This window comes from Ascaphus truei, chromosome 5, assembly GCF_040206685.1.
Source record: "Ascaphus truei isolate aAscTru1 chromosome 5, aAscTru1.hap1, whole genome shotgun sequence".
Lineage (NCBI taxonomy): Eukaryota > Metazoa > Chordata > Amphibia > Anura > Ascaphidae > Ascaphus > Ascaphus truei.
In genome coordinates, this window is record NC_134487.1 from 8,886,764 (window position 1) to 9,030,942 (window position 144,179).

At 45.7% G+C, this 144,179-nt stretch overlaps 1 protein-coding gene across 2 annotated transcripts; it reads right to left on the reverse strand.

Moving 5' to 3' along the window:
• Positions 1-37,363: 37,363 nt before the first annotated feature.
• Positions 37,364-119,167, reverse strand: LOC142494809 (NACHT, LRR and PYD domains-containing protein 1 homolog). 2 transcript variants are annotated; one of them, XM_075599308.1, is made up of 12 exons: positions 119,073-119,167; positions 114,990-115,083; positions 112,668-112,761; positions 110,346-110,439; positions 105,986-106,079; positions 61,000-61,341; positions 56,664-56,822; positions 54,651-54,686; positions 52,004-53,732; positions 51,391-51,477; positions 49,986-50,153; positions 37,364-44,522 (listed from the first exon to the last, which is right to left on the reverse strand). In XM_075599308.1, exons 5-12 carry the CDS (start codon positions 106,041-106,043, stop codon positions 44,183-44,185), a joined length of 2,919 nt encoding a protein of 972 aa, XP_075455423.1. In that variant the 5' UTR covers positions 106,044-106,079; positions 110,346-110,439; positions 112,668-112,761; positions 114,990-115,083; positions 119,073-119,167; the 3' UTR covers positions 37,364-44,182. The 2 variants fall into 2 exon arrangements, with proteins under 2 accessions (XP_075455423.1, XP_075455424.1); XM_075599309.1 differs by having other exon boundaries at positions 119,048-119,161.
• Positions 119,168-144,179: the final 25,012 nt, after the last annotated feature.

The window sequence follows — 144,179 nt, forward strand, 5'->3', positions numbered from 1 at the left end:
TCCTGCCTGCGCCCCCTAACCACCCACCTCTACTCCTGCCTGCACCTCCTAACCACCCACCTCTACTCCTGCCTGCACCTCCTAACCACCCACCTCTACTACTGCCTGCACCCCCTAACCATCCACCTCTACTCCTGCCTGCACCCCCTAACCATCCACCTCCACTCCTGCCTGCACCCCCTAACCACCCACCTCTACTCCTGCCTGCACCTCCTAACCACCCACCTCTACTCCTGCCTGCACCTCCTAACCACCCACCTCTACTCCTGCCTGCACCTCCTAACCACCCACCTCTACTCCTGCCTGCACCTCCTAACCACCCACCTCTACTCCTGCCTGCACCTCCTAACCACCCACCTCTACTACTGCCTGCACCCCCTAACCATCCACCTCTACTCCTGCCTGCACCCCCTAACCATCCACCTCCACTCCTGCCTGCACCCCCTAACCACCCACCTCTACTCCTGCCTGCACCTCCTAACCACCCACCTCTACTCCTGCCTGCACCTCCTAACCACCCACCTCTACTCCTGCCTGCACCTCCTAACCACCCACCTCTACTCCTGCCTGCACCCCCTAACCACCCACCTCTACTCCTGCCTGCGCCCCCTAACCATCCACCTCTACTCCTGCCTGCATCTCCTAACCACCCACCTCTACTCCTGCCTGCACCTCCTAACCACCCACCTCTACTCCTGCCTGCACCTCCTAACCACCCACCTCTACTACTGCCTGCACCCCCTAACCATCCACCTCTACTCCTGCCTGCACCCCCTAACCACCCACCTCTACTCCTGCCTGCACCTCCTAACCACCCACCTCTACTACTGCCTGCACCCCCTAACCATCCACCTCCACTCCTGCCTGCACCCCCTAACCACCCACCTCTACTCCTGCCTGCACCTCCTAACCACCCACCTCTACTCCTGCCTGCACCTCCTAACCACCCACCTCTACTCCTGCCTGCACCTCCTAACCACCCACCTCTACTCCTGCCTGCACCCCCTAACCACCCACCTCTACTCCTGCCTGCACCCCCTAACCACCCACCTCTACTCCTGCCTGTACCTCCTAACCACCCACCTCTACTCCTGCCTGCACCTCCTAACCACCCACCTCTACTCCTGCCTGCACCTCCTAACCACCCACCTCTACTCCTGCCTGCGCCCCCTAACCACCTGCCTCTACACCTGCCTGCGCCCCCTAACCACCCGCCTCTACACCTGCCTGCGCCCCCTAACCACCCACCTCCACTCCTGCCTGCACCTCCTAACCACCCACCTCTACTCCTGCCTGCACCCCCTAACCACCCACCTCTACTCCTGCCTGCACCCCCTAACCATCCACCTCTACTCCTGCCCGCGCCCCCTAACCATCCACCTCTACTCCTGCCTGCACCCCCTAACCACCCACCTCTACTCCTGCCTGCACCTCCTAACCACCCACCTCTACTCCTGCCTGCACCTCCTAACCACCCACCTCTACTCCTGCCTGCACCTCCTAACCACCCACCTCTACTCCTGCCTGCACCTCCTAACCACCCACCTCTACTCCTGCCTGCACCTCCTAACCACCCACCTCTACTCCTGCCTGCACCTCCTAACCACCCACCTCTACTCCTGCCTGCACCTCCTAACCACCCGCCTCTACTCCTGCCTGCGCCCCCTAACCACCCGCCTCTACACCTGCCTGCGCCCCCTAACCACCCGCCTCCACTCCTGCCTGCACCTCCTAACCACCCACCTCTACTCCTGCCTGCACCCCCTAACCACCCACCTCTACTCCTGCCTGCACCCCCTAACCATCCACCTCTACTCCTGCCCGCGCCCCCTAACCACCCACCTCTACTCCTGCCTGCACCCCCTAACCACCCACCTCTAGTACTGCCTGCACCCCCTAACCACCCGCCTCTACTCCTGCCTGCACCCCCTAACCACCACCTCTACTGCCTGCACCCCCTAACCACCCACCTCTAGTCCTGCCTACACCCACTAACCACCCACCTCTACTGCCTGCACCCCCTAACCACCCACCTTTAGTCCTGCCTGCACCCCCTCACCACCCACCTCTAGTCCTGCCTGCACCTCCTAACCACCCACCTCTACTCCTGCCTGCGCCCCCTCACCACCCACCTCAACTCCTGCCTGCACGCCCTAACCACCCACCTCTACTCCTGCCTGCACCCCCTAACCACCCACCTCTACTCCTGCCTGCACCCACTATCCACCCACCTCTACTCCTGCCTGCACCCCCTAACCACCCACCTCAACTCCTGCCTGCACCCCCTAACCACCCACCTCTAGTCCTGCCTGCCCCCCCTAACCACCCACTTCAACTCCTGCCTGCGCCCCCTAACCACCCGCTTCTACTCATGCCTGCACCCCCTAACCACCCACCTCTAGTCCTGCCTGCACCCCCTAACCACCCACCTCTAGTCCTGCCTGCACCCCCTAACCACCCACCTCTACTCCTGCCTGCACCCCCTAACCACCCACCTCTACTCCTGCCTGCACCCCCTAACCACCCACCTCTACTCCTGCCTGCGTCCCCTAACCATTCACCTCTACTCCTGCCTGCGCCCCCTAAACTTCCAGTTCTAGTCCTGCCTGCACCCTAACCATCTAGCTCTACTCCTGCCTGCACCCCTTAACCTTCCAGCTCTTCTCCTGCCTGAACCCCCTAACCACCCAGCTCTACTCCTGCCTTCACCCCCTAACTTTTCAGCCCTACTCCTGCCTGCACCCCCTAACCTTCCAGTTCTACTCCTGTCTGCACCCCAACGTGACATGCAGCTCTACCACTTAGACCAGGGGTGTGCAAACTCTTCTCCCTGTGCTCCCGTGCCTGCTCTCACCCCTGGTCCCCCCCCCCCCCGACCTCCCCCCCCCTCCCATTGCTGGAAAGGTCTGCAACCCTGCTTTTCACCATTATCACCTAGCATGCACTGCTTCCACTGCAGCAAGGGTTTCTGGAAATGAGCACACCGTGTCACCTTTTGCCTAAAAAACATTTTCACATGGAACCCTTGTGCTCATAAGTGATCTTTTTATTTACTAAATGGTGGAGGTTTCTTGTCGCCTTTTCACCCACCATAACTTAAAATGTGTATATATGTATTTATGTCTTTATTTAAATAGCGCCATTAATGTACATAGCGCTTCACAGCAGTAATAATACACGTGATAATCATATAAATAACAAATAATATAAATAACACATAATGGGGAGAAGCGCTTTGAGACATAAAAGTAACACTAAGGAAAAGGAGTCCCTACCCCACAGAGCAGCGCTGCGCAAACTGAGGGGCGCGCAAGATTTTTTTGGGGGGGGGGGGGGGGGCGCAGGCGGTTGCTGAGGTCTCGCACTCTTCCCCAAGGCCTTTAAATTAAATGCCGGGGGACCGCGCAAGCGAGGCCTCTGTAAACTCTACTTACCGAGGTACAGCCAGCTCCAGGACGCGTGACCATGGCAACGTGGCTTCAAATGACGCCGCAGGGTTGTGACATCACGGTTGCCACGGTAACGTGACGTCAAATGATGCCGCGGGCCACGTGACGTATGAGGTAAGGGAGGGGGCGCACTGACAGAGGAGAGCAGGAAGGGGGGTGCAGCAAATAAAGTTTGTGTGCCCCTGCCACAGAGCTTACAATCTAATTAGTAGGTAGGAGGAACGTACAGAGACAGTAGGAGGGAGTTCTGGTAAGTGCGTCTGCAGGGGGCCAAGCTTTATGTATCGGGTGTATAGTATTAGCCACGGTGCTACTCATATACTTTGTTAAGCAAATGTGTTTTAAGGTGGGTCTTAAAGGTGGATAGAGAGGGTGCTAGTCGGGTACTGAGGGGAAGGTGAGGTATGGGGCAGTCAGTGAGAAAGGTTTAAGGCGGGAGAGGGCTTTAGATACAAAGGGGTATAGTGAAGACATCCTTGGGTAGAACGCAAGAGTCGGATGGTGTAGAGCAGGGGAGCGCAAACTTTTGGTGCTGCGCCCCCCTGTCTTGGCTGCCACGGTGCTCCCCCCCTCTGTCTTGGAGCTGCGTCAAATGACGCTGCGGGTCATGTGACATTACGTGACCCGCGGCGTCATTTGACGCGTGACGTCACATCATGAGCCGCGTTGCCATGGCGATGCATCACACATCGTCTGAATCATGGTAAGTAGAGAGTTGCAGAGGCCTCATGCGAACCCCCAACATTTAATTTAAATGCCTTGGGGAAGAGTGCGGGGGCCTCTGCAACCGCCGCGCCCCTCTCCCCCCCCTCCCCCCCCGAAAAATCTCCTGCCCCCAGTTTGCGCACCCCTGGTGTATAGCGTAAATAATTAAATGAAGCATATGCTTATTTAGGATTTAGTGCAATAAAAAGCGGGCCAAAGCCAGTAACAAAGTTCCCTTTATTATAAAGGCAAACTGTGAGTGCACAAACACCCTGGTGTGAAATATTAACACACCTACAAGTACCTCTTCTTTCTGCCATAAACACTCACCTGCTATTCAGTGGAGGGTGGTGTAGACTGAACTGGTAGGAGGCATACACCTCCAAGGAACCAGGTGAGCCAAAACTTACCCCTATGATGGAAACCTACCCCTCTGAAAGTGCCTCTGCCCCCTCTCTCACACCTCTCTGACACTCCTCCCCCTCTTAGAAAGAAAAACTCCTTGAATAGGGAGTTTATATATTGGCTAGAGTCTAAAACACCGCATTGACCGTCAGTGAAAGATACTACATCCTCCTCACATTGTGCTCCCCCACCTTTTCTTCTGTTCCATTTATACCAAGGGTCCAGGATAGACCCCAGTGGGGTATTTTGAGTCACACGAGGACTTTCCAAGAGAACTCCAATTAAGGTTGTATTACCCCCTTTTCAATCTTTTAATACACATCCATCAATCAAGTGACGGTTAGAGCAAGCGCCCGAGTAAAACAATACAACTCCTCCCCCTCTCTCACACTCCTTCCCCCTCTCACACCTCTCTCTGACACTCCTCCCCCCCCCCTCACACCTCTCTCTGACACTCCTTCCCCCTCTCACACCTCTCTCTGACACTCCCCTCCCCATCTCTCACACCTCTCTCTAACACTGCTATCCCCCTCTCTCCCACCTCTCTCTGACACTCCTCTCCCCCTCTCTCACCTCTCTCTGACACTCCTCTCCCCCTCTCTCCCACCTCTCTCTGACACTCCTTCCCCCTCTCTCCCACCTCTCTCTGACACTCCTTCCCCCTCTCTCCCACCTCTCTCTGACACTCGTCCCCCTCTCTCACACCTCTCTGACACTCCTCCCCCCTCTCTGACACTCCTCCCCCCTCTCTCACACCTCTCTCTGACACTCCTCTCCCCCTCTCTCACACATTACTCTCTATGACACTCCTCTCCCCCTCTCTCACACCTCTCTCTGACACTCCTCTCCCCCTCTCTTACACATTACTCTCTCTGACACTCCTCCCCCTCTCTCATACCTCTCTCTGACACTCCTCTCCCCCTCTCTCACACCTCTCTCTGACACTCCTCTTCCCCTCTCTTACACACCACTCTCTCTGACACTCCTCTCCCCCTCTCTCACACATTATTCTCTCTGACACTCCTCTCCCCCTCTCTCACACCTCTCTCTGACACTCCTCTCCCCCTCTCTTACACACCACTCTCTCTGACACTCCCCCTCACCCCCTCCCCTATTACATTCTGTATTACTCACAATTCCTCTCCAGCTTCTTCTGGTCACATACAGTATGTTCGGTGCCTTGAGTTGGTTATTCAGCTTATCACTGTTTCCAGGACACCCACAGTATACAGATACAGTATACAGATACAGTATACAGAGGCTGTCACCGCTTTCTCCCAGTCTGATCACACACAGTATACAGATACAGTATACAGAGGCTGTCACCGCTTTCTCTCAGTCTGATCACATACAGTGTTCATATCGGTCACCTCAGCTGCTTCTCCCAAGTCACGTGCATGAGAAGAACACACATTTCCTCTTCCTAAATCTGCCTCGGTTGAGAAGGGGGTTAGCCAATGGCTCACAGGATAGCGTGTCAGCCCTCTATAAGCTCCACGCCTACTGTACTGTCAGGTTAATGTCTAACAGCTGCATATCTACTGTACGGTGTAACCAGTCACTATACCGCTGCAGTATACTGTACGTGTGCAATGAATGTGTATAGCTATACAACACAAATATCGGTGCTTCACCCAGAACATTCCTGTGCTTGTTACTGTAGCCCTGTTTGCTTCTGACACAGTTACTACCAATGCTGTCTAACCTGTTGGCTCGCAGGGCCTGAGCCTCTGCCATGGAGAGCCTGGGGCAATATATATATATATAACCTCTTACCAAGTGCAGCGCCTCCACCTGTGACGGCTCCCAGCAGAGCGGGAGCTGTTCCTCACAGGACAATAATACAATACTACTCACACAACATATACAAGAAACAGCAGCGTTACAGCGGTAACCACAACCATGCATGTCATTCCACTCAATGTTACTCTTCAAGGAGACACAATAACTAACGCGTCTCGCAGGACGCGACCCTTCGCCATGTTCCCACACCGTGTCCAATACCCCACACCACAAACCCCCCAAAGTAAGTGAATGTGTGTGTGACTGCGCAGCCACTTATATGAATGATATTATAGTTGGTGCACTTAATGGTTGTTACCTGCCGAGCGCTCCTGCGCTCGGGCCCGCAAACAGACTTCGCAAAGGATCCGACGACGCAGATCTGCCTGTGGTAACTTCCGGGGCGATCCCACCCGGTTGGCTGATGATAAGCCTGAAGAGGTCTGGTCCCAAACCTCTGGGATGGTGCCGCCACAGTCTTTAGGTCTTGACACTTCTCTCACTAATATGACAGGTTCCTATTCTAGGGCCTGTCCCTGCATTAACTCTAACTGACTGTGACTCGGGGCGTATCTGGGCCTGGGGGTATTGGGGCCTAGTGTAGAGGCTGCTTGCCTCTCTACACGCAGAGCTCCTACCTCTTCCCCTTCCCGATCTTCTCTGCCTAACGTGCTCCCTTGCGCAACCTCCTATAGCTTCCTGCCACGATCCTGTCGCCCTATTGGCTCCCTGGCATCACATAGTCTGGCTGAGGCTCGTGGGACTCGTAGTCCCCTGCTCTAACCCTCCTCTGGTTTGTCCGTGCTTCGCGCGCTACTGCCACCACTTGCTGCGACCTTTCTTCAGTTGCCGTCGCCTACGGAACTCACTGCGCAGCGCGAGTACCAAAATGGCGGCGCCCTGAACACTCGGGCCACCGCGGAGCCTCTGGTGCACCGGAGCGCTCCCTGCACACTCTGCAACCTTCCCTTATTCTCCCATTGCAGCGGAGATAAGGGTGAACCCGGGGGACCTGGCTACATCCTCCCCCTTGGAACGGCATAACAATAACTGATCATAACTTCGTACACAGGTTATATAATAAAAATGTATGAATACGTACAACATTACATATACTCTATATAAGATTGTACATCTCACTGAACATAACGATAACAGATTTCACTCTATTGCGAGCTCACTGCTGAGCCTCATAATGGGGTGCCCCAAACTGATCATAAGTCATCCTTATTGTAGGCTGTCTGACTCCTTCGGAGCTGCTCTTCTGTCACTCCCTCAGGAGAATGACTGTTATAGTCCTGAGGCTCAGCCTCTTCCCTTGAGGGGAGTACAGTCTCTTAATAGTCATTGGAAGGCACAAAACATGGACTCTGTGGATCCAGAGATGAATTCTCTGGAGTCACCGTATTAGGCGTTTGGTTATCGAGCCCTTTACCCGTAGCTCCCCCGTGAGATGCTCGTCGAGTTCGAGGGCCCCTTTGAGAGGGTCCCTCTTGGGGATCTTCAGAGGTGCTATCATTATCAGTCTCTAGGTCAACCTCACACGGGTTTGGTTCCCCATCCAATGGAGTAGTTGATATCTCGGGTTCATCTTCTCCCACCTGTGGGATAGGAAGCAAATGGTTTCTGTGCCATACCTTTACCCGGCCCTCGAAGTGTTTGATACGGTAAACCGGGAGGCCAGGCATCTGAGACTCCACTTCATAGACACCTTCTCTCCACCGGTCGGCTAGCTTGTGTTTTCCTGGTACTCCCAAGTTGCGGAGAAGTACAGCATCACCGGGGCGAATGTCCCTGTGTTTGACCTTGTGGTCGTAGTGTTTCTTATTTCCAGCATTCAATTTCTCCGTAGACTTTTCAGCTTGCTGTTAGGCCTGTTGCAAATTCTCTTGCAGCCGCTTCACATATTTGAAATGAATGGAGTTGTGAACTCCATCCGTGGAGACCCTTAGTCGTATATCCACCGATAGGCGGGCTTCTCTCCCGAACATCAAAAAGTAAGGAGAGAATCCAGTAGATTCATGTCGAGTACAATTGTAAGCGTGTACTAACGTTTCTACGTGTCGGCTCCACTCTGTCGTTTGCATGCCAGTTAGGGTCCCCAACATGTCTAGTAAGGTACGATTGAACCGTTCTGGCAAGGCATCTCCTTCAGGGTGGTACAGGGTGGTTCGTGATTTAGTGATAATTAGAATCTTTAGCAATTCTCGAATCAAGTTGCTTTCAAAATCTCGGCCTTGATCAGAATGTAATCTGTTGGGAAGGCCGTAGTGTATGAAATACTTCTCCCAAAGGACCTTGGCTACCGTGATGGCTTTCTGGTCCTTTGTCGGGAAGGCTTGTGCGTACCGGGTTGTAACGTCTGTATGCCCGCAGACCAGGCCAGTCCCCAGTACTGAGGTGGGTAAGGGTATAGCACGCACCCAAAGCAGTGAGGGCGTGACCGGAGTGTGGTAGTTGCGTAGCCTGGCCTGGTGAGTAAGGGTTAACGTTATACTTGCTGAGTCTGGGGCACCAGAGGTCGGAAGGTATTGTCCAAGAGCCTGAGTCCAGGGATTAGAGAGAGCAGCGTAGTGATGTCCGAAAGCCAGAGTTCAAGGGCAGGAGAAGGCAGCGTAGTCAAAGTGCAAAGCAGAGTTCAAGTTCAAACCAAAGGAATCCAAACAGGGGCAGGGACAGGAACCAGAGCTGAAACAGATAAGGGATCTGGGTATAGACACTGCACACACAGGAGCTACAGGAAAGCTATGCAGAGCAAGGAAAGAGAGGACAGACTGGGGTTATAAAGGAGGGAGGACAAATAGCAGGAAGGGGTGGAGCAAGGGTTTGTCTGGGAGCTTGCAGGTATAGGTGTGAGAGTAAAAAACAGAGAAAATACTGTGCGCTACTATCTAACCCAGAATTTAGAATATAAATATAGTGCAGTGACTAAACCACATAAATAAGTGACCAAGAAATAAATCACAATAACCACAGTGAGGGTGTATATATGAAGAAATTATATCACATAACCGTGTATTTGTAGAGGCGTCTGCTGCTATAAACACAGGGGGTGGCTCAGCACCCCCCACACTCTAAGAAATGGAAACAAAAGAAACAGCGCACAACGCCAAATAGTGAAGCAAGTAATGCTATATATTAGTAATTACAGGGTAATAAATCTGCGTACATCAAAACAGTGGAATAGGTGCATTTAGTGTGTTTCACACAAGTTACCACTCAGCAACTGCTGTCAGAAGAGTCTGCAGCTTGCTTCTCTCAGCGGGGGCGCTACGTTGGTTCAGGAGCAGGATTAATGTCGAAAACCCCTCATCCCGCAGTACATCGCTCCCAAGGGGATTTCCCTTTACAGCAACCACGCTCCGTTGCAGGTATTGGTGCTTGGTGGGACCGCTCGCGCTTCCAAGCCGTCTGGTGCAGCTCGTGTAGCTCAGCGAGCAGATCCACTGTACAGGGGTGAGACCTCAGCTCTGCAAGGGTACACTCGGCGTGCCACGTTGTCGCTCCGTCACGGGATACTGCGTGATGACGTCACAGTCTCCGCAGCAGCGAGGGAACCGGCAGGGAGGCAGTCAAAGTCTCTCAAAGTCTCTCATATGCCCAAAATTACCACCGGGAGTAATACTAGCAGGGTGAAGCCAATGGAGGCAATGGCAATATTAAGGCACTAGATACAAATCATCCAACATGTTTCGTAGAATAAACATAGAATAAAGAAGAAGTAGTTTATTCTACGAAACATGTTGGATGATTTGTATCTAGTGCCTTAATATTGCCATTGCCTCCATTGGCTTCACCCTGCTAGTATTACTCCCGGTGGTAATTTTGGGCATGAGAGACTTTGAGAGACTTTGACTGCCTCCCTGCCGGTTCCCTCGCTGCTGCGGAGACTGTGACCTCATCACGCAGTATCCCGTGACGGAGCGACAATGTGGCACGCCGAGTGTACCCTTGCAGAGCTGAGGTCTCACCCCCGTACAGTGGATCTGCTCGCTGAGCTACACGAGCTGCACCAGACGGCTTGGAAGCGCGAGCGGTCCCACCAAGCACCAATACCTGCAACGGAGCGTGGTTGCTGTAAAGGGAAATCCCCTTGGGAGCGATGTACTGCGGGATGAGGGGTTTTGGACATTAATCCTGCTCCTGAACCAACGTAGCGCCCCCGCTGAGAGAAGCAAGCTGCAGACTCTTCTGACAACAGTTGCTGAGTGGTAACTTGTGTGAAACACACTAAATGCACCTATTCCACTGTTTTGATGTACGCAGATTTATTACCCTGTAATTACTAATATATAGCATTACTTGCTTCACTATTTGGCGTTGTGCGCTGTTTCTTTTGTTTCCATTTCATTGGTGTGAGAGAGCAGGGGAGGAGACAGGGAAGTAATCTAGGGTAATAGCCTGCAAGCTCCGTGGGGCGGAGCCAGTACCTGGGGATGGTTGGTAAGTAGAGCGGGTGCGCGCGCCCTCTGTAACACAGTCGCGCGCGCACCAGAGCGTGGAGGAAGGATCGTGGAAGAGGTGCTTGACTGGAGAGTATGAGAGGGGGAAGGAGCGGAGGAACCAGTTAGGGAGACGGAGGTACGCCGAGGGGCGTGATTCCCCTGCCGGGAGACCAGGGACCTGGAACGCGCGCGCACAGTGAGGGGACCGCGCTGACCGCGAACCGGAGCGTGACCGCGCCGCGGGGGAATGAGGCAGAGATCAGGAAAGCAAGGAAAGGGGAGGGTTAGCCGGAGGGACCAAGGTGATGGGGACATGCTGGGCAGAGCGAGTCCCCCGATCCGTTACAGTGTCCCAAGGTTTATGAGGAAACTTCCGACCGAACTGTCTGAGGAGTGCTGGGGCATGAACGTGATGAGATGGTATCCAGGAGTGTTCCTCCGGACCGTATCCCTTCCAGTGTACGAGGAATTGGAGTCTGCCCCTGGACCAACGAGAATCGAGTAAGGATTGGATTTCAAATTCTTGCTGTCCTTGTATGATGACAGGATTAGGCCTCCGAGGACGGTCCGGAAAATGGACATTCTGGATCACAGGTTTCAGTAAAGATACTGTACGTGGAATACCGAAGGGATCTTCATGGTAGAAGGGAGTGCAAGTCAGTATGCGACCGGGTTGATCCTTTCGAGAATCTTGAAAGGACCTAAGAATCTTGGGGCCAGTTTCTGGGAAGGGATCTTGAGTTTGATATTCTTGGAAGATAACCAAACACTGTCTCCGGGTTTGAACTCTGGGTCCACTTGACGTCGCCGATCCGCTTGCATCTTTTGTCTTTGAACAGAACTTTGCAAAGCTTTTATGATCCTTTTCCAGGATTTTTGAAGACTGGATAAGTGAGAATCTGCTGCGGGAACACCAGAGGGGAGGGATGAGAGGGGAAGACTGCTGGGGTGGAATCCATAGTTAATGAAAAAAGGCAACTCTTGCGTGGATTTGTTTTTTAATGAGTTAATAGCAAACTCAGCCCAGGGTAATAGGTCCACCCAATTGTCTTGAGAATCGGATACGAAGCATCTGAGATACTGTTCCAGAGTCTGATTCATTCTCTCCGTCTGACCGTTGGTCTGTGGGTTATAACCCGAGGAAAATAGAAGGGAAATGCCAAGTCTTTGAGAAAAAGCTCGCCAGAATTTACAGATGAATTAAGTACCTCTGTCAGAAATTATGGAAATAGGTACACTGTGTAATCTGAAAATTGCCTTGGAAAAAACGTCAGCTAAAGTAGCTGAATTAGGAAGACCCTTGAGGGGTATAAAGCGTGTATGCTTGGAAAACCTATCTACTACCACAAGGATCGTATTCATCCCTTTAGAATTGGGAAGCTCCACAATAAAGTCCATGGAGATATGTTTCCAAGGTTGTTCTGGAATAGAAAGAGACATGAGGAGACCAGAAGGTTTGTGTCGGGTGGATTTGCTCTGAGCACAGACGCTTTGGTGAACTCGAAAATGTCCTTATTCATTTTAGGCCACCAAAAGGTCAGTTTGATAAGATCTACAGTTCTCTTGTAGCCTGGATGACCAGCAGCTCTAGACGAATGTCCCCATAGAAGAATTTTGTGGCGAAAATGTGGGGCAGCGTACAACCGTCCCTCTAGCACCTTAAATCTCCTAGGAATATGAGCCTGGGCTTTATTGATTTCGTCCAAGATATCAAAATTGTTGGCGGCAATAATACACTTAGCAGGAAGAATCGACTCCAAGGATTCGTTAGATTCGTTCTCGGTGGAGAACTGACGAGATAAAGCGTCGGCCTTGATATTCTTGGTGCCCGGAATATAAGAAATCGTGTAATTGAACCTAGAAAAGAACAAAGCCCAATGAGCTTGACGGGATCCCAGACGACGCGCCCCCTCGATGTACAATAAGTTTTTGTGATCGGTGAGGAAGGCTACTGGCTCTTTGGTACCTTCGAGGAGATGTCTCCATTCTTGGAGGGCCAATTTGATGGCCAGCAGCTCGCGGTTCCCAACATCATAATTTCTCTCAGCCGAAGAAAATTTCCTGGAAAAGAATCCACACGGATGGAGTTTTTCCTGTGGGGAGGATCTCTGAGAAAGCACTGCGCCGGCTCCCAGATCCGAGGCGTCTACTTCGAGAGTGAAAGGAAGGGAAGTATCCGGATGCTGAAGGATAGGGGCGGACACAAAGGCTCTTTTGAGAACGTCGAAGGCTTCGATGGCTTCAGGGGACCAAACAGTCGGATCAGCACCTTTTTTGGTGAGAGTAGTGATTTGTAGAGCAATAGTAGAGAAGTTACGGATGAATTTCCGATAGTAATTGGCAAAGCCAAGGAAGCGCTGCACGGCCTTGAGAGAGTTCAGTAACGGCCAATCGACTACAGACTTCAATTTCTCGGGGTCCATGGTAAAGCCTTTGTCAGAAATTATATAGCAAGAAGACTGTGGAAGATTGATGGAACAGATATTTCTCCATTTTCGCGTAGAGGCGATTAGCACGAAGCCGAGAAAGAACCAACTTGGTTGGCAAATGTGCTCCCCCAAGCTTTTAGAAAAAATGAGGATGTCGTCCAAATATACAGTGACGAACGTACCTAACACGTCCCGGAAGTTATCATTCATGAATTCTTGGCAAACAGCAGGGGCATTGCAAAGGCCGAAAGGCATCACTAAGTACTCGTAATGTCCCGAACGCGTGTTAAATGTGGTTTTCCATTCGTCCCCTTTTCTTATACGAATGAGATTGTAGGCTCCTCTTAAATCGAGTTTGGAGAAAATGAAGACTCCTTGTAAACGGTCGAAAAGTTCTGAAATCAGAGGAAGGGGGTACCGCTTTTTTACCGTAATTTTGTTTAGTCCACGAAAGTCGATACAGGGTCTTAAAGAGCCATCCTTCTTCTTCACGAAGAAGAAGCCTGCCCCGGCGGGGGAGGTAGAATTCCGGATGAACCCTTTCTTAAGATTCTCCTGGAGGTATTCTGTCATCGCTTCCATCTCGTGCACTGATAAGGGATAATATTTAGATTTGGGGAGCAAGGTTCCAGGAATTAAATCAATGGGACAGTCATAAAGGCGGTGAGAAGGTAACACTTTGGCCTGAGTGAATTATTTAAACCTTATACTCAATTACAACTAAATAGAAATACAAATCTAAACACATCTATAGACCCTAAAGATATCAGCAGAATACATTCAAAATTATATAAAAATTTATATAGAAACTACATTAGTCATAGTATTCTAAAAAGATAGCTTTCAATGGTTGAATAAGTCTCATGTTCATTATTTGATATATCTTAAATCGAATTCAGCCATAAAAGCTACTCGTCAATAATTTTCACATTCCTAATATAACCCAGCATGATCAAAACTATTTACATATATGATACCAAACAGTTCATGTAATATCAATTAAGGCTACGGACTGATTTTTCGCCCACAAAGGGCACAATGCTAAAATCTACATTGAGACCCCTTGGAATCATAGTTTGCAATTCGTATATCCAAAAGAGCTCTCTTTTTGCTAAATGTTTAATGCGGTCACCACCTGTCCAGCTATGTGTCAAGGTTTCTATTCCTATGCACTTAAGTCCTAATGGGTTTTTATTGTGTTGATGTAAAAAGTGATATGATACATTGTGTGTTAACAGGCCTTTCTTAATGTTGTAAATATGCTCATAGAGTCTTCTTTTCAGTGGCCCGGATGTCATCCCCACGTACTGTAAGCCGCAGGGGCACTCTAACAGATAAATGACAAATGTGTCTGAACAGCTAATGGTATTTTTAATTTTATGTACATGAGATGTAACGTTGGATTTGAAAGTGATACCATCAGTGCTGTATTTACACGCCGTACATCTAGTACATCGAATAAAGCCTCTATTACTCTGAGTGTTACCTTCCTTTTGGTGTGATAATGTAAGGCTCCGCGCAGCGGGGACTCCCGCTGCCAGCGCCTCCTTACCTCTTCTCCCCGCTGCCTTGGCTCCCCGGCGGCGTGCTCCGGTCCCCGCTGTCTCCCCCACGGCTGCTCCCGCACTTCCGGGTCGCGCGCGTCACCCTTACGGGCGCGCGCGGACCCAGGCTTCCCTTTGCTGGCGCCGGGAGCCTGACCCCGCCTCTGCACGTTTCCCTGCCCCTGCTCCACCAGGTCCGCCCCCAGACTCTTCTCCCCTATCAGGCCCTTCCTCGGGCCGCACCTTCATTCCTCCCCTTCCTCTGATAGGCCCCAGCCCACTATTTAGTTTCCCCTCACCATTTCCACTTTGCTCTGCATAGCTTCTGTACTTTGGTGCTGTCTGCTCCTGCTTGGCTCTCTTGTGTTTCAGTCCCTGTTCCTGGATTTCCTGCTGACCTCCTTGGGTTTTGACCCTTGGCTTTGGACTTCAACCACGCTGCTCTCTGGTACCTCTTGGACTTGTTTTTTTGACTTTCTACCTTGCAGTCTTCTATATCCCTTGGACACGGCTTATGGACCCTTACTACGCTACTCTCTCCGCTCCGCGACCCAGGCTTACGGACACTCTACCACGCTGCCCTCCCTACACCTTGACCATTGGCTTACGGACTTGACCATTCGACGCTGGAGTTGGCAAGTACTGAACTCTGTCTATTTTTGTTATCTGGTCCAGCTACGCTACTACCACACTCCGGCTGTGCCCCCGTTTGCTGTTAGGTGTGTGGTATTTCTCCTTTCCACCTCAGTCCCGGGTCTCGCCTGGCTTGTGGGCAGGCCGAGCGTTACATTATGCAGAGCCCATCAGACCCCCTGAGGTGGAAGATACCCTAACCACTATCTCCAAACACTTTACCTTCTTGGACAACCAGGTTACCACTCTTAACCAACAGGTTGCTACCTTAACCTCTCAGATTCCCCAGGTTAATGTCTCCAGTTCCATTCTCTTTCCCACTGTCTCCCGTGAAGGAACAGGTTCTTCGGAGTTGCGTATCCCTACACCTAGTAAATACGCGGGAGACCCGCTTGCATGCTGTGGGTTTTTAAATCAGTGCGAGATACAATTCGAACTGTCACCCTCTCGCTTCCCCATGGATTGTACCAAGGTAGCTTATGTTTTTTCCCTTCTCACCGGGGACGCCCTGGCATGGGCTTCACCAATCTGGGAGCTAAAACCTGAACTCACTTACAGCTTCCCTAACTTTAAGCGAGAATTTCGTTTAATCTTTGATACCCCTGGACGTAGTGATGTGGCTGCTTCCTCCTTGTTCCACATTTCACAGGGTCGGAGATCTGTGGCACGTTACGCTCTTGAATTCCGGACAATCGCAGCTGAGACTGACTGGAACGATGGGGCACTTTCCGCGGCCTTCTGGCAGGGACTTTCGGAATCTTTAAAGGACGAACTGGCAGCTCGTGAGAGGCCTTCCTCATTGGAGGCCTTAATCGCTTTGTGCATTAGGGTGGATCAACGACTTCTGGAAAGGCGGGCTGAACGCCAACGTCCTCGTACTTCTGCTTCTATATGACTTCTACTTCCAGGTCTCCTGCTCTTTCTTTACCAGCATTAGACGCTCCAGAACCCATGCAACTGGGCAGCCATCAACTTTTTTCTATGGAGCGACTACGTCGGAGGAATGAGGACTTGTGCTTCTATTGTGGATCCCCTGGACACATCCTGCCGCGTTGTCCCTTGAGGCCGGGAAATGCCAACACCTCTCTTCTTTCCCTTCTCCCGCACAGGGTCTCCCCAAGCGCATCTTACTTCCTGTCCTCCTTAAGTACGCCAGCGTTCAGACTCCCGCTCTGGCCTTCCTCGATTCTGGATCCAGAGGGAACTTCATGAATCATGCTTTTGCTATCCAGTACAACATTCCTCTCCATGAGAAGGCCTTTCCGGTCGGGTTGGAGGCTATCGATGGTCGACCACTACAGCCAGCCTTTATTTCTTTGGAAACACTTCCCATTGAACTTTCTATGAAGGATGGACATTTGGAATTCATTTCTTTTGATATCATCCATTCCCCTTTGGTCCAACTCATCCTGGGCTTACCATGGCTTCAACTTCACAATCCCATTATCAATTGGACTGCCGAGTTCCCCATTCAATGGAGATCACTGTCACGGTAGCTTGCGACAGGCTGTAATTTTACACCAAAACTATATATAAATATATAAATACCTGGGTTTGAACTGGGACGAGACTTAGATATGATAAATATAATTTATTCCTTGATAAAGGTGAACACAACAGATTATACAATAACAGGCAAAATATAGACACTTACGTAAAAGATGAAAATAATGAAAACAGTCCCATCTGAACTGGCAGTTTCATCCAGCAATCAGCCCAAGACATTGCATGGCATTTCTTTCAGCAATCAGGAAATCATTCAGCAAACGAAGACAAAGGATATATGGGTGGACAGCAGTTTATAAACCGTTTGTCCCTCTATCTGTAACCTTAGGTGCCGAGACGGCTACCAAATGTCCCTTGGAAGCTTTTGAAGCTCATTTTGGGACTTCCAGCTTGGGGTAGCCCCCCCATCAACAGACCCTTTGAAGCAAGGTGGACAGTGTGAAGAGTCCCACTTCCTCTGGTTAATTCCTTTTGTCCGTTGGGCCAAGCATAAGCAATTAGCCCAATAGTCTTTGATGATCAGGTTTGTAAATTCTAGCCTTTCCTGCTCATCACCCCAGGGGTTCCTCAGACTTAACCAAAAGTTCATATTTACTGCAAATCATTGCATAACTTCCGTTCCGTAATACACACAGTCAGGTGAGATATATTACTGCATTCTGGGACACCTGACGCTCGTAGAGAGACCCATCATTACATTGTAATATGAACATTAATAGAGATATTAATATCTGGCATTTAGCAGCAGTTACATATTCAATGTTTAGACTCCCCAAGATCGGCTGCCCCCCGCCAATACACTTATGTAATTCTTAGCCGGTTCAGCCAAGGACATCTCATAGTATTCTTATATTTAATAAAGTTACTCACTTTTGATATCCAGTTGGGGTAGCCCCCCCCCCCTGGCCCCATCAATAAAACCTTTTGAAGTGGCCTTTTGCTTTTCGCATAACCAATTAGGTCAGTTACCTATTGATCAGGGCGATGTATCACACCTCTCTGTTGATATACACTTCCAGTGAATACTCACGTGAATACTCATATGAGGCACCATTTGGTTCCTTACGCATTACAAAGACAGGCATTCTGCCTGTACATTAGCACACCATTAGCATTCTGCCTGTGTATTTCAAAAACTGCAAAAAGTCACTTTATCAAAAATATATGTCCCTCTTATGACAAAGTTATATTTTTAATATGTGTGTACTTGGGGGGTGACCCGGAGGCTGTACCCCAAGGCTCAGAATACCTTGCGGGCACAGGCAGTTGCAGGCCCATGAGGCAAAGGGAATACACAGATAACGCATTAACTAGCCCACTGGGCTTACACAATTAACCCCTGATGACCCAGTGTGTGTGTTATGCAGGTACTGATTAACCCAGACATTACAATGGAACAGGGAAGAATACATTTACAGGTTATAACAAGGGTAAAATCACATTTCTGGGCCTCAGCCCAGTTAACCCCTTGTCTCCCTGACGACGTTAGAGGGGGGCCCTTGGGGGGTAACCCCGTTAACCCCGGGCTAAACCCTCCCTACCGCCACAATCACCCCATGTGGAATTGCCTCCTCCGTCTGCTGCGGTATTGGCCGTCTTGGAAACTTTTCCCCCACAAGACGCCACCCTACCGGACGTCTATTCGGAGTACCTGGATGTCTTCAGGAAGACCAAATCCGAGGAGCTTCCCCCTCATCGCCCTTTCGACTGCCCGATTGATTTAATTCCGGGTGCCCCTTTTCCCAAAGCCAGGTCTTATCCATTATCTTTGCCTGAGACGGAGGCCATGGCCGAGTACATCACAGAAAACCTACAAAAAGGCTTAATCCGGAAATCCACTTCCCCCGTTGGAGCAGGATTCTTTTTTGTAAAAAAGAAAGATGGGACGCTTTGCCCGTGCATCGATTTCCGTGGCCTAAATAAAATTACCATCAAGAATCGTTACCCTTTGCCTCTTATCCCGGAACTCTTCGATAGGCTACAAGGCGCGACGATTTTCTCTAAACTTGATTTACGGGGGCATACAGCAGCGGCAGCTCTTATTCGAGCAAAAGCCGCTGGCTGTATGTGGCTGGGAAGCGGGTAGCCGCGGCGCGTGGCGGCGCACTGTGACGTCACAGTCACAGGCGCGCCCGGCTTCCCCGTCTTCCCCGGCTTCCCCAGGCTTCCCCGACACCCCTGGAGATGAAATTAAGGTAAGCGGGGGTTCGGGGAAGCAGAGTGGCAGAGCAGATGGGGTACAGGGGTCCGGAAGTGTGTGTAAATTGCGCGCGATGGAGGAGGGGGGGTGAATGGGGAAACGCGGCGGCGCGCGTGCATTACTGGCGGCAGCTGGGGCAGATCCCGGCATGCCGCCGGTATTTAGTGCAATAAGATATGTCGCTACTGTATAACCTGATACGCATCCGCAGTGGCGACGAGTGGAAGACCGCGTTCAACACGCGCAGCGGTCACTATGAGTACCTGGTGATGCCGTTTGGGTTGTGCAATGCCCCTGCAGTCTTCCAAGACTTTATGAATGAGGTTTTTCATGATCTATTGATTTCTTTTGTGATTATCTACTTGGATGATATCCTCATTTTTTCCAAAACCCTCGATGAACACATTCTCCATACCAAGATGGTGCTCTCTCGTTTACACGCCAACAAACTCTACGCCAAGATGGAGAAGTGTGTCTTTCATCAATCCTCAACTACCTTCCTGGGATACATCGTCTCGGATCAGGGGTTCATCATGGATCCGGAGAAGCTTAATTCTGTACTTGAATGGCCACAACCTAACTCTTTAAAGGCTATTCAGCGTTTCCTTGGCTTCGCAAATTATTATGGGACATTTATTGCTGGTTTTTCTACTTTGGTAACACAATTACGACCCTTACCAAAAAAGGGGCCAATCCTTCCTCTTGGCCTTTGGAGACCAGCCGTGCCTTTGAGTCTCTTAAAAGAACCTTTGTCTCGGCTCCCATTCTGCGACATCCCGTCCCCACCCTCCCCTTTACCTTAGAAGTTGACGCTTCCGATGTGGGAGCCGGTGCGGTCCTCTCTCAAAGAACCACCCCCGGAGATAAACTACACCCCTGTGGGGTTTTTTCTAAAAAAAATTCTTTTGCAGAAAGAAATTACGACGTGGGGAAAAGGGAGTTGTTGGCCATCAATATGGCATTACAAGAATGGAGACATCTTCTGGAAGGAACCAAGGAACCCATTCTGATCCTGACAGACCACAAAAATCTTTCTTACATTGAAGGTGCTCGTCGTCTTGGGCCCCATCAAGCTTGTTGGGCGTTGTTCTTCTCAAGGTTTAACTTCATCATCTCTTACTGTCCCGGCACAGCTTATTCTAAATAAAGACGCGAGCTGGCCGGGACCGCAGCGGGATCCCAGCGGGTCTATTCTCTGGTTTGAAACCGGAGTTTCCCGCTCTTTCCCGCGCTTCAATAGATAAGCGCTATGCGCTTACTATTGAAAGCGCCCGAGGCGCAGGAAAAAACGGCCGAAACCCAGCCAGGTTTCGGCCGGAGACTGCCGCTCTGCGCGCGCGTTTTTTCAAAACTGCGGTGGCGGCCGCATGAGAATAAAGCGTGCCGCCACTGTATATTCCTGGGACAAAGAATATCAAAGCTGATGCATTGTCCCGTCAGTTTATCACTGAGAAGAGGTCACAGGAAGTCCCGGAGAGTATTCTGTCCCCCCAATTGTATATCTCTGCCGCCTCCTTTGACATACTGGATAAGATTTTGGAGTCTCAAGCACAGGTCCCCGAAGGGCTAGAGGTCCCTGATAGTCGTCTTTATGCATCCCCACGTTTTCATCTCAAAATTCTTGAATGGGGTCACTCCTCCAGATCTGCCGGCCATCCCGGCTTTAAGAAGACGACGGGGAGAGGCGCATGCGCGACGGAGAGAGACATGGTCGCATAGGCTAGGAGCTCCGTGCCTTGCTTGATAGAAAACGCGAGCTGAAACCTAACACGACCCCCAAAACCACTGCAATTTCCCCCAATTAAAGCTCACACCACCCCGAGATGTCCAGGAAGGGCCCTAAAATCACAAAAAAGAAAGTGTTGCCGGAGTATTTTGGCCGCGCCAGAATGAGCGGAGCGGGAGCAGAAATGGCGGCTAATTCAAATGCCGGCTCTGAAACGGAGCCGGATTGTGAAGAAGAAGAGCAGGCTAACCAGGCGATGCGTCCGGCCAGACAGGGTGACTTTAACAAACTCTACTCGGACTTAAAAACTCTTTTCCAAGCGGAGATCAAAGACCTCAAGAAAGAGGTGTCCGGCCTGGGGGAAAGGACAAGCACTTTAGAGACTAAAATGGACCACTCAATCAAATCAATTAAAAAACATGACCGAAAACTCAAGGACCTCCAGGAGCAGGTGAATGAACTTCAGGAGCGCCAGGAGGACGCTGAGAATAGGGACAGACGCAATAATCTCAGGGTCAGAGGGGTCCCTGAAGCTGCCCAGGACTGTGAAGAATACATATCAAGATGGCTGAAGACCCTTTTGCCTGACACCCCTAAAGACCTCCTGACGCTAGACCGGTGCCACCGGGCCTTGAGAGCTAAGCCGTTGCAAAACGAGCAACCCAGGGATATTGTGCTCCGGATGCACCATTACAGGACAAAAGAAGCAGTCCTCCATAAGACGAGACCCCTACCTGTGGTGGAGTTCGAGGGCACGAGGATGTCAATCTTCCAGGACTTATCCCCTGTAACACTGGCCCGCTGCAGATCCCTGCTGCCGATCACGAAGGCCCTACGGGAGAAGGGGGTCAGGTATAGATGGACATTCCCCTTCGGCCTTCTGGTGGCGAGAGGAGGCAAGGTGATCACAATGAGGGAGCCAGAAGAAGGGCCAGCTTTCCTCCATAAGCTGGGCCTGGGCGAGGCCCCCGCGGTCTCAGATCCGGGGAGTCCACTTCCAGAACCCATATGGGAGCAGAACACCAAGTCTCCCAGAAGGCAGAGCGGAAAAGACTGAAGGGAGGACACCCCAAAAATTGAAGCCGAAGTTGCGGCAGTGGTTATTATATGTTACAATATTTTGCACTAAAATAAAAGGTTAAAAGGTTTTCCCCGGTTTCCAGTGGCACATCGCTACAGACAGGCCCCACTCCCCCAAAGGAAGAGCACTAGACACCGAACACCCGATGACTGCCTCCTAATACGCCAGGCCAAAGACGGCAACAACCGAGTAAAAACAAACAAGAAATAAAAGCAAACACAATCAAAAAATCAAAGGCCTACCCCTCCGGCAAATCCCTCTACAAGATGGCGAAGGTAGCTGGGATGGCGGGAACCCACGGTGAAGCGCAGGAGCCGGAAGAGCGAGGAGCAGGAGCAGCCGCCCATACCTTCAGCCTGGTGAGACGCAAGATCCAAAATGGCGGCGGCCCGGAAGCGAGTCATAAGGTGGACCCGGAAGGAGCGACGCCATCTTGAAGGTGGCGCGTGGACGGGCCCCGTCGTCGCAAGCCGATGACGTCATCATCCAATATAGCCAGCGCCGGAGGCCCCGATAGGTAGCCAAGAGGCGCCGGACCGGTAAATCAGGCAAGACCGGGACACCACAGCGGGAAATATGAACTCCATCAGCATAAAAAAGAAAAGAAAAAAAGACGGCACAAGAGCAAAGGAGCGGCAAGAGGGAGATGGGAAGGGATATGTAGGTAGGATAAATAGTAGACGAAGGAAGACAGGCAGGGGGCATCATGGGATAAGGGGCCAGCAGGAAGTAAGACGAAGGGATAATAGAGTAGGTGCGGAAGGAGTAGAGAGTGGAGACTGGGGGAAGAGATGCAGGGGGAAGTGACAGGACGGGGCGAGACAGACTAGTAAGTGAGGGAGGAAATTGCAAGGTAGGAAGGAAAATGAGCAAGTTGCAGAAGGGAGCAGGATAGGTTATGTGTTAGAAAGGTAGGTGAGTTAAGGTTTTGAAGGGAATAAAACATAGGGTATAGACACCATTCGGAGAAGATGGCTACGGGGAGGAACAGGATGGCAAGTCACACAGTCACAGAGAGATGAGGAGTTAATATATAATTCAAACACATCAAGAGGCTGGGGGTTCGGGACGGGTAGGCAAAACCAAACAGAGATAGGAGTAGGGGAGGTATAGAGAGGATTAAGCGTAATTAAGGGTAAGGGGAGACAGAGGGGCCGATGCAATAAGACAGACAAGAGCTGGGATGAGGGGACATCCACTAATAGTTAGGTTTTGTTAAGAAATTATTCAGAGAAAAGCGAGGCGGGAGTAACTGAAGGTGACCTATCTCAAAGTCAGTATGAGCCTCACGCTAGGGAGGGGGAGGGAGGTTCCCCCAGCCCCTAGTGAAACCCTTTGGGTCAGGACTCTTGGACGGGGCATCACCCGCTCCAAGCCAACCCCGGACTGCTGGAACAGAGTTCGGGAACCTAAAGGACAAGTCCTCGACGTGAGGACAATCTCGTCAAGACGTCGAGAAAGTTTATGTTATGAAATGTGTTGTGTGTTGTTTTTGTCTTCCCCGGTTTCCCCTTTTGTGTGCCCCCCCCCCCCTTTGTATCCTCAGGAGAGAGGGTGGCGGGCCAAGATACGTGGAAGAAACATCGCTCCAGAGGCGAGCCCCACGTCCAAGGGCGAAGTGAGACATCACAACCTGAGATTGAGAGAAGAGTGGGGATCTGGTCCATGGAATCAGCAGCAAAGTCATCTCATATCCTCAAATGAATAAGGAACTCAGGCTTGTATCACACAACATTAAGGGGTTCAATAATCCGACCAAACGTAGAATCGCCTTCCGAGATTATAAGCGCAAAGGAGCAGAAATTCTGTTCCTACAAGAAACCCACTTTTCCCAAGATAACTTCCCCAAATTCTTAGATAGAGACTTCCCGACACACTTTCTGTCCTCCGCAAGGGTCAAAAAAAAAGGAGTAGCCATACTAATTCATAGAAGAATACCGTTCATACTTGACAAGACCTTTAGAGATAAAGAGGGACGATTTCTTATAGTTAGAGGGACAATACAAGGGTTTCCAATTACTTTAGCAACAATTTATGCCCCCAACGAGACAGCTCCAGGTTTTTTCTCTTCTTTCTTTGGAAAACTTAACAGAGTGGCCAGAGGCAATATCATTGTCGCTGGGGATCTGAATAGGACGCTACGGGAGGACCTTGACAGATGTACATCCACTAAAAATACACACAGATCCGACGTACTAACACTCAAACAGGGAATACGTGACTGCCAGTTACTCGATATTTGGAGAGAACAACACCAGAGACAGAAAGAATACACCTTCTACTCACACCCACATGACACATACAGCAGGATAGATTACTTCCTTGTATCCAACAGAATGGTCCCTGGGGTCTCTCACACCGAGATCCATGATATTTCATGGTCTGACCATGCACCTATAGAGCTGCGGTGCACACTAATCCCACTAGACAGACCCAGAGCGAACTGGAAACTAAATGAAATCCTGCTGAAAATCCCGGCCCTACAGCTAGAAATTGGACTAAAGATTGCACAATATTTTGAGGAAAATGAGGGGAGCGTGGCTACACAATCCACACTGTGGGAGGCCCATAAGGCTACCCTCAGGGGGGTCATTATGAACCTGGCCGCTAGACGGAAAAAAGAGCGGGAGGGTAAAATTTTGAAACTAGAGGACCAGTTAGCGGAGCTTTTCTCTCTTCACAAAAAAGACAAAAATGCCCACACATTGACTCAAATACTAGCCACTAAAACGAGTCTTAACCTCCTCCTCTCCGCCCAGGCTGAGAAGGAATTGACCTGGTCCAAGCGGAAATTTTTCGAAAAGGCCAACAAGCCTGACACACTACTTGCCAATAAGCTAAAAAATAAGCTGCCAAATTATCACATTCACGCGATTCGGAACCAAAATGGGGACCTTACATCCATCCCAGCGAACATCGCGGGGGAATTCAAAAAGTATTATGAAGTACTATACAATGGAGATAAGGTGACCCATAACCCAAAAACTAAGGAAGACCTACGGACCTTCCTGAAAGAGGCACATTTACCCAGTCTGAAGAGATGCGATAGGGAGGCGCTCCAGTCGGATTTCACGATGGAGGAACTCTCTGGGGTCATTAAAGCACTAAAACCAGCTAAAGCCCCAGGGCCAGATGGCTTTTCAAATTTATACTATAAGAAATATTTAAAAATCCTAGCCCCCCACATGTTGAAGCTATTCAACGAAATCTTAGCAGGGGCCTCATTCCCAGCACAAATGCTCCAAGCTTCAATATCAGTGATCCATAAACCCGGAAAGGACCCGGCAGACTGTAAGAGCTACCGGCCCATTTCACTGATTAACTCGGACCTCAAAATTTACTCTAAACTTATAGCCAACAGGGTGGGTAGCGTTCTTCCCGGGTTGATACACGCAGATCAAGTAGGGTTTATCGGAGGCAGACAAGCGGCAGACAACAACAGGAGAATCATTGACCTAATTGATCTGGCCCAAAAGGAAAAAATTCAATCCATGGTGTTAAGTCTGGACGCTGAGAAAGCCTTCGATAGGATAGACTGGCCCTACTTAGCGGAAACACTGAGAGCATTTGGCTTTGAGGGACGCCTCCTGCAGGCCATCTTGGCGTTATACAAAAACCCCACAGCAAGAGTGAGATATCAAGGGTCCCCCTCAGAACAGTTTCAAATTAAAAGCGGAACTCGTCAGGGATGCCCGCTGTCGCCTTTACTGTTCGCTTTATGTATTGAGCCTTTGGCGGCTCACATTAGAAATAGCCCAGATATCTCTGGTATCCCGGTGGGAGACCAAATGCACAAAGCCGCTCTTTATGCGGATGATGTCATTCTCACACTAACCAAACCTCTCACCTCTCTTCCTAATGTATTCAACATACTGGGTAAATTCAACCAAATATCGGGATTTAAGATCAATCAGTCTAAATCAGAAGCCCTCAATATCAATCTACCAAAAGAAGTCGAAAAACTGATTGACCTCAATTTTCAATTCAAATGGCAACCCTCCGCTATCAAGTATTTAGGGGTGTATCTCACAAGGGAATACAAAACACTATATAAAGCAAATTTCCCCAAGATCATAAAGACGCTGGGGGAGGATCTCCGAACCTGGATGAAAGGGAGCATATCATGGATTGGGAGGATACATAGCGTGAAAATGAATCTCCTCCCAAAGATGTTATATCTCTTCCAGAGCCTCCCTATTCCGTTGGTGCAGGCGGACATCCTCTCCCTCCAGTCAAAAATTATGAAATTTATCTGGAATGGGAAAAACCCAAGAATCAATAAAGGAATACTAAAACGTCCTACAACACGCGGAGGGTTAGCGGTGCCTTGCTTGTTGGCCTACTATAAAGCAGCCCAATTAGGGCAGATTTTCCAATGGCACACAGACCCAAGCTTACGGAAATGGGTCGCATTGGAGAAAAGTTGTTGTGCACCAATTGAACTCCAAAACTTAATCTGGCTACCCAAAGCAGGGGTACGCAAGATGAACAACCCAATACAGACCATGGTCAATTCACTAAAAGTTTGGGAGGCCACGAAATTCAAATGTAATCTGACCACCAAAACATCGCTAATGACACCAATAGTGGGCAACACAGACTTCGCTCCGGGCCTGAATAGCAAAAACTTTCTAATGTGGACACAGAAAGGATTGTCCCGACTACGAGATCTGGAGGGCATAAAGACCATACAAACATTTGATCAAATTAAATCCTCTAAAAATATCCCAAACAGCGAATTTTTTAGGTACCTCCAGATCAGAGATTTTTATAATAAAACGCCAATTCGACCGGCGCGAACAAATTTCGAGCAGCTGTGTTCTAGAGCTACGGACACAAGGGGACTCACATCTAGAATGTACAGGGAAGTGATCTGTCAGAAGTCGCCTATAGACAACAGACTGAGTTATATGAGACACTGGGAATCCGATCTAGGCGAGACTTTAGAGGACGACGAATGGGACAGAATTATTCAGGCGGCAGCAAAAAGCTCAATCTGCACCACATTAAAGGAGAACGCATATAAAATCCTTATGAGGTGGTACTACACTCCGACGCGCTTAGCGAAATTTGTAAAAGGCTACTCCCCCCTCTGCCCTAAACAGTGTGGGGAAACTGCAGATCTCCGACATATGCTGTGGTCTTGCACTAAAGTGGCCCCTATTTGGGAACAAATCAGAGACTGGATTCAGCGGATTCTCGATTTAGAGATCCCCCTGGACCCGTGGCTGTTCCTCTTGGGCAGGCGGATCCAGGGTCTATCAAATGCGTCGCATAAATTAATCGCGCATTTCGCCACCGCCACAAGATGCGAGATCGCAGCACTATGGAAACAGCAGGAGGTCCCAATTATCCCAAAGATCAAAAATAGAATTTGGCATGCCTGCCGGATGGAACAATTAACGAGTTTAGTTAATGACACCGGCACAAACTTTCTAAAAGTCTGGGATCCATGGCTGACCCAGGCAGACATCCCCGGAGTGGAGGCCACCTCGATCCTGCACTAATTAAACCAGATGCGGTCTCCGTTAAGGTCAGATTAGACAAAATGACATAGTGACGCGCAGCTAGCAGACCCCCACACAGTCCCAAAATTAGGTAAACCCAATACCAGAAAGAACCCCTAGGAGGACCTGCCCCACCTAAATTCCCTAAATCCCTTGGATATGGCCCACCATCGGGGCCAAGACTCAGCGAGAAAGACACAGTTTTGCCTAGCCATCCTACACCCCCCCTCCCCCCCTACCCCCCTTCCCCTGTCCCCTTGTCTAGTTTGTCTGGTCTTGTATGTACAGTCTCAAATGGTTGAGTTTCAGAGGCATTATTATATATGTTTAACAAAATCGGAATGATGATAATGGGCTGTGGAACAACGGTTGTATATGTACTTTCCAATAAAAATTTAAAGTTGAAAAAAAAAAAAAAAAAGAAGACGACGGATCTGATTCGGCGAACCTTCTGGTGGCCCAATATGATAAAGGACATTAGAGCTTTCACCTCCTCTTGTCCAGTCTGCGCACAAAATAAATTTGTCTGTCAAAAGCCTTCTGGTCTTCTACAACCTCTCCCGGTCCCGGACCATCCTTGGAGTCACATTGCTATGGACTTCATCGTGGATCGTCCCCCTTCTAATGGTATGACTACTATTCTTGTAGTTGTTGACAGATTCTCAAAGCAAGTTCATTTTGTTCCCCTCAAGGGTCTTCCCAATTCTAGTACTTTGGCTGATATTTTTGTAAAATAAATTTTTCGTATTCATGGCGTTCCGTGGTCCATTGTCTCGGATCGTGGTACTCAATTTGTTTCAAAGTTCTGGCGTGCATTTTCCCAGAGGCTGGGCATTACCCTTCTTTTTTCCTCAGGCTATCACCCCCAAACGAATGGGCAGACTGAACGCATGAACCAGTCCCTCGAACAGTATTTGCGTTGTTTTTCTTCCGATTCTCAGGATAATTGGCCAGAGTTACTTCCTTGGGCGGAATTTGCAATTAACTCTCTCAAGAATGAGTCCACTCAAGAATCACCATTTTTTGTAAACTATGGATTTCATCCTACCCGCCTACCCGTGCATTCTTCCAGGTCCGGAGTTCCTGCAGCAGATGATAGGGTAACCACCTTACAGGGGTCATGGAGGAGGATTCAAACAGCTTTACAGGAATCTGTCCTAAGACAGGAGAGACAAGCGGATAGGCTTCGTCGGGAGGCCCATAAGTTCGTACCTGGAGAGAAGGTCTGGCTTTCTTCTAAAAACATCAAACTGAAGGCCCCAACCCCTAAACTGTCTCCCAGTTTCTGGGCCCTTTCTCTATTCTGAGACAAATTAATCTTGTGGCCTATCAGCTTTGCTTGCCTCCTTCTATGAAGATTTCACCCGTCTTCCATGTTTCACTCTTGAAACCGTTCATCCAAGGCACACGATTTGCTCATCCTTCACTTCGGCCTCCTCCCCCCATTGTACCAGGACAACAGGAGTTTGAAATCCAGTCCATCATTGACTCTCGCATCTCAAGGGGCAAACTCCAGTTTTTGGTCCACTGGAAGGATATGGACCTCAGGATAGTTCTTGGGTCTCGCATGCGGATCTTCACGCTCCGTCTCTACTCAAACGGTTCCACCAAAAATTTCCCCTCAGACCTTGGATGGATCGTCCAGAGTCCGACCTTCGAGTGGGGGGGGTACTGTAAGGCTCCGCTGCCAGCGCCTCCTTACCTCTTCTCCCCGCTGCCTTGGCTCCCCGGCGGCGTGCCCCGGTCCCCGCTGTCTCCCCCACGGCGGCTCCCGCACTTCTGGGTCACGCGCGTCACACTTACGGGCGCGCGCGGAGCCAGGCTTCCCTTTGCTGGCGCCGGGAGCCTGACCCCGCCTCCTCAGTTGCGGAGCACGCATCTGCACGTTTCCCTGCACCTGCTCCACCAGGTCCGCCCCCAGGCTCTTCTCCCCTATCAGGGCCTTCTTCTGCCGCACCTCCGTTACTCCCCTTCCTCTGATAGGCTCCAGCCCACTATTTAGTTTCCCCTCACCATTTCCACTTTGCTCTGCATAGCTTTTGTACCTTGGTGCTGTCTGCTCCTGCTCAACTCTCTTGTGTTTCAGTCCCTGTTCCTGTCCCTGGATTCCCTGCTGACCTCCTTGGGTTTTGACCCTTGGCTTTGGACTTCGACCACGCTGCTCTCTGGTATCCCTTGGACTTGGCTTTGGACTTTCTACCTTGCAGTCTTCTATATCCCTTAGACATGGCTTATGGACCATTACTACGCTGCTCTCTCCACTCCACGACCCAGGCTTATGGACACTCTACCACGCTGCCCTCCCTACACCTTGACCATTGCCTTACGGACTTGACCATTCGACGCTGGAGTTGGCAAGTACTGAACTCTGTCTATTTTTGTTATCTGGACCAGCTACGCTACTACCACACTCCGGCTGTGCCCCCGTTTGCTGTTATGTGTGTGATATTTCTCCTTTCCACCTCAGTCCCGGGGTCACGTCTGGCTTGTGGGCAAGCCGAGCATTACAGATAATGGGCAACTGGGTGATATTTTATTTTTTATGTTTTGTGCCTTTGTAAATATTATTTGTGGTGTTTTTGGAAGGATTTGGAAGTCCTTATCCTTCATTAATATTGGCCAATGTTTTTTTAAAAACTTTTTTATTTTTGGTGCCATCTGATTAAATTGGGTAATGAATTGGACCTCCTCAAATACATTGGTAGATCTCTTTTCCTTGTACTTGAGGAGATCCCTTCTATCCATTTGGTGTATTTGAGAGATATTAGCATCAAGGAGGTCATTAGTATACCCTCTTTCCAAAAATTTAAGTTTGAGATCTGAAGCCTGTGTCTTAAAGTTGTCATTTATTGAATTATTGCGTTTAAGACGTATAAATTGGCCCTTGGGGATATTATTAAGCAACATTGGCCTGTGGTGGCTACTTGCTAACAAATAATTGTTCGCCTGAACATCTTTATAATAAGTTCTCGTATGAACCTCATTGTTAACAATATATAATTCTAAATCTAGAAATTTGCATGTGAATTTTAAATTATTATTATTATTATTAATATATAAAATAAACTGTTGTAATTGATCTACGCTTCCCCTCCAAATAAACAAAATATCGTCAATGTACCGACGCCAGAGCACCAGGCTTGCACCAAGGGGACAGTAGTTCCATATATAATTGTCCTCCCAAAAGCCCATGAAAAGATTGGTGTAACTCGGTGCAAACCTGGTGCCCATAGCCATCCCACATGTTTGCAAATAAAATTGATTATTAAAATTAAAAAAATTATGTTGCAAAATAAATTGAATACCAGATAAAAGAAATAATCTAAGTTCTGGAGATAAATCAGGATCCTCCTCTAAAACTCTACTAATGGCAAGACAACCCTGCTGGTGGTCACTCACCGTATAAAGAAACGTCACGTCTCCGGTAACCCAAATGTATTCCTGTTGCCAATCTACACTTCCCAAAGTTTGTAGCACGTGAGTTGTGTCTCTTAAATAAGAGGGAATTTTGTGACATATCTTTGAAGGGGATAGTCAATAAATTGTGAAAGATTTGAAGTCAAAGATTGGATGCCCGGAGATTATCGGATGACCAGGAGGGGTCTGTAAACACATGAATTTTTGGGATTATGTAGAATAATGGAATTCGCGGATATAATGTGTTTAGAAAATCAAATTCATTTTAGATATAACTTGTTCCTCCATTCCTCCCTCCAGGAGATTTAACAATTCTCTCTGATATTGTTCCATTGGGTTTGAGGGGAGGGGTTGGTATGTCAATGAGTCACTGAGGATTCTTTCTGATTCCTCTATATAATAATCCTTATCCATGACTACCAACCCCTCCCCCCTTATCAGCTTGTTTTATAACTATATTTTCATTTTTTTGTAATTGAGCAAGGGCTCTTTTGTCTTCTCTAGTCATATTATCATTTGTAATTTTAAAGGTTTGACTCTGGGACTCTAGATCGTGTAGGACCATCTCAGCAAAAGTGCTGACAAATGGGCCACAAACATGTTTGGGAAAGAAAGTTGATGGTTTTTTGAAAGGTGTAGTACCCATATTTGTTGAGGGCTTGGTTTGTGTTTGCATGTTATTAGTGGTAATTTGACTTGTTATACCATCTTTGACAAAATATTTTTTAAGTGTCAGTTTGCGAACATATTTATGAACATCTATGTAAAACTGAAAGCTGTTGGGACCATGAACTGGTGCAAAGGAAAGTCCCTTATTTAGGACATTGGTCTCAGCTTCAGATAGAATATGTTTGCTGATGTTAAATATGTTCGTTTTCACTGACTGACATGTCTGTGATGTTTGTCTTTTCTTATTTTTGCCCCCCCCCCCCTCTTTCCTCTGCATTGTTTCTTCTTTTCCTGTTGTTTGGTCCTAAGTCTAAAACTGATTGTTTTTTTGTTGCTCAATTTTTCAATGGTGGTCTGTCTCTCTCCTGTCTCCAGTCCAAAAAAGAAAAGGACTGTTTAGTGTCTCTAGAGCTATGGGAATGTTCATCATTCTCTGATGATATGAGTGGTCGATACCTATTGGTATGTAAAAAATCTTTATTTATATAGCTCCTATCTCTGCTTTTGGATCTCCTCTGTTCTCTGGGAGCTGTGAGGGACTGCGTTGGATGTAGATGGTCTAGATTTGAAAGAGATCTGTGTCTACTCCTAGATCTAATAGCTCGTGTTGGGTGACCAGTACTTTGAAAGTTGGTGGATCTCTCTGAATTGGATGTGTGACTAATAGAAGGAGATCTCCCACTAGGTGGAAGAGTAGAAGGAGGTCTATCTCTAGATGGAAGAGTAGAAGGAGGTCTATCTCTATGAATGGAGGTATTTACTGGGATGGTGTTTGTCTTATCTCTCACAGCAGATGGCGACCTATTCCTAGTGGAATTAGTACCATTAATTTGATCTGTTTGTTCAAACATGTTTTGTAGTTGGTTGAAAACCCCGTCTTCCCTTTGATTGTTTACGATAGGTGCCATTCTCTTTATTATCTTTCCTCCAATTCCTGTAACAGCCAGTTTCGTAATCAATTTTATCTCTTTAAAACTTTTTCTTTTTGTTATCAATTACTTCTTTTTCAAGTTGTTCTACTTTTCCTATTAATTTAGTTCCAAGAGATGGTAATTCTTTATTACTTTTAAAATCATCTAATTTGTTTTGAATATGTATAATCTCATCATCTGTTTTTTTCCAGTGATTGTTTTCTATGAGCTATCAATAACCTAATCAAATCAAATGAACAATTATCTAATACACGGATCCATTCTGTTAGGAATGCATCATTCTTGAAATCAAACGTTGGAGCTTTAAAAATTCTCAACCCCCTAGGTATACGTTTATATTCCAAGTATTTTTCTAGGAATATTGTATCTCATACTTGTTTGGTTTCACTGGTTAGTAATCTCTCCAGGTGATCAAATATTTAATTTAAATCCTCTGATGTTTCATTAGGTTCCTCCATGTGTTCATGTGATTGGAATATCTTATCAATTTCTAAATGCCTATTAAGGCGTGTTTTAAACATACTACTCATATTGAGATGTGAAAGAGCTGCTAGCACTTGTGGGCAACTAGTGTACAAAAGAAAAAGAAGTGTAGTTCTGCGCTAATCTAAATAATAGTGTACCAATTCGGTGAACATATACAATAAAAAATATATATAAAAATGAACCACATCTAAACAAAATAGTGATGTGAATATTTGTGAAGGCCGCCAATAACAAGGTAACACTGGCTACCCTAGCCAGATATAAGACACAGAAGAAAAAATGTTACCAAAAGGCGCCAAAAAACTTTAAATCAAATGTGCATCAGAAACCTCATGAACTATCAATTGGTGTAACAAATAAATTATACCAGTGATAAAAGTCCTTGATTAGGTGGAAATTAAAGAAATAAAGAAATTATTTGAACAGTTTTACAATCCAAGTTCTCACAATAGTACAATCAAAATTACACTGTCACTTTAAATTCCTCGTTGGATTTTTAAATCAGATACACAATGCGCGAGCAACGTTTTAAAAAAGCGATATTAGAGGTCCATTGAACTTGCTCCTTATTTTTTGCCGCTTGATGTCAAAGTTTCTTTTCTGGGGGGAAAAAATGATGCTATTATTTCCTGTATTGCACATGCGTCAAGTCGCATCATTGGGAATTAAGGCAGCAGTTCAAGCAATATCCTACATGTGTGTTTATTTAAAATAAATCAGTTCTGTATGATGAGAACAAACTTCTGATAGGCTCTGGCTCTTGGGCCCCGCCCACTCCCTAGCAGTCCACCAATTGTATCTACTGTAGTAACTGCTCAGTCAATCATATTGCAGGACTACATTTTCAATAATGCTGTGCAAGAATTGCATTAAATAACCCTGAGCAAAGCGATTGATTACAGGAGAATGGACCGATCTGCAGCTTACTGGAGCTAATCACTTGTCTGTGTACATATTGTATTTATGCACCTATTGTATTGTTTTTTTAAAAAAAAGAATTATTTTTTTAAACGGCAGCTTGAACTGCAGCTTTAAACTTAATACTGAACTGTACATTATATTTACCATAATTAGAAACTTTGCCAAACAGGTGGAGATGAGCCACTGTCACTCCTGTAGTCTGCATTATAGTTGACAAGTGACAGCTGGCCTGCTACACCTGTAGTTGACAGCTGATGGAGCTGGTAATCATGTTGGTGCACGTAAGCATGCTGGTACGTGTAAACTGGTTGGGAATCAGGCTCAGGCTGGAAATTTTGTGGGTAATCTGGCGGGGCCATGTAGCAAGGATTGCTGTTCATCAGATTTTCACTGACAGTCGGACTGTTATTGTAAGCCAGTGCTGGTGCCGGTGCTGGCGCTGTTGCCGGCGCTGGCACATTGCTGGATTGGGATAGACTAATCTTATATGGATTAAACCCGACCTTTCTCCTTTTGCAGTTGCCATGATCAAACATACTGTAAAAATCTGGGACCACACACCGATACCCTCTTCTATCTCCGGGAGGAGGGGCAATGCAAAAAAAACAGTGATGGGGCAATACGAAAAAAAACAATGATCGTTAGTTAAGATTTGTCTTACCAAACGCTTCCATGTACGAACGTCAGGTGAAATTTGTAAAAATCATAGTTCGAAATGAAATATTCATATATTTCTGATAAAGTCGCCATCTTAGCTGTTGCAGCATTAATTGCAGAACATTAAAAATGCATAACTACAGTCAGGTTTTTTATACGTGTACAGTGTACACATGGTGTCCAGTCCAGTCAGCAATTGTGCAGGGATAAGAATGTAGAAAAAAGCCCACAGCATTGTGTTTTAGAGGTTTTTATTATTTAGCGCCTAAATTTGATAACGTCTTCAGTGTCTTCAAGGACCAAGGTCGATTCACAATGGACCACTGTGGTACTGTAGACTTGGTTTTGATCTGGTTTTTAAAAACCTGCAAATTGACATAGTAGCACAGTACTTACAGTACACATTTCAATTAATTAATTTCTGCCATCTGGCGGATACGCGAAGAATTGCACCCAAAGAAATCAGAACCCAGGTAATTGAAGGAAATCAACCGTGGTAAACAAAAGTGTGACTGGTTGATTGGCAGCATTCACGGAAGAATAATGCATGAATCCCGCGTGGAATACAGCAGAGTTCACGAAAACAGCTCCGTGAAATGTTCGGATAATGGCCGCTGCATCTGTATTTCTGTCTCTGATTACTTTTCTCATTTGTGCTGGCTACATTGTTAACCCTAAAGGGCACTTGTACAGTGGACACTGGGACTGTCATGTCATATATATCCTCGATTTTATATGTAACACTGTACTTTAAATGGCTAGTGTTTAACTGTAGGATTTTATAATCCATGAGTTTCTCATTATATTTCAAATCTAGTTGTTTCCCATTAATAGTATTCTCTAAATATGAATTAGTGTGAATTTACATATTTTCGTATTATACTCAAACATTTGTTGTAATCTTTTAATAACTGTATAATTCAAGAGCAACATTGGGTTAGTTGTAATGTAGCCATGCCTTACAGCACATTCCCTGTCCTTATATGGTGACGTTAATCCATTCTAATTAGATCTTTATCTTCTCTGTTTTGGATACATACGATGGAGTGAAACTTGGATTACTTGAAGAGGACTGCATCGATATGTATTGTAGATTAGTCATATTTTACACATATTTAATGTTTTGAATTAGGATATTTAGGATACCATCCAGACTCTTGCGTTCTTCTCAAGGATGCCTTCGTTTTACCCCCTTTGTATCTAAAGCCCTCTCCCGCCTTAAACCTTTTTCACTGACTGCCCCACATCTCTGGAATGCCCTTCCCCTCAGTACCCGACTTGCACCCTCTCTATCCACCTTTAAGACCCACCTTAAGACACACTTGCTTAAAGAAGCATATGAATAGCACTGTGGATATTCTGAACACATGATAAATAAGCTTGGCCCCCTGCAGACGCACTTACCAGAACTCCCTCCTACTGTCTCTGTACGTTCTCCCTATCTACCAATTAGACTGTAAGCTCCTCGGGGCAGGGACTCCTCTTCCTTAATGTTACTTTTATGTCTAAAGCGCTTATTCCCATGATCTGTTATTTATATTATCTGTTATTTATTTGATTACCCCATGTATTACTACTGTGAACCGCTATGTACATTAATGGCGCTATATAAATAAAGACATACAATACAATACAATATTTAAATTTAGGATGTTTTTTATAATTACTTTATTCTACTATTTTTTTAATATTTTGTTATATTTGTTTTTTAAAGCTTTGAATGTCATTTTAGTAAGTACTACTACTTTTTAGTATTATATACCATCATTACTGCTAATGCATACATTTTGTGATTTTACTTTAATATATGGGTGGTCAAGTCTAGTGGTCTAGTCCAGCGATGCGCAAATTGGAGGGCGCCGGATTTGTTTGGGGGGGCGCGGGCGGTTGCAGAGGCCACGTGCTCTTCCCCGAGGCATTTAAATTAAATGCCGGGGGATCGCGTAAGGTCTCCATCTCCATGGCAACGGGGTCACGTGAGGGGATGCGAGCAGGGAGCAGGCAGGGGGGCGCAGCTCAAAAGTTTGTGCTCCCTGGTCTAATCAACCAATAGCTACTATTTTGTATATACCCATAATATGTCAATTGTTAGGTTGTAGTTTCTAATTTGTTTAGGGTTGTTTGCAATATTGGAGTGTTTAATGCACTATTTGGCCTGTTGGTTAAGGCAGGGGAGCGCAATCTTTTTCCCCTGTGATCCCATGCCGGCTGTCCTCTTCTCCGCACCCCCCCTCCCTTCCTCCTCACCTTGATTCCCGGCGTCTGGGCATCATGACGTCACATTGCCACAGCAACGCGTTTCCAGATGCCGGCTGAACTACGCGGGAGGGGTGGTGAGATCGCCGTCGCTCCGCATGTGTACAACACTTTTTATATGCATTTAAGACTGCACTAATTGTAAGTGCGCATCCTGGAGGGATTATTTTAAACTCTAATCTATATAAAAATTAGTTCAGATATTCTGCGCTATGGTGTCTCCCTCGTTTCCATTTTAAAGAATACCCAACACAGCGTTCAACCCCAGAGGTCACCTCTATCCGTGCTGGAACTCATCTACACACCAGAGTTTAGAGTGTGATAAGCTCTTTGTACTCACATCTATGTGAGTATAATGAATGAACATTAGTGAATCTGATTATTACATTCCATCATTAGCAATACAACTGTTTATTTCTCATTCTGTTTTATATATATAACGCATCCTGCTCCCTCATCCTGTTCTACTCTTACTGTGCAGCGCCTCCATCCCATGTGGATGCTGCTGGATGCAGGATGGTCCCCACAGGCAACACTCCTTTCCAATAAACACACACCATAGTCGGTCCAACAGCAGTTTTATTATATAACCGCATGATCGTCCTCCAGCCCTGGAGCAGACCCCAGGGGCTTGAGGCCCCGAGAGCCCCTCCTAATCTCCTTGACCCTCTGGTAGGGAAAAGGGTATCTGTCACGGGCGACCAGGCATTACCACCTTTTAAACCGGTATCATAACATTGAGGAAAACAAGGAGGTAAAACAAATTGTCATTTATTCCATTGAAACAGACGTACACACAGCGGATTACAATATACAAGAGAAAACACACTTACTGGGGTCTGGGCTACAAAACGAATCTTTCCTAGTTGAAATAGTTCATAAAAACAAAGTCTTTAGGTTGACCGGGGCTTAGCCCAAGAAGTCCTGGAACTCCAATCGGCATGAAGTTCCTGATGCCACCACTGTATATGTTATGGAGATGTCAAAATCCATTGTCCGGGAAATAGTACCAAATGTCCTTGTACTCTTTTCAGCATGTAGTTCCAGCCGCGACCGCTACGTTCTCTTTTGAGAACTTGGCCCCGAAATTTCTTGCCTTCTATTTCTCCAAGAGCATCTTTTGGTGATTTTTAATTTGCCGCTGCTTCTTGGCGCTTAGAATCTAAGGACCGGATTGGCTGCTGGCTTTCTTATAGTATTTCAGTCCCATTCATAAAATACTCCAGCCAATCCGAGCGTGGGAGAATTCCTACCACTCAATCAGAGACTGACAGTTTCCTGAAGCTGGGCAAGGGTGGATGAAAAATCTGAAAGGGGCATGTGCCAGCTTGGCACCTCTGCCCCTTGTCAGTCAGAAGCCACCTGTGGAGTTAGGCGTCTCAAAGTCTGAGCTGGGTAAATGGTAGTCCAATGTCTTCCATACAGACCTGGACAACGGTAATTGAGGCCAACTCCTCCGTCCAAATGGCTTTCACACCTTGGCAATCTCTGTGGCTTTCAACTCCGGGACCCGAGCAGACGTAGTGGCACCAGCTTGGTATCCAACTGGTCTTTTGGAACCACAGACTTGAAAATCCCCAGCTCATATACAGTGCAGAAACATTTACCATTACACACAATGTTAAAATAAAAATATTTCACAATTTCTTCTACAGTAAGTCCCTCATTTCCTAGGTTTGACTGAAAAGACGCGCCCGTTCAGTTTCAGCGCTACTAGACCTTCCTATAAGAAAAAGTTTTAAAAGCTGAACGAAATAATGCTTAGGTTCAATCTCAGAGTTACTTTTCTAAACACATAGGAATTTGGACTTTGACACGAAATGAGCCTCGTGACCTTATCGATGGTTGAAGCACCCCAGAACCTCTATACGTGGTTCTGGTGATATGGGCATATACTGGGGGACTTCCATTAACTAAGGGACCCCTGACTGTACCCGGCATACACATATCCCTATGCCCCCATTTACCTTTCTGGTCTGTGCTGAAGCAGGGAAACCTGGCGGTGTCACGTTACTGTTTCCAGGGAGGATTTTGACCAGAGCGATGTGTCTATATGTTCCCGGGAATCCGACCTGATTCCCAGATACATTTTTGGGGTGGCCAGCAACTCTGGGCCCCTTCTACCTAGACACATATTGACAAAACGTTTACTGCAATCCTCCTTACCAGCCCCCCTGAAACTCAGCCTGAGAATCTCCACTGGGTAGCACTCCTGGAAAGGTAAAACACACATAAATCCTTTATTTCAATACAAACATATACATTGCATTGGGTTCAAGAGCTGACACTCTAAACTACCCAAAATGGCTCAGAGGTAACCAGCCGGGCATAATACCTTTATTGATGGCCTGGTTACCCCTTCACCGTCACAGTATCACACTCCCCCATAATCAACAACCTACATTTGGTGGTATCAGCGTTTATACCCAGGGGAAGGGCTTGCAACCCCACCCCATAACAGGCAGGCCCAGGTACTGACAGGCATCACACCATTATACATGTGACCCAGTCAGTACCCTCCCCAGGTATGACACTCCAACTGCCGGTCTAGGCCTGCCCCTGGATAAGGTAACATAGTACCCATCCAGGCTGCAACTGCAGGCAAGGCACTGCACAGGAGTTTAACCCCAACACTGCCTGTTCCTATCAGGACTTATAGTGTTGAGGCCAGTAGAAGGCTATAGCTAGGGGCACTTGGCTACATCTACATAGACCAAAAACTCAAAACTTCATATAAAAATATGTAATTGATCCAGATGTCAATGTTGAATAATGGATTTACAATGAGTACATATGGCCCCATATCTCTGACCTATCATTATAACCAATTATACCTCTCATAAACATAATATCCCAAAACACAATGATATTCCGATGCAATAAAGTGCTATTAAAACATATATCAACATGATGGACACATTAATCCTGGCGCATTTGTATCTATAATCATATCATCCATCATATCCTCTATCACCCAGGATAAATAGCATTCCACATATAGATCAATTGTTTTAGAGGACCACATATACATAAGTGTATGAACCAGGTGCAGATTAGTTGACATTATTTTATGCTATACACTCCCATTGTTACCAATCCCTTTTGTTACTTAAGGAATGGACTGAGTTCTATTAGCTCATTTAAGCCTAGAGGTGTTTTGCTATGCAGTGTATACTGTATATCCAGTACTGTTCTCTCTGGAAAAGTTTCAAATCCCTGTCCCCTCTTCTTGGATCCCTAAGGATAACTTCTAAATCTCTAAAACACAGGTCTTCATGACTGCCTTCATGACGGTGCAGAAAATATTGGGCTAGATTATGTATATTTTCCCCCATTTTCTAGTAGACGTTTTCCATTTTTTTCATTCCATTAACATGCTCACCAATTCTCACTGAGAGGTATGATGGTTTTCCCAATATAATACAATTTACATGGACAGTCAATGATAGATATGCCAAAATTGGTGAGACAGTTAATGAATTGCATTATTTTGTATTTTTTGCCTGGAACGTGGTCCAAGATGATTTTGTTACGTGACATATCTTCCACATCGATAGTTACCAATAGGTTTTTGAACAAAATGTATACTGGAACCTATCGCATTGCATTTCTTCAGAACACTGGGGGCTAAAATGCTCTTAAAATTTCTTGACTCTCTAAAGAGCTCCTTAGGTTTTGTTGTAAATTACTTTTTGTAGAATCAGGTCCATTTTTAAGATATCCTAGTGTTTTAAATAATCCTTCTGATATTAGTCTCTTGTTTACAAACATCAATTGCAATCATATCGATCCCTTGCCACCACCCAAAAATTATGCTAAATATGTAAATTAATATATCTTCCAGGGTCTCAGGTCCAAGTTGATTATAGAAAAAAACTATGCACTTGTAGCCATGCCTGGCTTTGCTACTAGTCTACCCGGCCTATCATGTAATTCCTGGTAGCAGTACAGACAGTGTTAGGCCCAATCAACAGTAAGAAGCTCCCTTGAGTGACAAGGGAGGAGGCGGGCTAAGGCCTGTGTTCTGTCCTATCAAGGGCTCAGACCTCTGGCCCATCCCCTGGATACTTAAGGTACTGTACTTCCTAAATGTAGTCAGTTATCTCTCCCCCTTGAGAGAGACTGGTCTCACAGCAAGAAATGTGTAGGGCTGTCACTTTATATTCCGTCCCTTAGGGGAGTGGAAGTGAGACCATACCCCCAATTCCACCAGGAAATTGGGGAAGAGCAAAGACGACTGGAAGGGCCTTAAGCCCCAAGGTTGTGCCGAGGGACCATCCAAAGGCTGACGGCCAAAGAGGGTTCTGTAAAGGTGTATATTGCTGTATGCTGTGTTACTGCAGAATAAAGAGCTGTTCCAGTGTTTATAAAATATACTCCTGCCTGAGTCTGCAATCAGGGGGAGAAGGGTGAGTTCTTCTGAATGGGATTGCGTTCACGTCTGCTGGAGCCTGCAAGAGATAGAGGCGCTGTACCATGTGAGATATAGACCCATCATCTACCCCAGAAGCCTGTCCTGTTGTCCCCAATGCAATCGGCGGACACCTCAGTATCATGTAAGCCAGCAGGTAACCAGCACTACACTGCGCTTGGTAGTGTGATCTCCCTGAGGGTGGGGGAAACACCGTTACACACAAAAATCTGTTGTCGCCAAATGTGTCCGAAAATGTAAATACTCTCTCCAAAGCGTGCAACAGTTCAGAAAAAAAATGACTTATTAAAGAACAGTGCTTCATATTACAGAAAAAGATAGATTGCTTCTATTACATATTATATGCAGGACAGTTTCTTAAAATAACAGGATAAAACATAAATCCCATTACCATATGTCATAGGTGTTCCCCCAGGAGAGGTCACAGGCGTAAAAAAATGAAAATTCAAGTGTCAATAATAAACTGGATGTTTGACGATAAAATAAAGCCTTAGATAAAATCAGGGTATGGATAATTAAAATGTTTTTTTCATAAGAAGGAGGTCTGGAAGACCACACACGACAAAAACACAAAACAAGCGGTTCAAATTCCGCTATAGTGCGGCACTGTACACACACAAAGCATGCAACAGTTCATTCAGAATAAAGAATTACTGAGCGAGGGATGTCCATCTTGGCTAGGCGCCCAGCGCCCAGTTAAGAGAGCCACCGGCACACTTGGGTCCCGTTCCCACCCCCCCTGCACACATACCGGAACCGCGCTGCACCTGCCGGGCGAGGTGGGCTGTGGGGGTGCCCTCGCCAGATATAGCGGTCAGCTGCCGGCGGACGGGGGAATCCAAGACTCAGAAGAAGTGCCCCCATCACCTAAAATGGCTCTCTGATAGAGAAGGAGCAGGATACTGGGCTTACCTTCAGCCCAGATGTCGGATCCGCCTGAGCCTGCCACTTCGCGCCCCTCCTGAGCCTGCCTGCTTGTGCCCCCACTGTGACGAGAAGGACTGATCGAAGCTGCGGCCTGAATGGGAGCTGTTTTCGGATGTTGTAGCCGGCGTCCCATCTAGATCCAAGATGGCCGCGGCTAGCTTCAATTAAAGGCACAGCTCCCCAAGGGGGAATAAATAAATAAATAAACACATACTGTACATCAACAACTCAAAAAATAAAGAACACAATATAAAAATAGGAGACAAATCTGAGCTGGCCACCGCTGGACTGAATAAAAGGCACAGTGTGACTGGACAGTGAAATTAAGCATTTAAACACCAGGACTAGAGAAGCAACACTGCCACGCCTCCCACCTCTCACCCCCCCGCACAACATGTGAACGCAGGAATAAAAATATGTAACGGGGGACATTATGTGAAGGGGTGCAAAAGTGGTCACGATAAAATTGAAAGCCTGCGTCAAAGACTTCCCTCAAGGGTTTGTGGGCCAAAGCATTTCAATATATAATTCACCAAGTGCGACTAAGGGTTAACAAGTTCTAGTTAACTGAACCAAACAGACCCAGGAAATGGCCCCGCCAAAAAAGCCGCCAAAACCAGACGCTTCCCTGTTCTTCAAGCAAAAGAGTGGCACACCGAAACCCCCGAGAAAAGACAAGACCTCGCAATCTCAGGACCACGAAGAATCAGAGTCAGGCTCGGACTCGGACCAAAGGACAAGTCTAAGAAATGATCTAAAGGCCTGGGTCAAAGAGATCAAGCAGTCATTGCATGAGGAACTGCAGAGCGCTATGAAGGGACTACGCTCCGAAATCGCGGCGGTAGAGGTGCGCACTACGGGCCTTGAAGAAGCGATGGAAGTCTCCACCGAAAGACAGACCGAGACAGACATAGCCCAGCTGAAAGATCAGATATCTCGTCTCCAGGACGCGCAAGAGGAAGCCGAGAATCGATCAAGAAGGAACAACATCAGAATTTGGAATGTCCCAGAGTCGGTCGTGGCAGAAGATATTAAACCTTATCTCCACAGGCTGTTTCAAAGCATACTTCCAGAAGCCACCAATCCTACATTGGAACTGGACAGGGCCCATAGAGTCTTCAGACCCAAGGAGTTTGAGAACAGGGGACCCGGAGATATAATCACCAGGCTGCATTACATCGCAACCAAAGAGGAAATTATCACCAAAACCAGAAACCAGGATAAGCTTCACTTTTGAAGAATCGGAATTACAAATCTTTTCCGATCTCGCGCCTGCCACACTGGCGGATGGCATCGGATGCTGTTGGAGGCCTTCAAGGTACGTGAGCTTCCTGTTACCCCGGGAGTCGAAGGGCCACCACTTCTAATGGTAAGTAATATATTGAATGTTTGTAAATGTCTTTTTTTACAGGTTTATTCATTGGATGTGTTTTTTGATTTTTTGGGGGAGGCACATTGGCTGATAATATATTAATCTGTACCACTTTAGGGTACAGATTAATACATTATTATGACAATATTTGGGGGGCATTTCTGGCTTGGTATTGCTATTAGTTTTTTTAATTACAGTTTCTTATATGGATGTCATTTTTTGTTTTTTTCATGCTTAATGGTAATAAAATGTTTGCGATTGTTGTTCGTTTTTAGTTAATGTTGTATTATGTTAGCTAATGCGTTTCATGGTTATTTCAGATATTATTTGATTTTATTTTTATTGAGGTGAATTAGATTTGGGGAGAAGATCACTTTTTAGGGCTGCGATAGGCGGCGAGAGGCGACTCGCGGGTACTAGAATCGTGTGAGTTTATGATCCTTCCGAAAATGGTCGATAAGCGGCTGATCGCCGCTCAATCAGCGATTTTCTTTGGGTCATAAGATTTTGCGGCGATACAGGCCGTTATCGGCCACTTATTGAGGCTTACTAAAGACGAGTAGCCATTTTGGCCGATAAGTGCTCGATAAGGGCCTTATCGACGCTTACAGAATGAGGAGCTTAGACTTGTTTAAAAGATTTGAATTGACATGAATAATTCTGATTGTATTTCTAAGTATCTTGTATTTTTTTGTCAAACCTCAAAATGTTCTTTTTATGGATATTAGAGATGTGTCTGATTTCTGTGCTGCACAGATGGTATTAATAACGCTTAAAATTTCCTCTGTTAAATGACTGACTTTTTCCTTTTGGTTCCCCTCATCACTGAGATCCTTCTGCACGATGCTGAGAATGTGGAGAAGCCATCCCTTGTAATATTGCTTCCACCCCCCAGAATGTAAACTAACAACTTTCTCCTGCACAAAGCTGAAAAATTCCTCATCTTCAGCCGTTTTCAGAACAATGTTCAAGTCTCTCCGCCGCTGCCGTAACTCAGTAATGCTATTCATTTCGGGCTCTGTGAATGGGTTCATGCACAATCTGAAATACATGAAACAATATTACAAATTATTTCCAGAAGTTATGGGGTGTCTCACAGACTAAACCCTGAGCAAAATAACACTTAGGAGCTTATTTACTCAGCCTCTCTTTACATTAGCTGCTAATGATCATTAAACGTTCAGCTGCAATTTAAGGCTGCCATGATATCTCTGCTTCTGCAACCCGGGTTTCCCATGGGGTGTGTGGAGGTGTTATACCAAGCCCAGCCGAGGCTGGAGGCCTGGACATTAATCCCCAGATGATGGGACACTGTCCTTCACTGGGCTCCCCCTCCCTCACACTGATTGTGCCAAGATGGCACCTGCTCAACAACTGTGGCCCCCCCACCTCAGTACTACCCCCTGGCTCGACAACCAATCACTGTTTCCCCCCCAACAGATGAGAACTCCACCCCCCCCCCTTCCGTACTTAACAACCTCCGGGAAACGAAGTCTCATCCTCCGCCCATGGGCGATTTAAAATTGTAATGTGTTAATGTTAATTTCAATAAATCTGATTTAAAAGATTGTACTTTTATTATATATTGTCTTATAATTGTGTTTTATAAACTATACAATAACAGTATAATTTATTTTATTATATTTATTAATATATCCTGTTTGGGGCACTACAAGAGCATGACCTCTTGTAACAGCATTTCTATTTCTGTAGATATGGGGGGAGATTTATTAATCGTGGTCCGTCTTGCAACTCATCCAGTGTCCAAACTCCCAAGATACCTTACAGATAACGTCGTATTTACCAAACTGCTGTACATGCAGTTCATCACTAGATGAAGGAGGAAGGAGATATGGTCCAATGTCTTGTATTAAAATGAATTCGTCAGCGCACAGGATTTTGCTCAGAAATTGAGAGAAAAGATAGAATACACGAAATCAATGTATTAAACAGACATGTGTAATCAATGGATAAATAAATGTGGAAATATTTTGGTATTAAAAATGTATGTAGTAAATATTGTGATGATGTTTATAAAATATATAAAAAATATAAATATATAAAATATATAAAAAATATATATGTATAAAAAATCTATATAAAAATAGAGATAGAAATAAATAAATATGCAATATACTCAGTAAAGCGTGTGCTTGGACTGCAGGGAAGGGGAATAGGGGTTGGGAACGAATGCTAGTGTTTATGTGGATCCCCAGCAGGCTTCTATGGACTTACACAGCCTAATGTTAGGAAGGGGTTAATGAAGTGATGTGAATCAACTCACACTGCCTTATGTGCAGTTCCTCCCTCAGAGAGTACTGCCAGACTGCGGCGAATCAGTCAACTCTTACTCACTTTCCCTCTCAATAGAGGCAGTATGCGAGTTGCTTCTCTCCCAGGTGCCCAAATTGGAAGAAATGGGCAAGTCTGGGTATGTAGCAGATAGGGTTTATTACATCAGAAAAACGAAAAGTAATTACACTCACATAAAGTTTAAAAACAGCCCAGTGTTAGCCCGATCGATCCGGTTGAGCCCTTCCCTCCAGTGGAACTCCCGCTACCGCGTCCGACGGCGGGACCGGAAGAAGAGATCTTCCCGGATGTCAGCAGGCTGGCTGGGTCCCTCACTCAATAGGCTCCGGCAGGGAACTACGCGTTTCGCAGTGATGCTTCGTCAGGAAACGCGTAGGGGAGGAACTGCACATAAGTCAGTGTGAGTTGATTCACATCACTTCATTAACCCCTTCCTAACATTAGGCTGTGTAAGTCCATAGAAGCCTACTGGGGATCCACATAAACACTAGCATTCGTTCCCAACCCCTATTCCCCTTCCCTGCAGTCCGAGCACACGCTTTACTGAGTATATTGCATTTTTATTTATTTCTATCTCTACTTTTATATAGATTTTTTATACATATATATTTTTTATATATTTTATATATTTATATTTTTTATATATTTTATAAACATCATCACAATATTTACTACATACATTTTTAATACTAAAATGTTTCCACATTTATTTATCCATTGATTACACATGTCTGTTTAATACATTGATTTCGTGTATTCTATCTTTTCTCTCAATTTCTGAGCAAAATCCCGTGCGCTGACCAATCCACCATCTTCACTGCCGCTATAAGAAGATTCCGGGCTTTATCTTCTCAACTGGTCCAGCTGCAGAAAACAACAAGGGCAAGTATACACTTTCTCTTTTTTTGGTTACACATTATCCTATAGGCGTTATCACTAGCTAGAATAAATAGGGAGCGCCCCAGTCTTTTCCTTTTTTATTAAAATGAATTCAAAACATTTTCTAGATTGCCTGCTTTAAATAAGCACTCTGAAAGAACTTAATTGCTATAAAACTGCATTAACACCATTGCGTTAATGTGAACAAAGGGAAATGTATACCTAAATTATACATGATTCTGTAATGATTGAAATATTAAATTTTTTTAACGTTTATATTAATAAATATAATAAAAGAAATTATACTGTTATTGTATAGTTTCTTTCTGGGAGCGGGGCACAGGGGATTGGAAGGGGAGAGGGTGGCTGGGTGACGGTAGCGGTGGTGGAGGGAGGGGGGGTGGTTTACTGGTGGCATATCAGGAAAAAAAATGGATCCAACCTGGTTGTAGCTGAACCCCCCTGGGTCGGAGATATAGTCCGCTTAGTCCGCATCGGGAGCTTGGATTTTCTTATGGGGGCTGCGCCACGATCGCTGGGGTTGAAGGCCTCGGGTTGAGGTCATCGCCTTCTGACTCCAGCTCCACTGGGCTCTGAGCGGGAGGGGCCAGCGACAGCGGCAGCTCAATCGACCTGAGCGGCCTAAACACCGTAGCCCAGGAGCCAGCTGGAAGCAGGCATCTGCCGGGGCAGCCGCTCGCCTGCGGACGTCACGCCCTCCCGAGGACCCGGTGCGGCCCTCTCTGAGGAAGACAGGGCACCAGGGTCTCCGGATTGGTCTGCGCTTGTGTGGATCGCCCCCTGGGACCGTGGAGGGTCCCCGGCTCTGGTAAGTGGTAGAGGGAAGGGTCAGGAGAGGCAGGTTGGGGAGGGGGGACGGGACTCTAGGGGGGTTGGGTAGAGGGGGAGACTCTGGGGGGAGGGGGGAGGATTGGGTGGGGGGGTGGGATGGCAGGGGTAAGGGCAGGGGGGGTAAGGGGAGGGAAGGGTTGTGGTGGGTGGGGGGGTGGGGAAGGGGACTAGTCGAAGGGAGACTTGGCTGAGATCTGGTCGGCAGTGCACTGGGTGATCTGTCGCTGATCGTCTCGGCGTTTCTCCGCAGGGGATGCGGTGCTGCGGCGCCACTTGCAGAAAGTGAAGGGAGCAGGAACATCAGATAGGTGGGTGATCTTGCGCTCTCATCGGGGGGTTCCTCTAGCAGCTTTCCTCCCTCAGGTCGCTGTCGGCCCTCCGTAGGTCTGTCGCAGCAGTTTGAGCTGTAGGCGGGTTTCGGGGGGGAGTTGACTTTGCCGGCCCATAATGGGAGAGGAGGGTAGTAAGGTCTAGTGTTGCTTCTGGCTCGCCAGCCGTTCCGAGGCACGGGGGGTCTCAGTGGAGGTAGGTTTGTTGGCAGATCTGGGGGGTGGCTGTTGGGCTTGTGGAGGGGGTATTCCGAGAGCCTTAAGGAATTCTTGGGAATCATCTGGATCCGAAATGGTTAAGTAGCGGCCATTTCTGGGGACCACCAATTTGAAGGGGAATCCCCATCTATAACGGATGCCTTGAGCCCTCAGTGTTGTAGTTAAGGGTTTCATGTCTTTGCGTTTGTTGATTGTGAAAGCGGACAGGTCAGCAAAGATCTGCAGAGTGTCTTCTCCTATTTGGATGTCTCCCGCCCCTCTGCTAGCCGCCATGATTCTCTCTTTTGCGGCGTAGGTATGCAGTTTGACTATGATGCCTCTGCGGCGGTTGAGATCTTTGGATTTGGGACCTAGGGCCCGATGGGCACGGTCCATCAGCAGCTCATGTTCTTGCAGGTCGGGCACCAGCTTCAGGAAAATCTTGCTCATGTAAGTCTGTATTGAGTCCGGCAGGATTGTTTCAGGCACATTCCTGATGCGGATGTTTTGCCTTCTCTGTCTATTTTCCTGGTCGTCAAGGGCGTCCCTCAGCTCATTCATGAGGTGACCAAGCCTGTTCACCTCGTCCTCTGTGGTCGATTGGGTGTGGCAGAACTCCTCTACCTTTGCCTCCTGGGTGTCAGCACGTGCGGCTAGGTTATCGACGTCAGATCTGAGGCCTTCTATGGCTGAAGCCAAATCTTCCTGGAACCCCCTTCTTATCTTGTTAAATCGGACCTCAAAGAAATCTTTGTGTAGTCCCTGTTCGGGTAGTTCAAACTGGGTCTGCTCCGCACTTATCACGGCGTGGTCGGGGTCCGCGTCGCCATCTTGGATTTCGGCGGCCGGCTCCATCTGGCGTTGCACGGGCGCAAAGAACTTAGTTACCGAGTTTTGGGTTTGCTTGTTCTTTGGCAGCATTGCGCCTGCTTCGGGGAAGGTGTGGGGAGCTTTCTGGGGGGATTTCGGTCCGTGGGAAGTGCTCAGTCTAGCGTTTGCTTAGGAGGGTGTCGGGAGCTCCCTTCTCAGACAACCATCTCCGTTGACGTCATCGGAAGTCTCTCGAAAATATATCTTTTTAATTGACATTTTATTACGAGTGTAGATGAGCAGGGGGTCTCCGGAGCAGAACCATGTTGATTTCAGGTTCGGAGCCCCCCTGCATCCCGTGATACAGGCCCCATTATGGGGTGCCGGTATCTCCTATGCATTTGATTCCCACGGTCACGTGACGCGGGACATTTAAATGCATAGGAGATACCGGAACCCCATAACAGGGCCTGTATCTCGGAAGCAGGGGGTCCCCGGACCTCAAATCAACCAGGTTCTGCTCCGGAGACCCACCGCTACAATACAATTGTAATAAAACCCCAATTAAAAATGTAACACATTCGTTACCGTAGCGGCTATCTGCTATGGTAATGAAGCTCCTTTAATGTAATTTTTATTAATAGTGTGCGGGAGCAGGGGGTCCCCTGAGATGAAGCGCTTTGATTTCAGCCCCAGGGACCCCCTGCTTCCAGAGTTACTAAGTCTAAATGCATTTTTTTTTATAAGTCCCGTCTCGCTGCTTATCGGCAGCTTCTCACCACCTTCTTGCCAACTTTTCCTGGCGGGACGATTTTGAGAGGAAATCTCAATTCTAGAGCCGCGATTAGCCTCAATAAGCTAATCAGGGCTACTAGAATAGCACGAGTTTGAAAAGCTGGCGATAAGTGGCTTATCGACACACGTTTGGTGATTTTTTTTATCGCCAACAAAATTTCGTGAAAATATCTCTTATTGACGACTTATTGGGGCTTACTGAATAGCAGTAGGCTTTTTTTGGCGATAAGGTGGCGATAAGTGACTTATCGGAGCTTAGTGCATAGGCCCCTAAGTGTTCCTTCCCAATCTGCCTTCAGTCCATTGTACAAAGCAGTAAAATACTCACATCAGTGTCTTCAGGGTTCTGTTCATGCTCAAACTGTGAGCCATGCTTTCTATTCCTTCATCTTGTATCTGGTTGTCACACAGGGTTAACATCTCTACACTGTTGTTTAGTTCAAGAGCTTCCCATAGTTCCCGAACACCGGCTGATCCCAATTTGTTAATTGCCAGACTACAGGGGATGAAAACAGAAGGTCAGGAGCAATCATCTGCACATTTATCTTGAGCATAAACTGGATACATTGTATTGTGGCTCCGTCAGGATCTGCTTCTCGGAACTGTAAGTGGGATATAAAGATGTAGCAAAAGCAACTGCCTCCCGCACCAAGGCAAGCAGGGGTCATGTGACCGCGGTGTCTCCAGCACCGGAGAATTAACACTGCGGCGGTTATGATTGGTAAGCATGGACCCGCGGCAGACACTTTCTCCGGAGCCGCGGATTTTTGCTTTTTTGCCGGCGCCCCGGAGACAGTAAGTCTCGCTACTCGTGTATTCTCCCAATTCTCAAACACAAGGGAAATCATCACATTTCTCTATATCGGACAGTACAAGCTTATTGTTTATCCTGGAAGTTAAAGACTGTACATTTCCCCTTTATCAAGTAAGAAACAGATTCTCCTACTGCACGCGAAGGCATTTCCGCTGCCTAACACCTGCTAAAAATAACACATATTTGATATAAACTTGTGTGCTGACCTGTTTGATATAGAAAAATATATGTATCTGTGTGGGCTGCATAAAAGGCCAAGTCCATGGCTGGCACTGAGCTCCGCCAAGCTCAACGAAAATAATAACAGAGAGGAAGGGTCTCTGAGGACTCACAGGTTTCCTCTTAAAGCACATGGCAAGTGATAAAGCTGTTCTGGGGCTGGCACTGAGCTCCGCCAAGCTCAACGAGAATAATAACACAGGGGAAGGGTCTCTGAGGACTCACAGGTTTCCTCCTGCACAAGGCAAGTGATGAAGCTGTTCTGGGGTTTCAGTGCAATTCTATAAAAGTACATGCAATGGTGGAAGAGCGATGGCACAAGGGGGTATGGAGTACCGAGAAGTTATATTGATCCAGAAAAAGGCAAGTTAAAAACCCAGAGTGAAACATGTGTCAATTATATCTGATTAGTGGGGGGGGGGGGATATAAGCAATAAGGCACTCCAGGGTTTCAGTCGCCACCTACCAAAGTCCATCCTTCATATACTGAACCTCCCTCCTCATTGAGCGAGTTTAGAATTTTTGAAACCGACGCCCCAAATCTCACCAATCTGCCACCAATTTAGCACAATGCTATTGGGTAAATTGTACTCAGATCGCCGAGTATCGGAGGTGTCAAATTCCAAAAATCTGAACCCGCTCATCTCTTATTTGTACATTTATGAAGCACGTGTTTGGTGTAATTAAATGTAACACTTACAAAAGCTTCTTCGTAGAACAGTCTGGGTGTTCAAGAATAGTCCTCAGAATCTTCCCAGAGTTTGCAGTCAGCATGTTGGAATTTAAGCTTAAAAACAGCAAGTAAAATAGCTTAGAATCCAAAGAATAAATTACTATTACATGTATATGGGGATGCTTTTTTTAAACCTTAACCAAAAAAGTGGTAGTAACTGATGTTGTACAAAATGTGTGTCTGTGTGTGCGTGCATCTGAATTTGTGCGTGACCCTGGTTTGACATGCATTATTAGTAATAATAAAAATAATAATAATAGCATGTTCTTGTTGGAAAGGCAGTATAATGAACAATCCCATTAGCCTTTAATATACCAAACAAAGGGAAAGCCAGCTCTGACTAAAATAATACAGGGTTTAGCCCAGCACCCCCTTAATATCTAATGTTGTCATAAAGTGGATAAATTAATGACTGTTGCTATTTTAAGTTCTCCCCTATACTTGTAATAAAATAACCACAGATAAGAAAATGTTAGGCGTTACATTTCTGTTAATTGAAGCGACAGAAGTGTCAGCCTCCTGAAGATAAACTCTTGATAAGCAGGCAGACATGCTGTATTTATAACAGTCAAACACTTACTCGACCCCTGTAGAGTTCCTTATGAGGCTCTGTAATTGCTGTAGGTTTGCATCTCCCAAGTCACACAGTGCTAGGTCAAGTGTGTCCAGTCTGGAGTTCTCCAAACAGTACAGCAGAGCTCTGATGTCTGAGGCATTAAGTGGAGTATTAAATAAAGTCACAGTCTTAAACTTGCTGGAGAGAAACTCAGTGAGACGAGCATCGTGTATCTCATGGATACAATGGAAAAGGTTCAGCATTTCGGCACCATTATATATATTTGCAATCCACCGGTGAAACCACTGTTTTAATGTGATCATTATATCATTACTTAACTCTTTCCCACTCATGTACAGACTGTCAATGTCTGTGTAAATCACAAGGCCCATAAAGAACTGGATAAAATGATCAGACATAACGCTATGTTCTGGACTTATATTCTGTAGAAGAGATGTTTCATAGTGCTGAGGAAGGATCTGTCCCCAGACCCAGGCATCCAGGCATTCCTCTATCCCTCCCAATTGATGGATCTCCCACACACAGTGTAACGCAGCAAACATGTCTCTGATACTCGCATGTCGATACTCAAATACCTCAGCATTGCTGCTCTCCTTGAAAAAGAACTCAGACAGATCTTTGAGCAGTCGTTGTGTGTGCACACAGCCTTCCCCCAGATTCTGCACCTTGATCTCCTCCACGCCAGCAATAAGGTTCTCAAAGGACAGTTTTGCCACTTGATGAATCATTATTTTAATGTTCTCTGGAAGTTGTGAACCTGACAGTGCTATGGCACAGCATGTTTTATCTGTTCCTTCTATACTGGAGAGGATATTCTTCATGCAACATTTAAGGAGAGAGACCATCATCTCACTGCGTGTGGTTAGTCTTTCCTTATAACTTGGGAAACCCTGATTATTATACAGCTCACACAAGGCGCTGCTGAGTAAGGGGATTGACACTAAACTGGACAAGTTATGTTCCTCTATAAAGGGGTAAATAGATTGTGATATCTCATCATCAGAACAGAACCTCTTGCAGTATTGTTTGATCTGATCATCTGTAAATTCTTGCATTATAAATGTCCTTTTAAAATATTTGCGAATTTTAGTCAAAGAATTGAGTCTAGAAGTCACCAGAATATCAGTGTTAGTCAGAAGATCTTTGGATAAAATGTTTAAAATGAGAGTATCTATAGGGAGCGGAGTATCATTACTAATGCTGCTATCTGTCTGTTTTGCTTTTAGATTGAGTTTAAACTCATCCAACCCATCAAATATAATGAGAAGTTTATCTGAGTGTAGAAGTTCTGATAGAACAGGTACCAGCTCCTTACACTTGTTTCCCAGAAGCTCTGTCACACTCACTGGTTCCTTAATGGACTTCAGCTCAGTGAAAGTAAAATAAATTACACATTCATAGAACAGATCCGTGCCCCCGAAAGCCCATCTCTTCTGAAGTCCTTTAGAGAAGCAGCTTTTTCCAATTCCAGCTTCTCCTGCTATCAGCATCCTCCTGGAGGTTAGCGTCATTGTGTTCTTGGTAAACAGTTCTTCTGAAGATATAGAGTCTCTTTTATCCTTTAATGTAACACTGTCGTTTGTATTGTCAGCTTCTGTACATTGCTTCCTCCATTCTGGAATCTGGAGTGTTCTGGGTATACAGCCATCAGATCCCTCGCCCCCAGAGGATCCTGATTTACAGCACGGTTTAGCTGTTTTATGAATAGATTCTCTGTAATATTCAATATTTTCTGGAAAAAATAAATAATAATGATAACTATATACCCATTGTGACAGGGGAGGACCCCCTGCCCCTTCTTAATATACACACTGCCTCTGTCTGAGACAGGTCTGGGTTTCCAGTATCCTTAGAGCTGCAGAACTAATGTCTCAGGTGCACTGGTGTAATTAGCCAGGCTCCTAGCCCTATAACTGAGCCAGAGAGCGCAGACAGACTGCAGGAGAAGAGTGTGAGTGCAGGAGAAGAGTGTGAGTGCAGAGAAGAGAAGAGTGTGAGTGCAGGAGAAGAGTGTGAGTGCAGGAGAAGAGTGTGAGTGCAGGAGAAGAGTGTGAGTGCAGGAGAAGAGTGTGAGTGCAGAGAAGAGTGTGAGTGCAGGAGAAGAGTGTGAGTGCAGGAGAAGAGTGTGAGTGCAGGAGAAGAGTGTGGGTGCAGAGAAGAGTGTGAATGCAGGAGAAGAGTGTGAGTGCAGGAGAAGAGTGAGTGCAGAGAAGAGTGTGACTGCAGGAGAAGTGTGAGTGCAGGAGAAGTGTGAGTGCAGAGAAGAGTGTGTCTCTGCTAATCTGTCTGCTAACCTGCTTTAGTCTGCGGCCAGCATGACGCTGAGCGGGCGCTCACGCTGGCAGCAATGTGTGTGGCCAGCGTGAGTGAGCGCCTGTGCATGCACGGTGCTTAGCTGCTTGCCGCAGCAAGTAACATTGAATTTGCCTCTCACTGGCGCTTCACGTGAGCGGTTCGTCCAATGTGGGCGAACCAGCTCTGTGATGTCATGGCCGCGCACAGCCTCAGCCCGCACATGTCCCGACCGCTATTATTATACGCAAGATAGCCGTGAATATTTTTCTATTAACTGCCTGGATGTATAGATGCTTTGTTTGGTAATCTAATGCGTGAAAAAGTAAATAGCAGAGAGGTAGTATAAAGGTGTTACCGTGCAGAGGATCACATCCCAGCAGTGGGGCCAATTCTGTGAAAAAAAGAAGATATTTAAATGAGTTCACACAAAACTCAGTGTCTGATACCTTGTTTATTTATATTTCTCTGGTAACCATAATGTGTAGGGGGCTTAGTTTGAAGTATGTAGTAAATAAGCAGAGATCACGGAAACAGATAAAGGACAGTGTTACTCACAGGGACACCGGCAAAATATTTAGGTAAAATTAAGAAATGCCTTCGCATGAAACTCTTCCCACAAGGTTTTAATCCATGCAGTGAAGAGCAGAACACAACACAAACCGGGCAAGATTGACTAAATTGGGCTAAAACGTCACCCCTTCAGTGCCAAATGCATGGAGCGATCACGTGATGCGGTTTCAGTTCCGGCCGTTGGGCCCTTCAGTGTGATACCGATCGCGTACAGCCCCGACAAAAACAACAGGGGGCAATGGCGTGTGGTGTATGTCATAAGGACCCCTGGGTGGCACTTTAAGTGACAACAGGGCACTGAAGGGGTTAAAGTGCTTGGAGGCCAAATGACTAGGCTTTTGGTAACCCGAAGATGCACGGTCTTTCTAACACTTTAATAGGACTTCTGTGTATTGTTGTTGCACCCCAAACTCAGTTTTCGGTGAGAGAGTCGTCCTGCAGGTATTCCTAGCCTGACTGCCCAATCATTCAGTGTTACTAAAGGACCCCAATAAGCACAGCTTGCAGGGCAGGGCAGGGCAGAGGGGGATAGGATTCAAACTGGGAATTACATCAAATTACAATGGGGAAGCATATTTAAGAGCAGAAGTGCTAGAGCGAGAGGTCACGCCGTGACTCTGGGGCGAGGGAGGGCTCTGGGGATATGTGGAGGAAGTACTTTTTTAAAGAAAGGGTGGTGAATTCATGGAATAGACACTCTATATACTGTACGTTGTGGAAGCTCATATCTCATATAGAAAGGAACTTCAAAAATGCTTGTGATACACGGAAGGATGTCCTAAATATGAAAGAATACAAAAATGTGCAAAGTAGGTGTGCCAAGTATATCTAATCTGGAGCTTAATTCTATGTTTATATGTTCTTAAAGAGACTTTAATGCAAGCTGATACAGAGATGCATAAGGGAAAGTAGTGGATAGGATACCAGGAGAACTAAGGCCCATATTCACTAAATCGTGCTAAGTGTTAGCACACCTTAAAGAGGCAATCTAAGCTGGCCTTGTTTTGATTTTTTCCTTTTCCCCCCATGTATTTTTAACGTTGCATTGAAGCAGGAGGTTTCTGGAGTTGAACTCCATTCATTTCATAATATACAGTAGTACATAATATCTCATGAAACTGCATATAAAGTGCTCTCTAATCACACACCCCAGTAATGGGCATCAATGACATCTAGAGGTGAGACATGTCCCATACTGCACCTCACTGTATATACTGTGCTCTCTAATCACACACCGCAGTAATGGGCATAATCACAGCTAGAGGTGGGACATATTCAAAGCATGCACAACTGACCCTTAGTTTCAAAAAAACTTTTATTTATTTATTAGCACTTTTTCTTCCTGGGGATTGGGACACACGGAGAGATAACTGTCAATACACCTGAGAAATATGCAAGTGGTCTAATTTGAATATTCTCTCCCTCTCTCTCTCTCTCTCTCTCTCTCTCTCTCTCCAGTTAAGACTGATTTTGTACTATTTTTAGCTCTGTAAAATTGCTAAATTTAAAAAATATGGTGGAAAATGTTACGCGCGCGGTTAGGACACTTTAGCACACCTGTAATTACATCACACCTTACAACAGTCACCCAGTGGTGTATCACACATTCTCGTCCCGTCTAATGTACCACAAAGAGTTAGAAATACTTGCACAAGCACAAGGGGAAATCCCTTCCGTTTTTTATATTTCTAATTGAATTATGTGCAGGCCTCGTTAATAAATGTGTAATGTACTGTATGATAAACATATTATTAGGCATGTAACCTATGGAGAATGACATTTATACACAAATACCGACCTTCTGATGTATTCTTCCTGTATTTCTTCTTCTTATACAGAAGCAGCGCCACGGCTAGCACCACGGCTAGCACCACGGGTAGCGCCACGGCTAAGACGGAGGTGAGTCCTGCTAGAAACACACCCTGAGATATTCTCCCTGTTTGTTCAGTCTCTTTTTCTGTCAAATTAAAATTCAAACAATCAGGATTCTGGTAATAGAATTATTTAGGAAAAAATGCATTATTTGTAATCTTCTTCTATTACCCTTTGATATCCTTTCACGTTTTCAGTGACCATGCAATAGTGTACTGTGTAAGGAAAATTAAACCGCCCCATTTCAAGCCCTAAAGTTCTCCTCACTAGAACATTTAGAAACTTTAACCCACAACAGTTTCTGGATGACCTTACCAACTGCCCATGGCACAGAATCGATTTAATTCCCGACCCTGATTCTGCGCTCGACTATTTCCAATCAGAGTTCTTAAAACTCTGCGATACCCATGCTCCACTACGCAAAATAAGGGTACGGGGGGCCTACCTTCCATGGGTTACAACTGACCTTATAGCACTCTACCAGCTCAGGGATGCCTTGTGGAAAAGCTACAAAGTAACTGGCACTACCGAGGATCTCTATCACTACAGATGCCTGCGGAACATGTGCACAAGGCAAACAAGGTATGCAAAAGCACAATATTACCCTGACTATCTCCTCCAAAATACATCAAACCCAGCTAACTTCTGGAAGATTATCAACAATATATTCCAGCCTTCTAACCATCAACAACCAAGTAATATCACTAAGGGGGATATTACTCTGACAAACCCCACTGACATTGCAAATGCATTCAATGATTACATTGTGGGGTGTGCCACTAACTTATTAGCGAAACGTAGCCCAAACCACAAACCTGAATCTCATCCTGGGAGTACCCACATAGCCCCACCCCCTCCCAACACTGCCCAAAATTTTCAATTTGGCCCAGTATCTGAAGAGGAGATTACACAAGCGCTCCTCAAACTAAAACTAAGCAGCCAATGTGGACCTGACTTACTACAATCTAGGTTCCTACGTCTTGGTGCCCCAGCCATTGCCAAACCAATTGCTTCCATAGTCAACTCTATCCTGTCTGCAGGCCATATCCCTAAAAACTGGAAAACTGCCAGAGTTGTTCCAATCTTCAAAAGTGGGGACAAAAACACTATCTCAAACTACAGGCCAATCTCACTTCTCCCAATTCTATCCAAAGTCATGGAAAATGTTTCCACTCCCAACTAAGCGATTACTATACCAAGACAAATTTCCCTAGCCAATTCTAATCTGGCTTTCGCCCCAAACACTCCACCATAACTACCCTGCTAAAAGTTTGCAATGAAATCCAGTGTGGAATGGAACGGGGTCAACTCACTGGTGCAGTATTCCTAGATTTTGCAAAGGCTTTTGATACTGTTGATCATGCTATCCTGCTTAACAAACTCCAGAGCTCTGGAATAGGGAAGCATGCTTTAAACTGGTTTCAGACCTACCGGTCAGGCAGATCCCAACATGTGTCCATCTCAGGCTCTAACTCCAACCCCCTGGATATCACCTGTGGTGTCCCGCAAGGCTCTGTTCTGTGGCCCCTACTCTTCTCAGTGTTCATCAATGATCTTCCCACAGCTTGTAAGAAAGCCTCAATACACATGTATGCATATGACACAATCCTATATGCACACAGCCATAGCCTCTCTGACCTTTAACACATACTTCAGTCTGACTTTTTGAGACTCGAAAACTGGATTTCCCAAAACAAACTGTTTTTAAACACTGACAAGACTGTAACAATGGTATTTGGGACCAAGACTACATTTTTAAAGCTTCCAGCGACTGAGCTCCAGATTAGAACCAACGCTAACACCACCCTAACACCTGTCACTAGTTTTAAATACCTGGGCATATGGTTTGACTCCCACTTAACATTCGGGATGCACATTGATACCCTGACAACCAAGACCTATGCCAAACTAGGGGTACTTTACAGGAACAAATCCTACCTAAGGCCTTGCCCCCGCTGCCTACTACAGCGTCCGCTGTGGCGGACGAGAGCCCTCCCCTCAATGGCGCCGGGCCCGCTGCGAGGGGGGGCCGCAGCGCTGGGGCGAGAGCTGCTCCTGCTCTCAATAGAATTGAGAGCAGGACTCGCGTCGAGCGATACGGCACGCCCCCCCGGCGGTTCAGCCAATGAGGGCGAACCTGCCGGGTGACGTCATGGCCGCGCCCCCGTCACTCCTCCGCCATGCCCCCCCCCCGTTCTCTCTTCTTGCAATGAGCTGCAGACCAGGTAATCGGCTGCACGCGCCGCCAATCTCGCGGGCGCGCGTTGCAGTGGAGATAACGGGGCCTTAGCCTAAGTCTCCTGGTCAGAAAGCATATCGCACAGCAGATGCTAATGCCAATTATTGACTATGGAGACATAGTATATGGCTCGGCACCTCAAACCAACCTTAGCAAACTTGACACCATCTACAACTCAATTTGTCGTTTTGTTCTCCAATGCAACTACAACACACATCACTGCGAAATGCTCAAAGAACTAGATTGGTCATCACTTGAGTCTAGGTGCAAAGTTCACCTTTCCTGTCTTGCCTTCAAATTCTTTATGGGCAAGCTACCCAGCTACCTGAACAAGCTCCTCACCCCTACCACATGCAGCACCTACCATCTGAGATCAGACTCCAAAAGACTGTTCATGGTCCCAAGGCTCAACAAAGTATCCGGACGCTCCTCCTTCTCTTATCGTGCACCCCAAAACTGGAACAACCTACCAGAGACTCTCACATCCTCCACCAGTTTAAGTTCTTTCAAATCTAAGGCTGTCTTACATTTTAATCTTATCTGTAACTGTTTCATACGCCTATAATATATATTTTCTTTAACCGCTCATGCAATGTCTTGTATATAATGTATACCCTGTTAATTTATGTAACTGTATTTGTAACCATGTATTATTTGTTTTACTCTGTGCCCAGGACATACTTGAAAACGAGAGGTAACTCTCACTGTATTACTTCCTGGTAAAATATTTTATAAATATATAACATCAGTGTCAAGAAAAATTAAAGAGTGAATATGTGTTTCTATTGTGATTCTCCCTTACCAGAACCAATTACTAAGGATGGAAACTCATGTTTTGGAAACAAACATACAGTACATTGTGTTTTGCTTTTGCCATGACTATCTGGCTATCTGGGCCACTAAAGGGTGATATTGTATAATGTTATTAATGTTTTTGTAATCTATCATATTTTTCAGGTGGGTTTGGGTTTGTTTGTATGTACAGTATATCTTTACTTATATAGCACCCACAGCTGTACTTAGTGCTTTACAAGAGATACCACAGTACAGGGGAATTATCATACAATAAGTGCAACAAATAAGGCTCCGCTTACAGTGCCTGGCGAAGCGACGTCACTCCACAACAAATCAATTTACTCCGTCGCCAGCGTGACTGAAAATTTGGAAGCCGGGTAAATTAGATTTTTTACAGACAGTCGTCACATGTGACTGTCTCTAAACCAATCAAATTGCGCGGTCCGCCCCCTTTAGTGACGTCACTGGCCTTGTCGCAAGTGACGTCACTAAAAATCTAATTGCAACTTTCGCTGGAGGCGACAGCAACGGGTGACGTTATCAGTCGCGGTCGCCAACACTATAAGCGCGGTCTAAGATCAGACAATAGGAAAGGAAATGCCTGCCCTGGAGAGGCTGCCGCCTCCTGTCCAATCACCTCCCTTGTCTGAAAGCTGCTCTGACAACTGACAACTAAGAAAGGCAGCTGTTGTATGCACCATATATTCACCAACAGCACATAGTCATCTCATATGAAATAGAAACGTTTTGTTTAGGTTTCGTACATAGGACTCTCAGCGCTTGCATTTCACTCTAAATTAAAAACTTTGTAATGGGGAAGATAAAGTAATTTGCTCTTTGACGTATTGTCTCTTAGCATAGCAATGTGGGGCACAGAATATTACCAGGACATGAAAGAGAAGGTGGTAATAGTTACAGTAAATCGCCGTGTTCCATGCCATAATCCTGCCTTACCTGCAGTAGATGTTATACATATAAAGAGAGAATACAGCTTACCCAGAGCGGCTGTGTTAGATTCAGTCATACAGCGCGGGGATTTGAGTTTGAGCCCAGCAGCCTAACTGGTCTGTGTATCATCATATAGTTTGGGAATTAGTGAAAATCACCAATAATAATAATACCTTTTAGAAACTTATTTTTGATCATTTGATTAGGTTGGGATTCTTTCTGCGAATAATATCTTTAAAGCCATATCTATAATTTGTAGTTATAACTAATTAATAAGTACCTTGGATCACAAGCTCTGTCCAGATAGTTTTATATCCCTTTGCATCATTCAGATACACAAAGCAGACGTATTTCCCAGCATCAGACGGACGTACACGTTTCAGTACGAGGGACAGGTTTCCTCTGGGAAATTCCTGTGGAAATAGCTGCGTTCTTCCATGAAATCCCTTTTCCTGATAATCTGGATGGTCTTTTCCATAAAAAAAGCTGTGAACAACCTCACGATTTTCCCTCTGCCAGTTCACAACAAGGTTTTGAAGTATAAATTCGTCATCATGTGTAACGACACAAGGCAGCAGCACATCTTCTGCCATAAACCCTGTGATCTCTGAGGAGCGGGCGCCTGAGAAAGCAAGAAATCATTAGAAATTGGTCCTGGAAAAACAGAATTCTCTGCACATTGTATCATATATATTCACACCCCGGCCTACTTGAGAATTAGTTTTGTTGTTTGTTTTTCAACGTTCAGAGACTTCCCGTAGTTGCGAATGAGATGAGGTTCATAGATGACATCTTCATCATTTGGAATGGGTCACCAACGGCCCTGAAGGCATTCATTTTGGGCCTCAACCACAACAATCTGAATATCAAACTGACTAGCACTATTGATCTGGACTGTGTTGACTTTCTCGACGTTAGAATTAATATTGATCTGGATGGAAGCATCAGTACCGATATTCATCGCAAAAGTACTTCCACCAACTCAATTTTGCATGCATCCAGTGCCCACCCGGCACATCAAATACAGGGTGTGCCGGTGGGTGAATTTTTACGTCTTAAGAGAAATTGCTCACAGGAACGGACCTTTAGTGCTAGGGCGGTGGAGATGACCTCGCGTTTCCGAGATCGGGGTTACAGTAATTCCATCATTGGTAGAGGAAGATCCAAAATTAAAGACAGATCCCGTATTTCACTCCTGACAGGCACAGTGGAGGACAAAAAGAAAAAGAAAACAGCAGATACGACCATACGCTTCATTGGCGCCTATGATCGCAATTGGCGGAGGTATAGGGAAGCCATCCAAAAACATTGGCACATCCTCACCACAGATGCGGATTTGAAACAAGTTCTGGGTGAGAGAGTTAATTTGGTTAGCCGTAGGGCACCTATATCCCCAATAGATCCTCCATCTTTCTTACAAGAGAACAATTAAAAGGTTTTACACCTTGTCGATCATGCTCAGCCTGCCATTATATGCAGGCTAGCAAGGAATTTTATGATTCTAGAGGACTTACAAAATTTGAAATAAGGTCTACTTTGAATTGCAAGTCTAAGGCCCGGGCCATAGAGCACTCAGGCGTGCTGAGGCGTGCTGAGCCGCGCTGAACAGATGCAGAACGCCCCTGCATCTGCTATCAGCGCGGCTATAGTTTCTCCATGCTGATGCGCGCTGAGGAGGAGAAACTCTTCCCCGAGCGCCAAACTGATATTTGGTGCTCGGGGAAGCGGAGGAGCGGTCACGTGACCGCTCCCATCCAATGGGGCTGCAGCCGGCTCCCTACAGAGCAGCCATTACCAGACAGAAGGCATTGAGGCATTGTGTGTGTATGTGTGTGTATGTATGTATGTATGTATGTATGTATGTATGTATGTGTGTGTGTAGGAGGGGGGGGAGAGGAGAGGGTGATGCCCCGATCGCTGTCTCCCTTCTGCTCCGGTCCCTGCCCCCCTTCTGCTTCGGTCCCTGTCCCCCTTTTGCTCTGGTCCCTGCCCCCCTTCTGCTCCGGTCCCTGCCCCCCTTCTGCTCCGGTTCCTGCCCCCCTTCTGCTCCGGTCCCTGCCCCCCTTCTGCTCCGGTCCCTGCCCCCCTTCTGCTCCGGTCCCTGCCCCCCTTCTGCTCCGGTCCCTGCCCCCCTTCTGCTCCGGTCCCTGCCCCCCTTCTGCTCCGGTCCCTGCCCCCCTTCTGCTCCGGTCCCTGCCCCCCTTCTGCTCCGGTCCCTGCCCCCCTTCTGCTCCGGTTCCTGCCCCCCTTCTGCTCCGGTCCCTTCCCCCCTTCTGCTCCGGTTCCTGCCCCCCTTCTGTGTGTGCATTGTGTGTGTGTGTGTTTGCATTGTGTGTGTGTATGTGTATGCATGTGTATGCATGTGTGTGTGTATGTGTGTGTGTGCCTTGTGTGTGTGTGTGTGTGCATCTGTGTGTGTGTGTGTGTGTGTCTGTGTGTGCATATGTGTGTGTGCATTGTGCGTGTGTGTGTGCAGTGTGTGTGTGTGCATGTGTATGCATGTGTATGCATGTGTGTATGTGTTGTGACAAACGCCCCTCTTTTGTAGTGCTGACGTCTGTCTGGGTTCTTCCCGACACAGTCTTCTAGGGTTATTTAATACAAAAACAGGATCATGCAAAGTATTAAGCTGCTTAACTCAGGCTTCTGCCTGCTTTATTTTCATCCAAGTAAGGTACTGCAGCTTTAACATGTGTAGGTTAGAGGTACTCAGATACTTTCATTCAGCAGTTCACTCATTTCATTGTTACAGTATTTCCCACACTGTTATTTCAAGTAAAAAGAAACCAAATCATATAAACAAAATCCTATCCCTTTCAGGGATCTAACTACACATCAAAATCAGTCTCTCTAACAGCTGCTGGCCAACTAAACTGGTTCCCCAGCTTAAAACAATGCTCTCTCATTTAGGGTCACAAGATACAGCACAGTCTTTTAGCAACAGCAGTAACCATTTGTTTGTCTTATCTGTTTGGGGTGTCCAGGCAAATCCTCTGGTACTGTGATACGTGGAGAGGCCGTCAACCTCGATACTGGATGCAGGAGAGTAGCGACACCCCCAGCCCCCAGGCTCCAAGGAGAGAGAGTGAAATGCAAAACCTCTCTGCTCTAAATACCTGTGCATGTGATTAGAAGAGCAGGTGAGGGAGAACTAGAGCCATTGTAATCTGTGGTCTGGATTTTCCATCCAGCTGCCTGAGTTAATGTGAAGCTGTGGAACGGATCATTTTTAGCTATTCCTACACTTTCTGCTCTAAAAATGGGGCAGAAAGCTGCCTAACATCTTTGGACTATGTCACATATCCCCCTCCCCAGCTCACACCTACTGGGGTGAGCGGCCATGGACCTCACTGGGGTGAGCGTCCTACCTGAAATACTTGAGCTAACTCCTCACTACAACATTAAGTATTCACATGATACGAATATGAACTTCATTATAAATTTACCAACCGAAAAGGGCATTTTTTTTTTCTTCCATATTGTAAGCTACCAATATTTTTTCTCTTATACTACAGCCTTGTAATCTTAAGGGCCATCAACCCTGTATATTAATTTGTAGTTTAGCTACATTTTCAACACAGAGAACCAATATAACATTGTAATATTGACAAAATGCTTATTTGCATAGTTAAGTGTCCGTGACATAGTCCACACGTGTAATAAAAAATAAATCGGTCAGTTCCCCCAAACTTTTTTTTTTTTTTTTGACTTCCAGTCTATTGCATCCTTTGACTTTATTTCATAGCCCGCTGCAACCTGCAAATGACTGGACTGTTTCTTTAGCTTCTGATGAGACCCTTGGACCAGATTCTCCTTGGCTCCACAGTGTGGTCCAGATTGGTGAGATATGGAACTATTCAGGCGCCGTGTTAACCTTCGTTGTTTTTTCTTTTCAATCTTTGATTTCCCTTTTGTGGCCATTACCAGGCCTTTGGGTTTTGGAGACCTAGTTGCCTCTGTACAAACGTAGTCCATATTAACCATGTCATCAGGATCTGTCAACAAGTTTGTGTTTTCAGGAACTGCCACCCACTTGGCTAAAACATCTTCTGTGTTGTCCTGGGTGTGTCCACTAGTTTGATAATCTTCTGGACAACGTAAATGAAATTGAGGATCTGGATTTTTGAATTCCAGATCAGGGAGTATATTCTCAGGAGGGTGCCTATCTGTTTCTGGAATAACAGCAGCACAATCAAAGTCAATTCTTTCTCCTTCCTCTTTGTCATCAGTGAGGGCATTGAGTTTACTTTCCCTGGTCTCCTTTTGTGACCGTGTCTCTTTTAGCCTTGGAATCTCTTTCTCCAACTTCATCTTTATAGCAAATCGTAATATTGCAACAGCATTGAAGATACACGTATAGGAACGTACAGCTTGCTTGGTTAGGAGGTAGGATTGATAGCCCGACTGAACCACTTTAGCCGCTTCTCCCATGTCCGTCATCTGTTTCAGAGCGAGGTTTAACTCTGTTTCATTTTCTCTATTCTTGACCTGCAGCTGCAGGTGCTCCTTCCGGGTCTTGTCCAGCTCCAGCTGCAGCCGGGCCCCCTCATTTGCCGTGTGGTCCAGCTGCTTGTAGATATCGGCCATCTCGCTTTTATAGCGCAGTGTCAGGCAAACCACCTGACGGACGGACACCTCCTCTCTCTTGGCGCACTGTATCTCGCGCTCAGCCATCTGCTTCTGCAGCTCTCCAACCTGATCGTGCCAGACCTCCCTCAGGGTCTTCACCTCTTTCTGGTGCTTGCTCTGGGTTTGAATCAGCGCCTCCATTTTTTAGAGCTCTGCAGATTGTGTCGCCTGGATCGCCGCTGATTCTGTATTCTGCAGTGCTTCCTGCATTTCTAACTTTTCCTGGATCAATTGCTTCTCCACTTTTTCTGCTTGGTGAAGCTTCTCATCACCTTCACTGATCTGGTCAGTCAAGTCTGAATTTTTCTGTGTCAGACTTACATTCTCTCTTTTTACAGTCTCTAAATTACTCAGGGTATTCTCATAGGTTTCCTTCAATGTACACAGCTCTGTGCTGCGAGCGTAGACCTCATGGCGTGAGAGTTCCAGCTCTGCTTTAAGCGCGCTAGCCTCTTGCCGAGAAACCCCCAACTCTGTGATGAAGTTTTGCACATCTTTCTGGGACATCTCATAGCATAGTTTCCAGTCAGTTCTTGTTTTCTTTGATTCGCTTGGCTCTCTGCCTATGATGGTAGCAGTAGCCTTTGTCATCTCTAGGCGTGTCGTCATTCCTGGGACGATTGCGCCAGGCCCTATGGGCTGTTGCTCATCTCGGCGCCTTTCTGACGCATGTCCTGACAGTGCAGGTTCAAGTGGCTCGGTCAGTTCCCCTGTGACTTGAGGAACAGTTTTCTTTCTTTTTGCTTTATTAGCTCCAGAGATATCAGTGGTCCTGGGCACACACTCACTGTTATCAGCTTCCACATCTTGCTTGCACTCACAGGGCGTTGCTTGCTTTTGCAGCTGTTTGTCTTTGAAAATTTTGGGGCACACATCTTCCATGTGACCTACTTCACGACAGGCCCAGCATACTAAATTCATCTGTGGGTACGGCTCTCCTCCAGGGTCGTGATCATAGTATGGCCTGAAGGGACACTGTTTTGTATGGTTACGTACATTACACAACAAACATTTCACGTCGGCCATTTTAGAAACCCGGCAGGGACAATTGCTAGCTGCAATTTCACTCACTTCAGCAACTTACATACAGCACTTGCTAGCTGCAAATTCACTCACTTCAGCAAAAGGCATTAGCTTTACAAACAGCACTTGCTAGATGCAAAAAAAAATTTTTTTCTTCAGCAAAACATTTTGGTTTTCTGTTTGGGTTCAGGGTGCTATTGCATCCACACTTCGCACATTCTCTGTGTATGCTAGAAGCACAACTGATATACACAGTGGAACAGACTTCACTCATAGCATCTGTATTTTACTTCAGCTGGGCGGCCATTTTAAACCCCCGCATTTATTTGCAAACCCACAGACTTTAGTGTCTGCCCGCATTCTCCACCATATGTGACAAACGCCCCTCTTTTGTAGTGCTGACGTCTGTCTGGGTTCTTCCCGACACAGTCTTCTAGGGTTATTTAATACAAAAACAGGATCATGCAAAGTATTAAGCTGCTTAACTCAGGCTTCTGCCTGCTTTATTTTCATCCAAGTAAGGTACTGCAGCTTTAACATGTGTAGGTTAGAGGTACTCAGATACTTTCATTCAGCAGTTCACTCATTTCATTGTTACAGTACTTCCCACACTGTTATTTCAAGTAAAAAGAAACCAAATCATATAAACAAAATCCTATCCCTTTCAGGGATCTAACTACACATCAAAATCAGTCTCTCTAACAGCTGCTGGCCAACTAAACTGGTTCCCCAGCTTAAAACAATGCTCTCTCATTTAGGGTCACAAGATACAGCACAGTCTTTTAGCAACAGCAGTAACCATTTGTTTGTCTTATCTGTTTGGGGTGTCCAGGCAAATCCTCTGGTACTGTGATACGTGGAGAGGCCGTCAACCTCGATACTGGATGCAGGGGAGCAGCGACACCCCCAGCCCCCAGGCTCCAAGGAGAGAGAGTGAAATGCAAAACCTCTCTGCTCTAAATACCTGTGCATGTGATTAGAAGAGCAGGTGAGGGAGAACTAGAGCCATTGTAATCTGTGGTCTGGATTTTCCATCCAGCTGCCTGAGTTAATGTGAAGCTGTGGAACGGATCATTTTTAGCTATTCCTGCACTTTCTGCTCTAAAAATGGGGCAGAAAGCTGCCTAACATCTTTGGACTATGTCACAGTGTGCATGTGTGTGTGTCTGTGTGTGCATATGTGTGTGTGCATTGTGTATGCATGTGTGTGTGTGTGCATGTGTATGTGTGTGTCTGTGTGTGTATATGTGTGTGTGCAGTGTGTGTGTGCGCATTGTGTGTGTGTGTGTGTGTGTGTGTGTGTGTGTATGTGTGTGTGTGTGTGTGTGTGTGTGTGTTTATGCATGTGTGCATGTCTGTGTGCGCATATGTGTGTATGCATGTATGCATGTGTGTGTGTGTGTGTGTGTGTGTGTGTGTGTGTGTGTGTGTGTGCATTGTGTGCATTGTGTGTGTGTATGTGTATGCATGTGTATGCATGTGTGTGTGCATCTGTGTGTGTGTGTGTCTGTGTGTGCATATGTGTGTATACATGTATGCATGTGTGTGTGTGTGCATTGTGTGCATTGTGTGTGTGTATGTGTATGCATGTGTGTGTGCATCTGTGTGTGTGTGTGTCTGTGTGTGCATATGTGTGTATACATGTATGCATGTGTGTGTGTGATTGTGTGCATTGTGTGTGTGTGTGTGTGTGTGTGTGTATCCATGTGTATGCATGTGTGTGTATGTGTGCATGTGTGTGTGCATCTGTGTGTGTGTGTGTCTGTGTGTGCATATGTGTGTATACATGTATGTGTGTGTGTGTGTGTGTGTGTGTGTGTGTGTGTGTGTGTGTGTGTGTGTGTGTGTGTGTGTGTGTGTGTGTGTGTGTGTGTGTGTGTGTGTGTGTGTGTGTGTGTGCATTGTGTGCCTTGTGTGTGTGTGTGTTTGCATTGTGTGTGTGTGTGTGTGTGTGTGTGTATGCATGTGTATGCATGTGTGCATGTGTGTGTGCATCTGTGTGTGTGTGTGTGTGTGTGTGTGTGTGTGTGTCTGTGTGTGCATTGTGTATGCATGTGTGTGCGCATTGTGTGCATTGTGTGTGTGTGTGTGTGTGTGTGTGTGTGTGTGTGTATATATATACATGTGTGTGTGTGTATGTGTGTGTTTGCGTGCGTGCGTGAATATATTTATCAAAGTTGCACAATGTTAATAAATAATTTATTCTCACCACATGTCTTTATTTTTTTAATTTTTCAAATATTATATAATATACACACACACACACACACACACACACACACACACACACACACACACACACACACACACACACACACACACACACACACACACACACACACACACACACACGTTCCCCAGTGACACACAAACACACAGAACACTTCAAAGTGACACACACACACACACACACACACACACACACACACACACACACACACACACACACACACACTGACAGCTACCAAGTGACACACACACACACACACACACAGTGATACCCGCCTCCCAAGCGCGCTTGCTGTCTCCTCTGTCAGGACAGCAAAAAGCTCCTGGTAGCGTGAGCGTCAGCAAGCGAGAGCACTGCTCAGCGACGCTCAGTGCACTATGTCCGAGGCCTATGGCTGTGATCTATTATCTTAAATGTCCGTGCCCAATGATCTACATTGGGATGACAACTAGAGAGCTTAGATTTCATGTTTTGGAACACGTTCGTAACATCAAAAATAGTGATCATGACTTTCAAAGTGGACGCAAATTGACCACAGTTGCAAGACACTTTAGACTTAAGCACAATTCAAATATTGATCTGTTAAAAGTTTTTGCCATTGATCAGCTTTTTGGGGCATTAGAGGTGGCGATCTGGAAAGATCATTATTACAACGTGAATGCCGCTGGATCGTTAAATTGGGAAGCTTGCTGCCCCTAGGTATGAACGAATACATGGGGTTCGCAATGTTCATTTAACGATCCCTTGTGTGTTTTTTTCATCTGAATTTATGGGCACTTATATAAATATATATAGTTTTATTTAAGTTGCCAGCCTTTGTCACCACTAGTATTTGTTTATTTCATCATTAACACATATTGCACTATTTACTCATTAATTTGTGTACTTATATGTGTTTTCTGTATATGATTTTTGGCAGTTTGATCTTTTTTCAAATTTTTGAAATGTAACTTTATCTTCTGGTTCCTCTACATATATATAGACATATACTCTATTCTCCTCTTTTTATTAGTTTTTATTCGTTTTTGCCCTCTACAGACTTTTTATCTCTTCTGTGCTGTATTAATTATCTCTTATTTTTCTCCTTGCACTAGGCAGTTAATCCCTGCCTCATACTGCAGTTTCCTTAACGAATCAGGGTCCCTGGAGAAAGTTCATTACCATTGCCTCTTTCCAGCTGACTCATTTTCCTGATTACCCCATACGTCACAAATTGATCAGACTATTTAAATGTTTGCTATCATACTACACGGTAAGCCCCCGGATGAAGCAGGTGGCGAAACGTGCATGTCGGGGCTTGTTTGTCTCTCCTGGAGCCGGTGGTGCCCCCAGCTGACATCACTTCTTCCTGCTGCATCACGTGTTTCCGCCCGACGCTCCCACTACACAGGGAGCATGCGCAGTGTGGCGGTTGCAGCCGTGATTTACCATCCCTGAACCCACGAGTATTCCCCTTGGCTGTGGACATTTGTTACTGCTGGACTTATGCTAAGTATCTTTTGCACCTTATTTGGACTCTGTTGCATATCATCTGTCAATCAGCCAACCTCTGTGTGTGCCAAATTTCACCTATTCCATCCACTGCATATTATTGCTGCTACAAACACATTGGGGGTTATGCACTAAGCAGTGATAAGTACTTTTAAGTGAGATAAAAAGCCATTATAGCGTGATACTGCCTTCTGTGAGATTCACAAAGCAGTGATAAGTCTTTTAAGTGAGATAAATGCCTTTATAGCGCGATACTGCGTTCTGTGAGATAAGTGCTTTTAAGTAGCCATTATAGCACGATACTGCACTGTTATCACTGCTTTGTGAATCTCACAGCAGGCAGTATCACGCTATAAAGGCAGTTATCTCACTTAAAAGCACTTATCACTGCTTTGTGCATAGCACCCATTGACTCTCTATAGGCAGTGTTCGACAATAAATTATAACTAATCGCCTGTAGCGAGTGGATTTAGGCCGCTGGCGAGCCTTTGCTGCGGCTCTAGGAATTCCCCTGCTCGCGCCAATTTTTTATTTTTTTATTTATTTTAAATAAATAAATAATCCCCCTCCCTGATTGGTGTGACGCGGGTATGTTCATGATGCAGAGGCTTTGGCGCCTCTTCCTGTTTTAAAGGTCTTCCATGGTGTCTTTTAAAGTTGTCACCTATTCTGTAACTACAAGATTTCCTCGGCTGTGTCGGAGGGATTCACCTAGTTTCTGTGGTAGGCTGTGGTTCAAGCATTTAGGGTCAGCCCCACCCCCCCTGACCCCGATCCCCGCTTGCTGCCCGGGGCGGGTGGTAGGCTTGGAGAGTCCCGCGGCTGCAGCCCAGGCGCTTCCTCTCCATCCCACGCTCCTTTGCCACACGCGCAGTGGGAGTGTACCCCCTGGTCTCCACTTCCCCTCCGGTCTCCGCTGCCCCTCGGTCCCCGTTACTGCTCGCGCGGGCCGCGAGATGGCAGTACGGGTGTTCCCCCAGGTCTCCGCTTCCCCTCCGGTCCCTGCTCCCGCTTCCCCTCCGGTCCCGCTGGTCCCCGTTACTGCTCGCGCAGGCCGCGAGATGGCAGCGCGGGTGTTCCCCCTGGTCCCCGTGTCTGTCTCCGCTCCCCTCCCACAGAGTGAGTGTGTGTGTATATGGGATAGTGTGTGTGTATATGGGATAGTGTGTGTGTGTGTATATGGGATAGTGAGTGTGTGTGTATATGGGATAGTGTGTGTGTGTGTGTGTGTGTGTGGGTGGGATAGTGTGTGTGTGTGTATATGGGATAGTGTGTGTGTGTGTATATGGGATAGTGAGTGTGTGTGTATATGGGATAGTGAGTGTGTGTGTGTGTGTGTGTGTATATGGGATAGTGTGTGTGTGTGTGTGTGTGTGTGTGTGTGTGTGTGTGTGTGTGTGTGTGTGTGTGTGTGTGTGTGTGTGTGTGTGTGTGTGTGTGTGTGTGTGTGTGTGTGTGTGTGTGTGTGTGTGTGTGTAAATGGGAGAGTGTGTGTGTGTATATGGGAGTGTGTGTGTGTGTGTGTGTGTGTATGTGTGTAGGTGGACGCTCACAGAGGTATGCAAGGGAGATTGATTAGGGTGTGTGACAGGGTAAAGTCAACCCCTATCAATTATGCATGGGAAACATATGTCTGAGTGCTTCATCCAGCACTCATAAGGGTTAACTCAGGTGGAAGTTAGGTAATCAGGAAGTAAGCTGACACCTGAGAGCCAGGAAGGTAGATAAGGATCTTGTTACCAGCAGTAGCTGCCTGTCTCAGATGAGAGCACATGGATAGATGTGCTGCTAGCCAGAAGGATACAGCACACTACTTACTGTAGCCAAAGTAAGATTTGTTTCATTTGTTTGCATGACTGCTTAAAAAGACTCTGAAGGTTTGGTTATGGTTTAGCCAGCCAGCCTGCTAGCTAGGAATGCTGTGTTAGTCAGTTTTCTCCCAACGAGGAGCAGGATTTATTTGCTTAAAGGGACAGTGTACCCGCATGTTATGTTGCTGTGGAGAAATAAAGCCACTGAACGTTTTCATTTATCCTGAAACTACACGTGTGGACTGTTCCCTGACCTCGGCTACAGGCCGTCCTGCCACAGGTGGTGTCAGAAGTGGGATGTTGGACGGGCCCTGTATCTGAAGGGCCACACACACACACAGATGGGGAAAAAAAATGGAGACAATTTTTTCTCAGTTCCTTGAGCAACAGCTCCAGCTAGCAGAGAAGCAAGCTGAGCGACAAGCCCAGCAAGATGAGCAACAGGCCCGGCGAGAGGAAAAGCTACTCCAATTGCTGGCCGAAGGCCCAGCCCCAGGCAGACCAGGGATTCCAAATAATCCACCGGTGATGCTGCATAAAATGAAGCAAAACGAAGACCCAGAGGCATTTCTCCTCACTTTTGAAAGGGTAGCCACGGCCCACGGCTGGACAGTTGATCGCTGGGTAACGACTCTGGCTCCACTCCTCATAGGGGAAGCTCAGGCAGCCTACCAGGCTCTTCCAGCAGACGAGGCCATGGACTATCAGCAACTAAAGGCTGCTATTCTGGATCGCCTAGGCCTCACTCCAGAGACCTACCGACAGCGGTTCCGGACAGTCAAATATACAAACAGAGACAGACCCCAGGTCGTAGCCCACCGCTTAGTAGACTTATGTTCCAGGTGGATACAACCGGAAAAACATGACAAGGCAGAGATCCTTGAACAGTTTGTGCTCGAGCAGTTCATACAGATACTGCCCCCCCTCCTCCCGCTCCTGGGTAAAAAGACACGCTGCATTTTCCCTGGATTCAGCGGTCCGCTTAGTGGAAAACGTCCTGGGCGACGACACCCAACAGGATAGCTGGGAACGGCCGTGCAAACACCAGTTGCTTCCGGTGATGCTAGAGGCAGGAGAGCAGACAATCGAGGGGGCTACAACCCGCCAGCTCGGGAGATCCAGTCAACCCGATCGGAAGACCCTTTCCCATCTCGGAGGGTTCCTGGTACAAACTCCCGCAGAGACGCCCATCCTGAGTCCGAGGCCACTGGATCACTCAAGGGAGGCCGCCACCCACAGTATTCCCCGAGAACCTGGACTCCTGTCACCTACCCGGTGGAGAGGATAACCCCACCAATCAGAAGGGAGGACCCCATCCAACAGCGGAGAGGTCCAAACACCGAGCCCCGTCGAGAGCTTCCGCTGACGACCGAGGTTGCGGATTCAGGAGATGATGAGATGGACTGTTCATATGGCAGAACCACTGCCACAGCTTGTCTCCGAGGGGACCACAATCCGTGGTTAGTCCCGGCATCTCTGGAGGGGACAAAAGTAAACGCCATGCTGGACTCGGGCTCTGGAAAAACCCTGATCCTAGAGGGCCTAATTCCAAGCAATAGACTATCTTATGACTCTCCTTGGAATATCGAGTGTATCCATGGGGATACAAAGAGATACCCGACGGCGAACGTTCTACTGCGTATCCAGGATCAAGAGGCAAGCCTACTAGTGGGAGTTGCTCCCTGGCTACCTGCTCCTGTTTTACTTGGCCGAGACTGGCCCTACCTCGAAACATTGTTGGCCCCTACTCCTACAGAGCCTACTTCTCTGGTACCGGAGAAGCCCGGAGACTTGTTCCCTTTTTCCCCAGAGATTTTTCCCCATAGACACCATGTCCCAAAGACACGTAAACAGAGACGTGCGGAAAAAGAGGACTGGTTAAGAAAGGCTGGGACTCTTGGTAACATTAGTCAGCCCAAAGGACTGCAGGTCATGGCCGGGGATGACCAGGGTGGGAACAGATAGACACTGGAATTTTGCCAGACCTGGATCTTCCTGACTTCCATCAGAGGCAGAGGGTGGACCCAGCTCTGGTTAGACAATATGAGAAGGTGGTACAGGTCAACAACAAGATAATGGATGAACAGGGTGTAAAAGTGTTTCCACATTTTGAACTGTTGAATGACATTCTATATCGGGTGAATAAGGTTACACAAACGGGGGAGGTCATTCGACAGATGCTAGTCCCTAAAGGGTTGATTAAAACGGTGTTCACCCTAGCCCATACTCTCCCATGGGGTGGTCATTTGGGCAGAGATAAAACCACGGACCGCATCTCGTCCCGGTTTTATTGGCCAGGCATACATGGTGACATCATGAAACTATGTGAGACATGTCCTGAATGCCAGTTAACTAGCCAAAAAGGACAGAAGCCGGCTCCCTTGTGTAAGAAATCCAATTTAGCAATAATTATATTGTAATGAATGAATCGGTTATCAAAGGCAGAATGTTAAAGTATACAGTATAATAGTCTGGACTTTCCTTCATATCTATATATTATATCTGATTGTATTCTCGGTTATAGAGTTATTTTGACGGTGCAGCTGTCCTAAAAGGTCAGAGTAGGCAGAAACCCTGTTTAGGTTTGACACTGAGTGACTATTGACAACTGTGACTTTAGCTGAGAGTAGAGGCTGTGACAAAAGCTCTGAGACCCCTCTTGTCCTTACTGTATTTGGTATTCTATGTTTAGAATAAGTGTGCTGTTTGTTATGCGATCATAGTTTGAAACTGCAGGACCTAATTTGGAATAGAAATATATATTAAGAGAGCTGATTCAAGGAATATTTTATGGATAAATACAACAGTGAGCTCAGTAAGCTTTAGGAAGGAAGGAAGGATGGAGAGAAGATAGGCCAGACGAAGAAAGACCAGGCCAGAGTGATGATATCATGAAGAGGAGAAAGAAATGTTAATACCTGAAGAGAATATTAACAGAAAGAAGGTTACTATGTGCAACTGTTCTTAAGAATATCAATCTATTTGAAACATCACCATCGTCATTCTTACTATTTTTGTATGTAAGTAATTATTTTCAAAATAAACGTTTTGTTTTTGTGTGCAAACGACAAGAATGCTGAATTCTGTTATACTGATGTGAATCTATACAAAAAGCGAATTTAAGGACATTTAACATTGGCGAGCCAGCCTTCATTCAGTTTTTTCGTCACATTTGGATTAGAGGGGGTGTGGTCGATACATCCTGGATCCAAGATTTGAGAAAAAATTGAAACGAACCAAAGGAAAAAAGAAGTGTCAAGTTTTTGGTAGATTTGACTACAGTTGATTAACAGATCAGAGACAGAGAACCACGTTTCACGAATCTCCTAGAGGGAGACGGACTGTTCGGGGGTTGCCTTTGTCTGGTCAAGTTTCCCAAGGAAGAAGGTACATTTGCGGGACGTGCAGGGAGCATTGTCTGGAGCATTTGTATACGCTGAATGGAATAGCGTGGAATTTCTTCAAAGAAACGTTGCGACGTTTGTGGGGGAACAATTCGAGTTTTTGCAGCACAAGTTTTCGGTGAAAGAAAATACTTAACAAAACGTAAGTAATGGAATTTATTAATTCATATGCAAATGACAGTAATATGATGTTAAATGTGTTACCTCATACATCTACTGACACTGAATTATGGAATTCTCTGTGGAATCAGGTGCAAATAGAAAATGAGTAGGCTGGCTAAGATCTTCCCCGGGTTCCCGGATTTGTGCTGGAGGGGATGCGGGCAAAAAGGAGATATGGTTCATATTTGGTGGAGTTGCCCAAAAATTCAGATATTCTGGGTCATGATACAAAGATTGATCAGAGAGTACTTGGGGGTGGAGGTTGAGGTGGAACCGCTGACCATGGTGCTGGCCAAACCAATAGATGAATTAGGAACGGCAGAAAGTAAGATGATCACTCATGTACTGACAGCTGCCCGCTGTGCTATTGCGGCTGCCTGGAAAAAGGTGAATGCGCCTTCTAGGCAGACTGTCTTACGGAGACTAAGGGAAATAAAGATGATGGAGCTCCTCACAGCACAGTTGAACCAGAAAACTGACAAATTTCACAAAATTTGGGAAATATGGCCAGGAAACTAGGGAAATATATATAAATATATATCATTTATATAAATAAATACAGAAATACCAGACAAATGGGCTCGTCCTACCCCCCCCCCCTTCCACCCCTCCCACCCTTCTTTTTCTTCTTTTCTACGTTCTTCTCTATCCTTTGTTAAGCTCATGAGAGACGCGTGTTATATCAATTATTTTATTTCAGATGACGAACTGTTAATGCTCTTTGTTGTATGGACAATATATTTGTTATGTCTCTCTAAAACAATAAAAATAAATTGAAACAAAAAAAAGAAAATGAGAGAATAGATAAGAAAATACTAACTATGCATAAAGATAAGAAAAAATTAAGAAATGTCATGAAAATGATCAAAGTGTTTAATTTGATGGTTTTCAATGATGAGAATTCGCATAAAATTGAAGTTGTAAAAACTGATCAATGTTCAAATTGTAACATTTTACATAAACGCATACATGAGTTAGAAAAACAAATTGAAACATCCAATATCAAATTTGCATGCGCTGCTGGTAAAGACAAAAAGAAAAAAGATACTCAAGGGGCGTCTTTTATTCCTAGTTCTAGTGCAGACGTAGATGTGACTGACATTAGCAGCACAGAACTGACAAGGAAAAAGTTCCATGACAAAGCAGCCACACTGAATTTAAAGATTCACAATCATTTAATGAAGGTATTAAAAGATATACCTGATTATAAAAATCACCTGGATGCATTTCATAATGCAGACATTTTTGAATCTTATACAGATCGATTTAATTTGACTGAGGAACAAAGAAATAAGATTTACAAACTGTGGTTACCAACTCACATGAGTCGAAGGTTAAAAATGCCTGTCAGCATGCCTCAAGTGGATGATAACGGTGATTTTATACAAGGGTCCTGCATTGACAGGCTTAGCCAATTAATTTACATTTCCACCGGACATGCCATTACCGTTGATATTTTGGAAGATCTTAAACCCAAAATTACAGAGGATACTTTTGAGTTTATGTTAAAATTCCAGACTGCATACAAATTACTGTTTTCTGATCAAGATTCTGAAGAGAAAATGATTAGAGCATTTGTAAAAAATTTTACATTTTTAGATCCAGTAACATTAGCAATTGCTTCTGAGAAAGAATCATTAGAAGTTGCTGCTCTTTTTATTGATAATATTAGACGTCAGTTTTTGCAGAATAATCCCAGACTTAAAATCTCAGAAATTGTTAATGATAGAAATGCCTTTCATGCCACTCAAAAAAGTAAAAGCTCTTGGAACAGTCAGAGTGACAGGAGTGACAACTGCAGAAAAGACAAGCCTTTGCGGCTGCAAAGTTTAAAATGTTTTCATTGCGGAGAAATAGGGCATTATAGAAGAAACTGTGACAAATTCTTAGATCTACAAAAAAGTTTGCGGAAAGAGAATGTATTTGTTCAGCACACAGACACTAATGATCTCACACACAAACAGGTTTGTAACATAACTCACATAGACGAAACAGTTAATTCATCCTGACTAGACTATCTGAAACCACGTCCTCTTGAAGTATTAACTCCAGTAACTTTGGATAAAGAAGGAACCTTAGGGGGGTTTGATACAGAGTTTTTAATAGATACCGGGGCACAGTTAAGTGTAACAAAAGAAAAGTTACCAATGTTGTCAGGAACACCTCTTTGTAATATTGTGGATTTAGGCAATAAGGCAATTTGGAAAAATTGTAAAGGAAGAAAGCCTGTGTTAATTAATCCTTCTGAATATGGTAACGAGAAAAGTGTTTGTCCAATTAAAATGGTCACCAGTGAGTTTCAATTACCTGAAATCAGTGATAATTTTTGTGTCAAGCCAATACTTAAGAAAGATTTCCAAATAACACAAAAAACAGGACAGGATTTTCTCACTGAAGGAAATGCAATAGTTGATTCCTTGGCTAAGGAAGAGGTTTTAACAGAACAGAATGTAGTGCTTACAGAGACTATTGCCACAGCGACAGTCAGGCACAAAGATATGCAGCTCCTTTCCTTTACAGAGAAACAGGCAAAGGATACGTCCATTGCTATTTCCCGGGTTGATTTAAAGCCTTCTCGTGTCCATGAAGGAAAGGCCATAAATCATGAAAGTTTGGGTCACGTAGGACAAGAGACACTTTTGGAAAGTTTAAAAGGAAATCCTGGGCTCAAAAGGCAAAAACCACCTTTCCAATGTATTGCACCAGCAGATGGCCCAGGGTCCATATGGCAAATTGATCACAATGGTTCCGTACCCTCAGGGAAGAATGGGTTAAAACATGTTTGGATTACGGGAGCTGTCTTTTCAAAATGGGTTGAGAGCATTCTGGTCAAGCAAAATGATGCAATTACTACAGCACGAGTTTTTTGGAATCATGTTTTTTCCAGATGGGGTTTTCCACGCATTCTTGAGTCAGATAGGGGTTCTCATTTCACAGGTTTAGTGATGAAAGTTTACATGTGAAATTTTAGGGATTAAATAAAGATTTAAAGTATCATCCATAATCAGTTGGTAGAATAGGATTTAAAATTTAGGAATTAAAATAGGTCTTCTGTATTTCCAAAATTTTAAAAGGGGGGAAGTGAAGTAGATGACAATTATGATCATTTTTTTTAATGAAAAAAAAGTATTTGGTAAACAAATTGAGAAGGATCTTATGATATAGTTAACATTATAATTAACATTATGTTAAAGGTTATGTTTGTGATTTATGTATGTAACATGTAGACAGTACTGTAAGTGTATGGTCCAGATGGACTAAGGTTAAATATATTTACCAATATAATGATACTGCTATATTTTTACAGGTCATATGTAATTGTGTGATGAATAAAGAATACGATTGGATGATCGGAGTCAAGAAGAATGAGGAAAATCAACAAGAGTCATCACCGATGGGACTGAATATTTTTTCATTTTTTAGGAAAAAGGACAAAATGACTATTTTTTATTATATTTATTACTACTGGCACTATTGAAAGAAATAATCAATACTGAAAAAGTACAAGGGGGAATTGCATCTCTAGGAGTACAACAAAGTTTGCTAGAAGAATTGTTATTGGTTCAAAATTATACAGATTTATGGGTGTAATGTACAGTATGTACAAGTATTATTATTTTTTCTTTAAAGATTCATATTAGGAAAAGAAAGAGTTTTATTTCCTAGAACAGTACTAGAAAGTGGTAGTAATATTCAGTTATTATTTTATAGTCTCCAATATCCAGATTTTTATTTTTTACACAATTATAGCAAGACTTAACGGATAGATTTTTTACGCTTGTTTACATTTTTATTCTAAAATACTTTGTTTATTACGTCAGGTCAAGATTATTTATCATTCATGCTTACTTTGTATTGAAACAGTAAAAACCTTTAATGATTGAAGAATTAAATTGTATTGGAGGAAATCAGTAGGAATATATTTACACATTCTTGAGAGATGTAAATATGGTTTCATTACAATTTAATATAGCTCAAATAAATGAGTTTGAGTTCTCTTGGGAGAAAGGGACTGAAGAAATTTAGAAAGATGAAGGTTTACTTCAGATGTTACAAAAAAATTAAAAGCAGAAATTGTTTTTCAACATGAAGAAGGTAAACTAAAAGAGATAGAACATGATGGGTAATTACAGGCTTAATGGGCAAAGTTTTTAAAGAAATCTGTTATAATGTATCAGTATTGGGAAATATCTCATTTGTCTTCATCATTGTACGTTGTTATAACATGATATATTGTTTTTCAACTCTTGGTAATATGTATTGTGAAGGCAGAGTAATTCAGAGGTATGCTGTATTCTGACATTCTGTTTGATAAGTTTTGAATGTGATATGTATGGTTGTTTGAAAGATTTATAGTGATTCTATTACAATCTAATTTAGGGGGGCTGTAAGAAATCTAATTTAGCAATAATTATATTGTAATGAATGAATCGGTTATCAAAGGCAGAATGTTAAAGTATACAGTATAATAGTCTGGACTTTCCTTCATATCTATATATTATATCTGATTGTATTCCCGGTTATACAGTTATTTTGACGGTGCAGCTGTCCTAAAAGGTCAGAGTAGGCAGAAACCCTGTTTAGGTTTGACACTGAGTGACTATTGACAACTGTGACTTTAGCTGAGAGTAGAGGCTGTGACAAAAGCTCTGAGACCCCTCTTGTCCTTACTGTATTTGGTATTCTATGTTTAGAATAAGTGTGCTGTTTGTTATGCGATCATAGTTTGAAACTGCAGGACCTAATTTGGAATAGAAATATATATTAAGAGAGCTGATTCAAGGAATATTTTATGGATAAATACAACAGTGAGCTCAGTAAGCTTTAGGAAGGAAGGAAGGATGGAGAGAAGATAGGCCAGACGAAGAAAGACCAGGCCAGAGTGATGATATCATGAAGAGGAGAAAGAAATGTTAATACCTGAAGAGAATATTAACAGAAAGAAGGTTACTATGTGCAACTGTTCTTAAGAATATCAATCTATTTGAAACATCACCATCGTCATTCTTACTATTTTTGTATGTAAGTAATTATTTTCAAAATAAACGTTTTGTTTTTGTGTGCAAACGACAAGAATGCTGAATTCTGTTATACTGATGTGAATCTATACAAAAAGCGAATTTAAGGACATTTAACACCTTGGTTCCTCTGCCCTTGGTAGCTGTCCCATTCGAGAGAATTGGGGTAGATCTGGTGGGACCTTTAGAACCCTCTGCGAAGGGACATAAATTTATACTCGTTGTGGTAGATTATGCCACCAGATATCCTGAGGCCTTCCCTCTGAGATCAGCCACTGCTAAACAGGTTGCTCACAGGCTGTTAGAACTGTTCTCTAGGGTAGGACTTCCCCAAGTAATGTTAACTGACCAGGGAACAAATTTCATGGCAAAGTTAATGCAGGATGTCCTGAAGTTATTGGAGGTAAAATCCGTCCGGACCTCAGTCTACCATCCTCAGACTGATGGATTGGTAGAGAGGTTTAACCGTACTTTAAAAACCATGCTTAGGAAGTTTGTGGACACTGAAAAGCGAGCTTGGGATGAACTTCTCCCTTTCCTGTTGTTTGCGGTACGAGAAGTTCCCCAATTATCCACAGGCTTCTCCCCGTTTGAGCTCCTATATGGACGCCAACCTCGGGGTATTCTCGACCTACTGAAGGAATCCTGGGAGGAGGAGCCCTCCCCCTCCAAGAATACCCTTCAGTATGTCATAGACCTTAGAAATCGCCTAGACATGATAGGTCGGTTTGCTAAGGAAAACCTAAAATCTGCTCAAGAACGTCAAGAAAGGCAGTATAACCAAAATGCTCGCTTGAGGGTCTTCCAACCTGGGGACCAAGTGATGCTACTACTACCGACATCAGAGAGTAAACTCCTTGCGAAGTGGCAGGGTCCTTTCCAAGTTCTCCGCCGCACCGGGGAGGTGAACTATGAGATCTCTCAACCAGGGTCCAGGAAGGGTAAACAAATCTACCACGTGAACCTCCTGAAGCCCTGGAAAACAATGAGATCGCTGTTCATCCACCCTCGGGAAGGAGAGACAGATTTGGGTCCGCAGCTTCCAAAGGGTAGTACGTACAATGACCATCAGGTTCCCATGGGGGGGCAGTTAACAACGGAACAAAGGTCAGACCTACTAGAATTATGTGACCAGTTCCCAGATGTTTTTTCAGAGCTGCCAGGGCAGACTAATTTAGTGTCCCATAGGATTGAGACAGAACCTGGCGTAAAAGTACGGTCCTGTCCCTATAGATTGCCAGAGGGCCGAAAAGACCTGGTAGAGAGGGAGATAATAGACATGTTGGAATTGGGCGTGATCAAGGAGTCCCATAGCGAATGGTGTAGCCCTATCGTGTTGGTCCCTAAACCAGATGGGAAGGTGAGGTTTTGCGTGGATCTGCGAAAGGTAAATGCTGTATCCAGATTTGATGCATATCCAATGCCTAGGGTGGATGAATTGCTTGACTCGCTTGGTAAAGCAGAGTATATCTCTACCCTAGATCTCACGAAAGGATATTGGCAGATACCTCTAGCGGAAGAATCCAAATGCAAAACTGCCTTCGCCACCCCTCTCGGGTTATACCAATTCGTCACTATGCCATTTGGGTTACATGGGGCTCCAGCCCTGTTCCAAAGGTTAATGGACAAGGTACTACGACCCCATAGGGCATATGCCGCGGCCTACTTGGATGACATTGTCATCTATAGCAGACACTGGCAGTCTCATATAAAATGGTTAAGGGCAGTCCTAACGTCCTTAAGAGAAGCAGGGCTCACTTCAAATCCAAAAAAATGTGCCCTGGGTAAATCCACTACAAAGTACTTGGGCTATGCCGTTGGGGGAGGGATAGTAAGGCCACTAGCTAGCAAGGTGGCCGCCATAAAGGAAGTCCCCACCCCACAGACAAAGACACAGGTCCGCTCCCTTTTGGGGTTAGCAGGGTATTACCAGCGGTTTATCCCCAATTTTTCAGAAATATCTGCACCCCTAACAGATCTGACAAAAAAGAGTGCCCCGACCCAAGTTAAATGGTCTTGGGAGTGCCAAGACGCCTTTGACATGCTAAAAAAGTGCCTGTCAGAGGGCCCCGCTCTTCGGAGCCCAGAGTTTAAAGAGCCCTTCATCATCCAGACGGATGCCTCAGAGGTAGGACTGGGAGCAGTGCTGTCTCAGCAATTTGATGGTGTTGAACACCCCATACTGTTCATCAGCCGGAAGCTGTTCCCAAGGGAAGTGAGGTATTCCGTTATTGAGAAGGAGTGCCTCGCTGTAAAATGGGCAATTGAGGCCTTGAGACATTATGTCGCCGGAGTACACTCCACCCTGGTCACTGACCATGCGCCCTTGAAGTGGTTAAACACCATGAAGGACACAAATCCAAGGTTGACCAGGTGGTATATGGCCCTCCAACCCTTCTCTTTTGATATTCAGCATAGACCTGGAAAGGACCATGGAAATGCTGATTTTTTGTCAAGAGAAGGAGTGGAGGGTCGGGCTTCAGTCGTGTGGGACACTAGCCACACACAAACAGGGGAGGTATGTGACAGGGTGAAGTCAACCCCTATCAATTATGCATGGGAAACATATGTCTGAGTGCTTCATCCAGCACTCATAAGGGTTAACTCAAGTGGAAGTTAGGTAATCAGGAAGTAAGCTGACACCTGAGAGCCAGGAAGGTAGATAAGAATCTTGTTACCAGCAGTAGCTGCCTGTCTCAGATGAGAGCACATGGATAGATGTGCTGCTAGCCAGAAGGATACAGCACACTACTTACTGTAGCCAAAGTAAGATTTGTTTCATTTGTTTGCATGACTGCTTAAAAAGACTCTGAAGGTATGGTTATGGTTTAGCCAGCCAGCCTGTAGGACTGTAATCTCATCCGCGAGAGATCCCTGTTTTTTGAGTGCGTCTTGCAAGTCTCTTCTCAGGGAATTTATCTGCACACTTTGCTTTCTCTGAGCTTGCTTCCACATTTTTATTGCGTTGTGAAGCACTATGAATTTCTTTGCTCGGGCCTTCTTGTGCTCCCTTTTGTGCCGGGTCACCTGGGTTCTAAGCTTGGCCTCTAGCGATGCTTTGGTGACGCTCAGGGTAGCCTTCAGTTTCTCATGCTGCTTTGCGGGGACATACTGGGTCATCAGACGTTCCTGCAGCACTTGAATTTCTTTAACAGCCTTTAGATTTTCTTCCTGCAGAGTTCGCTGCTTCTCCTTGGCCTTCTCGAGGTGCGTATGCAGACCTTGCAGTTGGTTCTGCAGTCGGTGCTTTGCTTCAAACTTCTCACCTTCCAAAAGTCTATTTATTTCTTTAAGCTCGTGCAGCTTTTCATTTTTTTCCTTGACGTCGTTTGTCAAATTAAAATTTTCTTCTTTGAGTTTTAATTTTTTTCTTTGTAATCTTAAATTTTCTCCTTTTTCAGTCTCTGTACTATTCAGGGCCTCTTTGCAGTCCTCCTTCCATTTACGCACATCTTCTTTGAGAATGACAGTCTCCTGGCGTGAGACTTCCTTCTCTAGGTTGAGGGTCTGAAGCTCCTTCTGGGAGACTTGGAGATCTGTATTAAGATTGACAATCGTTTCTTTAGAAATGTCCAGCTCCTCAGTGAGACTGTGTAGTTCCTTTCTGGAAACTTCCAGGTCTGTGCGGCAGCTGTTGGTCTCATGATGTGAGGCATCCAGTGCTCTGCTGAGGGTCTGAACCTCTTTCTGAGATACGTCTGTGGCGGTAGGGAGGGTTTGGCCCGGGATTAACGGGGTTACCCCCCAAGGGCCCCCCCTCTAACCTCGCCAGGGAGACAAGGGGTTAACTGGGCTGAGGCCCAGAACTGTGACTTAACCCTTGCAAAATAACATGAAAATGCTTATTCCCCTGTGTAAATGATGTTGTTGCTGGATCAGGGTCTGCATAACCCACCCACTGGGACTTAAGGGGTTAATGAGCTACAGTTTAAGGAAATCCCACTGTATTATGTCCTTTAAGGAAATCTGGACTTCAAAGGGTTAATTGAAGTTGAATGTGAACAGAGAAGGTTTTAGAACCCCACATGATAGATGCAGATGGGGGAATGCAAGCTTTTGCCTAAATATTGGTTCTCTGTGTTTTAAAACTGCCCTGCAGTTGATTTTGTCCTGGGATTTAAACCCAGGTTGGTGACAAAAGGCAGTGCTGAATAAACAGTTACCTGAAAACTGGTAATTTGGTAACTGAGTAAGCCAGGACCCTGAGCCTTGGGGTACAGCCTCCGGGTCACCCCCCAAGTACACACATATTAAAAATATAACGTTGTCATAAGAGAAACATATATTTTTGATAAAGTGACTTTTTGCAGTTTTTGAAATACACAGGCAGAATGCTAATAATGGTGTGCTAATGTACAGGCAGAATGCCTGTCTTTGTAATGCATGAGGAGCCAAATGGTGCCTCATATGAGTATTCACTGGAAGTGTATATCAACAGAGAGGTGTGATACATCGCCCTGATCAATAGGTAACTGACCTAATTGGTTATGCGAAAAGCAAAAGCCCACTTCAAAAGGTTTATTGACGTGGCCAGTAGGATGCTAAATAGGATATTCTGCTAGATTTGAGCCTGGCTTCCCAGGGGAATTGTTTATGCGGGAAGCAGGCAAAAGGAAGGGAAGGGTTTGTTATTCACACCTTCCAGCAAAAGGTATCCCCCAACAGGATATCAAAAGTGAGTAACTTTATTAAATATAAGGATACTATGAGATGTCCTTGGCTGAACCGGCTAAGAATTACATAAGTGTATTGGCGAGAGTAAGCCAATCTTGGGAAGTCTAAACATTGAATATGTAACTGCTGCTAAATGCCAGATATTAATATCTCTATTAATGTTCATATTACAATGTAATTTTTGGTCTTCCTACCAGCGTCAGGTGTCCCAGAATGCAGTAATATATCTCACCTGACTGTATGTATTACGGAGCGGAAGTTATGCAATGATTTGCAGTAAATATGAACTTTTGGTAAAGTCTGAGACCCCCCAGAGTTCTACTGCAGATGTGCCAGCTAGCAGGGGGGCCTGTCCTAAAATGTGTTCCCCCACCAAAGATTGGCTGGAGATAATTGCAAACCAATCCCAGGGTCTTAATGTTACAGATAGAGGGACAAAGGGTTTATAACCTGCTGTTTCCCATCTATCCTTTGTCTTCATTTTTGGTCGCCATGCAATGTCTTGGGCTGATTGCTGGATGAAACTGCCAGTTCAGATGGGACTGTTTTCATTATTTTCATCTTTTACGTAAGTGTCTATATTTTGCCTGTTATTGTATAATCTGTTGTGTTCACCTTTATCAAGGAATAAATTCTATTTATCATATCTAAGTCTCGTCCCAGTTCAAACCCAGGTATATATATATATTTATATATATAGTTTTTGGTGTACAATTACAGCCTGTCGCAAGCTCTCGTGACAGGCTTGTAATTAACTGGTGGCAGCTGGCGGGACCGAACTGGACCTGGATTACAGTATTCTGCGGGGTACTGTGATCCAGTGGGAACTTGATGGTAATTGCAAGTTCCTGGGACTAAAGATATTGAACACACAGTGTACAACATATAACACAAGATATGGCACCTCCTCACTGTTCCCCTACTTGTGAGAAGCATTTCCTCCAGAACCAAAGTGCCGGCCATCCGTCTGACTGGAGCCGGGCACTGAGACCAGAGGAGTGCATCAAGTCGGCGCGGGGAGCAGCAGCCAGCAAGGCTGAGAGAGAGACAGCAATGGGTGAGCATGAAACCCGGCAGGCTGAGCAAAGATCCACAGCTGCAGCTGCTGTAACCATCACACCGCCCGGAGAGCAGGGAAGGGACCCAGCTCCGGGACGGCAGAGACTTGTGGAGGGAGCGGGTGGTCTTGCACCAGGAGAGGTATTGGCCGTTGCGGCGGCCAGTCCATTTTACCCAGAATTGCTGGCCCTGATGTTTGCGCAGGGAGAGATGTCCCCGGCTGAGCGGCTCGAGCAGCTGAAGCTGGCGATGATCCGACCCACTTATCCCCTCCCAGAGCCCGGCGCTCAAGCCTCTCCGCTCTGGACTCCGTTGCCCCTTGCTGGGGTTAGTCCACCGGCGGCGGAGAAGCTCTGGAATGAGCCCGGCGCTCAGGCAACTCCGCTCTGGACTCCGTTGCCCCTTGCTGGGGTTAGTCCACCGGTGGCGGAGAAGCACCGGCAGCTGCTGCGGCACTGCCAACAAATGGGCCACAATAATGCCCAGTGCCCTGACCGTGCGCGGTCAGGCGAAGAAGCCCCTCAGGGCCAACGCTGACGAGCTGCGGAAAAGATGACCCAGTTAGCGGCATCCTCTGATGGCTCCCGCCCAGCCGGGGCGACAACCCTCCTCGGGACGTCTCCTGGAGAACCTGGACGGGCTGCATCAGCAACAGTGGCGGAGAGCAGCGGCCATCCACCTGATCCCGGCGGAGAACCAGCGGCGGCGGCAGAGAAGACGCCGCCACTCCGGCATCCTGCCGGCGGCAGTTTTATTCGGGGGGAGGGACAGGGGTTGCGGGAGGGGGTTATTTTACCAAGTTTGCATGGAGCTGAGTTCCTCCACAAAGACCTGGGACCCTTGTCCTGCACCGTTTTACCTGTACCCAACCCGGGCGCTGTTGCGGCAGCGGCCCGGTGCTGCCCAGCCCAGATTGGGCCAGCGGCGGCCGCTCCAGTCCCCCTGCAATTGGGACCAACGAAGGCGGCGGTCTCTGCGGGGACCAGCAAGGTAAGCCAGACCAAGTCGCAGACTGACTCTGACTTATGTTTCCCTATGACTGTACCCTGTTGTTTCACTCTAGGGGTGACTGGGGGGTGGCAGGAGATAGGGGCACCAGGGGAGGGGAAGGAAGGGCAGCTTGTAGGGAAGTCAGGATTCCCCATTACCCTGGCGGGGCAGCAAGGGGACTCTCAGTTAAGAGCCCCACTGTTGCAGCCTTGCTCTGGGCTGGAGGTATCAGGGGTTGTGGCAAAGTTAGACCACCCCCGGATTACCTGCCAGCCAGGAGCTAAGGTGGGTGCATCTGCACCAACAACCCTGAGCTCATCCCCGGTAATGGGGAGACAGTGTCAGGGAGATGGCCTCACTCAGGTGTCCCTAGGATCCAGGTTAGGATTAGTTAGGGAGAAACGGAGTGAGGGGAGGCTGCAGGTAGGTAGCCCGCATCAGTTACCAGGGGAGGGGAAGGAAGGGCAGCTTGTAGGGCCGCCAGGCTTCCCCATTACCTGGGCAGAGCAGCAAGGGGACTCTCAGTTAAGAGCCCCACTGTTGCAGCCTTGCTATGGGCTGGAGGTACCAGGGGTTGTGGCACAGTTAGACCACCCCCAGATTACCTGCCAGCCAGGAGCTAAGGTGGGTGCATCTGCACCAGCAACCCTGAACTCACCTCTGGTAATGGGGGCACAGCTTCAGGGAGAGGGGCTAGCCCCGTTATCACCCAGCTCTAGGGTAGGATTGCCTGGGAGAGGGTTGGATGGGCCAGTGGGAACCGGGGAGGGAAGGCAGCGAGTGAGCCAGCCAGTTTTCCCCGTTACCCTGGCAAAGCCTCAGGGGGTGTCTCAGATCAGCAACCCCCTGTTGCAGCCTTGCTATGGGCTGGAGGTACCAGGGGTTGTGGCACAGTTAGACCACCCCCAGATTACCTTCCAGCCAAGAGCTAAGGCGGTTGCATCTGGAGAGATGCCCCTGGGCTCATCCCCGGTAATGGGGAGACAGTGTCAGGGAGATGGCCTCACTCAGGTGTCCCTAGGGTCCAGGCTAGGATTAGCTAGGGAGAAGCGGAGTGAGGGGAGGCTGCAGGTAGGTAGCCAGCAGCAGATCTCAGTGAGAGAAGGAGGGCTAGTGGTAGCCAGGGAGGGAAAGCATCAGGTATTGCAGCTAGAGTTTCCCGTTACCCTGGCAGAGCCCCAGGGGGTTTCTCAGATCAGCAACCCCCTGTTGCAGCCTAGCTATGGGCTGGGGGTATCCGGGGCAGTGGCAGGCTTGTGCCACCCCAGGGATACCTGCCAGCCAAGCGCTAAGGCGGTTGCATCTGGAGAGATGCCCCTGAGCTCATCCCTGGTAAGGGGGAGACAAGGTCAGGGAGGTAGGTGCACTCAGGTAGTTCCAGGGTCTGGGTTAGGATTGCCCAGGGAGGAGAGGAGTGCAGGTGGGCTGCAGGGAGGTAAGCAGCAGGCTGAGGTGCTGGGCCTAGGGGAGGCTAGGCAGGGAGGCACCGTGGAGCAGGGGGAGATAGGAGATCAGTGGGGTGTGAGGCAGCTGGCAGAAGCTAGGGATGGGCTAGGTAGGCAGAAGGTCCCTTGTTCTGACTGGCCAGGAGTGACCCCTCTGACAGAAACCCCTGGGTTCCCAAAGGAGAGGCTGTGGGTAGATAGGCAGCCAGGGAGGAGAGTCATGAGTATCGCGGAGCAGCTACAGGGTGGCACAGAGCCAGGGCAGGTAGAGTCCCTACAGAATAGTGACATAACCCTGTCCCAGACTTGGTTGACAGGAAAGCGACGGTCTGTGCTGGATAGCTGGTCTCCTGCAGATGCAGAGACATGCCAGTCTCTGGGCAGTGTGCAGCCTGGACTGCACCGGGGCCCCTTCACCACGGACTTGGTTCCCAAGGCACTGGGTGGGGGGCAGAGGGAGGCAAAGGAGAATGCCCGGCTTTGCAGGAACTGGACTTTACAATCCACTGTGTACTGGTCAATGCCGGAGGACAATTTTGCCAGGCCAATCCCTCAGGACGTATTGAGTGCGTCAAGAGCGCCAGTGGTATCCCAGGGCCATGGGGAGGCCGCTGGGGTACCAGGGGCCCTTGAGCAGGGGAGGTGTGGCGGTAGGGAGGGTTTGGCCCGGGATTAACGGGGTTACCCCCCAAGGGCCCCCCCTCTAACCTCGCCAGGGAGACAAGGGGTTAACTGGGCTGAGGCCCAGAACTGTGACTTAACCCTTGCAAAATAACATGAAAATGCTTATTCCCCTGTGTAAATGATGTTGTTGCTGGATCAGGGTCTGCATAACCCACCCACTGGGACTTAAGGGGTTAATGAGCTACAGTTTAAGGAAATCCCACTGTATTATGTCCTTTAAGGAAATCTGGACTTCAAAGGGTTAATTGAAGTTGAATGTGAACAGAGAAGGTTTTAGAACCCCACATGATAGATGCAGATGGGGGAATGCAAGCTTTTGCCTAAATATTGGTTCTCTGTGTTTTAAAACTGCCCTGCAGTTGATTTTGTCCTGGGATTTAAACCCAGGTTGGTGACAAAAGGCAGTGCTGAATAAACAGTTACCTGAAAACTGGTAATTTGGTAACTGAGTAAGCCAGGACCCTGAGCCTTGGGGTACAGCCTCCGGGTCACCCCCCAAGTACACACATATTAAAAATATAACGTTGTCATAAGAGAAACATATATTTTTGATAAAGTGACTTTTTGCAGTTTTTGAAATACACAGGCAGAATGCTAATAATGGTGTGCTAATGTACAGGCAGAATGCCTGTCTTTGTAATGCATGAGGAGCCAAATGGTGCCTCATATGAGTATTCACTGGAAGTGTATATCAACAGAGAGGTGTGATACATCGCCCTGATCAATAGGTAACTGACCTAATTGGTTATGCGAAAAGCAAAAGCCCACTTCAAAAGGTTTATTGACGTGGCCAGTAGGATGCTAAATAGGATATTCTGCTAGATTTGAGCCTGGCTTCCCAGGGGAATTGTTTATGCGGGAAGCAGGCAAAAGGAAGGGAAGGGTTTGTTATTCACACCTTCCAGCAAAAGGTATCCCCCAACAGGATATCAAAAGTGAGTAACTTTATTAAATATAAGGATACTATGAGATGTCCTTGGCTGAACCGGCTAAGAATTACATAAGTGTATTGGCGAGAGTAAGCCAATCTTGGGAAGTCTAAACATTGAATATGTAACTGCTGCTAAATGCCAGATATTAATATCTCTATTAATGTTCATATTACAATGTAATTTTTGGTCTTCCTACGAGCGTCAGGTGTCCCAGAATGCAGTAATATATCTCACCTGACTGTATGTATTACGGAGCGGAAGTTATGCAATGATTTGCAGTAAATATGAACTTTTGGTAAAGTCTGAGACCCCCCAGAGTTCTACTGCAGATGTGCCAGCTAGCAGGGGGGCCTGTCCTAAAATGTGTTCCCCCACCAAAGATTGGCTGGAGATAATTGCAAACCAATCCCAGGGTCTTAATGTTACAGATAGAGGGACAAAGGGTTTATAACCTGCTGTTTCCCATCTATCCTTTGTCTTCATTTTTGGTCGCCATGCAATGTCTTGGGCTGATTGCTGGATGAAACTGCCAGTTCAGATGGGACTGTTTTCATTATTTTCATCTTTTACGTAAGTGTCTATATTTTGCCTGTTATTGTATAATCTGTTGTGTTCACCTTTATCAAGGAATAAATTCTATTTATCATATCTAAGTCTCGTCCCAGTTCAAACCCAGGTATATATATATATTTATATATATAGTTTTTGGTGTACAATTACAGCCTGTCGCAAGCTCTCGTGACAGGCTTGTAATTAACTGGTGGCAGCTGGCGGGACCGAACTGGACCTGGATTACAGTATTCTGCGGGGTACTGTGATCCAGTGGGAACTTGATGGTAATTGCAAGTTCCTGGGACTAAAGATATTGAACACACAGTGTACAACATATAACACAAGATATGGCACCTCCTCACTGTTCCCCTACTTGTGAGAAGCATTTCCTCCAGAACCAAAGTGCCGGCCATCCGTCTGACTGGAGCCGGGCACTGAGACCAGAGGAGTGCATCAAGTCGGCGCGGGGAGCAGCAGCCAGCAAGGCTGAGAGAGAGACAGCAATGGGTGAGCATGAAACCCGGCAGGCTGAGCAAAGATCCACAGCTGCAGCTGCTGTAACCATCACACCGCCCGGAGAGCAGGGAAGGGACCCAGCTCCGGGACGGCAGAGACTTGTGGAGGGAGCGGGTGGTCTTGCACCAGGAGAGGTATTGGCCGTTGCGGCGGCCAGTCCATTTTACCCAGAATTGCTGGCCCTGATGTTTGCGCAGGGAGAGATGTCCCCGGCTGAGCGGCTCGAGCAGCTGAAGCTGGCGATGATCCGACCCACTTATCCCCTCCCAGAGCCCGGCGCTCAAGCCTCTCCGCTCTGGACTCCGTTGCCCCTTGCTGGGGTTAGTCCACCGGCGGCGGAGAAGCTCTGGAATGAGCCCGGCGCTCAGGCAACTCCGCTCTGGACTCCGTTGCCCCTTGCTGGGGTTAGTCCACCGGTGGCGGAGAAGCACCGGCAGCTGCTGCGGCACTGCCAACAAATGGGCCACAATAATGCCCAGTGCCCTGACCGTGCGCGGTCAGGCGAAGAAGCCCCTCAGGGCCAACGCTGACGAGCTGCGGAAAAGATGACCCAGTTAGCGGCATCCTCTGATGGCTCCCGCCCAGCCGGGGCGACAACCCTCCTCGGGACGTCTTCTGGAGAACCTGGACGGGCTGCATCAGCAACAGTGGCGGAGAGCAGCGGCCATCCACCTGATCCCGGCGGAGAACCAGCGGCGGCGGCAGAGAAGACGCCGCCACTCCGGCATCCTGCCGGCGGCAGTTTTATTCGGGGGGAGGGACAGGGGTTGCGGGAGGGGGTTATTTTACCAAGTTTGCATGGAGCTGAGTTCCTCCACAAAGACCTGGGACCCTTGTCCTGCACCGTTTTACCTGTACCCAACCCGGGCGCTGTTGCGGCAGCGGCCCGGTGCTGCCCAGCCCAGATGGGGCCAGCGGCGGCCGCTCCAGTCCCCCTGCAATTGGGACCAACGAAGGCGGCGGTCTCTGCGGGGACCAGCAAGGTAAGCCAGACCAAGTCGCAGACTGACTCTGACTTATGTTTCCCTATGACTGTACCCTGTTGTTTCACTCTAGGGGTGACTGGGGGGTGGCAGGAGATAGGGGCACCAGGGGAGGGGAAGGAAGGGCAGCTTGTAGGGAAGTCAGGATTCCCCATTACCCTGGCGGGGCAGCAAGGGGACTCTCAGTTAAGAGCCCCACTGTTGCAGCCTTGCTCTGGGCTGGAGGTATCAGGGGTTGTGGCAAAGTTAGACCACCCCCGGATTACCTGCCAGCCAGGAGCTAAGGTGGGTGCATCTGCACCAACAACCCTGAGCTCATCCCCGGTAATGGGGAGACAGTGTCAGGGAGATGGCCTCACTCAGGTGTCCCTAGGATCCAGGTTAGGATTAGTTAGGGAGAAACGGAGTGAGGGGAGGCTGCAGGTAGGTAGCCCGCATCAGTTACCAGGGGAGGGGAAGGAAGGGCAGCTTGTAGGGCCGCCAGGCTTCCCCATTACCTGGGCAGAGCAGCAAGGGGACTCTCAGTTAAGAGCCCCACTGTTGCAGCCTTGCTATGGGCTGGAGGTACCAGGGGTTGTGGCACAGTTAGACCACCCCCAGATTACCTGCCAGCCAGGAGCTAAGGTGGGTGCATCTGCACCAGCAACCCTGAACTCACCTCTGGTAATGGGGGCACAGCTTCAGGGAGAGGGGCTAGCCCCGTTATCACCCAGCTCTAGGGTAGGATTGCCTGGGAGAGGGTTGGATGGGCCAGTGGGAACCGGGGAGGGAAGGCAGCGAGTGAGCCAGCCAGTTTTCCCCGTTACCCTGGCAAAGCCTCAGGGGGTGTCTCAGATCAGCAACCCCCTGTTGCAGCCTTGCTATGGGCTGGAGGTACCAGGGGTTGTGGCACAGTTAGACCACCCCCAGATTACCTTCCAGCCAAGAGCTAAGGCGGTTGCATCTGGAGAGATGCCCCTGGGCTCATCCCCGGTAATGGGGAGACAGTGTCAGGGAGATGGCCTCACTCAGGTGTCCCTAGGGTCCAGGCTAGGATTAGCTAGGGAGAAGCGGAGTGAGGGGAGGCTGCAGGTAGGTAGCCAGCAGCAGATCTCAGTGAGAGAAGGAGGGCTAGTGGTAGCCAGGGAGGGAAAGCATCAGGTATTGCAGCTAGAGTTTCCCGTTACCCTGGCAGAGCCCCAGGGGGTTTCTCAGATCAGCAACCCCCTGTTGCAGCCTAGCTATGGGCTGGGGGTATCCGGGGCAGTGGCAGGCTTGTGCCACCCCAGGGATACCTGCCAGCCAAGCGCTAAGGCGGTTGCATCTGGAGAGATGCCCCTGAGCTCATCCCTGGTAAGGGGGAGACAAGGTCAGGGAGGTAGGTGCACTCAGGTAGTTCCAGGGTCTGGGTTAGGATTGCCCAGGGAGGAGAGGAGTGCAGGTGGGCTGCAGGGAGGTAAGCAGCAGGCTGAGGTGCTGGGCCTAGGGGAGGCTAGGCAGGGAGGCACCGTGGAGCAGGGGGAGATAGGAGATCAGTGGGGTGTGAGGCAGCTGGCAGAAGCTAGGGATGGGCTAGGTAGGCAGAAGGTCCCTTGTTCTAACTGGCCAGGAGTGACCCCTCTGACAGAAACCCCTGGGTTCCCAAAGGAGAGGCTGTGGGTAGATAGGCAGCCAGGGAGGAGAGTCATGAGTATCGCGGAGCAGCTACAGGGTGGCACAGAGCCAGGGCAGGTAGAGTCCCTACAGAATAGTGACATAACCCTGTCCCAGACTTGGTTGACAGGAAAGCGACGGTCTGTGCTGGATAGCTGGTCTCCTGCAGATGCAGAGACATGCCAGTCTCTGGGCAGTGTGCAGCCTGGACTGCACCGGGGCCCCTTCACCACGGACTTGGTTCCCAAGGCACTGGGTGGGGGGCAGAGGGAGGCAAAGGAGAATGCCCGGCTTTGCAGGAACTGGACTTTACAATCCACTGTGTACTGGTCAATGCCGGAGGACAATTTTGCCAGGCCAATCCCTCAGGACGTATTGAGTGCGTCAAGAGCGCCAGTGGTATCCCAGGGCCATGGGGAGGCCGCTGGGGTACCAGGGGCCCTTGAGCAGGGGAGGTGTGGCGGTAGGGAGGGTTTGGCCCGGGATTAACGGGGTTACCCCCCAAGGGCCCCCCCTCTAACCTCGCCAGGGAGACAAGGGGTTAACTGGGCTGAGGCCCAGAACTGTGACTTAACCCTTGCAAAATAACATGAAAATGCTTATTCCCCTGTGTAAATGATGTTGTTGCTGGATCAGGGTCTGCATAACCCACCCACTGGGACTTAAGGGGTTAATGAGCTACAGTTTAAGGAAATCCCACTGTATTATGTCCTTTAAGGAAATCTGGACTTCAAAGGGTTAATTGAAGTTGAATGTGAACAGAGAAGGTTTTAGAACCCCACATGATAGATGCAGATGGGGGAATGCAAGCTTTTGCCTAAATATTGGTTCTCTGTGTTTTAAAACTGCCCTGCAGTTGATTTTGTCCTGGGATTTAAACCCAGGTTGGTGACAAAAGGCAGTGCTGAATAAACAGTTACCTGAAAACTGGTAATTTGGTAACTGAGTAAGCCAGGACCCTGAGCCTTGGGGTACAGCCTCCGGGTCACCCCCCAAGTACACACATATTAAAAATATAACGTTGTCATAAGAGAAACATATATTTTTGATAAAGTGACTTTTTGCAGTTTTTGAAATACACAGGCAGAATGCTAATAATGGTGTGCTAATGTACAGGCAGAATGCCTGTCTTTGTAATGCATGAGGAGCCAAATGGTGCCTCATATGAGTATTCACTGGAAGTGTATATCAACAGAGAGGTGTGATACATCGCCCTGATCAATAGGTAACTGACCTAATTGGTTATGCGAAAAGCAAAAGCCCACTTCAAAAGGTTTATTGACGTGGCCAGTAGGATGCTAAATAGGATATTCTGCTAGATTTGAGCCTGGCTTCCCAGGGGAATTGTTTATGCGGGAAGCAGGCAAAAGGAAGGGAAGGGTTTGTTATTCACACCTTCCAGCAAAAGGTATCCCCCAACAGGATATCAAAAGTGAGTAACTTTATTAAATATAAGGATACTATGAGATGTCCTTGGCTGAACCGGCTAAGAATTACATAAGTGTATTGGCGAGAGTAAGCCAATCTTGGGAAGTCTAAACATTGAATATGTAACTGCTGCTAAATGCCAGATATTAATATCTCTATTAATGTTCATATTACAATGTAATTTTTGGTCTTCCTACGAGCGTCAGGTGTCCCAGAATGCAGTAATATATCTCACCTGACTGTATGTATTACGGAGCGGAAGTTATGCAATGATTTGCAGTAAATATGAACTTTTGGTAAAGTCTGAGACCCCCCAGAGTTCTACTGCAGATGTGCCAGCTAGCAGGGGGGCCTGTCCTAAAATGTGTTCCCCCACCAAAGATTGGCTGGAGATAATTGCAAACCAATCCCAGGGTCTTAATGTTACAGATAGAGGGACAAAGGGTTTATAACCTGCTGTTTCCCATCTATCCTTTGTCTTCATTTTTGGTCGCCATGCAATGTCTTGGGCTGATTGCTGGATGAAACTGCCAGTTCAGATGGGACTGTTTTCATTATTTTCATCTTTTACGTAAGTGTCTATATTTTGCCTGTTATTGTATAATCTGTTGTGTTCACCTTTATCAAGGAATAAATTCTATTTATCATATCTAAGTCTCGTCCCAGTTCAAACCCAGGTATATATATATATTTATATATACACTGGCGACACAGTTTATTACACTGCGGCCAGATCCGCAAGCCGGGAGATTTCCCGGCTTGCTAGTGGCCGCCCCTCGGCGTGCCGCGCGTCATAGACGCGCGGTCACGCGTCTTCGGGAGCGTGCGCCCCCTGCACGCGCGTCCAGGGGCTCCCCGAGGGAGCCCTGGTGTCCCGCGATCGCGGGACAGCGGCAGGGGGTTCCGGGGGACCCGGCGGACCCGGCAGCGGTAGGGAGAGCGCCCCGATCGGAGGGCGCTCTTCCGCTGCTTCGGCGCGCGCCCGTCACTCTCGGGCGCGCGCCAGGCTACTGCTGCGGCACAGAACGGGCAAATGCTCGAATAAACTGTGCCGCAGCAGTATAGTTTTTGGTGTACAATTACAGCCTGTCGCAAGCTCTCGTGACAACGTCCACCTCTATCCGGACATTGTTGACCTCCTGTTGTGAGGCATTCAGCTATATGCAAAGAGTGTGAACCTCTTGCTGGAAGACTGTCATCTGCTTCAGTGCCTCCTCATACTTCCGCTTTAGCGTAGCCACCATTTTATCAGATTGGCTCTACTTTTCATCCAGGGCGGAAATAGTAGCATTTGCAGTATCTAGCTCAGTCTGAGATCGTCCAATTCTGTCCTGGCTAAAGAGTAAATTGTGAGCACATCTTTTTGTAGCCTCACGTTATTTATCTGTAGCTCTGTGTAACCATCTTCCTTTTGTTTCAATTGTTCACGGAGCATATCACAGTCATGCCTGGCATTTTTCAGGGCATCTTCAGGGCTGGTCAAGGGATCGTAACTCACTGGTTCCGGCTCCACTTCACTGGGATGGTTGGTTGAGGGTTCCTCACTGTTGGCACCGGACAGACACTTCTTTGGGGTGCACGACTTCTGCCTTGGGCCCTCTGGATATTCGGTTAATCGCGGGACGAATTCTCCATTTTCTCTAGGCTGCAGGCCAACTCGGTCCCCCTTTTCCTCCACAGGATCTGCGGACGTGTCTGTTCCTTCCACGGTAAGTGAAGAACCGCTTTTCTTTTTCCGCTTTTTTGTTTTGGATGACTCCGTCCCATCCGGAATACTGGGGTCTCCTTCTTTATTTGATACTTTAGCAGCTTCATTATATATGCCAGGCTTTTTTGTTGCAGTTGCTTTAGCTGACAGAAATATTGGGTGATCTGCTGCTCCCGCTCTTTCTCTTGTCGACCATATTCCTCATCATAGAGCGGTCTTTTCGGTTCGTGCTGAGTTCAGGCACCCCCACCATTCTTGGGGTGTTTTGTGGGTGTGACTCGGTTCGGGTTCCCCGTAAGAGATGTCTTCCTCTTTATTGGACTGGAAGGGCCACTCTTCCGAGGGGTAGGGTTCATTACAGGAACGCTGCATCTTGTCCTCCATTTTGGGGCTCTCAGGTGTAGTTTTCTTCCTGACCTCAGGAGGCGCTATTGCAGCTGTTGCCACTGTATTTGCTAGAATCCCCAATTGTGGTAGTCCTACAGGTGGGCATATTTTGCTTGTAGATGTCGTAGCTCTCACAGGCATCTCTGTAGACTTTTCTTTCTTGGATAAGTTTTACAATATCAGCAGTCCTGTGCATGCATTTTCTCTCATCAGGTATACAGGATGTGCAGTTGCTAGGTAAAAACGTCTATTTGCTTTACACCATTTACTTGCTAGGTTCAATCCCTCCGATTCAGCAACAGAATTTGGTTTTCTGCTTGAGTTCAGTAATTACTTTTTCCCCGGTAGGGCAATTTTACACTCGGCATTTGTTTGCTAAAAATTCCCCTGCTTCAGCACAGTCTTGTATCAATTTTCACACTTTTCTGCATATACTCCATTCACAGCTTCTAGTCCTATGCGGTGTGGCAAACTTTATTTGCAAAATCAGTACCGCTCGTGGGTCACCATCTGTATTCACTGCTTCAGCGAAACTTTTGAAAACAACAAACACCTATCCCTTTTTAAGGGCTGACTCACTTCTTGAACCCTGACTATGGCTGGAAGGCAAAACCCCTATTTCAATGACCATATTACACTTTGTGACAGGCAAATAAGGTTTAGCTGCTTCAGCAGTCTCTCTCCTCTTGGGATTGGGGAAAAGAGTCCATCTGTGGTTTTGTAGGTTTCAGTGCAGTGTAAGTTTCCTGCCTGGGTGTGTATCCCTTTAACTCTGGTCTCTGCTGCATGAGATTTTTTTTAAATTTTTTTATTTTTTTAAGTTGCTCAGACTGTTTGTAGGCAAAAAGCATTAAAAAAAAAAATTCACATAAAAAATCTCCGGTCCATTTTAACTTCAAAGTCACCTCTCGTCCCACTTCGGACACCATATGTAGGCGGACGCTCACAGAGGTATGCAAGGGAGACTGATTAGGGTGAAATTAAATAAGCCTTTTATTGCGCCTTTTCCTTAACATCAGGAAACCATCCAAACAAGGGGTAAACAAAGCTTCTATTCACTTGGGAGTTTTTCTAGTGAAATACTATGCGGTTCACAACTCCCTTAGATAAGCATGTCTCCCAGCCCCAAACATATAGCATGAAATGAACAGATATAAAAAGTCTTGTAAATAAAAGTCTTATCTGTTCCTTGTGGTTTGGAGGGAAAATCTTCTCTGTCCCTGGTTCAGCTCCCTTTTCCTCAGAGTGTGTCAGCATTCAGGTTTAGAAGTTTCCCCTGTGTCTTGAAAGCAGCTCTGCTGTTTCTTCCGGCAGGGCTCAAGTTCACAGATTTAGGTTAGTCCCTTCCTTGGTTCAGCCCAGTTGTGGACTAAGGAATCTCTGCTCTGTCTCCAAAGTTCAGCTCAGGTGTGAGCAAAGGAGTCTCTCTTCCTGTCTCAAAAGACAGGCTTTTCTAAGCAATCTTAATCAGGCAGGTGGTGTTTGTTAATTGACTACCAGCAGTTAACCACCACACTGCTGGATTAGAGGCACATTACTTGAACAGGGATATCTCCCCTGTTACAGTGTGTGTATATGGGATAGTGTGTGTGTGTATATGGGAGAGAGAGTGTGTGTGTGTATATGGGAGAAAGGGAGAGAGAGTGTGTGTGTCTGTGTGTGTGTGTGTGTGTGTGTGTGTGTGTGTGTGTGTGTGTGTGTGTGTGTGTGTGTGTGTGTGTGTGTGTGTGTGTGTGTGTGTGTGTGTGTGTGTGTATGTGTGTGTATGTATGTGTGTGTGTGTGTGTGTATATGGGAGAGAGTGTGTGTGTGTATTTATGGGAGAGTGTGTGTGTATATATGGGAGAGAGTGAGGGTGTGTGTGGGGGTAGAACACCAGAGGTACCCCCCAATCAGTCACCCCCCCCCCCACCTAGTCATTCAAAGTCACCCAGTCAGTCACCTCCTCCCCACCCAGTAACCCCCCTGTCAGTCAGTTACCCCCCCCCAGTCAGTCCGTTACCCCCCCGTCAGTCAGTTACCCCCCTGTCAGTCAGTTACCCCCCCCCGTCAGTCAGTTACCCCCCCCAGTCAGTCAGTTACCCCCCCCCAGGTCAGTCAGTTATCCCCCCCAGGTCAGTCAGTTACCCCCCCAGGTCAGTCAGTTACCCCCCAGGTCAGTCAGTTACCTCCATCATCTCTCTCCTCTCTCTGTCTCTCCCCCCCTCTCTGTCTCTTCCCACCCTCTCTTTCTCTCCCCCCCCTCTCTGTTTCCCCCCCCTCTCTCTTTCCCCCCCTCTCCCCCATCTGTCTCTCCCCCCTTCTCTGTCTCACCACCCCCTCTCTGTCTCTCCACCCCCTCTCTGTCTCTCTGTCTCTCCCCCCCCCCCTCTCTGTCTCTCCCCCCTCTCTGTCTCTCCCCCCCTGTCTCTCCACCCCTCTCTGTCTCTCCACCCCCTCTCTGTCTCTCCACCCCCTCTCTGTCTCTCCACCCTCTCTATCTCTCCACCCCCTCTCTGTCTCTCCACTCCCTCTCTGTCTCTCCACTCCCTCTCTGTCTCTCACCCCCTCTCTGTCTCTCACCCCCTCTCTGTCTCTCTACTCTCTCTGTCTCTCTCCCCTCTCTGTCTCTCACACACACGTAACAAGGACTAATTGTAGTATAATGTAATACAATAAATAAACTTATGTCAAAAACGAATGTTCTTACTAGGAATTTATTCAATTTATTTTATTTATGTATTTTTTTAAAAGCGGGGGTGGGACTAGGGTTGGGGGCGGGACTAGGGGCGGGACTAGGTGGCGAGTAGATTTTTTGGTTTGGCGAGTAGATTTTTGGGTGATTTGTCGAACACTGTCTATAGGGGTTGCTTTTTCAGTAGTTACTGACCGGCCGGTCTGATTTGTTAGAGGCAAACATTGGTTTGCTTCTACACTCATTATTTTCTCGTGCAGCTATTACATCTGCTAAGCATTTAGTAACAGCTTTTTATTACATGTTTCCACATCACAGTTCAGCAATATGTTCTCCTTTTAGACCTATTCAAATTTAGTAACAGCCTATTTCAGCTTGTTATGTTTGTTTTTAAGGAGTTTTAGTACTATCTCACAGCAGGCAGGACCCCACCGCTCCCTTTTATAACCTATGTATGTTTATTTGTGGAAAGAAGGATATTCAGCGCTCGTGCTGCAGAAGTAATGGTTGGAAAGATCCCTGTGCTTGGAGCGTCTCCCCAGAGGCTCCCACTTCAGAGGTGATCCCCCCTAAAAAGGGGGGAGGACACCCTGAGAAACAGAGAAAGAAAAATTGCACAAAAGCGCACAAGGGATGGAGTTAGTATTATTTATTAAAACAAACACATAGATAGCTGAGAGGATCCAACCCCTCCTCAGCTCAAAAGGTAAAATGCCCAGATATTAAAACCATACATATGGTCTCTAAACATAGAATATCCTAAGACAATAAAACACATACAACAAAAGACAGTCAATGTCAAAATAAACAAAGAAAGTACTGACAGCCCAAGGGGATTTAAATAAAAACCGCCATGGAGGACTATAATACCGCTGACAGGGGGAGACGAACACTTACACTAAGGCAAAGGTGGGGGTCCATCCGTGGGCACGAGAAAATAATGAGTGTAGAAGCAAACCAATGTTTGCCTCTAACAAAAACGAGGTATATAGTTGGTGCTGCTGGCTGTGTTGGCGCTACGAGGTATATAGTTGGTGCTGCTGGCTGTGTTGGTGCTACGAGGTATATAGTTGGTGCTGCTGGCTGTGTTGGTGCTACGAGGTATATAGTTGGTGCTGCTGGCTGTGTTGGCGCTACGAGGTATATAGTTGGTGCTGCTGGCTGTGTTGGTGCTACGAGGTATATAGTTGGTGCTGCTGGCTGTGTTGGTGCTACGAGGTATATAGTTGGTGCTGCTGGCTGTGTTGGTGCTATGAGGTATATAGTTGGTGCTGCTGGCTGTGTTGGTGCTACGAGGTATATAGTTGGTGCTGCTGGCTGTGTTGGTGCTACGAGGTATATAGTTGGTGCTGCTGGCTGTGTTGGTGCTATGAGGTATATAGTTGGTGCTGCTGGCTGTGTTGGTGCTATGAGGTATATAGTTGGTGCTGCTGGCTGTGTTGGTGCTATGAGGTATATAGTTGGTGCTGCTGGCTGTGTTGGTGCTACGAGGTATATAGTTGGTGCTGCTGGCTGTGTTGGTGCTACGAGGTATATAGTTGGTGCTGCTGGCTGTGTTGGTGCCAAGAGGTATATAGTTGGTGATGCTGGCTGTGTTGGTGCCAAGAGGTATATAGTTGGTGCTGCTGGCTGTGTTGGTGCTACGAGGTATATAGTTGGTGCTGCTGGCTGTGTTGGTGCTACGAGGTATATAGTTGGTGCTGCTGGCTGTGTTGGTGCCAAGAGGTATATAGTTGGTGCTGCTGGCTGTGTTGGTGCCAAGAGGTATATAGTTGGTGCTGCTGGCTGTGTTGGTGCCAAGAGGTATATAGTTGGTGCTGCTGGCTGTGTTGGTGCTGCTGCTGCTGCTTTGCAGTGCTTGTGTCTGTGTGATGCCCCGCCCTCACATCATGGCCCCGCCCACGACCCATTTGGCCACGCCCCGCCCCCCCAGCAGAGTGGCCTTACATGCTGTGTCTATTACTGACCCTCCCCCAGTGACATACAGAGTGAAAGTGAAAGAATGAGATAGAAATTCTTGTAAATAGCTCAATGTACCTTTGGACATTCCCTGTGTATGCTGGTTTCAAGTCTACTTCAGTGGGTCATTAACCTTTTAGTACCATATTTTGCCAGTTATACCTCTTAGCCGTCACTGTGTTACAGGCACTTCTGTATGAGTTCTGTGCTTCACAGGTTACCTGTATTTAGCCCTGAGACCCAGCAGTATTCTATTATATCTCTGGTATTCCACTGTTTCATTTACCTTTGAGAACTAGTGTCAGTGTGTCACTGTGTACTCCAGGGACTCAGTTACAGGGTTAAGGGAAGTACCAGGTGACTTCGGTCTACCTGGGAACGGGCCAGAAGAAGGGGTCTGTACCCCGAAACGTTACGTTGACCCCCTTGCCCTGCACTTTTTATTCCCCGTGTTTTTCTCTCCCTCTCGCTCCCTCTCTTCCCTTCCCCGTCTTTGTCCCTGTCCCTATATATACGTTTTCCCTTGTTGCTGTAAGTAATAGAGAGAGCTGTAAGTAATAGAGAGAGAGAGCTGTAAGTAATAGAGAGAGAGCTGTAAGTAATAGAGAGAGCTGTAAGAAATAGAGAGAGCTGTAAGTAATAGAGAGAGAGCTATAAGTAATAGAGAGAGAGAGAGCTGTAAGTAATAGAGAGAGCTGTAAGTAATAGAGAGAGAGAGAGCTGTAAGTAATAGAGAGAGCGAGCTGTAAGTAATAGAGAGAGAGAGAGCTGTAATTAATAGAGAGAGAGAGATGTAAGTAATAGAGAGAGAGATGTAAGTAATAGAGAGAGAGAGCTGTAAGTAATAGAGAGAGAGCTGTAAGTAATAGAGAGAGCTGTAAGAAATAGAGAGAGCTGTAAGTAATAGAGAGAGAGCTATAAGTAATAGAGAGAGAGAGAGAGCTGTAAGTAATAGAGAGAGCTATGTGTGTGTGTGTAGAGCTGGGGGTGAGAGTGCAAAGTTTAGTAAGTGGCTGCATTTTTTATTGTGGCTGCTGGTGTGTGTGTGTACGCACATGTTGAGGTGTGTGTGTGTGTGTGTGTGTGTGTGTTGTGCTGTTGTATGTGTAGCAGCAGTTTGTGTGAGTGTGTGTGTGTGTGTGTGTGTGTGTGTATAGAGCTACTGTGTTAACAAAATAAGTACAGACAGCACACACTAAGAGAGTCTGTGTAGTAATAAACGGGAAACAGAGAGGACCCTGTTTCCTCTCAAATAATCTATAGAACACAAATGTTCCCAGCACACCAAAGGAAAAATAAACTAATAAAGGGTCAGCCAAAAATCAAATGTAATTATACATGTATGATGCACATAAGGTCAGACAGAAACCAAGGGAAAACGTATATATAGGGACAGGGACAAAGACGGGGAAGGGAAGAGAGGGAGCGAGAGGGAGAGAAAAACACGGGGAATAAAAAGTGCAGGGCAAGGGGGTCAACGTAACGTTTCGGGGTACAGACCCCTTCTTCTGGCCCGTTCCCAGGTAGACCGAAGTCACCTGGTACTTCCCTTAACCCTGTAACTGAGTCCCTGGAGTACACAGTGACACACTGACACTAGTTCTCAAAGGTAAATGAAACAGTGGAATACCAGAGATATAATAGAATACTGCTGGGTCTCAGGGCTAAATACAGGTAACCTGTGAAGCACAGAACTCATACAGAAGTGCCTGTAACACAGTGACGGCTAAGAGGTATAACTGGCAAAATATGGTACTAAAAGGTTAATGACCCACTGAAGTAGACTTGAAACCAGCATACACAGGGAATGTCCAAAGGTACATTGAGCTATTTACAAGAATTTCTATCTCATTCTTTCACTTTCACTCTGTATGTCACTGGGGGAGGGTCAGTAATAGACACAGCATGTAAGGCCACTCTGCTGGGGGGGCGGGGCGTGGCCAAATGGGTCGTGGGCGGGGCCATGATGTGAGGGCGGGGCATCACACAGACACAAGCACTGCAAAGCAGCAGCAGCAGCACCAACACAGCCAGCAGCACCAACTATATACCTCTTGGCACCAACACAGCCAGCAGCACCAACTATATACCTCTTGGCACCAACACAGCCAGCAGCACCAACTATATACCTCTTGGCACCAACACAGCCAGCAGCACCAACTATATACCTCGTAGCACCAACACAGCCAGCAGCACCAACTATATACCTCGTAGCACCAACACAGCCAGCAGCACCAACTATATACCTCTTGGCACCAACACAGCCAGCAGCACCAACTATATACCTCTTGGCACCAACACAGCCAGCAGCACCAACTATATACCTCGTAGCACCAACACAGCCAGCAGCACCAACTATATACCTCGTTTTTGTTAGAGGCAAACATTGGTTTGCTTCTACACTCATTATTTTCTCGTGCCCACGGATGGACCCCCACCTTTGCCTTAGTGTAAGTGTTCGTTTCCCCCTGTCAGCGGTATTATAGTCCTCCATGGCGGTTTTTATTTAAATCCCCTTGGGCTGTCAGTACTTTCTTTGTTTATTTTGACATTGACTGTCTTTTGTTGTATGTGTTTTATTGTCTTAGGATATTCTATGTTTAGAGACCATATGTATGGTTTTAATATCTGGGCATTTTACCTTTTGAGCTGAGGAGGGGTTGGATCCTCTCAGCTATCTATGTGTTTGTTTTAATAAATAATACTAACTCCATCCCTTGTGCGCTTTTGTGCAATTTTTCTTTCTATGTTTATTTGTGATTAATAAATTTTGTTACTTTTGTATGCTAGAGTGCTATCAGGGGATTCTTTTTTTCTGTGTTGGTTTTTGTATATATATATATATGAAAAACAAAACAGAGAGCGCACGCCCCATAGTGTGACACTAACATTTAATGTAGGGAAGGATGGGTGGGGGGATTAAAAACACTCACAATGTGTAAATTAAAATTAGACAGTACAGGCATACCCCGCATTAACGTACGCAATGGGCCCAGAGCATGTATGTAAAGCTAAAACGTACTTAAAGTGAAGCACTCCCTTTTTTCCACTTATTGATGCATGTACTGTACGGCAATCGTCCTATAACGTGCATAACTGATGTAAATAACACATGTGTAACAGGCTCTATAGTCTCCCCGCTTGCACACAGCTTTGGTACAGGTAGGGAGCCGGTATTGCTGTTCAGGACGTGCTGACAGGCGCATGCGCGAGCTGGCGTTTGCCTATTGGGCGATGTGTCCTTACTCGTGAGTGTACCTAAAGTGAGTGTCCTTAAACCGGGGTATGCCTGTATTTGATTAATAATCACCACCAGGCAGGTCCAAACCGCAGCAAATAAGGAGTCCAAGAACAGCAGGAATCAGTCTCCCAAGCAGCACTGTCTCTCCAGTTCACTCGAAATCCTCCAAATCAATCTGGTATCAGAGTTCGTCTTACTATAATTCCATGTGCTCCCCGGCCGTAAAGGATGCACACAACGTGATGACGTAATGTCGCAAGGTACGTCCTTGACGCGTTTCGTCGCAACAAATGCAACTTTATCAAAGGGAATCTATATATATATATTTGGGGCTGGTAATTAGCTTAGCTATCCACCCAGTTGGAGAGGGCTGGACTACATGTGTAGATATTCTCCAAAGCGGAGTAGGCCTTTCTTTTGCTTATTTTGAATGTTTTGCTGTGTTAAAGGAGCAGGCAATAAAGCCTTATTTTAATTTCACCTTAAAAACATTCTCCATTGCATACCTCTGCACACATCTCTTACAGTCACCTTGGTTATAACACATATTCTGATATGCACAATAGAGATTTTATCTACAGCAGATATACTCAATAACAATAATGAATACTAGAAATATAATATCGTTTCTCACCTGACACCAATATAGACGCTAACAGGAGAACCTGCAGAGGGTTTGAGAGGGAACGCATTGTTACACTGTAACATTCATGCTGCAGAGATCCCTCCTGTAAATAAGCAACAAAACCCAACGGTAAGAAATAACATTGATTCAATGTGTGGAAAGAGAATGAATTAAAACAACTTCATGCATTGTTTGTGGCTGTGATGTATCTTACTGAAAAGTAGAAAACACGGAGTATGTCCATACAGACGCAGCCAGCGTCCATGCACCTCCGAGCGCGATAACGCAATATCCCTGCCCTTTGTTCCCATGTGGTGCTCCCGCCGGCGCGTTGTGCGTCCTGCTCCAACGCGAGCTATAATGGCGGCTACATCTGTATACAGAAGTAGGGTCACTTATCCTAAATGTGACGCGTTGAGGGGTAAGAAATAGTGCCAAATGGCGTTAGTTTACACTATACACGGTTTAATGTTGGATTTTTCACAAACAAATCAATCTGCGATAAATTGGGTGTTAAAATGAGTGTTAAATCTGGCGCACACCATCGCTGAGGAGTTTCGGATTACGGGCGCTAAGTCTGTATGGGACTGAAACTGCGCCTGCTTCTTATTGAGTTGAAGTGACGTAAATCTGGGTTGTAGGTCAGGAACAGCTGGAGGCATTTACATTAGGGGTCTGAAGTGGGAGGATGGTTCATACTTACAGGGGTAATGAGTATAATGAGGGCATTCTGCTTATAAAAAGGTGTTTCTATTAATAATGAAAACTTTAGCATGAGAAAGAAACCGAGACATTTCCTTAAAGTGCAAATAGATAAATATTACCTCTGCGAAAAAATATTTGATGTACTTAGTTCAATAGCAGATATCAACATTAGCATTTACTGTACCCAAATCCCAAGCTACAGACTATACAGGGAAACCGTGTGTTTAACATACGGTACAAAGGCACCAAATGCATTCCCCGGCATTTACAGGCACTAGGCACTTATGCAAATTCCACACAAGATTTTATTTAAACCAAATACTTTTGAGTATAAGTCCTGCAACATCTAACATGAAAAAAGCATTATTGAAAACCCTGCTCTCTGATTGGTTAAAATTCCGGGCATTATCCAATCAGTAATGCCCTGAATTTCAGCAGCTTGCAAAGTGCAGTTTTCAATCTGTTTATTTCCAGCCAATCAGCTTTCAGAACAGCTGAGACAGGGCAGGGGATTGGTCAAAAAGTATCAGCCACAGTTTGACTCCTCCCCCTCCTGTGCTGACTGAGATTTTCTGAGCAGATTCAGTTGAATTGGGGGGGAAAGGGGCTTGGGGGAGGAGGAGGGAGAGGGGGAGGAGGAGGGAGAGAGGGAGAGGGGGAGGAGGGAGAGGGGGAGGGGGGAGAGACTGCAAAGAAGTAAGTGTGGTGTGTATAGAGGTGCAGTGTTGGGGGTGGGGGGGGAGGGTGCTGTGTTGTGTGTGTGTGTAGAGCTGGGGGTGAGAGTGCAAAGTTTAGTAAGTGGCTGCATTTTTTATTGTGGCTGCTGGTGTGTGTGTGTGTACGCACATGTTGAGGTGTGTGTGTGTGTGTGTGTGTGTTGTGCTGTTGTATGTGTAGCAGCAGTTTGTGTGAGTGTGTGTGTGTGTGTGTGTGTGTGTGTGTATAGAGCTACTGTGTTAACAAAATAAGTACAGACAGCACACACTAAGAGAGTCTGTGTAGTAATAAACGGGAAACAGAGAGGACCCTGTTTCCTCTCAAATAATCTATAGAACACAAATGTTCCCAGCACACCAAAGGAAAAATAAACTAATAAAGGGTCAGCCAAAAATCAAATGTAATTATACATGTATGATGCACATAAGGTCAGACAGAAACCAAGGGAAAACGTATATATAGGGACAGGGACAAAGACGGGGAAGGGAAGAGAGGGAGCGAGAGGGAGAGAAAAACACGGGGAATAAAAAGTGCAGGGCAAGGGGGTCAACGTAACGTTTCGGGGTACAGACCCCTTCTTCTGGCCCGTTCCCAGGTAGACCGAAGTCACCTGGTACTTCCCTTAACCCTGTAACTGAGTCCCTGGAGTACACAGTGACACACTGACACTAGTTCTCAAAGGTAAATGAAACAGTGGAATACCAGAGATATAATAGAATACTGCTGGGTCTCAGGGCTAAATACAGGTAACCTGTGAAGCACAGAACTCATACAGAAGTGCCTGTAACACAGTGACGGCTAAGAGGTATAACTGGCAAAATATGGTACTAAAAGGTTAATGACCCACTGAAGTAGACTTGAAACCAGCATACACAGGGAATGTCCAAAGGTACATTGAGCTATTTACAAGAATTTCTATCTCATTCTTTCACTTTCACTCTGTATGTCACTGGGGGAGGGTCAGTAATAGACACAGCATGTAAGGCCACTCTGCTGGGGGGGCGGGGCGTGGCCAAATGGGTCGTGGGCGGGGCCATGATGTGAGGGCGGGGCATCACACAGACACAAGCACTGCAAAGCAGCAGCAGCAGCACCAACACAGCCAGCAGCACCAACTATATACCTCTTGGCACCAACACAGCCAGCAGCACCAACTATATACCTCTTGGCACCAACACAGCCAGCAGCACCAACTATATACCTCTTGGCACCAACACAGCCAGCAGCACCAACTATATACCTCGTAGCACCAACACAGCCAGCAGCACCAACTATATACCTCGTAGCACCAACACAGCCAGCAGCACCAACTATATACCTCTTGGCACCAACACAGCCAGCAGCACCAACTATATACCTCTTGGCACCAACACAGCCAGCAGCACCAACTATATACCTCGTAGCACCAACACAGCCAGCAGCACCAACTATATACCTCGTTTTTGTTAGAGGCAAACATTGGTTTGCTTCTACACTCATTATTTTCTCGTGCCCACGGATGGACCCCCACCTTTGCCTTAGTGTAAGTGTTCGTTTCCCCCTTTCAGCGGTATTATAGTCCTCCATGGCGGTTTTTATTTAAATCCCCTTGGGCTGTCAGTACTTTCTTTGTTTATTTTGACATTGACTGTCTTTTGTTGTATGTGTTTTATTGTCTTAGGATATTCTATGTTTAGAGACCATATGTATGGTTTTAATATCTGGGCATTTTACCTTTTGAGCTGAGGAGGGGTTGGATCCTCTCAGCTATCTATGTGTTTGTTTTAATAAATAATACTAACTCCATCCCTTGTGCGCTTTTGTGCAATTTTTCTTTCTATGTTTATTTGTGATTAATAAATTTTGTTACTTTTGTATGCTAGAGTGCTATCAGGGGATTCTTTTTTTCTGTGTTGGTTTTTGTATATATATATATATGAAAAACAAAACAGAGAGCGCACGCCCCATAGTGTGACACTAACATTTAATGTAGGGAAGGATGGGTGGGGGGATTAAAAACACTCACAATGTGTAAATTAAAATTAGACAGTACAGGCATACCCCGCATTAACGTACGCAATGGGCCCAGAGCATGTATGTAAAGCTAAAACGTACTTAAAGTGAAGCACTCCCTTTTTTCCACTTATTGATGCATGTACTGTACGGCAATCGTCCTATAACGTGCATAACTGATGTAAATAACACATGTGTAACAGGCTCTATAGTCTCCCCGCTTGCACACAGCTTTGGTACAGGTAGGGAGCCGGTATTGCTGTTCAGGACGTGCTGACAGGCGCATGCGCGAGCTGGCGTTTGCCTATTGGGCGATGTGTCCTTACTCGTGAGTGTACCTAAAGTGAGTGTCCTTAAACCGGGGTATGCCTGTATTTGATTAATAATCACCACCAGGCAGGTCCAAACCGCAGCAAATAAGGAGTCCAAGAACAGCAGGAATCAGTCTCCCAAGCAGCAGCGTCTCTCCAGTTCACTCGAAATCCTCCAAATCAATCTGGTATCAGAGTTCGTCTTACTATAATTCCATGTGCTCCCCGGCCGTAAAGGATGCACACAACGTGATGACGTAATGTCGCAAGGTACGTCCTTGACGCGTTTCGTCGCAACAAATGCAACTTTATCAAAGGGAATCTATATATATATATTTGGGGCTGGTAATTAGCTTAGCTATCCACCCAGTTGGAGAGGGCTGGACTACATGTGTAGATATTCTCCAAAGCGGAGTAGGCCTTTCTTTTGCTTATTTTGAATGTTTTGCTGTGTTAAAGGAGCAGGCAATAAAGCCTTATTTTAATTTCACCTTAAAAACAGTCTCCATTGCATACCTCTGCACACATCTCTTACAGTCACCTTGGTTATAACACATATTCTGACATGCACAATAGAGATTTTATCTACAGCAGATATACTCAATAACAATAATGAATACTAGAAATATAATATCGTTTCTCACCTGACACCAATATAGACGCTAACAGGAGAACCTGCAGAGGGTTTGAGAGGGAACGCATTGTTACACTGTCACGTTCATGCTGCAGAGATCCCTCCTGTAAATAAGCAAGAAAACCCAAGGGTAAGAAATAACATTGATTCAATGTGTGGAAAGAGAATGAATTAAAACAACTTCAAGGATTGTTTGTGGCTGTGATGTATCTTACTGAAAAGTAGAAAACACTGAGTATGTCCATACAGACGCAGCCAGCGTCCATGCACCTCCGAGCGCGATAACGCAATATCCCTGCCCTTTGTTCCCATGTGGTGCTCCCGCCGGCGCGTTGTGCGTCCTGCTCCAACGCGAGCTATAATGGCGGCTACATCTGTATACAGAAGTAGGGTCACTTATCCTAAATGTGACACGTTGAGGGGTAAGAAATAGTGCCAAATGGCGTTAGTTTACACTATACACGGTTTAATGTTGGATTTTTCACAAACAAATCTATCTGCGATAAATTGTGTGTTAAAAATGAGTGTTAAATCTGGCGCACACCATCGCTGAGGAGTTTCGGATTACGGGCGCTAAGTCTGTATGGGACTGAAACTGCGCTTGCTTCTCCTTTATTGAGTTGAAGTGACGTAAATCTGGGCTGTAGGTCAGGAACAGCTAGAGGCATTTACATTAGGGGTCTGGAGGGGGAGGCTGGTTCATACTTACACGGGTAATGAGTATAATGATGGCATTCTGCTTATAAAAAGGTGTTTCTATTAATAATGAAAACTTTAGCATGAGAAAGAAACCGAGACGTTTCCTTAAAGTGCAAATAGATAAATATTACCTGTGCGAAAAAATATTTGATGTATTTAGTTCAATAGCAGATGTCAGCATTAGCAGGTACCCAAATCCCAAGCTACTGACTATACAGGGAAACAACTGTCAGCTGTATTATAGTCCTCCATGGCGGTTTTTATTTAAATCCCCTTGGGCTGTCAGTACTTTCTTTGTTTATTTTGACATTGACTGTCTTTTGTTGTATGTGTTTTATTGTCTTAGGATATTCTATGTTTAGAGACCATATGTATGGTTTTAATATCTGGGCATTTTACCTTTTGAGCTGAGGAGGGGTTGGATCCTCTCAGCTATCTATGTGTTTGTTTTAATAAATAATACTAACTCCATCCCTTGTGCGCTTTTGTGCAATTTTTCTTTCTATGTTTATTTGTGATTAATAAATTTTGTTACTTTTGTATGCTAGAGTGCTATCAGGGGATTCTTTTTTTCTGTGTTGGTTTTTGTATATATATATATATGAAAAACAAAACAGAGAGCGCACGCCCCATAGTGTGACACTAACATTTAATGTAGGGAAGGATGGGTGGGGGGATTAAAAACACTCACAATGTGTAAATTAAAATTAGACAGTACAGGCATACCCCGCATTAACGTACGCAATGGGCCCAGAGCATGTATGTAAAGCTAAAACGTACTTAAAGTGAAGCACTCCCTTTTTTCCACTTATTGATGCATGTACTGTACGGCAATCGTCCTATAACGTGCATAACTGATGTAAATAACACATGTGTAACAGGCTCTATAGTCTCCCCGCTTGCACACAGCTTTGGTACAGGTAGGGAGCCGGTATTGCTGTTCAGGACGTGCTGACAGGCGCATGCGCGAGCTGGCGTTTGCCTATTGGGCGATGTGTCCTTACTCGTGAGTGTACCTAAAGTGAGTGTCCTTAAACCGGGGTATGCCTGTATTTGATTAATAATCACCACCAGGCAGGTCCAAACCGCAGCAAATAAGGAGTCCAAGAACAGCAGGAATCAGTCTCCCAAGCAGCAGCGTCTCTCCAGTTCACTCGAAATCCTCCAAATCAATCTGGTATCAGAGTTCGTCTTACTATAATTCCATGTGCTCCCCGGCCGTAAAGGATGCACACAACGTGATGACGTAATGTCGCAAGGTACGTCCTTGACGCGTTTCGTCGCAACAAATGCAACTTTATCAAAGGGAATCTATATATATATATTTGGGGCTGGTAATTAGCTTAGCTATCCACCCAGTTGGAGAGGGCTGGACTACATGTGTAGATATTCTCCAAAGCGGAGTAGGCCTTTCTTTTGCTTATTTTGAATGTTTTGCTGTGTTAAAGGAGCAGGCAATAAAGCCTTATTTTAATTTCACCTTAAAAACAGTCTCCATTGCATACCTCTGCACACATCTCTTACAGTCACCTTGGTTATAACACATATTCTGACATGCACAATAGAGATTTTATCTACAGCAGATATACTCAATAACAATAATGAATACTAGAAATATAATATCGTTTCTCACCTGACACCAATATAGACGCTAACAGGAGAACCTGCAGAGGGTTTGAGAGGGAACGCATTGTTACACTGTCACGTTCATGCTGCAGAGATCCCTCCTGTAAATAAGCAAGAAAACCCAAGGGTAAGAAATAACATTGATTCAATGTGTGGAAAGAGAATGAATTAAAACAACTTCAAGGATTGTTTGTGGCTGTGATGTATCTTACTGAAAAGTAGAAAACACTGAGTATGTCCATACAGACGCAGCCAGCGTCCATGCACCTCCGAGCGCGATAACGCAATATCCCTGCCCTTTGTTCCCATGTGGTGCTCCCGCCGGCGCGTTGTGCGTCCTGCTCCAACGCGAGCTATAATGGCGGCTACATCTGTATACAGAAGTAGGGTCACTTATCCTAAATGTGACACGTTGAGGGGTAAGAAATAGTGCCAAATGGCGTTAGTTTACACTATACACGGTTTAATGTTGGATTTTTCACAAACAAATCTATCTGCGATAAATTGTGTGTTAAAAATGAGTGTTAAATCTGGCGCACACCATCGCTGAGGAGTTTCGGATTACGGGCGCTAAGTCTGTATGGGACTGAAACTGCGCTTGCTTCTCCTTTATTGAGTTGAAGTGACGTAAATCTGGGCTGTAGGTCAGGAACAGCTAGAGGCATTTACATTAGGGGTCTGGAGGGGGAGGCTGGTTCATACTTACACGGGTAATGAGTATAATGATGGCATTCTGCTTATAAAAAGGTGTTTCTATTAATAATGAAAACTTTAGCATGAGAAAGAAACCGAGACGTTTCCTTAAAGTGCAAATAGATAAATATTACCTGTGCGAAAAAATATTTGATGTATTTAGTTCAATAGCAGATGTCAGCATTAGCAGGTACCCAAATCCCAAGCTACTGACTATACAGGGAAACAACTGTCAGCGGTATTATAGTCCTCCATGGCGGTTTTTATTTAAATCCCCTTGGGCTGTCAGTACTTTCTTTGTTTATTTTGACATTGACTGTCTTTTGTTGTATGTGTTTTATTGTCTTAGGATATTCTATGTTTAGAGACCATATGTATGGTTTTAATATCTGGGCATTTTACCTTTTGAGCTGAGGAGGGGTTGGATCCTCTCAGCTATCTATGTGTTTGTTTTAATAAATAATACTAACTCCATCCCTTGTGCGCTTTTGTGCAATTTTTCTTTCTATGTTTATTTGTGATTAATAAATTTTGTTACTTTTGTATGCTAGAGTGCTATCAGGGGATTCTTTTTTTCTGTGTTGGTTTTTGTATATATATATATATGAAAAACAAAACAGAGAGCGCACGCCCCATAGTGTGACACTAACATTTAATGTAGGGAAGGATGGGTGGGGGGATTAAAAACACTCACAATGTGTAAATTAAAATTAGACAGTACAGGCATACCCCGCATTAACGTACGCAATGGGCCCAGAGCATGTATGTAAAGCTAAAACGTACTTAAAGTGAAGCACTCCCTTTTTTCCACTTATTGATGCATGTACTGTACGGCAATCGTCCTATAACGTGCATAACTGATGTAAATAACACATGTGTAACAGGCTCTATAGTCTCCCCGCTTGCACACAGCTTTGGTACAGGTAGGGAGCCGGTATTGCTGTTCAGGACGTGCTGACAGGCGCATGCGCGAGCTGGCGTTTGCCTATTGGGCGATGTGTCCTTACTCGTGAGTGTACCTAAAGTGAGTGTCCTTAAACCGGGGTATGCCTGTATTTGATTAATAATCACCACCAGGCAGGTCCAAACCGCAGCAAATAAGGAGTCCAAGAACAGCAGGAATCAGTCTCCCAAGCAGCAGCGTCTCTCCAGTTCACTCGAAATCCTCCAAATCAATCTGGTATCAGAGTTCGTCTTACTATAATTCCATGTGCTCCCCGGCCGTAAAGGATGCACACAACGTGATGACGTAATGTCGCAAGGTACGTCCTTGACGCGTTTCGTCGCAACAAATGCAACTTTATCAAAGGGAATCTATATATATATATTTGGGGCTGGTAATTAGCTTAGCTATCCACCCAGTTGGAGAGGGCTGGACTACATGTGTAGATATTCTCCAAAGCGGAGTAGGCCTTTCTTTTGCTTATTTTGAATGTTTTGCTGTGTTAAAGGAGCAGGCAATAAAGCCTTATTTTAATTTCACCTTAAAAACAGTCTCCATTGCATACCTCTGCACACATCTCTTACAGTCACCTTGGTTATAACACATATTCTGACATGCACAATAGAGATTTTATCTACAGCAGATATACTCAATAACAATAATGAATACTAGAAATATAATATCGTTTCTCACCTGACACCAATATAGACGCTAACAGGAGAACCTGCAGAGGGTTTGAGAGGGAACGCATTGTTACACTGTCACGTTCATGCTGCAGAGATCCCTCCTGTAAATAAGCAAGAAAACCCAAGGGTAAGAAATAACATTGATTCAATGTGTGGAAAGAGAATGAATTAAAACAACTTCAAGGATTGTTTGTGGCTGTGATGTATCTTACTGAAAAGTAGAAAACACTGAGTATGTCCATACAGACGCAGCCAGCGTCCATGCACCTCCGAGCGCGATAACGCAATATCCCTGCCCTTTGTTCCCATGTGGTGCTCCCGCCGGCGCGTTGTGCGTCCTGCTCCAACGCGAGCTATAATGGCGGCTACATCTGTATACAGAAGTAGGGTCACTTATCCTAAATGTGACACGTTGAGGGGTAAGAAATAGTGCCAAATGGCGTTAGTTTACACTATACACGGTTTAATGTTGGATTTTTCACAAACAAATCTATCTGCGATAAATTGTGTGTTAAAAATGAGTGTTAAATCTGGCGCACACCATCGCTGAGGAGTTTCGGATTACGGGCGCTAAGTCTGTATGGGACTGAAACTGCGCTTGCTTCTCCTTTATTGAGTTGAAGTGACGTAAATCTGGGCTGTAGGTCAGGAACAGCTAGAGGCATTTACATTAGGGGTCTGGAGGGGGAGGCTGGTTCATACTTACACGGGTAATGAGTATAATGATGGCATTCTGCTTATAAAAAGGTGTTTCTATTAATAATGAAAACTTTAGCATGAGAAAGAAACCGAGACGTTTCCTTAAAGTGCAAATAGATAAATATTACCTGTGCGAAAAAATATTTGATGTATTTAGTTCAATAGCAGATGTCAGCATTAGCAGGTACCCAAATCCCAAGCTACTGACTATACAGGGAAACAGTGCGTTTAACATACGGTACAAAGGCACCGAATGCATTCCCGGCATTTACAGGCACTAGGCACTTATGCAAATTCCGCACAAGATTTATTTATTTATTTTTTAAACCAAATACTTTTGAGTACAAGTCCTGCAACATTTTACATGAAAAAAGCATTATTGAAAACCCTGCTCTCTGATTGGTTAAAATTCCGGCCATTATCCAATCAGTAATGCCCTGAATTTCAGCAGCTTGCAAAGTGCAGTTTTCAATCTGTTTATTTCCAGCCAATCAGCTTTCAGAACAGCTGAGACAGGGCAGGGGATTGGTCAAAAAGTATCAGCCACAGTTTGACTCCTCCCCCTCCTGTGCTGACTGAGATTTTCTGAGCAGATTCAGTTGAATTGGGGGGGAAAGGGGCTTGGGGGAGGAGGAGGGAGAGGGGGAGGAGGGAGAGGGGGAGGAGGGGGAGGAGGGGGAGGGGGGAGAGACTGCAAAGAAGTAAGTGTGGTGTGTATAGAGGTGCAGTGTTGGGGGTGGGGGGGAGGGTGCAGTGTTGGGGGTGGGGGGGGGAGGGTGCAGTGTTGGGGGTGGGGGGGAGGGTGCAGTGTTGGGGGTGGGGGGGGGAGGGTGCTGTGTTGTGTGTGTGTATAGAGCTGGGGGTGAGAGTGCAAAGTTTAGTAAGTGGCTGCATTTTTTATTGTGGCTGCTGGTGTGTGTGTGTGTACGCACATGTTGAGGTGTGTGTGTGTGTTGTGCTGTTGTATGTGTAGCAGCAGTTTGTGTGAGTGTGTGTGTGTGTGTGTGTGTGTGTGTGTGTGTATAGAGCTACTGTGTTAACAAAATAAGTACAGACAGCACACACTAAGAGAGTCTGTGTAGTAATAACGGGCGCAAACGGGAACAGAGAGGACCCTGTTTCCTCTCAAATAATCTATAGAACACAAATGTTCCCAGCACACCAAAGGAAAAATAAACTAATAAAGGGTCAGCCAAAAATCACATTTAATTATACATGTATGATGCACATATGGTCAGACAGAAACCAAGGGAAAACGTATATATAGGGACAGGGACAAAGACAGGGAAGGGAAGAGAGGGAGCGAGAGGGAGAGAAAAACACGGGGAATAAAAAGTGCAGGGCAAGGGGGTCAACGTAACGTTTCGGGGTACAGACCCCTTCTTCTGGCCCGTTCCCAGGTAGACCGAAGTCACCTGGTACTTCCCTTAACCCTGTAACTGAGTCCCTGGAGTACACAGTGACACACTGACACTAAGTTACAAAGGTAAATGAAACAGTGGAATACCAGAGATATAATAGAATACTGCTGGGTCTCAGGGCTAAATACAGGTAAACTGTGAAGCACAGAACTCATACAGAAGTGCCTGTAACACAGTGACGGCTAAGGGGTATAACTGGCAAAATATGGTACTAAAAGGTTAATGACCCACTGAAGTAGACTTGAAACCAGCATACACAGGGAATGTCCAAAGGTACATTGAGCTGGAACAGTAAACTCCTCAGTGTGCAGCTTGTCTGCACACTTAGGAGTTTACTGTTCCAGCTCAATTTACCTTTGGACATTCCTCGCCTGCCAATTGCAAACTCTACTCCTTCTGGTGTTAACCCCTCCAACCTCATACCCATCCCCTGCCACCCTCCCTCCTCTCTCCCTTTCTCCTATGCCCTTTGCTCGCTCCCTCTCTAACAAGTTCCTCTCTGTGCATGGCTTCTTTCTCTCTCACTCCCTGCTTCTCTTTGCTATAACTGAGACCTGGCTCACTCAGTCTGACGCTGCTCTGGAAACCGCCTTCTCCTATGGTGGCCTTTCCTTCTCCCACACTCCTCGCACTGATGGCATGGGTGGAGGCGTGGGGCTCCTGCTCTCCTCCCTCTGCCGTTACTGAACCCTTCCTATTCCCCCCTCTCTTGCTTTTCCCTCCTTTGAGGCTCACACTGTCCAGATTTTCTCTCCTCTCCCGGTCCATGTGGCAGTCATCTATCGCCCACCTACCTCTACTCATCCCCCCTCTGCCTTTCTCTCTCACTTTGAATCCTGGCTCTCTTTCTTTCTCTTCTCAGACTCCCCTGTTCTTCTCCTTGATGACCCCTCTCTCCCCTGGGCTTCCCGCTTTCTTTCTCTAACCTCTTCTTCTGGCCTTCAGCAGTGGACTGCAGCCAGCACCCACAAGGATGGACACTACTTAGACCTGGTTTTCACAAAAAACTTCTCTCTCTCACACTTACAGCTCTCTCTCTCTCACACTTACAGCTCTCTCTCTCTCACACTTACAGCTCTCTCTCTATTACTTACAGCTCTCTCTCACACTTACAGCTCTCTCTCTCTCTCTATTACTTACAGCTCTCCCTCTCTATTACTTACAGCTCTCCCTCTCTATTACTTACAGCTCTCTCTCTCTATTACTTACAGCTCTCTCTCTCTCAATTACTTACAGCTCTCTCTCTCTCTATTACTTACAGCTCTCTCTCTCTATTACTTACAGCTCTCTCTATTACTTACAGCTCTCTCTCTCTCTATTACTTACAGCTCTCTATTACTTACAGCTCTCTCTATTACTTACAGCTCTCTCTATTACTTACAGCTCTCTCTATTACTTACAGCTCTCTCTCTCTCTCTATTACTTACAGCTCTCTCTCTCAATTACTTACAGCTCTCTCTATTACTTACAGCTCTCTCTCTCTATTACTTACAGCTCTCTCTCTCTATTACTTACAGCTCTCTCTCTATTACTTACAGCTCTCTCTCTCTCTCTATTACTTACAGCTCTCTATCTCTATTACTTACAGCTCTCTATCTCTATTACTTACAGCTCTCTCTATTACTTACAGCTCTCGCTCTCTCTATTACTTACAGCTCTCTCTCTCTCTATTACTTACAGCTCTCTCTATTACTTACAGCTCTCTCTCTCTATTACTTACAGCTCTCTCTCTCTCTATTACTTACAGCTCTCTCTGTTACTTACAGCTCTCTCTCTATTACTTACAGCTCTCTCTCTATTACTTACAGCTCTCTCTATTTCTTACAGCTCTCTCTATTACTTACAGCTCTCTCTCTATTACTTACAGCTCTCTCTCTCTATTACTTACAGCTCTCTCTATTACTTACAGCTCTCTCTATTACTTACAGCTCTCTCTATTACTTACAGCTCTCTCTCTCTCTATTGCTTACAGTTTTGTGCTCTTCTCCTCTGCATTTCACAGTCGTCTGTCCGTTTCTGTCACTATATATGGAATTTCTATCTCATTCTTTCACTTTCACTCTGTATGTCACTGGGGGAGGGTAAGTGATAGACACAGCATGTAAGGCCACTCTGCTGGGGGGGCGTGGCCAAACGGGTCGTGGGCGGGGCCATTACATGAAGGCGGGGCCATGATGTGAGGGCGGGGCATCACACAGACACAAGCACTGCAAAGCAGCCTATTTTGATCTGGTTCAATACTGATTGGCCGGCGAAGCCGGCCAATTCAGTCAAACAGCAATTCTACTTGTTGCCAAGTAGAACAAAGAAAAACCAGTCAAACAAATATATAAGGGAATCAGCAAGTGCACTGTAAAAAATGCACTTATAAAAGAAGGGTTAACTCAGAAGACCCCATGATGGGGGATACCGAGCAGAGCACCCCGCCTAACGCCCACTGGGAGGCAAACTCCGAAACCGTCCCAGCGGACTCGGCGTACGTGAACTCTGCCCGAATACGGGAGTGCACCAGTGCCCGGAACACTGCCACGATGCACTGCAAAGCAGCAGCAGCACCAACACAACGAGCAGCACCAACTATATACCTCATAGCACCAACTATATACCTCATAGCACCAACTATATACCTCATAGCACCAACTATATACCTCATAGCACCAACTATATACCTCATAGCACCAACTATATACCTCATAGCACCAACTATATACCTCATAGCACCAACTATATACCTCATAGCACCAACTATATACCTCATAGCACCAACACAGCCAGCAGCACCAACTATATACCTCTTAGCACCAACACAGCCAGCAGCACCAACTATACACCTCATAGCACCAACACAGCCAGCAGCACCAACTATATACCTCATAGCACCAACACAGCCAGCAGCACCAACTATATACCTCATAGCACCAACTATATACCTCATAGCACCAACACAGCCAGCAGCACCAACTATATACCTCATAGCACCAACACAGCCAGCAGCACCAACTATATACCTCATAGCACCAACACAGCCAGCAGCACCTACTACAGTATATACCTAATAGCAGCAACACCAACTATACTGTATACCAAATAGTACCAACACAGCATGGCCAGCAGCATCAGCTATATACACCAAATATCACCCTGGCTCACACTGTGCGGGACATCACAGACCTTGTGACGTAGGAAGAGTGAACAAGGCTTATAATAAAGGTCAAGCCCACTTGGTTACCACGACCCGTGTTTTGGGGTCCTAGAGTGTCAGCTCTTGGGCCCGTGCATTGTGTATGCATTACTGTGACTGTGTGCAAAATATGAGACAATTGCCATTTGTATTTTACCGTTTCCAGAGGTGCTGGGATGCCCTACTTCAGCACAGAGCCGGAAAAGGTTAAAATGGGACACAAGGGGTTAATGTATATCCCCACACTCCAGTCAGGTATAAGACGGAGGTTTGTTTGATTAAAATATGGTTATGGGGGAAAATCAGATAATGTATGAAGTATGGTAACTATAATAAGGGAAAAGAGAATGGGGTTAACCATCCCCCAAGCTTGATATGTTGAGGTATGCATAACCGAAAGCCTGGCTTCCTTGGGACCCTGGGGAGAGGCCCTCCAGGATGTATATAAAAAGTTAGAGCTTCAAAGGGGATTCTTTGACTAGAACCAGAGATGCTGTCACTGAGCACAGGGGGTTTGGCCAGGTGGTATTATAAGCTGGTGCAGGCCATGGGGAAGTTGTTCTCTGCTGTAACATCAAAAAGGAGGGGGTGGGGGTGAAGAGGAGTTTTATCGCCATCACAGATTTGAACCCCGCTCAAGATTCAACAGTTCTAAGAGTTTCATCATTATTTATTTATTATTTATTTATTTATAAAACATTTTACCAGGAAGTAATACAGTGAGAGTTTCCTCTCGTTTTCAAGTATGTCCTGGGCACAGAGTAAAACAAATAATACATGGTTACAAGTACAGTTACATAAATGAACAAGGTATACATTATATACAAGACATTGCGTGCACAGTTAAAGAAAATATATATTATGAGCGTATGAAACAGTTACAGACCAGATTAAAGTGTCATTTCCACCTTGTGTGATTCACCTGAGATTCAGTCCCATTGGAGAAGTTCCAGCTCTGAGTAAATCGTCTACATTTCTCAGAGGATAAATGACCCGAATTCAACAGCCAGAGGCTACAGGACGGGTAGCCTGGGATATGTGGCTGTGTGTTTGCAATTAGGAAAGATTAGTTTTGTAAGCCCAGTTTTCAAAGTAAGTGTGTCTTTTTACTGTATTTTTGTGTAACATAGTTGTGTTATTATTATTAGGTGAATAAACGCAATTTGTTTTTATCTCTCTGCTTGCTCAATCAATGATCCCGGTAATTAAAAGTCGCAATAAGCTGAGTCCATCGTGACAAGCTTTATTTACTGGTGGCAGCGTGTGGGATAGATTGAGCCTATGTTATAAAATCCTGCGGGGTCTTATAACATAAGGGGAAACTCGTAGATTGTGAGCTCCCAAGGCAAGAGAAAGTGTACACACGTTACACAAAGCAGAAAAAAGCACAGGTTCTCCCTGTCACTTAGCTTAGTGCCGCGGGCTAACATGGACAAGCAATGCACCAGGATTGTTACCCAGTGTAAAAGCTGCAGTTTACCGACAGATGGTCGGTCAGAGACACACCTGGCGAACTTGAAATCTCACAAAGGAGTGGACATTCACAACTGCAGTGGCAACAGTCTCTCAGCAAACCAGGGAACAGGACTTTAAGCCAGCCCTGGGAGAGATGGATAGACATGGGGAGGGAATGGGCACCCCAGGACTTGCCGCACGTTTTGCCTCATGGAGGAGAAGGGTTACCCAGACAGGGGTCACATGGACCCGGGTTGCCCCCAGCTCATCTGCAGTTGCAGAGCCCACCGGGACAGCCAGGATGCAAGAGGTTATTTCAGCACTGGTGATAGGGTGACCAGATTTTGAAAATTAAAAACCGGGACACATTTTTTTTTTTACATAACAGTTTATTTATTGTGTGTGTGTGTGTCTCACTAATCGAACAAAAAAAAAGCCAGATGTGAATGATTCTGAACCCCTTAACCAGTGTCAGGATGCCCCCTCTTCACAATTTCTAAAGCAGCAATCCCGCCTGGGATCTTACCTGATCCGCAGTCACTCAAGGTACTATACTGGAGGGGAGGTGTTCCCTACCTGTCTTCCAAGGTCTCCCGCGTGAAACTTGAGTCAAATCTGGAAGAAAGCAGGGTAGGTTACTTCGGTGTTGGTATACGGCAGTTAAGATAAGACATAGAGGGTGAGGGAGACAGGGAGGGGGAGGGACACAGGGAGGGAGAGAGGGAGACAGGGAGGGAGAGAGAGGGAGGGAGAGAGAGGGAGAGAGGGAGGGAGACAGGGAGGAAGAGGGAGACAGGGAGGGAGACGGAGAGAGAGCGGGAAGGAGACAGGGAGGGAGAGAGGGAGGGAGAGAGAGTGTTAGGACCAATATGTCAGGCCAGAGTCTGCAGTCATGTTAAGCTTCCATTTTGTCTAGTCATAACTAGTTAAGATTCTGTAGTCAGCCTTTTGCTGAAATATAATTCCTGAATGCACTCATTTTCTCTGCTAAATTGCATTTCATTCTCCCTGGCCAGGATATTACTAGATACTTTTGTGAGGTCAATTTCCTGGTGTTTTAGTAGAATATAATAGAATGGTTCTCTGCAAGAAGCAAGGTAGTGAAATAAAGTTGCTAAGACTCAAGGTCTCTTTTGATAACAGACAATGAATAAGCAATGTATTCAGAACATTGCTTGTATTGAAAAGGGACACGTCTCAAAAGTCACGCCACTAATATGTCCTGCCCCTAAATCACGCCTCTAATTAAAGCTACGCCCAAGACACACCTAGTATACGCCTATGTCACGCCTCTGATACGCCTATGTTACGCCTCTAACTAATATCTTTTTTCTTTCTGTATAAAAATCATTACCCTATGAGTAATAAATTGAGACAAAGGATTTGAAACCTGGCGTGCGTTACGTTTCATTTTGTTCGTCTCCCAGGCCTGATAAGGTTCATCAAAGATCGAAGATAACAGTTGCAGGGCGTGAAAGCTTCCTGGGAAGTCTGCTGCAAACAGGTGCAGATAGTGTGTCCGGTCACAAGGCTTCAGTTTTCTCTACAGAGAATAGGTTCCTTTTGGTTCTGAAGCCAGGGGAAGGAAATAACGGATTTTCCTTTCAGTTTTGGCGTCTAGAAGTGGGAAATTCACAAAGGTGGTGAGTATATATGCAAATTTTTATATATGATGCTTCACCCCCTCTGGGAATTTAATAGACCTAAATTGTGACTGAAGAATTGGGATAGGCCCTTTTAAACAGAATTTTTGGTAAGAGTCCAGTAAATTCTGTGCACGACTGGACTGTTGTCTCTGATCTAGCTGAACGACCATTGTATATTGTGTAAGTATAAATATTGCAATTATTTGTCATAATTTAGCTGTTTTTCTTTAAGCTACTAATGGGTGTTTGCATGAGTAAGAATGACTCAGGACGGAAGCCTAGGAATGTACAAATTTTAAATGCGAGTGTAAATCTGGTCTGATTCCTGAGGAATTTGTTGCTCAGACAGCTAGTCATTACCCGTTTTGTCGAATATGCAGAAGGTTGTTCTCGGCAGAATAATGGTGTCTGTTTTAATTGTGGTGGTTTTGGTCATTGGCAGAGAGTGTGCCCATATCAGAGTCAGAAGCAGGGAAGTGCTGCTTTGCCCGTGGGGGCTCAGAGTGAAAGTCTCTGTAAAAAAAAAAAACACTGCTACCGAGTTTGTTTGTAACCCTGATGAATTTTTTCCTGAATGATTTCTTGTGTGAAAGTCATGCTGATTAACATCTGTACAAAAAATATGAATATTAGTTGCTCATGATGAAATCTAAATTTTAAAAGGTTTTAAAAAAAGGTGTACACCGAATAAAGGGAGAAATACCTCACAACAAAAGGGGAGTATATTCAGCTCGGTCCCTGGTTATAGTTTGAAAGGTTTATTCGTCCTGGCCAGGCGGATACTTTTTAAACCGGACACATTTCTTTTCGTTTGCGGTATTTCTATCTTAATAAAAGGAGGGGCACAGCCTCTCTCTTACAGTTTAAAGAATGCGAAGCATTCACATTAAAATTAACTAGCTGTGCTTAAGCAGTTTAATCATGAGAACAAGGTAATGTAGAACTGTCTTCTTTTCCATAAAGCAGTAAGATAACACATTTCAATTTTATTTCTACAGGATTAAGATGTTTTTGTTTAAAATGCTTGTAAGAGCTCATAAGCACTGTTTGAATTAATATATTGTGTTATATATGTATATAACGCCATTAATGTACATAGCGCTTCAAAAGGAGGGTGTCCGTTGTGTGAGCGGAGTGTGATGATGTCTGCCTTTAGCAGCATGGAGGTCAGTTATTTTAGCGAGAATTGTCTCCGTTAAATAAGCAGTGTAGAAGCCATACAAGACAGGTAGGGTCAAGCTTGCTGTTTTTTTTTTTTTTTTCAACTTCAAAATTTTTATTGGGTTTCACAACAGGTACGTTATGCCACATCCCATAATAAAACAATTTGAAACCCCCCGAGGTTTACCCTTTTCGCTCTCACAATCAAGGGTAAAATCACTCAAAAGCAGTAAGGGACTTACAACATGCACTCACAAGACTAGACAAACCTGACTCACCTGACCAAAGACTAGACAACAGAGGAAAAAAACAACAAGGAGGGAGAAGGAGGGGGGGTAGGGGGGGGGAATGGACTGCCACCGTGTTCTTCGGTAGTGGAAGGTCTGCTTTTGGTCCGTGCTGCGCCCTTCTTTGAGACACCTGACGACTCCTCCTCTTGGTTCTGGATTTAATAGTCGAGGGGATCCTACCTGTTACGTGCCTATGTTATAGTATGTTCCGCTCCGTCACCAGAGAACGCACTTGTACTTATTATTGCAAAATTGTGCTGGCATCTACCCCGGGGATGTCGGATTGGGTGAGCCATGGCTCCCACACTTTTAAGAAATTTCGGCCAGAGTCGTTGACCCAGCTAGTCAACTGTTCCATCTGGCAAACTTGCCATAATCTGTTTCGAATTTTGGGGATGACTGGTGGATCTTGCTGTATCCACACTGCTGCGATCTCGCACCTAGTGGCTGTGGCCATATGTGCCACCAATTTGTGTACCGATTTTGGCAGCCCCCGGGCCCGTCTGCCCAGTAAGAACAGCCACGGGTCCAGGGGAACCTCTAAATCGAGGATACCTTGTGCCCAAGCTCTAATGCTCTCCCAAATCGGGAGTACCTTCGGGCAGGACCACAGCATGTGGACTAGGTCTGCTGATTCCCCGCACTGTTTTGGGCAGAGCGGGGAATACCCGCTGACGAATTTAGACAGACGTAATGGGGTGTGATACCAGCGCATCATGACTTTATATGCGTTCTCTTTTAACGTTGAGCAGATGGAGCTTTTGGCCGCCGCCTGCAAGATCCACTCCCAGTCTTTGTCCTCTAAAGTCTCCCCTAGGTCTGTCTCCCATTTAGTCATGTAGTTCAGTTTGTCGACGTCAGGTCCACTTGGACAGATCACTTCCTGGTATAATCTAGAGGTAAGTCCCCGTGTGTCCGTTGCTCTGGAACACAGCTGCTCAAAATTGGTCCTAGCTGGTCTAATTGGAGATTTGTTATAGAATGCTCTTATCTGAAGGTAGCGGAATAATTCAGTGTTTGGAAGGCCTTTTTCTGATTTGACGTGTTCGAATGTTTTAATATCCTGAGGCCCCTTCAGATTCATTAGTCGCTTATATCCCGACTGTATCCAAATTTTAAAGTGCCGCCCTCCGGCCATCCCCGGGGCGAAATCTGGGTTATCGAATAGCGGGGTCATCAAGGAGTGTTTTGTCGTTAGTTTATGTTTAAGTTTGGAACTCCTCCACACCGCCAGAGAGTTCACCATGGTCCGTAGCAGCACTCCCACTGTGTTGTCGCAGCGTTTTGGCAGCCAAATTAAATTATTCAACTCTATTGGAGCACAGCAGGTTTTCTCCAGTGCCACCCATCTCCGCAGGGACGGGTCAAGGTGCCACTGGACAATCTGACCTAATCTTGCTGCTTTGTAATATGCCATCAAGCAAGGTACCGCTAGTCCCCCTCTAATCGTGGGCCTGGTTAGTATACTCTTAGCAATTCGTGGACTCTTCTTGTGCCAAATGAATTTCATGATCTTTGACTGTAAGGCGAGGATATCTGCCCGCACCAATGGTATTGGCAGGGCCTGGAACAGGTAAAGCACCCTTGGCAGGAGATTCATCTTAATGCTATGAATTCGTCCAAACCAGGAAATTCCATACCCCGCCCACACCCTCAGGTCCTCTCTTAAAGCTTGGAATAATTTGGGATAATTTGCTTTGTATAATGAGTCATATGTCTTGGTAATTTGGATACCTAAGTATTTGATAGAGGAGGCTTGCCATTTAAAATTAAAATTTAGTTCAATTAATTTCTCCATTGGGCGCGGGAGACTAATATTTAGGGCTTCAGACTTCGTCTGGTTAATTTTGAACCCGGAAATGAGGCTGAACGCTCCCAGAATCTCAAAGACATTGGGCAGGGAAGTGAGCGGCTTCGACAGGGTCAGTATCACGTCATCAGCGTATAATGCCACTTTATGGGATTGGTCCCCTACGTCTATCCCTGATATATCTGGGCTTAGGCGAATATGAGCCGCCAGGGGTTCTATACATAATGCAAACAGCAGAGGGGACAGGGGGCACCCCTGTCGCGTCCCGCTACAGATGTTAAATTGCTCCGATGGGAAGCCCTGGTGGCGCACCCTAGCTGTGGGGCCTTTATACAGGGCCAAGATGGCTTCTAGGAGGCGTCCCTCGAAACCGAATGCTCCTAGTACTGCCCTCAGATAGGACCAATCGATCCTATCGAAGGCCTTCTCAGCATCCAGACTCAACAGCATAGACGGGATAATCTTTTTATTGGCCAGATCGATCAAATCTATGATCCGTCTTGTGTTGTCTGCCGCCTGCCTTCCTCCAATAAATCCCACCTGATCCGGGTGGATTAGCCCTGGTAGGACAATGCCCACCCTGTTAGCTAATAGTTTAGAGAATATTTTCACATCGGAATTAATCAGGGATATGGGCCGATAGCTCTTACAGTCTACCGGGTCCTTACCTGGCTTGTGGATCAGGGAGATTGAGGCCTGGAGCATCTGGGATGGAAAGGAGCCCCCCGCTAGAATTTCGTTAAATAATTTTAGAAGCTGTGGCGCTAGTATTTTAAGGAATTTTTTGTAATATAAATTTGAAAAACCATCTGGTCCCGGAGCTTTGGCTGGTTTAAGGGCCTTTATAACCTCTGACAATTCTTCAAATGTAAAGTCACTCTGTAGTGCCTCCCTTTCTGCCCTGCTCAATTTGGGAAGGCGTGCCTCTTTTAGGAACTTCTGGGTTTTTTCTCCTATTTTCTGTGTGTGGCTGACCTTATCTCCATCATAGAGAACTTCATAGAAATTTTTAAATTCCGCGACAATTCTTCTAGGGTCGGAGGTAAGGTCCCCTCCCTTGGTGCGGATGGAGGAGATACTATAATTAGGGAGTTTGTTACGTAATTTATTGGCAAGTAAGGTATCTGGCTTGTTGGCTTTGTCGTAAAACTTACGCTTGGACCACGCCAACTCCCTCTCGGCTCTGGAGTTTAGCAACAAATTGAGTCTAGTTTTAGTGTCAGAGAGTTCCTTTAGGGTAGCGCCCTGTTTATTGAGACTATGAAGTGCGGAGAGGTGTGCTAGTCTCTCTCGCAAATCTTTTATCTGGGACTCCTTAGCTCTTTTGGTTTGTGCTGCTAAATTCATTAGGAGTCCCCTCATGGTCGCCTTATGGGCCTCCCAAAGAGTAGAGTGGGAAGATACGCTCCCTGTATTGATTTCGAAATATTCCTTAATTTTATCTCCTATCGCCCGCTCCGATGTTGGATTTTTTAACAGCAGCTCGTTTAATTTCCAGTTCGCCCCCGGTCTGTCCAGCAGCCGCAAAGCACATCGCAGCTCAATTGGTGCGTGGTCTGACCATGAAATATCATGGATCCCAGAATGGGAGACCATGGAGACCGCTTTGTTAGAGACCAGGAAGTAATCTATCCTACTGTATCTGTTATGGGGGTGTGAGTAGAAAGTGTATGCTCTTTCCGAGGGGTGATGTTCCCTCCAAATGTCAATTAACTGGCAATCACGGAGCCCTTGATGTATAGTTAGTACGTCTTGTTTCTGTGGTAAGTTAGTCCCCGTGCATCTGTCCAAGTCTGGGTCTAGGGTGCGGTTCATGTCTCCTGCCAGGAATATACAACCTATTGCCACCTTGTGTAGTTTATCAAAAAATGATGTGAAGAATTGCGGTGTCTGTTCGCAGGGGGCATAGATTGAGCTCAAAGTGACCTCTTGGTTGTTAATTGTGCCCGTGACGATAACATAGCGTCCATCCACATCTTTATATGTTTTAACTACCTGGAAGGGCACTCTGCGGTGGATTAGTATTGCCACTCCTCTTTTCTTAACTTTCGCAGAGGACATGAACATTGTCCTATAGTGCCTGTCCAGGTAGTTGGGGTGATTCGACTTGGAGAAGTGTGTCTCCTGAACGAACACTATATCCGCTTTTTTGCGAACATAGTCCCTGAAGGCAATTCTGCGCTTTATTGGGTTGTTGAATCCCTTGACATTATGGGAAATAAAGATCAAATCGTTACTCATCCTTGACTTGGACTGAACCTGCAGCAGGGGGGCGGTGGAGGCGTATGTTTCGCCAGGAACCGAGACTGAGGAAGAGCCGTCTCCGACCTGTAGCACTCACGCTGATCTTTGGATGGTGGGTCCTGTGGGTTGGGGGGAAACAATAGGGAAACATGGGGAGAGACACACATAGAACAAAAAACAATTAGTGTCCTCCGAGCTGTGGCCCCGCCACCTTGGCTCAGATTCCATTGCCTTTGGGGGCTGGGCACCTGCCACTGGGCCCTCTCCGATGTTATCTCACTTCGTGAACCCCCTCCCTCCCAAAGGACTTCGCTGGGATAACCCCTTCCCAGCCCCTGGCCCATGCGGACCGCAGAGCAGGCAGAGATCCCTCAGCTCCCGCCCCGCTCCTAAACCAAAAACTTGCACAATACCTATATAACTTATAACTTATAACTCCTGGGTTTATCGCTAACCACAGTATTAAGTGCTACCGCTTGCGTCCTTGCCCTTTATTTCCCTAACTGGACGGGTGGCCTCTTTATCTTCCACCTCTCTTAGAGAACGTTCTTTGGTGTACTATCTCTCCCTTCTATTTTCTCTTCGGACTCCCTTCCCTGACGAGCTCTTTTCTAACCTTTTCCATTTCCCTGTATCTCATTTACTTGCTATTGCCCTCTCAATACTTCCTCTCCCTTCTTCCCTCTGGTATAACCACTTGTCCTTACCCTCCTCCCTCCCGTCCCTCTTCTCTACTGCTACTCCACTTGCTTCTTCCATCTGTCTCCTTCCTGTTTCCATCACTTCCCTTATGCCTTCCTCTTGCCCCACCCCGCTTACTCCCTTACCTCTTCCACCCTCTCTGCCTCCCCCCGGCTATATCTGCCTTCTTATATGCTCCACCTACTTTACCCTTATTCTATCCTGCCTTCCGCCGCTGATCTTAACTTCCCTCCCTTATAGCCCTGTGTGGGACTCCTTTCCCCCCCCTCTTAGGCCTTCCACCCTTGGGTACCCTCCCGGGGTGTGTCCGCTGGGCCTTCTTCGTTCCGGCGGTGTGTCGCTTGCAGCTGCTGCTGCCCCTGCAGTTGCGGCGCTTGGGACCGGCGAAAATTGAAAATCCCGCCAGGCCGGGTCGCCCGCGTGACGCTCGTCGCCGCCTCCTGACGTCCTTAGGATCTTTCTGCCTCCTCCAAGATGGCCGCCCGCGCACTTCCTCTACTGGCGCCCGGACATCCAGCCGCCGCCATTTTGGGAGCGTCTTTCGTCCAGAACGGCTGTGTTCGCGCTCTCCTCCAGGTTGATGGTGGTTTCCTGCTCCTGCGTTCCAAGCTGGGTTTTTCTCTCACCTCGTGGGTGCCTCCATCTTTGGGCCTCCTGTTTCTCTCGTCCAGGTGAGTACAGCGTCTTTTACAGGTGGGAAAACGAGGATTTTTGCCCCTCCAGCTGGAACCTTAAATCAAGCGCGATCTTGCTGTAATGTAAGCGGGCTTAAGTCCGTAGCGATATAACAGGGAACTTAAAACTGATAACTGGGAAACTTAATACCCCAACACTGAGGATTATTTAGAGAGACTTTGCCTTGTTGCAACTCATCTTTTATTCCGTGGAGACCGGGGCGCTTGTCCCGCTGTTGCCCAGCTGGGGCCCGGGATCTCCTCTTCTTCTTCCACCGGCACTGGCGGGGTCCCCTTGAGGCCTAATTTCTGGAGGAACACCACTCCCTCCCCAATCTCCTTCATGTGAAGGGCCCGTCCATTTTTGCTGGTAGACAAACCAAAAGGGAAAGTCCAACGGTATCGGACGTTGTTGTCCCTCAGCACTTTTGTGATTGGGAGCAGGGCCCTGCGTCGCAGCAAGGTTAGGGGGGATAAGTCCTGGAAGATGAGCAATTTTGCTCCTTCAAATTCAATTGTAGGGGTGGCGCGGGACTTTTGGAGGATGGCCTCCCTGGTCTTGTAGAAGTGCAGCCGCGCTATGATATCCCGCGGTTGATCTGACTGCGTCGGCCTCGATCTCAGGGCTCTATGGCAGCGATCCATCTCCAGTCTTTCCCTGGGGGTATCCGGCAGCAATTCCCCCATCCATCTCAGGACAAATTCCTCGCAATCCCCCACTTCTTCAGGGACCCCCCGTATCCTTATATTATTGCGACGCTCCCGATTTTCTGCGTCTTCCTGCTTTTCTTTCAGGTCATTAATTTGGATCTGCATCTCTGATGTTTTTTTTGCATTGCTTTTGGTTGCGGTGGTAACGATGTCAAGTTGGGTCTCAACTCGACCTGTGCGCTCTCCCAGGCTACAGATTTCCCTCCCCTGCTCTTTAATTTCTGCTTGCAAGAGGGTTTTTAGGTCGGTATATAAACGATTGAAATCGCCAAGCCTAACTGGCCTGTCTTCAGCGTTCTCGCCGTCCTCCTTCTCTCCCTCCCGTTCCGAATCAGAGCCCTGATTTGAATTCGGCGCCATTATGGCCTCCGCCGCGCTGCTCCTTGCGCTGTTAAAATATAGCGGGAGCCCCTTTGATTTCGGCGTTTTTGTTGCCCGTTTTGACATCCTGGTAGTTTAGTAGAGTTATGGTAGTTAAATTCTAGCAGTTCAGTATAGAGTGAAGGTATTTTAATTCTTTATATTATGAGCGGGGCATGGAGCACTGGAATCATGCATCCATACTCACTGCCATCGCGCATGCGCCCCCCAAGCTTGCTGTTTTTTAGTCATGGTATAACTGTTGCATGTTTGAAGATATTTTGTTTAGTTTAAGAGAGGGCATAGTTAAAACGGGATAGCAATTGTATTGATGGAAGTTTGCAGGAATATGAGATTTCTTGCAGAAGGCATTCAGGGGAATGAGTGAAAGAATGTTGCATGCTCTTGTTGGCATAGACTTGGTGTTTATAAGTAATTTGAAATATTCCCGTTATTTAATTTTTAAAAGACCATACAAAATGCAGTTTTAGGACAGCGTGGAAAGCTTCATATTTAACATTAAAACTAATGTTACAATCCCCTGCGTGAGGATTAATCCAGCAGTTAATATGAATTAGACAGCGAAACCCGTTATCTGTACTGTGAAATTTCTGGCTGTTTTCCCAGAAGAAAAAAAAAAAAAAAAAAAAGGCGCTTTGAAAATTATTATTTTTTCTTTTTAAAGTCAGAGTGTCTTTTAAAGTTAATGCTGGCCGTGTGTTCAGCACTTTGCAAAGAGTTCAAAATTATTTGTCTATTTTAAAAGGAAATCTTTTGTTCAGGATTTCAGGATTTTTTCTTATATTGTAAATGCAACAGTTGGTAAAAGACCTACTGCAGGCTTTTTCTTTTAACACAAGCAGTAAATAATTTTGTAGTCACAACACATACAAATCTATTTACCAGTTTAATATTGCTATATATCAAAGCAAGGAAAAGAGAACAGCGCAAAGAAAAACCTCATGGTGTAGTATATTAAGAAATTCAATTTATATTTAAAAAGGGTGAGTATTGCACGTACATCTAGTAAAAAATCACAAAGCATGACATGTTTGGGACATGTTACCCATCTGAAGACATATAAAACTATCTTTAAAAATCAGAATAGGACGAAAAGATTCCTTAGAGTGAGGATTCTAGAACACGCCAGGAATATCAGAATAGGTTTTGAACAGCATAGCGTATCTAGACATTTTAAATCAAAACATAACAGCGATCCCTCACTTTTAAGCTATTTAGGCATACAAATTGTATCCTCAGGGAGACGTGGTGGAGACAGAGATAAAAAATTATCCAAACAGGAGAGCCTGTGGATTTATAAGTTACAAACTCTGTCCCCACTGGGCCTAAACGAGGAACTTGACGTCTGGTCCCTATTCTGATTTTTAAAGATAGTTTTATATCACCAGTGAACATTAGAGATTTTTTAACATTTTTTAACATTATATCAGATCTTTTAGATCTTTTATTTCATTTTTAATGATTTCTCTTAATTTGTCTGTGTTATACAAATTCGACCATATCATTTTATCATGTAGCATTAGGTATGAGTGTTTATTTACGTCTTTTTAAATTAGGATGTTACTAATTATTTTTTCTTTATTTTTAGATTTTACATTCTAATACCCTGTCAATCAAATAAAATTGTGTTTTAATGCTATATGTTATGTTGTCACCCCCTATCTCTAGCTGAGAGGCCGCCTGTCTTGACTAAGACCCAGCGCTGAATGGGTTAATTTCCCAGAGGTGTTTTGAGTCGGGTCAATCTAGCACGGCCAATCAGGAGAGATCTGAGGGTATATGAAGCGCCCCGGAACATCCTCTATCATTCCCTGAAGAAGTTATTTATAACGAAACGCGTAGGAGTGGGCGCATTCCCTACTTATGCCTTATATACCCATTGTGGTACTTTTTTTATCACACTGCCTGCCTGGGACCTGCTGTCCTTCTGTGACTTTCTCGCCGGTTAGCGCCATTCAGCGCAACGAACTAAAGACACTAAGACACTACCGGACGCCATCTGATGACGTCAGACGCCTTTGTGCACGTGTCAGGAAGTGAAGGAGCTCAACGGAGACCACGGTGATAACTACAGACGCTGGGAGTGATCTCCATCAGCGAGTTGATCCAGGAGAGTCCCTGCTACTGCTGAGTGATCTCCAACGGCGAGCTGATCCATGCGAACTTCTGCCACTGACGAACAGCTGTCTACAGATGGGTAACATGTCCCAAACATGTCATGCTTTGTGATTTTTTACTAGATGTACGTGCAATACTCACCCTTTTTAAATATAAATTGAATTTCTTAATATACTACACCATGAGGTTTTTCTTTGCGCTGTTCTCTTTTCCTTGTTTTCTGTATTAGCCTGGAGTGCTGAGCTCTCCGTTTGAACAGCTGCATCAAACCTCATCCTACAAGGTTGTATTCACAGTTATTTTGAATCACATCACTATTATCTTATCCATTTATGAGCGCAGTTTTTATTTTATTTCACTTCACTATATATCAAAGCAACCTGTTTTCATAATTTTTTTGTATTTTTGTATTTTTGTTCACATATATAGATAATATATGAACAAAAGAGGGGAGATACATACATAGGTTATTGAAGGTCTTTCTGAAATCCCTATAGAGGGTCAAGAAATTGATATGTTGTAAATGATACACAAGGCACAGCAGGTTCAGAATTTATTATAGCAATGTTAACTCCAAGAGCTGACAGGCCCCTGGTAAATAATAATACCTTTGCAGATGTCACAGCAAAGCAGGTAGCAAGCCGTCCCTATGTTGAGGGATATATGATATGTGCCAAATTTATCATTTTGTAACCATTTATTTGTTTTTGGGTATGTCCTGGAAATAGAGTTAAAGGACAGGGGATATATTATTGCAAGTGTAATTGCATAAGTGAACAGGGTATATATTATATACAGGGCATTTCACATTTTTTTTAGCAGAATAGTTACAGTGGAGTGTTTGAAGTGAAAGCCAGGAGTGACTGTGGATGTGGGACAATAGCCATGAGTGCAGGCTGTTGGGATGCTTGATTTGTGGGGCGAGTTTTAAGGTTAGTTAGTATTAAATGACTAAAAGGTTGACACCATTTGTATCAGAGAAAATGGCAGATGGCAGTTAGGTATGAATGAGAGTAAGTGTGTATTGGGAGAAGAGAGATTGATTTGTAGTTTGAGACAGTGTTTTTGTCCCCATTTTTGAAGATTGGGACAACTCTAGCAGTTTTTCAGGTCTTAGGGATATGGCCTGCAGACAGGATAGAATTGATTATGGAAGCAATTGGTTTGGCAAAGGCTGAGGTACCAAGCTTTAGGAACTTGGATTGTAGCAAAGTCAAGTCCATATTCGTTGCTTAGTTTAAAATTTGAGGAGCGTTAATAGGGAATATCTCTATTTAATATTGCGGATGCTAATAATAGTAGTAACCATATTAATATAAGAATTTATTTCTAGGTATAAATTCTCTCCCTATGAGACACTTATGGGATGAGTTATGACCATCAGTAGTTCAAAGTAACTAATTAAGGACCATGTTATTGGTAATAAAACAATTAATATGTATTGCATGCAACTAATATATATTTTTGAGTCTTTCTAGGCACAGGTTAAAGCTGAAAGTGCACCTACGCAAGACGGGTTAATGGTCAAGCATTTTCTACGCAAGCACGCTCTTCATCCCAGATGAAAAGGCCATTTAAATGCTACTCATCACCAGCATTGCAGTAAAAATTTCTTATCATCATGGATACACATCACGCACGTCAAAATAGTGCCAGTCTAAGCACAAACAGCTAATAAAGACAAAGACATAGCACCTGCAAATAAGTGTTTTGATGGACACAATACTCTCTGACCACTAATCAAGGGAGAAAGGTTATAGGCAAAAATGTCCAGGCCTCAACACACGAACTTTGAACTTTTTATTTTTACAGGTTTTTATTATTTTTCAGTTACAATGTATGCTCCATTATGTTTGTGTAAGTGGCGTCCCATAAGGATGACAAAATAGTATAAGGTATTATTTGTTTAACTTTGTTTATTTTGTTTGGATTTCTAGGTTAATAGAATCTCCCTGCAGAATGATATCCTGGTGGGAGAATGCTTTATCAGTCAAACACACGGTTATGTTAATTGCTCACAGGTAGAGTAAGAAACAGAAGAAATGAACCCAATACACAAGTGCTAAAAAGTAGTCTATGGGAAGAATAAGTTTCAAGGAATTTATTCCCAAATGTAGGAGTTGGGTTACTGTATGACAGGTTTACAGGGATATCCTAAATCATACAGCCACAGACATTTACTCACTTAACCAAGAATAGGTTTAATTTAAATTAATGACCCCGCAGAATAAAAATAGCTCTAGACTATATTTTAGCCTCAAAAGGAGGGGCATGTATGGGCCCTAGTTAAAGCGCAATGTTATGTATTTTATCCAGGATTTAGGGACCATGGGGACTTGGTGGTTGGATTGATTTGCTTTGAGCGAAGCTAGCGAATGTTTTTGTATGTGTGTGTTTGTCCTACTCATTGCTCTCTATGTATTAAGTACAGCAAAACTCTGATCCAGAAGTGCGTTGCAACCCCCACCGACGCTATGCCTCTCTGCGGTGATGATGTCGCCAGTCCCCAGAAGAAGAGACCAAAGAAGAAATCAACTGGGCTGATATAATAGCCGGAAAAGAAAGGAATGCAGTTATGCACAACTTGGACATCTTGGTCCATCAGGACTATGAAATGGTTAACTGTTCTGTTCTTTAAATAGACTGTCTCTTAAGGATATGGGGGACTGAGAAGACTGGATATGAGGAAGGTGGGAGGTCACAAAGGGAAGTGAGTCAACCACAAGGAAAGGATCACGTCAGCCATTGTGACCAAAGCAGCCATCTTGGTCCGTTTTGCCATTCTGAGTAAATGCAGTATGAAAGATGTATGCAAGAAGAATGTTTGTGCAGTCGCTCTTAGCAGAAATTAGCCCACACCAATTCTCACAAATAGCTGACCCTTAGATTATGTGACATATTGAGATGTAAGCCATTTTCTCATCTATAGACATATATATCTCTATTGGTTGTGTGGCATGTGGGCCACTAAGATTGTACCCTGCAATCACACTGCCCTTTGTTATCTGGGTTTCATTCTTACCACTTTCTATGTATCTGACACGTTACCCCAAGGGAAGCTGAGAAATCGAAAAGATCTGACCAGGACCATTAGTTCAACCCGCATTGCAGCTGGGGTTTTTATACCTAGTTTAGGTGTTCTGGATCTCTATTCTAAATTAAGTGAGCTGATGGTAAATATTGATGATGCTCTTAATCAGACAAGTGATGCTATTATCCGTCTGACTAAATGAACAAGAGCAGATCCGAACAGTATTATTACAGAATAGAATGGCTCTTGATTATCTGCTAGCCTCACAAGGAGGTGTTTGTAAACTTGTAGGACAGAAGTGCTGTGCCTATATTGAAGACGAGTCTGGCGCTATTCATAAAGATATGGATAAGTTACAGGAAATTCAAGCAAGGATGCGTAAAGAATCCTCAGGCCTTAACTTAAATTGGATGTCAGGACTCACTAGTTGGATCGGAGAATTGGGTATGAAAATTCTCTATGGTTTTATTGTAGTGATTAGTAAAATCGCAGCAATTTTTGTTATTTTTCACTGTGCTAAGTGTGCAATGCTTTCATTTGTCTCAAGGAAACCTTCAGTTTCATCTCACGCCATGTATGCAACTAATAATTCATATGTGGCCATGAACAGAGTCTATGATACTATTGGTCCCCATAAGGCCATAGTCATAGAGAAGCGTACCTAGTAAGGGTATTTGTTCTATTAGAGAACAAAAAGGAGGGAATTGTTAGGACCAATATGTCAGGCCAGAGTCTGCAGTCATGTTAAGCTTCCATTTTGTCTGGTCATAACTAGTTAAGATTCTGTAGTCAGCCTTTTGCTGAAATATAATTCCTGAATGCACTCAGTTTCTCTGCTAAATTGCATTTCATTCTCCCTGGCCAGGATATTACTAGATACTTTTGTGAGGTCAATTTCCTGGTGTTTTAGTAGAATATAATAGAATGGTTCTCTGCAAGAAGCAAGGTAGTGAAATAAAGTTGCTAAGACTCAAGGTCTCTTTTGATAACAGACAATGAATAAGCAATGTATTCAGAACATTGCTTGTATTGAAAAGGGACACGTCTCAAAAGTCACGCCACTAATATGTCCTGCCCCTAAATCACGCCTCTAATTAAAGCTACGCCCAAGACACACCTAGTATACGCCTATGTCACGCCTATGATACGCCTATGTTACGCCTCTAACTAATATCTTTTTTCTTTCTGTATAAAAATCATTACCCTATGAGTAATAAATTGAGACAAAGGATTTGAAACCTGGCGTGCGTTACGTTTCATTTTGTTCGTCTCCCGGGCCTGATAAGGTTCATCAAAGATCGAAGATAACAGTTGCAGGGCGTGAAAGCTTCCTGGGAAGTCTGCTGCAAACAGGTGCAGATAGTGTGTCCGGTCACAAGGCTTCAGTTTTCTCTACAGAGAATAGGTTCCTTTTGCTTCTGAAGCCAGGGGAAGGAAATAACGGATTTTCCTTTCAGAGAGGGAGGGAGAGAGGGAGGGAAGGAGACAGGGAGAGGGAGGGATGGAGACAGGGAGAGAGAGGGAGGGAGACAGGGAGAGAGAGAGGGAGGGGGACAGGGAGGGGGACAGGGAGGGGGAGAGAGGGAAACAGGGAGGGTGAGGGAGACAGAGAGGGTGAGGGAGACAGAGAGGGAGACAGGGAGGGAGAGTGAGAGAGGGAGGGAGACAGAGAGAGAGGGAGGGAGACAAGGAGAGAGAGAGAGAGGGACACAGGGAGAGAGAGAGGGAGACAGGGAGGTAGAGAGAGAGGGAGAGAGAGGGTGAGGGAGACAGAGAGGGAGACAGGGAGGGAGAGGGAGACAGAGAGGGTGAGGGAGACAGAGAGGGTGAGGGAGACACACACACACCCACTGATACACACCCACACCCACTGATACACACACACACACACACTGATACACACACACACTGATACACACACACCCACTGATACACACGCTCACCCACTGACACGCACACCCACAGATACACACGCACACCCACAGATACTCACACACACCCACAGATACACACGCACACCCACAGATACACACGCACACCCACAGATACACGCGCACACCCACAGATACACGCGCACACCCACAGATACACGCGCACACCCACAGATACACGCACACACCCACAGATACACGCACACACCCACTGATACACGCAAACACACCCACAGATACACACACACACACACTGATATACACACACACTGATACACACACACTGATACACACACACAGATACACACACACACACAGAGATACACACCCACCCACTGATACACACTGACAAAGTGAGAATATGACTTAAGGGGGAATCTGACATAAACAGCACTGGGATCTAAGCCGCCATTTTGAGTCAGCATCCATCTTAGGTGCTTGATATTGTCTATTGTCTGTATGAAAGTTGGTATGGACGTTAGTTTAAAAGACATTTTTTTTCTGCTGAAGTTCCAATTGATATTGAGTGGTTCAGCTAAGCCACAAGACCTTGGAGAAGAGCAAAGTGCCAATGTTATGAAAATAAGAGACAGATAGGCACTTTCTCGCATTCCGAGGGAGGTGCCCGTGAAGTTCCGTATGTAGAGTAAAAGTCACCGGCTTGTATAAGGAATATTAGCTGTCATTTCATTTATGCATCCCATAATAATGCTTTACCTCAATGTGTTAATATTCATATTTTGTTTACGTAGTGATGACACGCAACCTCGTTTAGGGGGTGTGGGCTTAGTATTTTGTGTATAAATAAGGCCTGTATGCCACCATGTCGTTAGGAGAGTTTTATTTTGAAACTCTCCTCTGCGTGTGCACCGTACACTGCAATAAACTTATTTGTCATTCTGCAAAAACATATCCTCAGACTTGTGTTTTTATTCACAACTTTCATAGATGGCGCACCGAATAGAAACCCAGATATACCGGAAGCTGAGCACCTGAAAAAAACACTCCTCGGTCACTGAAATCTGAGCGCTCGTAAGAGTCAAGGTAAAAGGCACCTTTTGAGGAAAGCCTGAGTTTAAAAAGTTGTTTTGAGTGGTGTGTAGAGAGATGTGTTTTGAAGGGTGTCTCAATCTGTGTTGACGGGTTTACCTAGCAGTTTCAAATAAGTTTATTTGTCTGTTCCTGTATCCATTTTAAAGTGTTATAGATGTTAAGTTTTATTGGGACTAAGATGAGAGTTCCGTTAAAAGTTTTGGTGTTTTGGTGATGAAGGTGAATGTTTGTATGCTTAAGGGATTGTTTTTCAGACTGTCCTGGGTTGTGATAAATATTTTTGTTGTCTGAGCAGGAAGGGTCCCTGATTGTACATTTGCTCTGTTTTGTCATTAACATACCAAGTGAGTTTATTTATGAATATCTGTTTAGAAGGTCTTATCTGTATCCATGTTATAAAAGTATAAGGTTTATCAGGACTGGGTTGGACCCGCTGAAGTAATTAAAGTGTTTTCTTGGGTATAGTTATGGTGAAAAAATCAGAACAATAACATGCCAAGAGAGTTGTACGCAATCAGCTTGCGCTGATTATTGTATCAGGTGTATTGTACAGGTCAATTAAATGTGATTACTGTAACATGAGAATAATGGGAAACCAAAGTTCTAAAAATTTGCCGTTAGAGGTTGTGTGTCTGCAGACAAAAATAATAAAGAATAGATACAGAGAACAAGAAGAGACAATATAAATATGTTTTGTTGGCCAATGAAAATACATGCAAGTTCAAAGAAGTTTGTTTGCAAGAAATTACTATGGAAGGAAGCGTGAACCTATGGGCAGCCGCACCGGTTTTCTTATTCGTAAGAATGCGAACGCAAGTGCTCATAGTGGAACCTTCTAACTTTCAGTAATCCCTGTGTGTCTGTGGCAGTATAAATCTTTGGATTTTATGAGGTTTTTGTGGCTAAAGTCATGCATGGCAGGCCCGGCTGACCTGATGCTGCAGAAATCAGTTGTAAACGTATAAGCTTTTCCTTCCATTTCCCCACATGCAATAAGTGGTTATAAATCATTTCCTGATACTGTATAAACTCAAGTTTCGGTGCCGGCAAGTAAAATTGTTGCGCCCTTAATGGAGAGTTTCCAGATGGATTTGATACCCTAATTAATTTTTCCTGAATGATTACCTGTGTGAAAGATAAACCATGCTAAGTATCACCTATGTGCACAAATCACCATCCAAAAACTTGCAAGTACGTACAAAAACATGAATATTATTTGCTCACAATGAAATCAAATGTCTGCAAGAAAGAGAATCAGAATCGCAGCAGCACAGAGCGTGCCCCCACCTTTTTTTCCAGCGCAAGGAATGTGCCAAGATACGAAAGTTAACTCAAAAGCTCCGGAGCATCAGAGTAGTTTTAATTCAGGTTATTTATGAGAATAAAGAAAGAGAAGGGAACTTTTATTAATATAGTTGCAGGGTGAAATTGTTTGGTAATAGGGGAGAAATGTTTTTCTTTTATTTGTTCGTTATTTTTGTGATGTTGTTTGGCTGTGTATGAGAGAAGTTTTCTGTATTGTGAGTAACCAGTGAAAACACATTTCAATTTTATTTCTATAGGATTAGGATATGTCTGGGAATATTTTGTGTTTAAAAATGCGGGTAAAAGCTCACAAGCATTGTTTGAAGTATATATTGTATTGTATGTTTTTATGTATATAACGCCATTAATATGCACAGCGCTTCACAGGAGTGGTGCACGTCGTAATCACATAGGTAGCAAATGGTAAAGGTAAGAGGTCATGGAATAAGTGATCCAGACATAAAAGTAACAGTTGAGCAAAGAGAAGTCCCTGCTATGAGGAGCTTACAATATAATTGGTAGGTAGGGAGAGCATACAGAGACAGTAGGATTTGATTAAAAGCCAGGAGAGGAATTTCAGGAGGGGAAACGCAGAATCAGAGTTTAAAGAGTAGAGTGATTCTGGCAGCAGGATTTGGGATAGATAGTAGGGAAGACAGGTGAAAGTCGGGAAGGCGGGATAGCAGGGGATTACAGTAATCAAGATGGGAGAGAATGAGGATCTGAATCAGAGTTTTAACAGTTGCGCAACAGAGGAACAGGTGTATCTTTGCGATATTGTGGAGGAAAAAGCGACAGTTATAGAAATGTTTTGATGAAAGAGGAGAATATGAGAGAGGAGTTGGGAGTGACTCCTAAGCAGCGTGCTTGGGCTACTGGATGGAAGATTCAAGAGTAATGTGGAAGGAGATAATAGGGTCAGGTTTGGGAGGAAGTATGAGGAACTCTGTTTTTGCCATGTTAAGTTTAAGGCGAAAGAGGGCCTTCCAGGATGAGATAACAGAAAGACATTCAGAAACTTAGGTTTGTATGGCAGGTGTAAGGTCAGGGGTTGAAAAGTAAATGAGGGTGTCGTCAGCATAGTGGTGATATTTAAACCTAACAGATGTTATTAGGTCACCTAGAGAGAGTGTGTACAGAGAAAAGAGATGAGTGTGGTCCACAGAGTCAAATGCTTCAGAGAGTAATATGAGCAGAGTGTAATGACCTCTGTCATGGGCAGCATATAGGTCATCAGTTATTTTAGTGAAAATTGTCTCAGTGGAGGGAGCAGTGCAAAAGTCAGATTGTTGAGGGTTAAGGAGAGAATAGGTGTTGAGAAAATGGAGCAAGCAAGAGAATACAAGACAAGTTCAGTAGTTAGAAAGACAGGTAGGTTCAAGCTTGCTATTTTTGAGTCATGGTATAACTATTACATGTTTTAAGGAGAATGGAAATGTAGCAGATTAGAGGGAGAAAGGAGATCAACAGTGATGGTGACACTCTCTTTTGAGACAGTGGAAAAAGAATCAAGGAAAGCAGGAAGAGAGTAGGAAGCAAAGTAGGATAGGAGGAAAAAGAGGGAATGTTCTGGTGTATGGATTCAACCTCTTTCTTAAAATAGGCAGCAAAGTCCTGAGGTGAAATGAAGGAAGAGTTAGTGTGGGTTAGACTTGTGAGTGTTGATTAATGGAGAGAAATAGGTTTGGGTAGCTTGAGAAAGGACAGAATTGCAACAGGATAGCATAAATTTGTAGTGAAGGAAGTCAGTGAAACTATGAAAGTTCAAACAGAATGCATTAAAAAGAACTGAGTGTAGGGAGATAGCATGAGCATGTGGAGTTATTTGTGTGTTAAGAAGTTATATAAACCTCAGCTATATAAAAGCCCGTTGGTTAATTTTTGAGAGGCCATAAAAAATGTAGTTCTTAGGGCTCTGGATAAAGTTTCATGTATTTAAACTTTAAGCAAAAGTTCCAATCCAATAATTATTATTTTTCAGGAAGAACCCGTGGTGTGCCGTTATCTTATCTGTTCAGGGTCAATTGGCGAAACGCCCAGAAACAAGATGGCTCTTTGCCCGGGAACAAGTCTTATAAAAATAAAAAATAAATTCTCTAGTCAGATGAATATGCAGATTGTCTTTAAAATTATAAAGCTGACCGTGTGCTCAGCACTGTGCAAAGAGATTATATAAAGCAAGACATTAGTGTGAAGTCCTATACATAATCATTTGTCTATTAACTGAATATGTGATGAATGTTATAACTTTTAACCATTTATTTTTTCCAAAGGTTTCCATATGCAGTGGTTATTGTCAAAATTGCTGTGTAGTCTAGAATGGGTTTGCCAGGAAGTGGTGAATTTGGGAGTCACCTTTCATTTGTGGGTGTATCTTGTGCATAGGGTTAAATACAGGGGATACAAAGTTGCAAAAACAGTTAAATAAGTGAATAGGGTATGCATTATATACAAGGCATTTCAAATGTTTTAGCAGAATAGTTACAGTACAGTGGATTGTTTGGGGTAAAAGCCAGATAGGGATTGGCTAGGGAAATTTGTATGGGTAAAATAATTGCTTAATTGGGGGGAATATTTTTTTTCCATGACAGTGGATAGTATTGGGAGAAGAGAGATTGGCCTGTAGTTTGAGACAGTGTTTTTTGTCCCCACTTTTGAAGATTGGGACAAACTCTGGCAGTTTCCCAGGTCTTAGGGATATGGCCTGCGGACAGGATAGAAGTAATTATGGAAGCAAGAGGTATGGCAAGGAATGAGGCCCCAAAGTTTCAGGAACTTAGATTGTATCAAAGTCAGGTTCACAGTGGCTACTTAGGGTTAATTTGAGGAACGAATTAGGAACATTAATAGGGAATACCTCTGTCTATATGCGGATGCTAAGACAGGAGTAAACACATTGATACAAGAATTTATTCCTAGGTATAAATTATCTCCCTATGAGACACATATGGGATGACTTGTGACTATCAGCAGTCCAAAGGAACGAATTAAGGACCATGTTATTGGTAATAAAACAATAAGTTGTATGCAACTAATACATTTTTTGAGTCTCTCTAGGCAAAGTTGAAAGTGCACCTACGAGATGGGGTTAATAGTCACATATTTCCTGTGCAAGCATGCTCTTCATCCCAGGTGAAAAGGCCTAAAGTAACCACCAATGCAGCAATTAAAGTGGCAGAGTTCTTTTCCTGGACCCAAAGCCCGTAAAGATCGTTCCAGCTCCACCAAACGTTCCAGCTCCACCAAAGACCAAAGTCACCTAAAGCACAGCCGCAGCAAGTTAACGTCTTGCCGAGTCAAAACTCTAACCGTTAACCAACGAGGAAAATAAGACACCAGGCTAAGGCCCGGTTTTATCAGAACATTTCATTTTTTCAGAGACTC

Excerpts from the sequence above, each read along its gene's own strand:
- LOC142494809 (XM_075599308.1), bottom strand. The coding sequence starts at position 106,043 with ATGCGTTCCCTCTCAAACCCTCTGCAGGTTCTCCTGTTAGCGTCTATA. Across the intron at positions 56,823-60,999 it reads GACAGAGCTTGTGATCCAAG|AAAAAGAGACTGAACAAACA; the intron begins GTACTTATTAAT and ends TTAATTTGACAG. Across the intron at positions 50,154-51,390 it reads TGTTCTACGAAGAAGCTTTT|TCTGGCAATTAACAAATTGG; the intron begins GTAAGTGTTACA and ends CATCCCCTGTAG.